General features: G+C 43.8%; 1 protein-coding gene across 2 annotated transcripts; it reads left to right on the top strand.

The window, feature by feature from the left end:
- The first annotated feature begins 73,727 nt into the window (after nucleotides 1–73,727).
- tfap2c (transcription factor AP-2 gamma (activating enhancer binding protein 2 gamma)) lies at nucleotides 73,728–132,427 on the top strand. 2 transcript variants are annotated; one of them, XM_063041552.1, is made up of 7 exons: nucleotides 73,728–73,773; nucleotides 82,601–83,056; nucleotides 84,151–84,202; nucleotides 112,857–113,082; nucleotides 122,486–122,604; nucleotides 123,807–123,948; nucleotides 129,359–132,427. In XM_063041552.1, exons 1-7 carry the CDS (start codon nucleotides 73,741–73,743, stop codon nucleotides 129,648–129,650), a joined length of 1,320 nt encoding a protein of 439 aa, XP_062897622.1. In that variant the 5' UTR covers nucleotides 73,728–73,740; the 3' UTR covers nucleotides 129,651–132,427. The 2 variants fall into 2 exon arrangements, with proteins under 2 accessions (XP_062897622.1, XP_062897621.1); XM_063041551.1 differs by lacking the exon at nucleotides 73,728–73,773 and adding an exon at nucleotides 79,710–79,878.
- Nucleotides 132,428–144,179: the final 11,752 nt, after the last annotated feature.

The raw sequence follows: 144,179 nt of genomic DNA, 5'->3' as shown, positions 1-144,179 counted from the left end.
AAGACCCACATGACCACGTTCAGGAACAGCGCCTTCCCTTCAACGGTGAGGTTCTTAAATCACCCTGCACGACCTTAACCCTGCATCGGCAACGGAACTCTGTGGACCACCTGTGGACTTGTCTCTGATTTGTTCTAGATTTGGACTTTTCACAGATTTTCTCGTCCCTTTACTATTTGTATAATTTGTGTGCAACTTATCTATAAATAGCTGAGGTTCTGTTCGTTTATTTGGGACATTTTGCCACTTAATTGGGACAGGGGACAGTTGCTGAACATTTTTAACCAGCACCTATCCGGAGTGTTTGTGTTCATAAAGTGGTGATTTTTGTCACTGAGAGCTGGCGAGAAATCATCAATAAGACAACTTAGAACTGTTGCTCACTGCGGTTTCAAGCATTCAGGCTTGGAGATGCCAGAAGCAGCCTGCAGTGAAAATGAAATGATTTCACTACGTACTTCAGCAAGTTAGGAACCACAAAGAATTTGAAAGTGTCAGCAATCATCTTGAATGCTACCTTTGGTCCCCACCAGGCACTCTGCTCTCATCTGTGGCTCCAAGTAGCTGTTGGCATGTGACAGCGGCCACACCACAGTACACTGCTTCGAAAGGTGGGCTAAGGTGAGGGTAGGCGGCAGGTCTTATACCCCAATGAGATGGGGACATGTGAAGTCGGCTCCGGGGACTGGGCGGATGAGATCGACAGTAAGATCCAATGGCCAGGAAGGCACTTCTGTAGCGCTCCGTGGAGAGCAAAGGACAAGACCGGGCGCAGAAGTCATGCCATCCACTGCAACAAAGGAAGACCCAGTTGTGACGACTACTCATACCACTAGACCCGAGCGTCCGAGGTCAAGAGAGTGTAACTGCCCCAGTACAATGGTTTTACCACTTTAAAAGCTCTCCTGCACACATTTCCTGCATCATTGGATAAGATGATCAATCACCAGTAGTATTGGTAGTGTTCTAATTTGTTCTGTACTTCATTTAAATACATAATTTGTTACTCTGCCAAATGCTAGTTTGTCTTTTTTAATACCCTTTTAACTATTTCAATGAAACTGCTGGTAATTGGGGCAGCTGCTTAATTGGGCCCACATGTACTGGTCCCGATGTGTCCCAGTTAACCAGAATCCACTGCAAGTTATACTAGTATTTTGTCTGCGACGTGCCTGCGGTACTGCTGCCACATCATTTCTCTCTAACTGTACCTCACCGCCCGTGTGCTCTGCTGGGTGTTTCGAAGGTCCGTTGGTGAGCAGTGAGCATTATGTTTTGTAGCTGTAAACTACAGGTGAGTCAGAGGCGGTTCTCATCATCCATCCACAATCCTGCTGTTCTAATGTTCCTGCTGGGATGGAGATCTCCAACACAGCCAGTGGATGGCAGCATGACACAAGGACCTAGCCCACACATCTTCTATGTCCTAGCCTGACATACAGGCGCCTAGTGCTCACAGCAGTGTTACACTGAATATTCCCACTGGCTGTAATGCTTCCATCTGATTGACAGCTCTACAGAGGCTGCTGTGTTCGTTTCGCATTGTATCGGACTTCTGTAGAGCACTGAGAGTATCTTAAATAGTGTCAGGGAGCAAAACAGATACAAATAATTGAAACACAGTATGGTCTACTACTACTACGTCGACTCAGGCCTAGGGGGCTGGCGTCGGGCACGATGACAGACTCTCCACTTCTCCCTCTCCCTCATCGGTGTGTTCAGTTCATCTGCATTAGCCGCACCGCTGTCTTCTAGGAGCGTGTTGACCATAGTCTTGGGAGGGCGCCCAGGGTTCATCCTCCCGTGCTTGGGCTCCCATATGATGACTAGGCTGCCAGGTAGCTCGGGGTGGCATAGACAGTGCCCCGCTAGTTGCAGTCTTCTCGCCTCAATTTTAGTGGAGAGCATCAGTAAGGTCTATTGCTGCATTCACCAGCAACTTTTGTGAAGGTCTATTAATACTGACTAAGATGATGTGAAAATTGTTGTTTTGCAACAGCAGTACAGTATATATGTATGTAATAAATAAAATAAGGCAAAAAAAAATAGTATTCATGGGTTCATGAACTGTTCAGAAATTGGATGGTGGAAGGGAAGTTGGTCCTGAAACATTGAGTGTGGGTCTTCAGGCTCCTTACCTTCTCCCTGATATGGTAATGAGAAAACAACATGTCCCATTTGGTGAGGGGTCTTAGTGACCAATACCGCCTTCTTGAAGCACTGCCTTCTGGGGCGGGTTGTGCTCACGATGAAGCTGGTTGAGTCTACAACACTCTGCAGCCTCTTTTGATCTTGTGCTTGGAGCCTTTATACCAGGTGGTGATGCATCTAGTCGGAATGCTCTCCTCCATACACCTGTAGAAATTTCCTGGAGTTCTTGGTGGCATATGAAATATCCTCAAAATACTAAAGTAGTTTAGCCACCAGTATGCCTCTTTATGATTGCATTGATGTGTTGGATCCAAGATAGATCCCCTGAGATGCTGACACCCAGGAACTTGAGGTTTTTCACCTTTCCACTGCTGACCCCTCAACGAGGATTGGTGTGTGTTTTCCTGAGATCCCCTCCTTGAAGTCCACAATGAATTCCTTGGTCTTGCTGATGTTTACTGCAAGGTTGTTGTGACACCACTCAACCAGCTGATCTGTCTCGCTCCTGGATGCCTACTTATCACCGTTAGAGATTTTGCCAACAACGGTGGTGTCTTCAGTGAATTTATAGATGGCATTTGAGCTATGTCTAGCCACATAGTCATCTGGCAAGGATCACTAGTTAATGTTTAAAAGTAAGCAGGTGAGTTGGGGGGGGTGGGGTGTTGAACTGAAATGCAAAGGAATTACGCTAAACTTGAGATGATTACTGATTGGGTACTCCCACTGTGCACAGTTCTGGCTCTAAATTACAGGAAGAATATAGAAGGAATGTGAAAGATTTACAACAATACCAGAACTGAAATGTAAGAATTAGGAGCGGGAGCTTGCCGTCCAGCTTCTGTGTTGGCTCCACCATTTGGGAAGGTCACAGCTGACTAGAATCAGAATCAGGTTTAATATCACCAGCATCTGTCATGAAATTTGTTAACTTTGCAGCAGCAGAACAATGCAATACATGATAAATGTAAAAAAACTGAATTACAGTAAATACTTATGTATATTAAATTGTTAAATTAAGATAAGTAGTGCAAGAATAGAATTTTTTTTAATAAAGTAGTGAAGTAGTGTTAATGGGTTCAATATCCATTGAGAAATCAGCTGGCAGAGGGGAAGAAGTTGTTCCGGAATCGCTGAGTCTCTGTCTTCAGGCTTTTATACCATCTTCCTGATGGTAACAATGAGAAGAAGACATGTCCTGGACAGTGGGGGTGTTTGATGATGGAAACCGCTTTTCTGAGGCACTACTCCTTGAAGATGTCTTGGATACTTAGGAGGCTAGTACTCATAATAGATCTGACTAATTTTACAACTCTCTGCGGCTTACTTCGATCCTGTGCAATAGCACCCCCTGCCCCATACCAGACCATGATGCAGCCGGTCAGAATGCTCCCCATGGTTCATCTGTAGAAGTTTTCCAGTGTTTTTGGTGACAAACCAAATCTCCTCAAACTCCTGATGAAATATAGCCACAGTCTGCCTTCTTTATAGCTGCTTTGATATGTTGGAACCAGGTTAGATCCTCAGAGATATTGACACCGGGGAACTTGACTTTGCTCACTCTCTCCGCTTCTGATACCTCTAAGATGATCGGTTTGTTTTTCTTCATTTTACCCTTTCTGAAATCCACAATCAGCTCTTTGGTCTTACAGGCGTTGGGTGCAGGGTTGTTGCTGCGACATCACTCAGCTAGTTGGTATATCTCGCTCCTGTACGCCCTCTCGTCTCCACCTGAGATCCTGCCAACAATGGTATCATCAGCAAATTTATAAATGACATTTGAATTATGCCTAGCCACACCATCATGGGTATAGAGAGAGTAGAGCAGTGGGCTAAGCATACATCCCTGAGGTGTGCTGGTGTTGATTTTCGGCAAGGTGGAAATGCTATTATCAATCCGCAGAGATTGAGGTCTTCTGGTTAGGAGGTCAAGGATCCAGTTGCACAGGGAGGTACAGACGACCAGGTTCTAAACACAAAATAATCTGCAGATGCTGGGATCAAAGCAACACTCACGACACGCTGAAGGAACTCAGTAGGTCGGGTTAGCATCTGTGGAAACGATGAGTCGACGTTTCAGGCCAGAACCCTTCATCAGGACTGAAGAGGGAAGGGACAGAGGCCCTATAAAGAAGGTGGGGGAGGGTGGGAAGGAGAAGGCTGGTAGGTCCAGTTGAAAAACCAGTAATTTGAAAGACAAAGGGGTGGGGGAGGGGAAACAGGGAGGTGATAGGCAGGAAAGGTGAAGAAGGAATAGGAGAAACACAATGGGTAGTAGGAGGAGGCGGAACCATGAGGGAGGTGATAGGCAGCTGGGGGGGGGGGGAAGAGTGAAATAGGGATAGAGGAAGGGAGGGGGAGGGGATTACCGGAAGTTGGAGAATTCTATGTTCATACCAAGGGGCTGGAGACTACCTAGACAGTATATGAGGTGTTGCTCCTCCAACCTGAGTTTATCCTCATCATGGCAGTAGAGGAGGCCATGTATGGACATATCTGAATGGGAATGGGAAGCAGATTTGAAGTGGGTGGCTACCGGGAGATCCTGTCTGTTGTGGCGGACGGAGTGGAGGTGCTCGACGAAGCGGTCCCCCAATCTGCGTCGGGTTTCACCGATGTAAAGAAGGCCGCACCGGGAGCACAGGATGCAATAGATGACCCCAACAGATTCGCAAGTGAAGTGTTGCCTCACCTGGAAGGACTGTTTGGGGCCCTGAATGGTGGCAAGAGAGGAGGTGTAGGGACAGGTGTAGCACTTATGCTTACAGGGATAAGTGCCAGGTGGGAGATCTGTGGGGATGGACGTGCGGATAAGTGAGTCGCGGAGGGATCGATCCCTGCGGAAAGCAGAGAGGGGTGGAGAGGGAAAGATGTGCTTAGTGGTGGGGTCCTGTTGAAGGTGGCGGAAGTTGCGGAGGATAATGTGTTGGATCCGGAGGCTGGTGGGGTGGTAGGTGAGGGCAAGGGGAACTCTGTCCCTGTTGTGGTGGCAGGAGGATGGGGTGAGGGCCGAAGTGCGGGAAATGGAGGAGATGCGGGTGAGGGCATCATTGATCACCGTAGAAGGGAAACCATGATCCTTAAAGAAAGAGGACATTTGAGATGTCCTGGAATGGAAAACCTCATCCTCGGAGCAGATGCGGCGGAGACGGAGGAACTGGGAATAGGAAATGGCATTTTTGCATGTGGCGGGGTGGGAAGAGGTATAGTCAAGGTAGTTATGAGAGTCAGTGGGCTTGTAGAAGATGTCAGTGGACAGTCTGTCTCCAGAGATGGAGACCGAGACATCGAGAAAGGGGAGAGAAGTGACCGAGATAGACCAAGTGAATTTGAGGGCTGGGTGGTAGTTAGAAGTAAAGTCGATGAAATTGATGAGCTCAGCATGGGTGCAGGAAGCTGCACCAATGTAGTCGTCAATGTACCGGAGGAAAAGTTGGGGAGCAGTACCAGAATAGGTTTGGAGCACAGACTGTTCCACATAATCAATGAAGAGGCAGGCATAGCTGGGGCCCATGCGAGTTCCCATAGCTACACCCTTAGTCTGAAGAAAGTGGGAAGAGCCAAAAGAGAAGTTATTAAGTGTGAGAATCAGTTCTGCCAACCGGAGGAGGGTAGTGGTGGTGGGGAACTGGTGAGGTCTATACTGGTGAGGAAGTAGCGAAGGGCTTTGAGGCCTTCTTGATGGGGAATGGAGGTGTATAAGGATTGGACATCCGTAGTAAAAATGAAGCGGTTGGGACCGGGGAACTGGAAGTTATTGAAGAGGTGGAGGGCATGGGATGTATCCGGATGTAGGTGGGGAGGGACTGAACTATGGGTGACAAAATGGAGTCCAGGTAGGCAGACACAAGTTCGGTGGGACAGGAGCAGGCAGGAACTATGGGTCTACCGGGATAGTTAGGCTTGTGTATCTTTGGGAGGAGGTAAAACCGAGCGGTATGGGGTGTGGGAATAATGAGTTTAGCGGCTGAGGATGGAAGGTCTCCGGAGTTGATGAGGGTGGTGATGCTGCGGGAGACAATGGTTTGATGTTTTTTGGTGGGGTCCTGTTCCAGGGGTAAGGAAGAGAAGGTGTCAGAGAGCTGTCGTTTGGCCTCAGTGAGATAGAGGTCCGTCCGCCAGACTACTACGGGACCACCTTTGTCAGCGGGTTTGATGGTGAGGTTGGGATTAGTGCAGAGAGAGTGGAGGGCAGTGCGTTCAAAGGGAGTGAGGTTGGAACAGGAGAGAGGAGTGGTGAAGTTGAGACGGTTGATGTCTCGGCGACAGTTGGAGATGAAGCGATCGAGTGCAGGTAGAAGGCCCGGGCAGGGTGTCCAGGAGGAGGAGGAGGGTTGAAGACAGGAGAAGGGGTCATCTGTAGCAGGAGGGGAATCCTTGCCAAAGAAGTAGGCTCGGAGACGTAGGCGACGGAAGAAGAGTTCAGTGTCATGGCAGGCACGGAACTCACTGAGGTGTGGACGGAGGGGGACAAAAGTGAGGCCCTTGCTAAGGACAGAACGTTCTGCATCAGAGAGGGGAAGGTCAGAGGGGATGGTGAAGACACGGCAAGGGTTGGGGCTGGGGTTGGAGGAGGGTGAAGAGTGGGAGGTATCAGGAGGGAGAGGGGGGTTAGGATGTTCAGGGATAGCGGGGTTAGGGGAGGATGAGGAATCAGAGGAGTGGAGGGGCGATGAGAGGTAGAGGGAAGGTTGGGAGTCGCGGGGAAGAAAGAGGGTAGTGGGGGAATCAGACAGGCGGTAGGAACCAACGGCAGTAAGCGGGGTCCCGGTCTGGAGAGGGTTGGGACCTCGGTCCGAGCTGGATCTGGAGCTGGGGGTGGCGGATCCTGTAGCCTGCAGGGCCCCAGAACTGAAGTCGAGGTCAGAGGTGAGTGACTGAGGGCCAGGTTCTGTAGCTTTTTGATTAGGACTGTAGAAATGATGGTGTTAGACACTGAGTTATAGTCAATGAACAGCATCCTGATATAGGTATTTGTATTGTCCAGGTGATCCAAGGCCATGTGGAGAGTCATTGAGATCACATCCGCTGTAGACCTATTGTGGTGACTGGCAAATTGCAGTGGGTCTGGGTCGTTGCTGAGGTAGGATTTGATTCTATCCAAGACCAACCTCTCGAAGCATTTCATCACCAGAGATGTGAGTGCTATTGGCCAATCGTCGTGAAGGCAGCTTACACTGCTCTTCTTGGGCACGTATAAGTATTGCCTTTTTGAAACAGGTAGGTACTTCTGACTATCGCAGTGAGAGATTGAAAATGTTTTTGAATACCCCTGCCAATTGGTTGGCACAATGCTTTCAGAGCCCTAACAGCTACTTTTCTTTCTTCCTTTCTCTCTTTCTCTCTCTCTCTCTCTCTCTCTCTCTCTCTCTCTTTCTCTTCCTTTCTCTCTCTCTTTCTTTCTTCCTCTCTTTTTTTCTCTCTCTTTCTTCCTCTCCCTCTCCCTCTTTCTCTCCCCTTTCCCTCTTTCACTCCCCTCTCTCTCTCCCTTTCCCTCTCTCCCTCTTTCCCTCTCTCCCTCTCTCCCTCTCTCCCTCTCTCCCTGTCTCTCTCCACATGCCACCAGGCTCAAGGACAGCTGCTATCCCACTGAACAGGGCTCCTTTATGCTGAAGTGGACCCTTGTCCTCACAATCTACCTCGCCGTGGCCTTGCACCTTATTGTCTGCCTGCACTGCACTTTCTCTGTAACTGTAACACTTTATTCTGCACTCTGTCATTGCGCTTCCCTTGTATTACCTTGCTGATGTCAGATCATCTGTGAATGTCAAGCAAAACAGAATTTCTCACGGTGCCTTGTAACTGTGACAATAATAAACCAATTTCCCAATTTACTTTACAAAAGCTTGAAGTCATAATTGTAAGACAGCTATTAACTGAGCTTATGGAATTTGGGAGAATCGTGTTCATTCAGATAAAGGTGGAGTGTGGAAACTTGGCATTATGTTGCTAAGAGGAAGGCATTGAGAAACCTTGACACATGTAGGAGAGGAAAAGGACTGGGAGGGTGGGGCAATGTATAAAGAGCAGTGGGAGGAGGCCCAAAGCCAGAGCCAACCACGGTTGTGTCATTCTTTGAAACTTGCGCCAACTCCAGCTTAACCATCCTGGTGGCAGGAGGTGCCTCCTTTCAATTAACAAAGCAGTAACAGTGGTGTGGAAATACCCTGCCTTCCCTTGAGGGGGCTTTCCATGGTTACGCAGATAAACACTGACAACCAGCAGCTGCTGTCTCCATGGGTAATAGGGAATGGTTCACTTTCTCCTCCACTGCCTGGCAGATTGACACCCCTCCTCAACACTGCCATACAGAGAGCTTTTTGTTGTACCTGTGCCTCGCCGTACTTACGCACTGGACAATGAACCTGAGCTGTGTTGACTATGCCTTGCAGCATAAGAGCTGGAGATATAGAGTCATAGAAAAGTACAGCACAGAAACAGGCCCTTTGGCCCATCTAGCCCTTGCCAAATCACTTAAACTGTCTATTCCCACCGACCTGCACCGGGACCATAGCCTCCATGCCCCTACCATCCACGCACCTTTTAAACATTGAAATGGAGCTCGCATGCACCACTTGCACTGGCAGCTCGTTCCACACTCTCACGCCCCTCCGAGTGAAGAGGTTTCCCCTCATGATCCCATTAAACTGATCATTTTTCACCCTCAGTAGGGGTGGAGCCTGCTCGGTCTCACTACCACAGTGAGTACGGAGGAGTTTACTTTGAGACTGGGCCCTCCAAGGTAACTCCGGTGACAGTGAGCTGATGAGCAGCTCGTCTCCTCACCTGCTCTGCTGACTCTGGCATTGGTCAGCACTTGAGAGGGTGGGTGGGAACTGGTTTGTCTTGTTTTCATCAGGAATGAGAGCAGAAGTTGGTCATTCATTGCCTTGACCCTCTCTCCCCTATTCGAAAAGAGCATGGCCATTCTGATCGTTGATCCCAGCTCCACTTTCCTGCATATTCCCCACAGCGTAGCAGTTCACAGAGTAAAGTCATAGTCATAAACATGTCATAAACAGCAACCGTGGTAAAAAAAAAATAAATGTAGTGTAACAATAAATACAGTGAGGAGCTCAAAAACAACAGAATGGTGCAAAGTTTAGTGGAATCAGAATCAGCTTTATTATCACTTACATAAAATTTGTTGTTTTGTCACAGCAATACTGTGCCAGTCATAAAAATTAATATAAGTATATAAATTACTGAATATCTAAATAGTGAAAAAGAGAAACAGAGATTTAGCATACATGGGTCCATGAAGCCTTCAGAAATTTGATGGTGGAGAGCAAGATCCTATCCCTAAAACACTGAGTGTGGGTTTTCAGGCTCCTGTACCTTCTCCCCAATGGTAGTAATGAGAAAAAGGCATGTCCCAAATGGTGAAGGCCTTAATTATGGATGCCTCCTTCTTGAGGAACTGCCTTCTGAAGATGTCCGTGATGGCAGAGAGGGTTGCTCTCACAGTGGAGCTGGCTTGAGTCTACAGCTCTCTGCAGCCTTCTTTAGTCTTACACTTTGGAGCCTCCATTCCAGACAGCAATGCAACCAGTCAATGCTCTCCACTGCATAACTGTATAGATTTGCTAAGAGCCTTTGGTGACATACCAGATCTCCTCATTCTCCTTGTGAAGTATAGACACTGGCGTGCCTTCTTTGTGATTGCATTAAGAACCCAAGTTGCTGGAGATGTGAGGCAGTAACTATTAGCTGTGCCCATGGTATTCCAGGCATGATCTCACCAGTGCCCTGTACTGCTATTTCAAGGCTTCCTCAACTTATACACAAACACGAGGAAATCTGCAGATGCTGGAATTTCAAGCAACACACATAAAAATTGCTTTTATGTGTGTTCCTCAATTTATACCCCATTTTCAGTGCATACTTCACTGTAGAATCTTGCTGTGTGGATTGATTGCTGCATTTTCTAACTGTGATAGGTTTATACTGTTTGTAATTGGCATTGATCATGGTACTGAGATGCAGTGAAAGGCTTGTCTTGCATACTGTTCATAGAGATCAAATCTTTACATAGTGCACCGAGGTAGAACAGTGGAAACAATAACAATGCAGAATAAAGTGTAAAAGTTACAGGAAAAAAATGCGGTGCAAAACCATAATGAGTTAGATTGTGAGGTCAAGAGTCCATCCTGTCGTACCAGAGGTTCGTTCAAAAGTCTGACAACAGTGGGATTGAACCGGACGTTGAGTCTGGTGATAGGTGCTTTGAGGCTTTTGCATCTTCTGCTGGATGTAAGAGGGGAGAAGAGAGGAAGTCTGGGGTGGGTGGGGTCTTTGATTATGCTGGCTGCTTTACAGAGGCAGTGAGAACTATAGGTAAGGATCATGGATGGGAGACTGGTTTCCATGATGTACTGAGCTGTGTCCACAACCCTGCAGTTGATTTTGTGGTCACATTTTTTGCAGTTGTTATACCAAGCCCTGATGCATCCAGATAGGTTGCTTTCTACGGTGCAATAGTAAACATTGGTCAGGATCGGCGGGAGCGTGCCAAATTTCTTCAGCCTCGCAAGAAATTAGAGGTGTTAGTGAGCTCATTGCGGCAGTCCAATCAGCGGCAGGAGCCGGACACAGAGATCAGGTTTCCCGCAGGTCGGTGACGCTTGTTTAAAAATACAGAAGTGACTAGCGGAGGGGGGGTGCCATTGTTGAGAGTGGGCCAGTAGTGAGAGTGGGAGTGTCAGGCTTTGGCGCAAAGGAGACTTCAGCTCAGAAGAGGCGTTGGCTCTGGGTAAGTTTTTGTTAAGGCTCCTTTTTTTATTCTCTTACTGTACCTAGCGTAGTAAACGGCTGTTGTGTGTTCTTCATGCCAGATGTTGGAGTCCTGGGAGACCCAAACTCTCCCAGGGAACTACATCTGCGTGAAGTGCATCTGGCTGCAGCTCCTTGAAGACCGTGTTAGGGATCTGGAGCAGCTGGATGACCTTCAGCTTGTGCAGGAGAGCGAGGAGACAATCGATCAGAATTACAGGGAAGTAGTCACCCCAAAGTTGTAGGGGTCAAGTAGCTGGGTGACTGTCAGGAAAAATGGAAACGTGAATAGGCAGCTAGCGTAGAGCACCCCTGTGGCCATTCCCCTCATTAATAAGTACACCATTTTGGCTACTGCTGTGGGGGTTGAACTCCCAGGGAAATGCCATGGAGACTGGGTTACTGGCACTGAGCATGGGTCCATGGTGCAGAACAGAAGAAGGGAGAAGAGGGGAGTGGTGGTGATAGGGGACTCATCCAAATAATATATTGCCCTCCAGGTGCCAGGGTCAGGGATGTCTCGGATCGCTTCCACAGCATTTTGGGGAGGGAGGGAGAGCAGCCAGATGTCTTGGTACATATTGGTACCAATGACATAGGAAGGAAAAGCAAAGAGGTCCTGAGAAGAGAATTTAGAGAGCTCGGTAGAAAGCTGAGAACCAAGACCTCCCGGGTAGTAATTTCTGGATTGTTGCCTGTGCCACATGCCAGTGAGGGTAGAAACAGGATGATTTGGTAAATTAATGTGTGGCTGAGAAGCTGGTGCAGGGGGCAGGGCCTCAAGTTCTCAGATCATTGGGATCTCTTCTGGGGGAGGTATGACCTGTTCAAAAGCAACAGGCTGCACCTGAACCCGAGGGGAACCAATAGTCTCGTGGGCAGGCTTGTTAGAGGTGTTGGGGAGGGTTTAAACTAATTTGGCGGGGGGGTGGGAACCGGAGTGAAGGATCTCAAGTTAGGATGGAAGGTAAAAAAAGCAAAGATAGCATGCAGTCAGACTGTCAGGACGGGCAGGCAGATAATAGGACAAAATTGCGGCCAGCGGGGTGAGTATCAGTGCATTAGGGATGCAGAATCATGAAGGGTAGCAAATGCAACACTCAATGTGTTATATCTCAATGCACAGAGTATAAAAAATAAGGTGGGTGATTTTGTTGCACTATTACAGTGTCAGGTATGATGTTGTGGCCATCACTGAATCGTGGCTGAAGGATGGTTGTAGTTAGGAGCTGAATATCCAAGGTATTGTATCGGAGCGATAGGAAGGTTGGCAGAGGGGGTGGTGTGGCTCTGCTGGTAAAGACTGGCATCAAATCAGTAGAAAGATGTGGCATAGGAATAGAAGATGGTGACTCCTTGTGGGTTGAGTAAAGAAACTGCAAGGGTGAAAGGACCCTGATGGCAGTTATATACAGACCTCCCAACAAAAGCTGGGATGTGGACCACAGATTACAATAAGAAATAGAAAAGGCGTGTCAAAAGGGCAATGTCATGATAAGTTAAAAGTTAAAGTCTGTCCCGAGCCTTATAGGCTCATCAGGCCGGTGCTTATGCTGGTTTCCATAGCGGGAAGTGACTGAGGGTACAAGACTCCCCCCCTCACCAGACAGGACGCCAGTCTATCGCGAGGTTAACCCCCAGCATTTTGCTGGTACCCATTTTCAGCTGGGTGGACTGGAGCAGTGTGTGGTTACGTGCCTTGCTCAAGGACGCACACGCTGCCCTGGCTGGGGCTCAAACTCACGACCTTCAGATCGCTAGTCCAACACCTTAACCACTTGGCTACACACCACACTAATGTCATGATAGTTATGGAATATTTCAACATGCAGATCGGTTGGGAAAATCAGAATGGAAGTGGATCTCGAGAGAGTGAGTTTGTTGAATGCCTACGAGATGGCTTTTTAGAGCTGTTTGTCTTTGAGCCTACTAGGGAATCATCTATACTGGACTGGGTATTATCTAATGAATTGGGGATGATTAGGGAGCTGAATGTAAAAGAACCCTTAGGAGATAGTGATCACAATATGATTGAATTCAACCTGAGCTCAGAGAGTAGAGAGCAGCCCTGTGGCCATCCCCCCTCAGTAATCGTTACCTCGTTTTAGATGCTGTTGAGGGGGATGACCTGACAGAGGACGAGCACGCTGATCGGGTCTCTGGCACTGAGCCTGGTTCTGTGGTGCAGAAGGGAAAGAGGAAGATGAGGAATGTGGTAGTCATAGGGGATTCCATAGTGAGGGGAACAGACAGGAGGTTCTGTCAGCCTGATAGAGATACCAGCATGCTGTGTTGCCTCCCAGGTGCAAGGGTACAGGATGTCTCAGTGCAGAGTATTCTGAAGGGAGAGGGTAACCATCCAGAAGTCTTGGTATAGTACACGTTGGTACCAATGACATGGGTAGAAAAAGGGAGGAGGTCCTGAAGAGAGGATTCAGGGAATTAGGTAGGAAGCTGAAAGGCAGGACCTCTGGGGTAGTAACTCCAGGACTGCTGCCTGTGCCACGTGCTAGTGAATGCAGGAATAGCATGATCAGGCATATTAATGTGTGGCTGAGAGACTGGTGCTGGGGGCAAGGCTTCACATTCATGGATCATTGGGACCTCTTCTGGAGGAGGTACGACCTGTACAAAAAGGACGGGTTACACCAATATCCTAGCAGGCACATTTAATAGAGCTGTTAGGGAGGGTTTAAATTAATTAGGCAGGGGGATGGGAACTGGAGTGATAGGGCTGAGGAAGGGAAAACAGAAATAAATCAAAGATAGCATGCAACAGAGATTACAGAAAGACCAGGCAGGAGATGAGGCTTAGTCAAAGCCAGTGGCATGAGTTACAGGGCAATAGAGATGTGGTGCAGTTGAAACAGAAAGTAACAAATGCTGGACTGAGAGTGTTGTATTGAATGCACACCGCATAAGGAATAAAATGGACAATCTTGAAATTCAGCTACAGATTGGCAAATATGATGTTGTGGCCATCTCTGAAACTTGGCTAAAGGATGGCTGCCATTGGGAGCTGAATGTCCAAGGATATATGGTATATCAGAAAGATAGGTTAGTAGGCAGAGGGGGTGGTATGGCTCTGTGTATAAGAAATAATATTAAATCATTGGAAAGAGATGACATAGGATTGGAAGGTGTAGAGTCTCTATGGGTTGAGTTAAGAAATGACAAGAGTAAAAGGATCCCAATGGCAGTTGTATACAGGCCTCCAAACAGCAGCCGAGATGTGGATTACAAATTACAGCAGGAGATAGAAAAGGCGTGTCAGAAAGGCAATGTCATGATAATCGTTGGAGATTTTAACTTGAAAGTGGATTGGGAAAACCAGGTCAGTACTGGACCTTGAGAGAGAATTTGTAGAATGTCTAAGGGATAGCTTTTTAGAACAGCTTGTTGTTGAGCCCACTAGGGGATCGTCTGTGCTGGATTGGGAGTTGTGCAATGATCCGGAGGTGATAAGAGAGCTTAAGGTTAAGGAACCCTTAGGGAACTGTGATCACAATATGATCGAGTTCACATTGAAATTTGAGAGGGAAAAAATAAAATCCAATGTGTCAGTATTTCAGTGGAATAAAGGAAACTACACTGGCATGAGAGGGGAACTGGCTGAAGTTGACTGGAAAGGGACTTTTGCAGGAAGGACAGTAGAGCAGCAATGGCTGGAGTTTCTACAAAACATGTGGGAAGTGCAAGACAGATATATTCCAAATAAGAAAAAAATTTTCAAAGGGAAGAAGGACACTACCATGGCTGACAACTGAAGTCAGAGCCAAAGTAAAAGCAAAAGAGAGGGTATACAAGGAAGCCAGAGCTAGTGGGTAGACAGAGGATTGGGGAGCTTTTAAAAACTTGCAGGAGGAAACTAAGAAGGTCATTTGGAAGGAAAAGACGAATTATGAGAGGAAGCTGGTGACTAATATCAAAGAAGATACTAAAAGCTTTTTTAAGTATATAAAGGGTAAAAGAGAATCGAGGGTAGATATAGGACCAACACAAGATAACGATGAAGATATTGTAATGAGAGATGCGGAGATGGCAGAGGAACTGAATGTGTATTTTACATCGGTCTTCACAGTGGAAGACGTCTGCAGTACACCGGACATTCAAGAGTGTCAGGGAAGTGAAATTTGTGCAGTGAAAATTACGACTGAGAAGGTCCTTAGGAAGTTTAATGGTCTGAGGGTGGATAAATCTCCCGGACGATGGAATGCACCCTCAGGTTCTGAAGGAAGTAGCTGGAGAGATTGTGGAGGCATTAACGATGATCTTTCAAGAATCGATAGATTCTGGCATTGTACCAGATGACTGGAAAATTGCAAATGTTACTCCACTATTTAAGAAGGCTGGGAGGCAGCAGAAAGGAAACCATAGACCTGTTAGCCTGACATCAGTGGTCGGGAAGTTGTTGGAATCGATTGTTGGGGATGAGATTACTGAGTACCTGGAGGCACATGACAAGATAGGCCAAAGCCAGCATGGTTTCCTGAAAGGAAAATCCTGCCTGACTGACCTACTGCAATTCTTTGAAGAAATTACAAGCTGGGTAGACTAAGGAGCTGCAGTAGACGTGGTGTGTCTGGATTTTCAGAAGGCCTTTGACAAGGTGTCGCACATGAGGCTGCTTAGCAAGGTAAGAGCCCATGGAATTACAGGGGAGTTACTAGCATGGGTGGAGCATTGACTGATCAGCAGAAAACAGAAAGTGGGAATAAAGGGATCCTATTCTGGCTGGCTGCCAGTTACCAGTGGAGTTCCACAGGGGTCGATGTTGGGACCGCTGTTTTTTACAATGTATGTCAATGATTTGGACTACAGTATTAATGGATTTGTGGCTAAATTTGCTGATGATACAAAGATAGGTGGAGGAGCGGGTAGTGTTGAGGAAACAGAGAGCCTGCAGAGAGACTTAGATAGTTTAGGGAATGGGCAAAGAAGTGGCAAATGAAATACAATGTTGGAAAGTGTATGGTAAAGCACTTTGGTGGAAGAAATAAACGGGCAGACTATTATTTAGATGGGGAGAGAATTCAAAATACAGAGATGCAAAGGGACTTGGGAGACCTCGTGCAAGATAGCCTAAAGGTTAACCTCCAGGTTGAGTCGGGTGTGAAGAAGGTGAATGCAATGTTGGCATTCACTTCTAGAGGTATAGAATATAAGAGCAGGGATGTGATGTTGAGGCTCTATAAGGCACTCATGAGACCACACTTGGAGTATTCTGTGCAGTTTTGGGCTTCTTATTTTAGAATTTGGAGAGGGTTCATAGAAGATTCACGAGAATGTTTCCAGGAATGAAAGGGTTACTGTACAAGGAACATCTGGCAGCTCTTGGGCTGTATTCTCTGGAGTTAAGGAGAATGAGGGGGATCTCATAGAAACATTCCGAATGTTAAAAAGTCTGAACAGATTAGATATGGCAAAGTTATTTCCCATGGTAGGGGATTCTAGGACAAGAGGGCATGACTTCAGGATTGACAGATATCTTTTTAGAACTGTGATGCGGAGAAATTACTTTAGTCAGAGGGTAGTAAGTCTGTGGAATTTGTTGCCACGAGTGGCTGTGGAGGCCAAATCATTGGTGCATTTAGGGCAGAGATAGATAGGTCCTGGATTAGCCAGGGCATCAAAGAATATGGGGTGAAAGCAGGGGAGTGGGGATGACTGGAAGAATTGGATCAGCCCATGATTGATTGGCGGAGCAGACTTGATGGGCTGAATAGCCTAATTCTGCTCCTATATCTTATGGTCTTATGGAAATTTGATAGGGAGAAAGTAAAGTCTGACATAGCAGAATTTCAGTGGAATAACTACGGTGGTATGAGAGGAGTTGGCCGAAGTAAATGGAAGGAGTACTGGCAGGAATGACAGCAGAGCAGCAATGGCATGAGGAAGGTGCAGATTAGATGTATTCCCAAAACAAAGAAATACTCAGATAGCAAAATCGTACAACCGTGGCTGACAAGGGAAATCAAAGCTAATGTAAAAGCAATAGAGAGTGCATACAATAAAGCAAAAATTAGTGGAAAGACAAAGGATTGGTAAGCTTTTAAAACCCTAAAGAGAGCCACTGATAGAATTATTAGAAGGGAAACGATGATATATGAAAGCAAGCTAGCAAACAATATCAAAGTGGATAGCAAAAGCTTTTTCAAGTATGTAAAAAGTAAAAGAGAGATGAGAGTGGATATAGGACTGCTAGAAAATGAGGCCGGAGAAATAATAACAGGGGCCAAGGTGATGGTAATGAGCTAAGTGAGTATTTTGCATCAGGCTTCACTGTGGAAGACACTAGCAGTGTATCAGATGTTGAAGGGTGTGTGGGAAGCGAAGTGAGTGCAGCTACTATTACAAGGGAGAAGATGCTCAAAAACCTGAAAGACCTAAGGGTATATAAGTCACCAGGACCAGATGATTTGCACTCTAGGGTTCTGAAAGAGGTAGTGGTAGAGATTGTGGAGACATTAGTAATAATCTTTCAAAAATCATTGGACTCTGGTGTGCTGACAGAGGATTGGAAAATTGCAAATGTCACTCCACCTTTTAAGAAAGGAGTAAGGCAGCAGAAAGGTAATTATAGACCAATTAGCCTGACCTCAGTTGTTGGGAAGATGTTGAAGTCATTTGTTAAGGATGAGGTTATGGAGTACTTGGAGACACAGGACAAGATAGGACAAAGTCAGTATAGTTTCCTTAAGGAAACTTCTTGCCTAGCAAACCTGTTGGAATTCTTAGAGGAGATTGCACGTAGGATAGATAAAGTAAAGGGGATGCAGTGGATGTTGTATATTTGGATTTTCAGAAGGCCTTTGACAAGACGCCACACATGAGGCTGCTTACCAAGTTAAGAGCCCATGGCATTACAGCAAAGTTACTGGCATGGTTAGAGCATCAGCTGATTGTTAGGAAGCAGTGAGTGGGAATAAAAGGATCCTTTTCTGGTTGGATAGCAGTGACTAGTGGTGTTCCACAGGGATCAGTGTTGGGACCACTTCTTTTCATGCTGTATATCACTGATGGAATAGATGGTTTTGTTGCCACGTTTGCAGATGATACAAAGATTGGTGGAGGGACGGGTTAGTGTTGAGGAAACAGGTAGGCTGCAGAAGGACTTAGACAGATTAGGAGAATGGGCAAGAGAATGGCAAATGAAATACAATGTTGGAAATTGATGGTCATGCACTTTGGTAGTAGAAATAAGTGTGCAGATTATTTTCTAAATGGGGAGAAAATCCAAAAATATGAGATGCAAAGCGACTTGTGAATCCTTGTGCAGAATATCCTAAAGGTTAACTTGTAGGTAGAGTTGGTGGTGAGGAAGGGAAATGCAGTGTTAGCATTCATTTCAAGAGGTATAGAATACAAGAGCAGGGATGTGATGCTGAGGCTTTAGAAGGCACTGGGTGAGACCTCACCTTGAGTATTGTGAACAGTTTTGGGCTCCTCTCCTGAGGGTTCAGAGGAGGTTCACAAGGATAACCTGGCCATGATTTCTTACTCGTGTTGTTTTTTACTTGACTCCTAAAGGTGCTGCTTCTTACTGGGGTGATATCCATGCGATGCGCTTTGACAGTTTACCCAACGTTCCAGCTCTAGGTTCAAAAGGTACCTTTAATGTCAGAGAAATGTATACAATATACGTTGTGAAATTCTTTCTCTTCGCAAACATCCATGAAAACAGAGGAGTGCCTCACAGTTAAATGTTAAATGTTAGAACCCCAAAGCACCTCCCAGTTCCCCCTGTCACGCACAAGCAGCAGCAAGGCAACGACACCCCCCCAGTATAAAAAGCATCCGCGCCCTCCACCAAGCACTCAAGCATACAGCGAAGCATCAATAAAGACACAGACTTGCAATACCCCAAAGACTACTCGTTCACCCAGTAATTCAACATTCCCCAGGCTCTCTCTCTCCTTAATAAGGGAAAAAGGGGTGTTCCCATTTCACAGTGAGAGAGGAGACATAACAAACAACTTGCAGATTTGTGATGTTAAAGGTCTGATGTGATGCTTTTTCCGAGCCCTGCACCCAGAGAATCAGCCCTGGAAAGGCTCAGGTCTCTGGACACACATCTCCGGATCTTCCGTCTTCTCCCACGACGCCTCAGTCAGGGGCACCCGGCCTTGATTCAGCCCGTCTCCAGAGCTACGAAAATCTGGCACCCTGAAGACACGCTAGTCTTCCAGGCCGCGTCCTTGGCATATCAAAAAGCGGCCGTTCATGAGGCCCTGAGAGCAGGTCCCATTCCCGCAAAAAACCGAAGTCAGAGTGTAACTCCAGGTCAGGATCTTCAAAAGCACCTTGAAAAGGGAAAAAAGAGATATCAGAGATAGAAATAGATCCGTTTCCGAAGGTGCAAGCAGAGGAGCTGCCGTTTAGTGCCATCTTAACTTTGCTCCACCCTCTTCCAAGCTGAAGTGTGTCTGTGAGCTATTCAGTCTTGAGGAGTCGAGGGCTAGCAGCAGCCTATTCCAAGTTTGCTCCGAGGCCCCAAGGCCCTCCTGTCATGCCAGACCAGTAGAACTCTCAAATCCAGATCAGAAGTCAGAGAATTCATATCCCACACTAGTGCCTGGTGCACAAAATCTGCAGTGCTGTCTCTATGTCCATTTGTGGCATTTTGTGGTGTTCTCTATCTGTCCTCTCCACTGGACATCGTGGAGTGGGCTTTGTGGAATTAGTTCCCTGGTAATATTAATCCATCAATCAACCTTTATCACTGTTTGTGGTAGCATCATGAGACTGACATATTCTCAGTACTCAAAACTTCCACTGTAGACACAAGAGATCCTGCAGGCACTGGAAATTTGGAGCAACACAGACAAAATGCTAGATGAGCTCAGCAAATCAGGGAGCGTCTATGGAGGGAAATGAAATGAACAGTTGACATTTCAGGTTGAGAGCTGTCACCTGGGCTGTTTTTTTAACAGATCTAATGAAGGGTTTCGACTCATTTCCCAACATAGATTCTGCCTGTCTTGCTGAGTTCCTCCAGCATTTCGTATGTGTTACTGTACATTGTAGTCCAGCAGTCTCAGTATTACACTGCACAACTGCACAATACTCCTTTACTTTTATACTTCCTGGGCAATAATTTTACAGATCCCATGGAGTTAAAAGTATTTACCTGGCTTTATCTGAATGATAAAGAATGCTGTTGCAGTGGATTCCAGTTGATTGCACCATCTGTTTATTGGGGCAGCTGTTTATTTGGGCCAACTCTTAAAGAACAAAAACTAAATCGAGAAAATAGCCACAATTCCCTTTATTTATTTGGGACAATATGCCACTTAATTGGGGCTGGAGACTGTGCCGAACAGTTTCTAACTAGCGTCAGTCACGTGCTCTTGCATGGCCTTTAGACACTAGACTGTGCTTGGAACGATCAGTTTTTAAGTGGTGACATTTGAGTGTTTGTGTTCAAAAAGCAGTGATATTTGTCACTGATAGCTGGTGAGAAATAAACAGTAAGACAATTCAGAACTGTTTTGCTCACTGCAGTTTCAAGCAATCAGGCTTGGAGATGCCAGAAACATTCAGGAATGAAAATGAACGATTTTACTACTTCCACAACTTAATTGTCTTGTTGTTACAATGAAAATGAAGAGTTGGAGGATGCAATCAGTGAAAGCATTGTATTAAGGTAGTCCATTATCTGCACTTGGTGTCTGCGCATTTTCGGTTCATTTATAGTCAATCAAAAGAATATGGCAGATGAATTCTTTCATCAATAACTAATATAGTTTTAAGGTACTATAGAGGTATTGGTAGTGTTTTAAGTTGTTCTGTATTTTATTTAAATACATAATTTGTTACTTAAACTGTAGTTTGTCTGTTTTAATACTTTTTAACTTTTTACATGAAATTTCTGATAATTGTGACAGGTGCTTAGTTGAACCAAAATGTACTGGTCTCAATGTGTCCCAATTAACTGGAATCCACTGTACTTCCATCTCAAACGATCAGCTAGCTCAGTGGACTGAATAATGATCTGATCTGTATGAACAGTGTGCAAGGCAAGCTTTTCACTATATCTTGGTACATATGATAATAGTAAACCAATTCCAATTCCAATTCCAGTTTTAGCTGGCACCAATACCAGGTGCAAACATGGGGAAATCTGCAGATGCTGGAATTTCAAGCAACACGCATAAAAAATGCTGGTGAACGCAGCAGGCCAGGCAGCATCTATAGGAAGAGGTACAATCGACGTTTCGGGCCGAGACCCTTCGTCAGGACTAACTGAAAGAAGAGATAGTAAGAGATTTGAAAGTGGGAGGGGGAGGGGGAGATCTGAAATGATAGGAGAAGACAGGAGGGGGAGGGATGGAGCCAAGAGCTGGAAAGTTGATGGGCAAAAGGGACACAAGGCTGGAGAAGGGAGAGGATCATGGGACGGGAGGCCTAGGGAGAAAGAAAGGGCGAAGGGAGCCCAGAGGATGGGCAAGGAGTTATAGTGAGAGGGACAGAGGCAGAAAAGAGAGAGAGAGAGAGAGAGAGAGAGAGAGAGAGAGAGAGAGAGAGAGAGAGAGAGAGAGAATAAATAAATAAATAAGGAATGGGGTACGAAGGGGAGGTGGGGCACTATCGGAAGTTAGAGAAGTCAATTTCATGCCTCGTATCCCTTTTTCCAATCAACTTTCCATCTCTTAGCTCTATTCCTCCCCCTCCTGTCTTCTCCTATCGTTTCAGATCTCCCCCTTCCCCTTCCACTTTCAAATCGCTTACTATCTCTTCTTTCAGTTAGTCCTGACGAAGGGTCTCGGCCCGAAATGTTGACTGTACCTCTTCCAATAGATGCTGCTTGGCCTGCTGCATTCACCAATACCAGGTGATTGGGTGTGGGAGTTGTGGTTGTTTCCCCACACTGGGGTAAACCTGGCATCCTATCCAGATAGTATTGTAGACACAGCTCAGCCCATCACAGAAGCCAGCCTCCCCTCCATGGACTCTGTCTATGCTTCCTGCTGCCTCAGTAAAGCAGCCAGCGTGATCAAAGTCCACGCCTACCTCAGACATTCTCGCTTCTCCACCCACCCCCCCCCACCCTTCCTTCAGGCAGATGATACAAAGGTTTCAGAACATGTACCGCCTGGCTCAAAGACAGCTTCTATTGCACTGCTTTCAGACCCTTGAACTGATCTCTTATACAATAAAGATGAACTCTAGATCTCCCAGTCCATCTTGTTGTGGCCCTTGCACCTTATTTTCCACCAGCATTGCATTTCTATATAACTGTAATACTATATTTGGCATTGTTTTTATTTCTCTTTCTACTGTATTCTCCATGTGTATGTATGGAATGTTCTTGTCTGGATGGCATACTTTTCTTTACACAGTATCCCAATGCGTGATAATAAACTATTAATTGTGGCTGTTCTGTGCTTGTGTGGCTGACATGAGTGGTCTAGATTTCTGTGCCACACACGTGTTCAGAGTCACAGCGCGTGTTCAATACTACAACACACCCACCCATATCATGGTGCATATCCAAGCAATTGTTTTCTGATTATCTCCCCACTCTCTGTGGTACAGCAGCACCATGGGAAATTCCTCATGGAAGGAGCGTTGGCAACACGGTACGGGCTTTGGAATCTGAAATGTTCTCTGGCTGTGAATATACCACACCCTCAGCATCACTGCTGGAAAAGGTGGCCCCTGGTGTCCCAGTATATAAGTCCCAGCACTGATCTGATTCATACCTCCATGAGAAAAAAACGCTCATGCCCATTGAGCTGATTGCATTATGGTTCCAAACTATATCCTAACTTCAGACACTGCCACGCACGGAAACTGTGAGATCCATTTCAGCACACAGCCTTGCCAAAATCCCCATTTCGTATAGTCTCAGTGTATATCCTATCCCTTGCAAAGAAGTTACAGAGAATGTAATTAACTCATGACAGAAATAGGAAATGAGGCAGAGGAAATTGTTGAGCTGACTATTGAATCTGGAAAGGAACCGGAACTGTAGGAAAAGTTTTAAAGCTGGACTTCTCTCTGCAGCAGGGAATTTTGGAGTCACGGAGTTGTACAGCACCCAACAAGACTCTTCAAGATTCAAGTTTGTTTATCACATACACATCAAATCACACAATGAAATGTGACGTTTGTGTTAACAGCCAACACGTCCGAGGGTGCGTTAGGGGCAGCCCACAGTCGTCGTGGCTATCCCTCAAGGTCGAGGATGATGGTCTTCGTTCTGAAGAAGTGACCCACAGAGCGAAGACGCCTGTGCGTGTATTTGTTTAATGTGTACTTGATGTTGCACTCCAAGAAGCACACGATACTTCACAAATCAACCAACTGATTCCAATGGCATGGAAACCACGATGATTGGAGCTGATGGATTTGTTGCAGCCTTCATCCGCCTTCACAGCCATTGAGTTTGAAGTAACTTCGTCTGCTTGTTCCACCATTGAGGTCTTGGTTGGCAGCCCACAATATATTTTGGCTGATGCCAATAGAGCATGCCCTCAATGCTTCACAGAGCAACATTGGAACAAGAAAACTTAACACAGCAAACAGCAAAACAAGCCCCATTCCTCCCTCTCATCCATGCACATGCATAGTTCTTTAACTCCAAAATTATTCTTTCCCTTCAGTCTCCAGTTTCTGATTCAGACTTGGACACACAAACGTTGATCCTTTGACTACCCTGGGTACTTGCAGGGCCTCGACTTCGGGACTTTCAATTCGACCCCTAATCTTCGATCCTCTGTATGTCCAAACAAACCAAGATGTTCAGTATATACAAGCCAATCCCATTTCCCAACACTTGGCCCATATCTCTCTAAACTCATGCCATGCACTTACTTGTCCGCATACTTCTTAAATGTATCTAATGTATTCGCCCCAACACCTTCCTTTGGCAGATGGTTCCATATGTTTACTACCTGCTGTGTAAAAAAAAAATGCCCCCCAGATTCTTATTAAACGTATTACCTCTAAACTTAAAACTATGTCTTATAGTTCTCGATTCTCCAACCCATTCTCCTTATCTATGGTCTTCATGATTTTTTATCCTTCTGTGAGATCATCCCTCAGTTTCCTATGCTCCAAAGAATAAAGTCCCAGTCTAGCTGAGCTCTTCCAATAACAGTCCTTCGATTCCTGGCAACATCCTTGTAAATCTTCTTTGCACACTTCCTTGGTTAATAACACCCTTCCTATACCAAGGTGACCAGAACCCAATACAATATTGAGGGTATTTGATTACTGATGTGGGCACCTTGTTGTCCGTGTTGAAGCAATGTACCTCTTGATGTATATGATACTGAGAGGCTGCTGTCTATCCATGATGTCCCATCCTTACCTCTGTCTGATCAGGAAGTAAATTAACAATATCACACAGATGTCTGCAAGCAAGTACACTGGCTGTGCAGGGAACATGGGGTAGAGTTAACCTATGATAGGACTCTGGGTGGTCAGTCCCAAATCGTCTCTCCCAGGATACCCCTTTCAGGCACTGACGGTCCTGCTGTCTATTTCTTATTTTTTCTAATCTTATTTCAAAATAGCAACATTCTCAGTTATTTACAATCATATAAGAAATAAGTTTCAAAGAGCTGGGTAGGATCTACGGAAGAGCTCTTTGTCCAAGACCATGTATCAGTCAGGGGAACAAATTGCCCTCTCCTTCAATGGCCCCAACGTGACTCAAAGTTCCCATTCAGATTTTGCGAGGCAAACAATAGGAGTTGCCAACTCCAGGGCTAGGAAATGCTGGAGAAGACAAAGGCCCAAAAGTAGGAATGAGAGTTTGATGTTATTATATAAAAGTTTAATGAATAGTTGGCAAATCCTTTTCTAATTTTAATTTTAACCCAAGTATTAAATATTTTATATTGAAATGAAATAAAAAAGATTGGATATAGACTAGTATCAGGTCAATATCCTAGCTCCCAGCACTGCCTCAGGTAAGCTCCAGTCACCTGTAGGCAGCCACAGTGGTGCAGCTGTTAGAGGTACTGCCTTGGGGCATCAGAGTACCAGGTTCAATCCTCACGTCAGGTGCTGTCTAATGTAGGGGTTGTACAATTTCTGTGTGAATGTGTAGTTTTCCTCTGGGTGCTCCATGATCTTCCCCCATTCCAAATACACGTAGGTTTGTTAGTTAATTCGCCACTGTAAATTGCCTTCAGTATGTGGCAGAATCATATAGATAGATAGAATCTATGTAGAGTTGCTGAGAATGAAGGGAGAATAACATGAAGGATTAATGTAGAATCAGTGTGAATGGGTGGTAGATAGTCAGCATCAACTCAGTGGGCTGAAGGGCCTGTTTCTGTGCTGTACCTTTCACTCACTCTATAACTAAGAGTCTCACTTAACAATGAGAGCTATCTTGCAAATGACACAAGTTATCCTAGTTGTTTAGATAAATTTGGCTTCCAATTTTTGCCATGAATGGTCTAACTCCCAAAATGTTAAACATACATCAGCCTGTAAAGCAAAATGCCAGGGTTGGCCTCATGTTGTAACTGAAGAAGTGAAATGTCCCCACAGAGTCCTGGGATCCCCCAACCACGAAGACTCAAAGCAAGTCACAGAAACAATGTGTAAGGGGTAGAAGAAGAAATCTGCCTCACAATTTACCCATCAGGCATCTCATGTCCCATTTGTGGGAGAGTCTCTTACCTACCAAATCACCCACCTGAGACCCAACCAGCTCAGTTTCTCCTCAGCCCTGGGGGACTACTGAGGAGATCTGCATTCTAGCACCATTCCACCCAGTAACATTGCATCTCCTATCCATTTGCACTAGCAAGACTAGGGTCATCAGCCAGCACAGTGGATGTGACCTTCAATTATGCAATGTGAATAGGATAGCAATAGATCCTACACCTGAGACACAAGAGATTCTGCAGATGCTGAAAATACTGAGCAACACACACAAAATGTTGGAGGAATTCAGCAGGTCAGGTAGCATCTATGGGGGAGAATATACAGTTGACGATTTGGCAAATCCAACGAAGGGTCTCAGCCCAAAATGTGCATTTCCCTCCATCGATGCTGCCTGATCTTCTGAGTTCCACCAGCATTTCGTGTAAGTTGCTCCTGTACCCAGTCTCTGTATTGCATTGATATGTCCATAATCCACTGAATCAAGGTCATTTCAGTCCCTTTAACTTGCAGTACCCAGTCAGTTTAAACCACCACTCACAGTCCTCAAATAACACACTGTGTTCTACGTTTAAGCACTGTATACACACTGTCTAATCTACTATAATCAGTCCTCTTACCCTCTACTATACAGATATTCCAACATGTTGTAACTCGTCAATCTAACTCAGTTACTTTGACCCACTCAACTGTTCACTTAGTCCATCCGATCTACTGTACGATACAGTTCGCCCCGTCCAGTTCCTTTATGGCACTGAACCCATTCCATTTAACTCACCACATCCACTCAGGCGGACTCCTATACTTTCCCTTTAACATGATTTGCAAGTCCTTCTAACTCACCATGTCCCTTCACCCACTGCATCCAGTCCCTCTCTCTTATTGTATCCAGTTCTTCCAGCCCAAAGTCCCCTGACCACTTTCCTGTTCCAATACATTCTGCAACAACTCCAATTAGAAACCACATTCATCTTTTTAACCTACTGAGTTCAGTCTCCCTCAGTTAAGTCAGTCCCAACTTACTGGACAAAGACATTTTATCCCATTGTATCCACTCCCTTTAAAATACTACACCCAGTCTGTCCATATTCTGACCTTTCCTTCTGACTCAACCCTGCCCCTTGCTGGACTTATTTCCATTAATTCACTGTACCTTGTCCAAGGGGTGATAGGAATGGGAGTTGGGGGAAGGTAGGAGAGAGATGAGGGTCCAGGAGAGACTTGAGCGAGAGAGGTAGATGGAGTGTGAGAGATCCATGAGTTGGAGTGATAAGGTAAGGCTGTGGAGATTTGATTTGATTCATTCATTATAAGTGCTCCTTACTGTCTGTTTATTGCCGTTTGGCAGACTTGTACAACTGTGTTAGGTGGAGACTGAAGTAGGCAGTGAGGGGAAGGGAACAAGTGAGGGAAGGCTGAGGGAGGGGATTGAAGGGGGAGGAGGCAAAGTGGGGAGTTAGGATGTGGGCTGAGGAAAAGGGTGTGACAAACATCATATATATATATAGTATGTGTGTGGGCCTGCTCTCCAGTTATAGTCATAGATAACTACAGCCAGAAAAAGTCCTTCAGCCCATCTAGTCCATGCCAGCCTGCTTTTCTACCTAGTTACATCTATCAACACCCAGACCATAGCCCTCCATTTGCCTTCCATCAATGTACCTATCCAAACTTCTCTTAAATGTTGAATTGAATGTGCATCTGCCACTTCCACTGGCAGCTCGTTCCACGCTTGCACTAGTCTCTCAGTGAAAAAGTTCTCCAACCAGATTCCCCTTATATATTTCACCTTTAACCCACACCCAGGAACTCGACTGCTGTCGTCAGCAGCTCATCTACAAGAAGGAAGACTCTGATCTCAAGCCTCCGTTGCCTTGTGCTAGATCCAGGTTTCCGGAATAAACCTCCAGGAAAAAATTGGAGCTGGAGTCCCTAAGGCAGTCCTACGCTGAGTTCAATGCTGATTGGCAATTCTTTCGACACCACTAGTGCCAAACTGTGTCTCTGCCATTCCTTTGGATTCATCAGCTGCATGGAGAGGAAACCTCCCTGGGCAATAGCTTGCTCTCCATATCATACTGCCCTGGCTTGTGTGCCACATAGACAGCTGGGGTGCAACATTCATGGTTGACCCCAAACAACACAGGGCCTTGGTACCCTAAACCTATAATGTCTAGTTCTTCAGGTTCCCCTTAAATATTTCAGCTTTTACCTTAAACATATGACTTCCAGTTCTAGTCTCATTCACCCTGAGGGGAAAATGCCAGAATGTATTTACCCCATCTATACCACTCATGCTTTTGTATACCCTTATCAAATCTCCCCTCAATTACCTTCTCTCCAGGGAATAAAGACCTAACCTACTCAATCTTTCCCTTTAGCTCAGGTCCTCAAATCCCGACAACATCCTTGTAAATTTTCTCTAAATTCTTCCAAGCTTGTGAATGTCTTTCATGTAAGCAAGTGACCAGAACATGGTCTGTACTGAACTTGATGTATCAAACCTGGACTGTATTTAACCTGGACTGTATTTAACCTGGACTGTATTTAACCTGGACTGTATTTAACCTGGACTGTATTTAACCTGATGTGTATTGAACATGGTCACTACTGAACATGACCTGTTTTTCTGGTAAGATGGCAGCATGCTTGGACGTAGCGGCTTCTACAGGGTCAAACAAAGGTGTTGTTGTCTTATTTTAAATGTAAATTTTACAATTGCAAGACCCTGCTGGATATTAAGAACTGTATTAAGTAATACAGATCCAGCCCATCAGTGAGTTGCTCATTGGTGGAGAAGCTGAAGGAGCTGGACTTGGTGCAAACCACAAAGCTGCCTGTGACAGAGATGTGTCCGTGTGCAGGCCTCTGTACCTCCTACCTGATGGTCACTGTGAGAAAAGGGCATGCCCTGGATGCTGGAGGTCTTAATAATGGACACTGCCTTTGAGACACCACTCCCTAAAAATGTCCCGGCTGGTAGCCAAGGTGAAGCTGACTAGATTTACAACCCTCTGCAGCTTCTTTCTTCGGCAGTAGCACTGTCCCCCCTGCCAACACCAGACAGTGGAGAAGTTTCTGAATGTATTTGTTGACATGCCAAATCTCTTCAAACTCCTAATAAAGTATAGCCGCTGTCTTGCCTTCTTTATAACTACTTTATACTTTAGACTTTATTGTCACTAAACAATTGGTATTAGAACGTACAATCATCACAGTGATATTTGATTCTGCGCTTCACACTCCCTGGATTACAAATATTAAATATTAACAATATTAAAAATAGTTAAAATTAGTAAATATTAAAAATTTAAATTATAAATCATAAATAAAAAATAGAAAAACGGGAAGTAAGGTAGTGCAAAAAAACCGAGAGGCAGGTCCAGATATTTGGAGGGTACGGCCCAGATCCGGGTCAGGATCCGTTCAGCAGTCTTATCAACTACATCAATATGTTGGGACCAGGTTAGATCCTCAGAGATCTTGACACCCAGGAACTTGAAAGTGCTCACTCTCTCCACTTCTGATCTCTCTATGAGGATTGGTATGTGTTCCTTCGTCTTCCTCTTCCTGAAGTCCATATTCAGGTCTTTCATCTTACTGATGTTGAGTGCCAGGTTGTTGCTGTGGCACCACTCCACTAGTTGGCATATCTCACTCCTGTATGCCTGTTGTGTTCCTTATACGTACCGTGGGTTACTCATAAAGACACATATTCTGGAAGAAAATAACTAGAACCTTTATATAACAGCAAACAGCAACCACGTCTAACATACAAGCTTCGCGATCATTTTGTCAGTTCTGCGCATGCTCCGAACTGTCACGTGACACATGATATTACCACAATGCCCTCTCATCACCACCTGAAATTTTACCAACAATGGTTGTGTCGTCAGCAAATTTATAGATGGGTATTTGAGCTATGCCTAGCTACACAGTCATGTGTATATAGAGAGTAGAGCAGTGGGCTAAGCACACACCCCTGAGGTGTGCCAGCGTTGATTGTCAACGAGGAGGATATGTTATCACCAATCTGCACAGATTGTTGTCTTCTGGTTAAGAAGTCGAGGTTCTATTTGCAGAGGGAGGTACAGAGGCTCAGGTTCTGCAATTTCTCAATCAGGATTGTGGGAATGATGGTATTAAAAACTGAGTTATAGTTGATGAACAGCATCCTGACGTAGGTGTTTGTGTTGTCCAGGTGGTCTAAGGCTGTGTGAAGAGCCATTGAGATTGCGTCTGCCATTGACCTATTGTGGCAGTAGGCAAATTGCAATGGGTCCAGGTCCTTGCTGAGGCAGGAGTTCAGTCTAGTCATGACCAGCCTCTCAAAGCATTTCATCACTGTCGATGTGAGTCCTACCGGGCGATAGTCATTAAGGCAGCTCACATTATTCTTCTTAGGCACTGGTATAATTGTTGCCTTTTTGAAGCAGGTGGGAACTTCCATGCATAGCAATGAGAGGTTAAAAATGTCCTTGACTACTCCTGCTAGTTGGTTGGCACAGGTTTTCAGAGCCTTACCAGGTACTCCATCGGGACCTTCCACCTTGTGAGGGTTCACTCTCTTTAAAGACAGCATAACATTGGCCTCTGAGACAGATATTACAGGGTCATCAGGTGCAGCAGGGATCTTCACAGCTGTAGTTGTGTTCTCCCTTTCAAAGCGGGCATAGAAGGCGTTGTGTTCTTCTTCTTTATCAATCTTTTTATTAATTTAAAAAAAGTAAATTTATGCAAACGAGGAGAATTATCTCAAATATCTATATCAACAACAATACATATAAAAGGCAAAATAAACATTATCAAGATCATACATAGTATTAATCTAATAGTGTATAATAAAAATAAGATAATCAATTCTCCTCTTATCATTTCATAAAAAGAAAAAAGAGATAAAGAAACTTTTATAATTTTTATATATATTAAAAGACCCCCACTGTTCTCTATAAACAAAAACAAAAAGTAAAAAAAAAGAAAAAGGAGAAAAAGTGGGGGACTGGGCAGCCCACACTGAGAGAAAAAGCAAAAAGAAAGAGAAACTTTCTGATCAAATCCAAAGTTTTGAGAAAGTAACTGGAAGAGCAATAAATCAAACCATATGAAAGTATTGAATAAAACGTCACCAGGTTTCTTCAAATTTAAAGGATGTATCAAATGTCCGACTTCTTATTTTCTCTAAACTTAGGTCATAATGGAGGAAAGCCAATAAAAAACAGTAGGTGGATTAGAATCCTTCCATTTAAGCAAAATGACTCTCCTAGCCAATAAAGTTGTAAAAGCTATCATCGGTTGAGCGGAAACAGGAATATATCCTGCTTCCGGTGGAGTGATCCCAAAAATTGCTGTAAATAAATTTGGTTGTAGGTCCAAATTCAAGACTTTTGATAAAGTTTTAAAGACAACTTTCCAAAAATTATCTCTCTTGTTACAAGACCAAAACATATGAGTTAAAGTAGCCACCTCAATATTACATCTGTTGCAAATAGGATTAATATTGGGAAAACTACTGACTAATTTATCCTCTGACATATGTGCCCAATATACTACCTTGAACTGTATCAAGGAATGATGGGCACAAACAGATGAAGTATTTACCAAATGAAAAATTTTATCCCATTGATTATCTCAAAGTGACTCTCGAAATTCGAATTCCCACGCACCTTTAATTTTATTGTTAGATACCTTACGCAAATTCAATAACCATTTATAAATTATAGCTATCAGTCCTTTTTGAAATGATTTAACCTGAAAAAGGATATCTATCATTTTGGGTGGATAAGCAGAGGGAAAATTTGAAAGTAAACTACGTAAAAAATTCCTAATTTGTAAATATCTAAAAAAGTGTGCATTAGATAAGTTATATTTGTCCACTAACTGAGTGAAAGACATTATACAATTCCCTATAAACAAATCTAAAAATGTTATTATTCCTTTGGTTTTCCAAAGTAAAAAGGTCTGGTTGGAAATTGATGGTTTAAACAAATAATTAAGATGGATTTTACTAGAAAGAACAAAGTTATTAAACTCAAGGAATCTACAACTGAAACCAAATTCATAATGTGTGTTTAATAATGGGATTGAGGTCTTGACTACCAATCTTAGAAAGCAAAAAAGGAAGAGGAGCTCCCAGTAAAGAGGCCAAAGAATACCCCTTCACCGAGTTTTTCTCCAAATCCACCCATAAAGGGTATGTCTGAATAATGAATCCAAAACAAAATATATCTAATATTAATTGCCCAATAATACATTCCAAAATTTGGCAAAGCCATACCACCATGCTTTTTTAATTTCTGCAATAGAGGTTTACTCAATCTAGGATTTTTATTATTTCAAATATAAGATAAAAATTTAGAGTCTATTCTATCAAAAAACCGTTTAGGAACAAAGGAAGGGATTGATTGAAATACATATAAGAACTTCAGTAGAACTATCATTTTAATAGCATTAATTCGACCAATTAATGATAATGTCATAGGAGACCAATTAGAAAGTATTTGTTGCGTGTATTCAATTGTGTTGTGTTCTTCTCATAGTGAAGCATCACTGCCATTCATGCTATTGGGTTCTGAACTTGGGTTAGTGCTATTGGGAACTGAACCTGATCTGCATGGAATCTGGTCTGTAATGAACCTTGTCTGAGGAACACTCACAATGCGCTGGAGGAACTCAGCAGGTCAGTCAGCGTCAGTTGAAAAGATTAGTGGACGTTTCGGGCCGAAACCCTTTGTCAGAACTGAAGGAAGAACTTTGGGGAGGGTTTGAAGAATGCTGGTAGTTGAAAAAAACAGTAATTTTAAAGATAAAGGGGTGGGGGAGGGGAAGCAGGGAGGTGATTGGCAGGAGAACAATGCGCAGTAGTAGAAGGAGGCGAAACTATGAGGGAGGTGATGTGAAATAGGGATAGAGGAAGGGAGGGGGAGGGAATTACCGGAAGTTGGAGAATTCTATGTTCATACCAAGGGGCTGGAGACTACCTAGACGGTATATGAGGTGTTGCTCCTCTAACCTGAGTTTAGCCTCATCATGGCGGTAGAGGAGGCCACGTATGGACATATCTGAATGGGAATGGGAAGCAGAGTTGAAGTGGGTGGCTACCAGGACATCCTGTCTGTTGTGGCGGACGGAGTGGAGGTGCTCGACGAAGCGGTCCCCCAATCTGCGTCGGGTTTCACCGATGTAAAGAAGGCCGCACCGGGAGCACAGGATGCAATAGATGACCCCAACAGATTTGCAAGTGAAGTGTTGCCTCACCTGGAAGGACTGTTTGGGGCCCTGAATGGTGGCAAGAGAGGAGGTGTAGGGACAGGTGTAGCACTTATGCTTACAGGGATAAGTGCCGGGTGGGAGATCTGTGGGGATGGACGTGCGGATAAGTGAGTCGCGGAGGGATCGATCCCTGCGGAAAGCAGAGAGGGGTGGAGAGGGAAAGATGTGCTTAGTGGTGGGGTCCTGTTGAAGGTGGCGGAAGTTGCGGAGGATAATGTGTTGGATCCGGAGGCTGGTGGGGTGGTAGGTGAGGGCAAGGGGAACTCTGTCCCTGTTGTGGTGGCAGGAGGATGGGGTGAGGGCCGAAGTGCGGGAAATGGAGGAGATGCGGGTGAGGGCATCATTGATCACCGTAGAAGGGAAACCATGATCCTTAAAGAAAGAGGACATTTGAGATGTCCTGGAATGGAAAACCTCATCCTCGGAGCAGATGCGGCGGAGACGGAGGAACTGGGAATAGGGAATGGCATTTTTGCATGTGGCGGGGTGGGAAGAGGTATAGTCGAGGTAGTTATGAGAGTCAGTGGGCTTGTAGAAGATGTCAGTGGACAGTCTGTCTCCAGAGATGGAGACCGAGAGGTCGAGAAAGGGGAGAGAAGTGTCTGAGATAGACCAAGTGAATTTGAGGGCTGGGTGGAAGTTTGAAGTAAAGTCGATGAAATTGATGAGCTCAGCATGGGTGCAGGAAGCAGCACCAATGTAGTCGTCAATGTATCGAAGGAAAAGTTGGGGAGCAGTACCAGAATAGGTTTGGAGCACGGACTGTTCCACATAACCAACGAAGAGGCAGGCGTAGCTGGGTCCCATGCAAGTTCCCATAGCTGATTATTTTGTGTTGAACCTTGTCTGTACTGAACCTGACCTGTACTGAACATAATCTGTACCGGACATGGTCTGTACTAAACCTTACCTATACTGAACCTTGTCCGTACTGAACCTTACCTGTACTGAATCCGACAATGTTGAACCAGGCCCGTATTTAACCTGGTCTGTACTGAACCTGACCGGTACTTAACCTGGTCTGTATTGAACCTTGTCTGTACTGATCCTGGTCAGTACTGAACCTGTTCTGTACTGAAACTTGTCTGCACTGAATCTGTTATGTTCTGTACCTGGTCTGTATTGAACATGACCTGTACTGAACCTGGTCTGTGTCGAAACTTTCTTTTTGATTTTCTTTCCACAAGTTGGAATAAAGTAAATTCCTGTCATTTTGTAGAAACTGATATGGATATGCATGTGTGTAGGATGGGTTGGGGCCTGCTAGTTTTGCTCCCATGTGTGTTACCAGCCTTTGCATTGGCACTGCAGCCTCCCTTTACCGTAGAGCAGGCAGATCCATGAGAGTGTGTCCGTGCCTCTTTGGATACCCGGTTAGGATGAAGCAATTGAGTTCCGTCCCACCCACGAAATGAACAGAGAGATTGGTTTCAAGCCATGGCTTTGTTTGCGGTCTGCTCGCCTGGCTCTGTGACAAACCTGTCAAATTCTGAACTTCTGCACGATACCTTCTTAAAACAGCTTCAGGCTCTCTCAAAGACGGGCTGAGGTACTTGAAAGTGAAGCCTATTAGTGAGGATGGCAATCTCATATCAAGCTGTCATCCTGAGTGCTGAGCCTTTAAAGTACTGCAGCATCGTGTAGATCTGAGGAATGAGGGATCATATCAAAACACAGACTGTGCAGATCATTAGAAAGACTTGCTTTAACTTGCTCATCTTTCCAATCTGAGCAACTTTGTGGGGCACTGCACACAATAAAGTTCTTTGAAATGGAGTGACTGCCAGTGGTAGCAGTGTTGTGGGTTGAGGCTGTGTTGGCGGGGGCACCATAATACCACCTCTGTGTCAGCACTCCCTCGGGGAAACCCTCCCCAGCTTTTTGGATGGAGCGCAAGTGGGAAGGTGATGAGACCCAGGAGGAAGGCCGATGTCAGGTCTCAAGTCAAAACAATTCATCATAAAGCTTCCCTCTCACATATTTTATTTATTTATATTTTATTTAGAGATATAGCATGGAATAGGGCCTTCTGGCCCTTCAAGGCATGCCATCTGCAACCCTGCAACCCCCGATTTAACCCTTGCCTAATCATGGGACAATTAACCTGCTAACCAGTACATCCTTGCACTGTGGTGGGGGGGGGGACCCACACGTTCATGGGCAAGATGTATAAACTCCTTATGGACTGAACTCTGAACTCCGATGCCCTGAGCAGTAATAGCATTGTGCTAACCACATTTTGGCAATTTGATGTCTCAAGTATGATGAATATGAATGCTTTTTGTCTGAATCATCAGCTTAGAATCTGAGGGGCTTTGAGGAGCACTTATTTCAGCTAGTGAGTTGTTCTGATCTAGAATTCATTGCTGAGATGGATGTTAAACCAGGTTTCACACTATGGAGTTATAAGTGCTCAACTTAGGGACACTGCTATTGGGAAGAAGATACAGGAGCCTTAGATCCCACACATCATGTTCAGGAACAGTTACTAGCCATAAGCATCAGGCTCCTGAATTGGTATGGATAACTTCACTCATCTTAATTGTGAACTGATTCCACAAGCTAAACACTCATTTTCAAGGATTCTATAACTCATGTTCTCTGTACTAATTACTTATATATTTTTTCATTTGCTTAATTTGTCTTCTTTTGCACATTGGTCATTTGTCAGTCTTTATAGTTTTTCATAAGTTATATCATATTTCTTTTTTTCCTGTAAATGCCTGTAAGAAAATGGATTTCAAGGTAGTATACAGAGACATTGATAATAAATTTACTTTGACCTGACCACTACAAACTAGCTCTCATAATATTATTATATACAGACATCTGACATATGTACATATGTCCGTTCAAATGAACTGCGAAGTTAATTTCTTCTGTTTCTCCACTTTTAGTACTTATACTTTCTCATCAGTCTTTTGTACTTTTGATCCCACTCATTTAAATACTGTGAAGCTATTGAGTGATTTGTGTGTATTTTCCAACCTGTGAATGTCTGTAAAAACGGAACCTATTTATAACCAAGAGACTGCCCTTAATTTTCAAAAGGAAGCTGGACGAAGTGTTAGTAAGGACAATGATAAGAGAAAGGAGTGGGCAATGAGCCATGCCTGTGTTGGATCATTAAAACAAAACTATCCAATTTGAAGAGGTAGAATGTCTACCAGAATTTATGAGGTAGAGACTGAGGCAGGTAGCTGGAATGTCACTGCAGTATGTATAGAGTCTATTATATTGCTGTTCACAAGGGTAGGTAGCCAGGATAAAGCTGTTTTCTGCCTAGTCCCATCTACCTGCACCCGACCCATGTCTCGCCATACCTCTCCTGTCCACGTACCTATCCAAACTTCTAGGTGTTGCAATTGAACCCATACCTGCCACTTTCACTGGCAGTTCGTGCAGCTCCACACTGTATGAGTGAAGAAGTTTCCCATCAGTTTCCTCTTAACTACCTCACCTTTCACTCTGAGCCTATGATCTCTAGTTCTAGTCTCACCCAATCCGAGGGGAAAATTCTGCATGCATTCACCCTGTAAATACCCCCACATAGTTTTGGATAGTTCTATAAAATCTGCCATCATTCTCCTGCACTCCAGGGAATAAAGTCCTCACCTATTTAATCTTTCCATATAACTCAGGTCCTCAACTTCCAGCAAGATCCTTGTACATTTACACTGCACTCTTTCAATCTTATTGATATCTTTTCTGTAAGTAAGTGACCAGAACTTCACACAATATTCCAAACCTGGCCTCCCCAATATCATAGAACTTCAACGTAACATGCAAACTTCCAGCTCATTATGCATTACTTACTAAAGCTCTCTTTATGGCCCTATCTACTTACTACACATCTGCACTACCCATTAGAGTTGATCCTCACTGCCTCACCACCACCTTCTTAAGGGCAGTTAGGGATGGGCAATGAAATGCTGGCTCAGTCTGCAAAATCTACATCACTTGAATGAACCATCAGGTTCCTGATCCAGTAAGGATATCTTCACTCACTTCAGCATTGAACTGAGCACTGAACAAATCTATGGACTCACTTTCAAAGTCTCTACAAACTCATGTTCTCAGTATTATTTATTTATTTACTTATCTATTATTTTTTGATATTTGCACATTGGTTGTTTGTCACTTTTTGCGTGTAGCTTTGCCAGTGATTCTATTGTATTTCTTTGTTCTACTGTGAAAGCCTGCAAGAAAATGAATCTCAGGGTAGTATATGATGACATATATGTACTTTTCTAATAAATTTACTTTGAACGTTGAACTATTGAGCTATAAAAAAATTGGATCACATCCCTCTACAAAGACTAGATTCTGGGATATTTCCCCAGAGGTCAGTCATTCAATACAGAGATGAGCATAAACACCTTTACCCAAATGGTAGTGAATGGGTAGAAGTCTGAAGCCATTCTAACTCTGAGAGTTAGTTCGAGGAGGAGTGGGGGAGGGATTGACAAGGAATCAAGGGACATGAGTTTAGGCAGGAAACAGGAACTGAGGTGAAAGGTTACTTACAATCTTACTGAATGGTGGAACAGGCTCGAGGGGCCAAAAGGCCTACTTCTCTTCTACTGTTCTTACCTCCTCTGAATTCATTCTAAATACAGTTAATTTCTATGAACTACTTCATATAAGCTCAATACTTAATGACCTTGTATACTACAATTGTCACCTTAACAATGTTTATCCATAAGTAAATTTTATACCATATTTTCTAAGATCAGCTGCTAAATATGCTACAAAAGTTGCAGTTGTTCACTAGTTTTAGAATACTACAAAATATTATAAACTGAACTGTATCGTTTCCTATCTAGATCCTTTCTTGAGTCTCAGCATTCTCCTATTGTGTTGGGTTCCCTGAATGAAAGTCCAAAACGCAAAAGAAAAATTTAAGCCCTATCTGATATAGGTATCTATGGGTACCCTCACTATAGGGAGGCTATACTGTATCCACCTTCTGTGAGGACTAGCCTACTTACTAACTTACTGTCTTAACATACATCTAACACTCATAGGATTTCTGATTTATAAAATATTTCTGAATTGCAAGAGATTTACAAACTACAAAGGATTTCCAAACACAGGTATGATTCTTATAAACTTAAAACAAAATACCAACGAGTTGTAGATGAGTGAATTGTGCATCACAGAAACCAAAGGTTGAGGAATGAATTCTAGTTCTTCTCACTGTCACCCCATCTTTCTGTCACTCTTGCCATTCCTAACAATTCCCAGTGCTTTCTAACATTTATACTGTCCTGCTACCAGATGACATCATCCACGTTTGATGTTTTCTAGGTCCCTCTGATGGGACAAAGTAAGTTATATAGATGGCCTAAAGACCTCTGACAGTAATGATGCAAATAACTTAACTGTACGAGTCTGTGGTGGCCAGTGCGATCATGTTTGCTGTTGTGTGCTGGGGCAGCAGGCTGAGGGTAGCAGACACCTACAGAATCAACAAACTCATTCGTAAGGCCAGTGATGTTGTGGGGATGGAACTGGACTCTCTGACGGTGGTAACTGAAAAGAGGGTGCTGTCCAAGTTGCATGCCATCTTGGGCAATGTCTCCCATCCACTACATAATATACTGATTGGGCACAGGAGTACATTCAGCCAGAGACTCATTCCACTGAGATGCAACACAGAGCGTCATAGGAAGTCATTCCTGCCTGTGGCCATCAAACTTTACAACTCCTCCCTTGGAGAGTCAGACACCCTGAGCCAATAGGCTGGTCCTGGACTTATTTCCTGGCATAATTTACATATTACTATTTAACTATTTATGGTTTTATTACTATTTAATTATTTATGGTGCAATTGTAACGAAAACCAATTTCCCCCGGGATCAATAAAGTATGACTATGACTATGACTATGTAGTTGCCTAATTTAATGTAGGCCAATTAACATAGTCCCACTATCTTGGGTGTTTGGCTAATACAGACAAGAAATCTGAATGTCACTTTACTTTGCAAATCACAATTCTTAGCAACGAGAAGTTGAGCAAGGCATATGTTAGAAGTTTAACTTTCTCACAAACAACTCTGACCCTTTGAAAGGTCATGTTGCAATAGTAAAAAGCTGAGGTTAGTAAAAAGCATCTCAGACCCTGGAAAGTGAATATTCATCACACTATCTCAGCCCTCTGTCTTCTAACTTGACCTCTTGAAGACAATGAACATTTTCCTATTTCCTGTTGCGCCTGTTGAACTTAGTAAGTCAGAATCAGAATCAGTTTATGAACAATGATGTATATCATAACATTTGCTTGTTTTGTGGCAACAGTATTGTGAAAGACAAAAAACTAAAATTACAGTAAGTGATGAAGAATGCAAAACATAAAAAATGTGGCAGTGTTCATGAGTTCCTAGCACTTTCAGAAATCTGATGGAGGAATGGAAGAAGCTGTGTATAAAATGTTGAGTGTAGGCCTTCAGGCTCCTGTGCCTTCTCACCAATGGTAGTTATGGGAAGAAGCTATATCCTGATGAGGGTCTCACTGCTACACTATTTATTTTACAACTGTAGAGTAACCCTATCTCTAACCTGAGCTAACCTTAACCCTAATGCAGTGAGTATGTACACAGCTCTTTTATTTGTAAATTTATGTTTCAGGATCTGAACATCACTGGCAAAGACGACATTTATTGCCCATCCCTAATTACCCTTGTTGGAGATGGGAGGCGTTTAAGAGCCAGACTGTGTATGGTTGGCTGATTTCCTCTGTTGGAGGAGATGGGGATTAACAACAAACAAGTAGTTTCATGGTTCTCACTAATTACTTTTCAAATTTTAGAGGAACTGAAATTCCTCAGTTACCGTGGAGGGATCTGAGCTCTAATCTCCAGATCCTTAACACCATCTTTCAGGTTATTCGTACACTTAACCTTTACGCCAGGTCACCATCTCAACACTATTAATATCCCAAAAGCCAACATCGCAAATCTCCTGGTGTTCAATGTTCTCTTAATATCCCAAAAGTTCTGTGGTGTTGACATCTTGGAGTATATCTGCAATTCTTTTGGAATTCTTTGAAGAAATAACAAGCAGGATAGACAAAGGGGAATTGGTTGATGTTGTGCGGTTGGATGTTCAGAAGGGTTTTGACAAGGTCCCATACATGAGGCTGCTGAACAAGTTATGAGCCCATGGTATCACAGGAAAGACTCGAACATGGATAAAGCAGTGGCTGATTGACAGGAGGCAGAGTGGGAATAAAGGGAGCCTTTTCTGTCTGGTTGCTGGTGACTAGAGGTGTTCCACAGGGGTCTGTGTTGTGACAGATTCTTTTTACATTATATGTCAATGATTTGGATGATGGAATTGATGGCTTTGTTGCAAAGTTCGCAGACAACGTGAAAATAGGTGAAGGGGCAGGTAGTTTTGAGGGAATAGAGAGGCTTCAGAAGGACAGACAGATTAGGAGAATGGGCAAAGAAATGGCAGATTGAATATAGTGTCAGGAAGTGTTAGATCATCCACTTTGGTAGAAGAAATGAATGGGTTGACTATCTTCTAAATGGAGAGGAAATTCAAAAAACTGAGGTGCAAAGGGATTTGGGAGTCTTTGTGCAGTATTCCTAAAGGTTAATTTGCAAGTTGAGTCTGTGGTGAGGAAGGAAAATGCAAAGTTAGCATTCACTTCAAGAGGACTAGAATATAAAAAAAGGATGTAAGGTTGAGGCTTTATAAAGCACTGATGAGGCCTCATTTGGAGTATTGTGAGCAGTTTTGGGCCCCTTATCTTAGAAAGGGTTTGCTGAACCTGGAGAGGGCTCAAAGGAGGTTCATGAGAATGATTCCAGGATTGAATGGCTTGTCATATGAAGAGCGTTTGATGGCTCTGGAGTTCAGAGTGAGTTTTGACCTCATTGAAACCTATTGAATGGTGAAAGGCCTTGATAGAGTGGATATGGAAAGGATGTTCCTTGTGGTGGGAAAGTCTACCACCGGAGGACACAGCCTCAGAATAGAGGGGCATCCTTTTTCAGAACAGAAATGAGGAGGAACTTCTTTAGCCAGGAAGTGGTGAATCTGTGGAATTCTTTGTCACAGGCAGCTGTGGAGGCCAAGTCTTTATGTATATTTAAGGTAGAGGCTGATAGATTCTCGATTGGTCAGGGTATGAAGGGATACATTGTGGGCATCGCTGAATCGGGACTGAAAGAAGGTCATAGTTGGGAGTTTAACATCAAAGGATATACTTTGTATCGAAGGACAGACAGGAAGGCAGAAGTGGTGCTGTGACTCTATTGGTAAGAGATGGAATTACATTTTTAGAAAGAGTTAATATAGGGTCAGACAATCTTTGTGGGTGGAGTTAAGAAACTGCAAGGGTAAAAAAAAATTATGGGAATCATATATAGGCCTACAAATAGCGAAGATGTGGAATTGAAAATGTCACAATTGTAATAGGGGGTTTCAATATGCAAGGGGTTAAGGAAAATCAGGCTGGTGTCAGATCGCAAGAGAGGGAATTTGTTGAATGCGTACGAGATGGCTTTTGAGAGCAGTTTGTGCTTGAGCCTACTCGGGGAAAGGCTATCTTAGATTGGGTGTTGTGTAATAACCCAGGTTTTATTAACGTAAATACGTCAGCTTAACATAAAGGAATCCTTAGGAGGCAGTGATCATAATGTAATTGAGTTCATACTGCAATTTGAGAGGGAGAAGCATAAGTCACATGTATCAGTATCACAATGGAATAAAGGGAATTACAGAGGCATGAGAGAGGAGCTTGCCCAGCTGGATTGGAGGGGGATACTGGCAGGGATGACGGCAGAACAGAGTTGGTGGAAGTTTCTGGGAATAGTTCACAAGGCACAGGATAGATGTGCCCCACAGTAGTTCTCAGACGGCAGGGGTAGACGACCATAGCTGACAAGGGAAGTTAAGGACTCCGTAAAAGCCAAGGAAAGGGCATATAAGGCAGCAAAAGTGAGTGGGATGTTGGATGATTGGGAAAATCTTAAAATCCAACATAAGGCAACTAAAAGAGCTTTAAGAAGGGAAAAGATGAAATATGTGGGCAAACTAGCCAATAATATAAAGCAGGATACTAAAATTTTTTTCAGTTATATAAAAGAATTAAAGAGAGGTGAGAGTTGATATTGGACCATTGGAAAATGACACTGTTGAGGTAGTAATGGGGACAGAAAAATGGCAGATGAACTTAGTAAGTATTTTCCTTCAGTCTTTACTGTGGAAGACACTAGCTGTATGCCAGAGGTCCGTGAGTGTCAGAGAGCAGGAGTGAGTGCCATTGCTCTTACAAAAGAAAGAGTGCTAGGCAAACTGAAAGGTCTTAAGTTGGATAAGTCACCTGGACCAGATGGACTACATCCCAGAGTCCTGAGATAAATTGCTGAAGAGATAACAGATGCATTGGTCATAATCTTTCAAGAATCACTTGATTCTGGCACTGTCCTGGAGTACTGGAAAATTGCAAATGTCACTCCACTCTTTAAGAAGGAAGGAAGGCAAAAGGAAGGAAATTATAGTCCAATTAGTCTAACCTCAGTGGTTGGGAAAGTGTTGGAGTCCATTATTAAGGATGAGGTTTCAGGGTACTTGGAGGCTAATGATAAGTCAAAGTCAGCATGGTTTCTGTAAAGGGAAATCTTGCCTGAAATCTGTTAGAATTCATCGATGAAGTAACAAGCAGGGTGGACAAAAGAGAGACAGTGGATGCCGTTTACTTAGATTTTCAGAAGGCATTTGATAAGATGCCTCAAATGAGGCTGTTGAACAAGATAAAATCCTATGGTATTACAGGAAATGTACCAGCATGGATGGAGGACTGGCTGACAGGCAGGAGGCAATGAGTGGGAATAAGGCAGCCTTTTCTGGTTGGCTGCCAGCATTGGCACGGCTACTTTTAACATTGTTTGTCAATGATTTAGATAGTGGAATTGATGGCTTTATGACAAAGTTTGCAGATATTACAAAGATAGCTGGAGGAGTAGGTAGTGCTGAGGAAGCAATGCATTTGCAGCTGGACAAATTGGAAGAATGGACAAAAAAGTCGCAGTTGGAATACAATGTTGGGAAATGTAGGATAATGCATTTTGGTAAAAGTAACAATGGTGCAGACTATTATCTAAATGGGGGAAAAAAATCAAAAATCAGAGATGCCAAGGGAATCATTCAAGACTCCTGGAAGATTAATTCACAGATTGAGTCTGTGGTAAAGAAGGCAAATGCAATGTTGGCATTTATTTCAAGGGGAATAGAATATAAAAACAAGGAGAAAATGCTGAAGCTTTATAAGACACTAGTCGGGCTGAACTTGGAGTACTGTCAACAGTTTTTGGCCCCTTATCTCAGAAGGATGTATTGTCATTGGAGAGAGTCCAGAGGAGGTTCATGAGTATGATTCTGGGAATGAAGGGGTTAACATATGAGGACTGTTTGGCAGCTTTGGGCCTGTACTCACTGGAATTTAGAAGAATGTGGGGGAATGTCAATAAAACCTACCGAATGTTGAAAGGACTAGATAAGGTAGATGTGGAGAGGATGTTTCCTCTGGTCAGGGTATCCAGAACTAGAGGGCACAGCCTCAAAACTGAGGGGCGAGCTTTTAGAACAGAAGTAAGGAGGATTTTTTTTAGCCAAAGTATGGTGGATCTGTGGAATGCTTTGTCACAAACTGCAGTGGAAGCCAAGTCTGTGGGTATATTCAAAGCGGAATTTGATAGGTTCCAGATTGGTAGGGGCATCAAAGGATATGGTGAGAAGGCAGGTGTACAGCATTGAATGGGATCCGGGATCAGCCATGATGAAATGGTGGAGAGGACCCGATGGGCTGAATGGCCTCATTCTGCTCATGTCTTTCTTGCTTTTCCAATCTTTTTATAATTTTCAAAATTATAAACATAACAACAGTATTAATGAATAGATATTGGGATTACATTATTAATAATTGACATTGCAAATATAGCATTAGTAATAATACAGATGTATAAAGTTTCCCAAACTCTAAATATAATTAAAGGGATAAATGAGAAAAAATCTTTAAAAAAAAACCCAAATTAGAAAAGAAAAAAAACATATTAATTAAACTAAGCGATCTTAAGCTAAACTAAATAAAACTAAAAACAAAACTATAGAAAAAAAAAGACAGGCTAACATATTACATTGGATAGAATCATTAATGTCGTTAACTCCACTCCTCTATCCATGTATTTTAAGTTAAAAAAAAGGATTCGAAAAGGTCAAATTACATCATATGGGAATGTTGAATAAATAGTTTCCAAGTTTCTTCAAATGTAATCGAAGAGTCGGAGGTGCCACTTCTAATTTTCTCTAAATTTAAACAAGATTTAAATTTAAAGTTCGAGAAAACCATTGAAATGTAATAGGGGGATAGGAACTCTTTCCAGTTCAATAAAATAAATTCTCTAGCCATTGATGTTAAAAAGGCAATTATCCGACAGGCTGAAGGGGACAAATAACTGCCTTCCATCATTGGTAACCCCAAAATTGCAGTAACAGGGTGTGGTTTTAAATTAATACGCAAAACAGTAGAAATAATATCAAAGATATCTTTCCAATATTTAGACAAGAAAGGGCAAGACCAAAACATATGAGTCAAGGAAACAACTTCAGAATGGCATCTATCACAAATTGGGCTTATATGTGAATAGAAACGAGCTAATTTGTCTTTAGACATATGTGCCCTATGCACCACCTTAAATTGTATCAATGTATGTTTAGCACATAAAGAGGACATGTTAACTAATTGAGTTTTTTTTGCCTTTTTTTGTAGGTAAATGAAGTTGGAGTTCTCTTTCCCATTCAATCTTAATTTTATAAGATATACCTAAATTTATTTTCATAATCAAATCATAAATGAATGCTATCAAACCCTTCTGAAAAGGATTTAAACTTAGAATTTTTTCCATAATATCAATTGGATGTGAAGTTGGAAATGTGGGTAAATAAATATTTTAAAAGTTTCTAATTTGTAAATATCTGAAAAAGTGAGATCTGGGCAAATTATATTTATTAGATAACTGTTCAAAAGACATGAAACAGTTATCCAAAAATAAATCATGAAAGCTTAATTTACCCTTCATTTTCCATACCGAAAAAGTTTGCTCTACAATAGAAGGTTGAAAGAAAAAATTAGACATAATAGGGCTTGATAAAATAAATTGGGTCAAGCCAAAAAATTTATGAAATTGAAACCATATTCGTATTGTATGTTTAATTACTGGATTAACCATTTGTTTATTTAATTTAGAAATAACAAATGGTAAAGAAGTCCCTAAAATGGAAGTCAAAGAAAACCCTTGTATAAATTTACATTCCAGGTTTACCCATTATGGGTGTAAAGTTATATCCAAATCTTGCGTCCAAAATATTAAATATTGGATACTAATTGCCCAATAGTAAAATCTAAAATTTGGTAAAGCCAAACCGCCATCCTTTTTAGACTTCTCTAAATATTTTTTACTTAATCTAGGATTTTTGTTCTGCCATATATAATGAAGAGATTTCAGAACCGAAGGTATCAAAAAAAAAGATTTAGAAATAAAAATTGGTAATGCTTGAAACTGTGATGGGGACAGGAATGACAACCTTCTTCTATGAGTCACCCTGAAGGAGTCACATCCTCAGTAACCTTTACTCCACATTTTGCAGGTACATTACCATCCTGTAATTATGAAACTTATGTTAGTGCTGATTGTTGACAAGATATTCTGCTACAGAATTATGATTGCCTGCTGGAGGCCGGGACAGTTTCAGGTATAACAAAAAGAGGAATGCTGGGCCTTCCCAAACTCATGAGCAAGAGGTGGGTGTGTAAATATTAAATGTGATCTTCTGAATTTCATTATCACGCAAAGCAAAGTAACTTCAATTAGCACTTTCAGATGGAGGAAGTTTGGCTTTAATTAAAAACGACTTTGTTCCAGTGAAGTAGAAAAAAAATCAAGAAACATTAGGGCCATTGGAAGATTCGGAGAGTCTACTCTGGCTCCTTCTAGCAGAGGGTACATAGATATGATGGCATATGGTCAGCATTTTATAGGACATTTATCATTCTGATCAATGATATCATTCTGACAATAAACTGGACTGGTCAAAGAACACTGAGGCTGTCTACAAGAAGGGTCGGAACCGTCTCTATTTCCTGAGGAGACTGAGGTCCTTTAACATCTGCCGGATGATGCTGAGGATGTTCTATGAGTCTGTGGTGGCCAGTGCGATCATGTTTGCTGTTGTGTGCTGGGGCAGCGGGCTAAGGGTAGCAGACACCAACAGAATCAACAAACTCATTCGTAAGGCCAGTGATGTTGTGAGGATGGAACTGGACTCTCTGATGGTGGTGTCTGAAAAGAGGATGCTGTCCAAGTTGCATGCCATCTTGGACAATGTCTCCTATCCACTACATAATGTACTGGGTGGGCACAGGAGTACATTCAGCCAGAGACTCATTCCACTGAGATGCAACACAGAGCATCATAGGAAGTCATTCCTGCCTGTGGCCATCAAACTTTACAACTCCTCCCTTGGAGGGTCAGACACCCTGAGCCAATAGGCTGGTCCTGGACTTATTTCCTGGCATAATTTACATATTACTATTTAACTATTTATGGTTTTATTACTACTTATTATTTACGGAAGGTCCACAGGCATGCAAATCCCCATCACAGATCTTGACGAGGATGATTACGACCAAAATGCCAGAGAATTCTAATTGAGCCACAGTCTCAAACGGGATCGAGAAACTGAGCGAAAAAAGAGGTACTGTAGATGAAATCACTGGTAGGCTTACGATTGAGCACTTAATTATTCAATTCCTGGTGCCCAAAACATGATTATTAATGAACGGGAACGTCCTAAGCCCTTAGAGGCCACACCAGCTAACCGTGCTGCGGAGAGCTAGAGTGTTTAAATCTCGGAAGCTGGCGTGGTTGGGAGCGTCTCGTTACAGGAATCCTCTACCCTACGGCCGACTTCTGGCGGCCCTGTTTGCTTGGAGATGCGGTGATGGTAACCGTGGATGAGAGTCAGATCCAGGATGTCTCTTTCCGGCACCCAGCACCTTTCCTCTGGTCCGAATCCTTTCCGGTCCACTAAATACTGCCGAACTCCCCGAGCAAGTCTTTTCACCGTGAAGACCTGTCCCCCTCGATAAACTGAGGAGCGACGGGGCCGATGGTGGTGGGGCGAAGGGGCTGGTGCAGAGATGTGGAAGGTGGAGTTGATCTTTACAGTCTTGGGGAGCTGCAAAGTGTAAGCCACCAGGTTTACTTTCCTCAGGATCTTAAAGGGACCAATGGACTTGGGCGCCAACTTTCTAGATTCCACTCAGAGAGGCAAATTCTGAGTGGACAGCCAGAACTGTTGCCCAGGCTGTAGTGCAGGTCCCAGATTTCTCCTTACATTTGCCTTCGTCTCCGCTCTCCGGGTACAGGCCAGAAAAAATCTCACTTGCCCTAATCGATTTCTTTTTGCCACCTCGGACAAGATCTTCGGCTGCAGGGACCCCAGCTTTCACCTCTTGTCTTGTTCTGGAAAGGGGAGGTGGGGGTAACTAAACTGACACTCGAATGGCGGCATCCCATGCGCCGACTGAGGTAAGGGGTCGTGGGCGATCTCTGCCCACATGAAATGGCCACGCCACTATCAGGTCTTTCCGAGGCCAGGCATCTCAGGGTACATTCTAAATCTTGGTTGGTCCGCTCTGTTTGGCTGTGGGACTGCGGGTGAAACCAGGGGAAAAGCTTGCTGTTGCCCCTATCAGTTTACAGAAATCCTTCCAGAGATGTGATAAGAATTGTGGACTACGATCGGAGACAATGTTCACCTGGAACCCATGGACCCTGAGGACCTAGTCCGGGACAATCTCGGCCTTCTCCACGGCGGAAGGTAGCTTCTCCAAGGCAATGAACTTTCGAAAACCGTTCGACAACCACCATAATGACCGACTTCCCCTTGGATGGCGGGAGACCCATGACAAGGTCCATGGAGATGTGTGCCCAACAACTTTTCAGAACGGATAGAGGGTAGAGGAGCCTTAGAGGTCGGAATCGGGGCTCCTTGCTTCAGGCGCACACCACGTTTTGCCGAACTTCTCTCGTCATTGCGGGCTACCAATAAACTCGAGGGTCCTGGCAATCCTTGGGTGTGCGGCCATTCTTGACGAATGTCCCCATTGCAGTATCTGGGTTCTCGTGTGCGATGAGAGTCCTTAATGAGGGTGGCTTGGACCCAAATCCTGAGATGTAGAAATTGAGCAGAAAACAAACGCTGGACGAAATCTCTGTCAGACTTACGATTGAGCACTGCACCTATGTTCAGGTGATCCTTAAATACTCAATTCTTGGTGCCCAAAACATGATAACCAACTAACGGAAATGTCCTAAGCCTTTAGAGGCGGTGCTGGCTAGCCGTACTAAGGAGAGTTCGAGCTTTTAAATTCCGGAAGCTGGCGTGGTTGGGAGCGTTTCTTAACAAAATCTGAACACAGACCCAGGCACCAAATCCCATTACTGTACAGAGGCACAAAATCTCATCATAGACAGAGGCACAAAATCCCATCGCAGGCACGGGCACCAGCTTTGCTGTTCCCATACCAGATGGAGATGCAACTTGTCAGGACGCTGTCAGTGATGCTCCTGTAAAACACAGTTTAGATAAGACCATAGGACGTAGGAACAGAATTAGGCTATTCAGCCCAGTCAATCCATACACCTCCCTTCTCGCCATATCTTTTGATGCCCTGCTCAATCCAGTAATGATCAATTAATGCTTTAAATATACCTACGGATTTGGCCTCCACCGCAGTCTGTGGCAGAGTACTCCAGAGATTCACTACTTAAAAATATTCCTCCTTACCTCTGTTCTAAACGATTGCCCCTCAGATTTGAGACTGTGCCCTTGAGTTCTGGATACCCCCACCATAGGACACATCCTCTCCACATCCACCTTATCTAGTCCTTTCAATATTCAGTAGATTTCAATGAGATTCCCCCGCTTTCTTCTAAATTCCAGTGAGTACCGGCCCAAAGCTGCTAAACGCTCCTTATATGTTACCCTTTCATTCCGGGAATCATCCTTGTGAACCTCCTCTGGACTGTCTCCAATGACAATCATCCTTTCTGAGATATGGGGCCCAAAACTGTTGACAATACTCCAAGTGCGGCTCGACCAGTGTCTTATAAAACTTCAGCATTATCTCCTTGTTTTTATATTCTATTCCCCTTGAAATAAATGCCAACATGCATTTGCCATGTTGGGGGGTGGGGTGAGGTGGGAGCCTTGCTTTCCACAATCTTCTTAGGAAGTCGAGGCACTACTGTACCGCCTTCTTCGGGGAGGTGATATTAAGGGATCAGTTGAGGTCATCCATGATGTGAGCTCCCAGGAACTTGGTGCAACTTAACCCTCTCTGCTGAGGAGCCATGTATTTGCAAGGAGGTTCATCTGCACCTTCCTGAAGTCCATAATGATTTCCTTTGTCTTCTGCACGTTCAAGCTTGGGTTATTCTTCTCACACCAATCCACTGGCCACTCCACTTCTTGTCATGGTTTTTGATAAGGTCAGCCACTGTTGTGTCATCCGCAAACGTGATTTCATGGTTTGAACTAGATCCTGTGAAATGGGAGTATAGATGTTGCTGTCCCCATGGACCTATTGTGGCCTTACTGTTGAGAAGTCCAGTATCCAATTGCAGAGTGAGATGTTGAGACCCAGTGAGAACAGTTTCCTGACCAGTTTTTGGGGTATGATGGTGTTGAATGCTGAACTGAAGTCTATAAGCAGCAGCAAGGCATATGAGACCTCAATTTCCAGGTGGGACAGGATAGAGTGGAGGGCCGAGGCTATTGCATCATCAGTAGATTTAAGCGATATGCGAGCTGGAAACGGTCCACTGTAGCCATGAGAAAGGCTTTAATGAGCTTCATGACCAACCAATCAAAGCATTTCATAGTGGTTGACGTTAATGCAGCCGAATACTAGTCATTTAGGGAGGTTACTGTTGCCTTCTTCGGCACAGGAATGATGGTTGCCACCTTGAAAACTGAGGGGACCAGAGAGGTGATTGTTCTAGAGAGGATTTGAAAATATCTGTCAGCACTTCCGTCAGCTGGGCTGCGCAGTCTTTCAGAACCGACCCGAATCCTTTCATGGCCATGGGCACTTATACAACTGCTTTGATCTCCTACCCTGAGTATAAAGATAATTTGAGAAAACTGGTTTCACTGAGGGCTTTACCAGTCATTCATCAAAGAGCCAATAGGGGAAATTCAAGTGCTCCCTTTTAAATAAAATGCAAAGTTTACACTCAAGTCCTTGCAGTTACTTATTACTTCACATTTAAATCATTTAATGATCATTACAGTTTACTTGAGGCAAAAATTGAACTAATTCTACCAGACGAATCTAAACTCAAAGCTCTGGAGGAGAAATTCTACTCATCTGGTGATGATTCTCCATCTCTGAGTCACCTCCAGCTATAATTTCAAAGTCAGCTATAATGTGAAACCAGTTCATTGTTTGGCAATAAGGTCAAAAATGGATTGGATAATAAAAATAATCAGCATAAAATGCAGGTTAGTTGATAGTAATCAAAGGATAGAAATAGTTGGACATCTTTAGATGGCTGCTTACGACCAGTGAGGTGGTGCAGAGAGCACTTTTCATACTGTGACTTATTTGAGGAGAGTGTAATGCAATTTGAGGGTGAACACCAATGCACTTTCTCAGCCTAAGAAAGAACATTTTCTGGGTGAAATAGATTGACCTTAGAATAGTTTGAAAGGTTGGCACAAGATTGTGGGCCAAACTGTCTGCATTGTGGAGCTGACTAAAATAAAATGGGGAAAGTAAAGTGAGACACAGGTTAGTAGATGAACAGTGGCAAATACTCAATACGGGCTTCTCAACAGGAATTAATCACAACTAGAAAGGGGGATTCCATAAGATAGAGCCACAATCTGTATCAAGGATAATATTGATGGAAGGCAGAGCAAAGTGACAAGTGGCAAAGTAGGCCATGGCCTCCTCTACTGTAAAGATGAAGCCACACTCACGTTGGAGGAACAACACCTTATATTCCGTCTGGGTAGCCTCCAACCTGATGGCATGAACATTGACTTCTCTAACTTCCGCTAATGCCCCACCTCCCCCTCGTACCCCATCCGTTATTTATTTTTATGCACACATTCTTTCTCTCACTCTCCTTTTTCTCCCTCTGTCCCTCTGACTATACCCCTTGCCCATCCTCTGGGTTCCCCCGCCCCCCCTTGTATTTCTCCCTGGGCCTCCTGTCCCATGATCCTCTCATATCCTCTTTGCCAATCACCTGTCCAGCTCTTGGCTCCATCCCTCCCCCTCCTGTCTTCTCCTATCATTTTGGATCTCCCCCTCCCCCTCCCACTTTCAAATCTCTTACTAGCTCTTCCTTCAGTTAGTCCTGACGAAGGGTCTCGGCCTGAAACGTCGACTGCACCTCTTCCTAGAGATGCTGCCTGGCCTGCTGCGTTCACCAGCAACTTTGATGTGTGTTGCTTGAATTTCCAGCATCTGCAGTATTCCTGTTGTCAGAGGACTGGGAAATTTTTAGGGTTCAGAAGAGAAATGCTAAAAATCTTATAAAAAGGAAGGCAATTATGTCTGAGAGAAAACGTCTGCATAATATAAAAAATGAATATCTATGGGTGTGTAAATAGAAAGAGGCAGTTGAGGTAGATGTGGGATCAATAGAGAATAAGGTAGATGAACTAATAGCAGGAAACATAGAAATTGTGGATATGTTAAACAAATCCAAAATGCTTGAGGAACTCAATAGGTTAGGCGACATCTATGGAGAGAAATGAACAGCTGACATTTTGGGTTGAGACCCCTCATCAGGACTTAATGTTGACTGTTCATTCCTCTCCATAGATGCTGCCTGACATACTGAGTTCCTCCTGCATTTTGAGTTTGTTCCCCGGCTTTCCAATGCCTGCAGAATATCTTGTAGTTGTGGATATGTTAAATTCATTTTACGTTGGATTTTACAGGGGATGATGCTGCAAATATCCTGAAGGTAACAGATGCAATAATTCTAAATTACAGGGATAAACTTGTAACATTTCAAATCAAAGGCTTTGTTTAATTGGCTAATAAGAGATCTTGTGGTTAAAGATTCCCTCAGGAGGCAGTGACCACAAAGTAATAATATTCCAGGTTCAGCTTGAGGGTGTGGGTAACAAATCAGTGGATGTATGGTGACAGGTTCATAACCCTCAGCAGTAACTTATCTCAATTAAAGAGAGAGATTTCACGAGAAAGAGGAGCAATCTGTGGTTAACAAAGGAAGCAAAGGATAATGTTAAATTGAAACATTGGGCACATTAGGTGGCAAGGGCAGGTAGTAAGCCAGAGGCCTGGAAAGTTTATAGTCCCCTCGAAGGAGAAATTTGATTTTGAAAGAAAGATTGCATATAATATCAAAACAAGCTGGAATGGTTTCTAAGAAAATGTAAATAGGAAGAAACCAGCAAAGATAGGTGTGGTATTTCTAGAGAATTCTGCTGATGAATTAATACCAAGAAACAAAGAAATGGAAAATACATTAAATCATTTTGTGGTGTCAGTTTTCACTGTGGAGAATTCTGCAGATACTCTCAGAGTAATAGATGAGCTAATCATAAGGACAAAGTATCAGCAAAACTCATGGGGATAAAGATTGCCATATCACCAGGACCTGATGTGCTACACCCAAGGATTTAAAGGAAGAGACTGCAGAGACAGTGAAACATTCATTGAAAAGTTTCGAAACTTATGCATTTGTAGGAGGGTATCAGAAGACGGGAGAACAGTCAATGTGACTCCTTTATTCAAAAAAGAAGAAAGGCAAAAAAAATCAAAGTCAAAGTCAAAGTAAATTCATTGTCAAGGTATGTATATGTCATCATGTACCACCTTGAGATTCATTTTCTTACAGGCATTCACAGTAAAACAGAGAAATTCAATAAAATCAATGTAAAACTACAGTACATACAAAGACAAACTGTGCAGGTAAAAATTAAATAAGTAAATAAATGCTGAGAGCATGAGCTATAGAGACCTTGAACCTCGTGGTATGGGAATGGTGGGGAGGCTCCTGTACCTCCTTCCTGATGGCAGCAGCAAGAAGAGAGCATGGCCTGGATGGTGGAGTTCCTCAAATGATAGATGTTGCTTTCTTGTGACATTAGGATGGGGAAATGCAGGTCAGTTAGTTTGACGTCTATTGTAGGCAAAATGCTAAAATCAAAAATCAAAATGGAAATAACTAATCATTGAGAAAAACTGGAAGAAACATGTTTTTATGAAAGGTAAATAATACATTTGTTTTAATTCTTTGAACATATAACGGGGTGTGTTAATAAAAGGGAACCTGTAGATCTAGTATAGTTAGGTTTCTGGAAGACGTTTGACAAGGTGACACATAAGCAGTTAGTGCATAAATAAGTGCCCAAGGCATTGGAGGAAGTGTGTTGATGTGGACTGAAAACTGGCTGTCGCTTAGAGAACAGAGAATTAGAATCAATGGGTCATTTTCAGACTGAAAGAATGTAACTAGTGGAATATTCCAGGGATTGTTTTCTGGCCCTCGGTTGTTTGCTATTGACCTTAATAGAGGAAGGAGCAAAATGTAAGATTTCCAAGTTTGCTGAAAATTAGGTAGAATCTTGTGCAGTGCGATGTGGATAGATTGAGTGATTTGGCAAAAGATGTTTAATGTGGGGAAGTATGGGGCCATGCAATTTAGAACATAGAATATAGAACATTACCCACAGTACAGGCCCTTCGGCCCATGATGTTGTGCTGATCTTTTATCCTACTCCAAGGTCAATCTAATTCCTTCCACCCACATAGTCTTCCATTTTTCTTTCTAAGAGTCTCTTAAGTGTCTCTCCTACAGTATATCAGAATCTAACCATCCACTTACAGGGGGTGTGTAAAAAATCTATTTTTGACACACCCCCTATACTTTCCTCCAATCATCTTCAAAGTATGTCCACTCGTATTAACCATTCCTGCCCTGGGAAAAAAAAAGCACTGATTACCACTCTATCTATGCCTGCTATCATCTTATACAATTCTACCAAGTCTCCTCTCATCTCCTTCAGTTTAGTTAGAGAAATTAAAGTTCAGAGTGCGTAGGTGCTCTGGTGAATGAATCACAAGAAGTTAATAAGCGGATCCATCGAGTAGTTAGGAATACAAACTGCATGTTGACCTTTATTGCCAGTGGGGTTGGAGTCTTGGATTGGAAGGTTTTATTGATGTTGTGCAGTGCATTTCTTAGCCCACACCTGGAGTACTATTTACACCTTTGGTCAGAAAAGGATATCTTGACATTGGAGATAGTTCATTTGTGATTTACCAGGCTAACTTGGTTGTATATCGAGGCTAGACAATTTGGCTCACTATTGGAGTTGAGAAGAATAAAGGGTGACCTTAATCAAACACAAGGCACTGAGGAGTGCATAGAACTAAGGGATCTGGGAATATAGGTCCGTAATTCATTGAAAGTGGTGTTACAGTTGACAGGATTGTAAAGAAAGCTTTCAGCATATTGGCCTTCATAAATCAAAGTATTGAGTACAGGAGATAGGATGTTGTGTTGAAGTTGTATAAAACATTGGTGAAGTCTAATTTGGAGTATTGTGTGCAGTTTTGGTCACCTACCTACTGAAAAGATGTAAGTAAGGTTAAAAGAGTACAGAGAAAATCTACAAGGATGTTGCTGGATCTGGAGGACCTGAGTTATATGGAAAGATTGAACAGGATAGGACTTTATTCCTTGGAATGTAGAAGATTGAGGGTATGATTTGATAGAGGTGTACAAAATTATGAGGAATATAGATGAGGTAAATGTAAGCAGGCTTTTTCCACTGAGGTTGGTTGGGACTACAACTAGAGGTCATGGGTTAAGGGTGAAAGATGAAAAGTTAAGGGGAACATGAAGGGAAATTTCTTCACTCAGAGGATCATGTGAGTGTGGAACGAGCTGCCAGCGCAAGTGGTTCATGTGAGCTCAATTTCACCATTTAACAAGTTTGCATAGGTACATAGATGGAAGGGGTACGGAAGGCTATGGTCCCGGTGCATGTCGATGGGAGCAGGCAGTTTTAATGGCTCAGCATGTACTAGATGGGCTGGAGGACCTGTTTCTGTGCTGTTCTTTTCTATGACTCTATTAATGATTCTAAAGGAACTTGACAGGGTAGGTGTTGAGATGTTTTTAATAGTAGGAGAGTCACGAACAAGGGGACATAGTTACAAAATAAAAGGCCAATGTACAGAAATTTCTTCTCTCAGAGGGGAGTGAATCTGTGAGTGGTGGAGATCAGATCATTAGATTTATGGTTAAATTGAAGACAAATAAATATTTGAAATATTTAAATCCTGATTCTAACTCTCTGTTCTCTATATGGCAGCCAATTTTCAGCCTACATTAATGCATTTACTCCGATACCTTGCACTCTTGATTTATGCACTATAAATACTTAAATCAGATCCTGACTGACTATCTCGGCCCAAAATGTTGACTGTTTATTCCCCACTTCTTCCCCCATCAATGCTCCCTGACTTGTTGAGTTCCTCCAGCATCTTGTATATTGCTCTGGATTTCCAATATCTTGTGTAAATATTTGAAAGACAAAGGAGGAACGGACACAGAAGAGGAGCTGAGACAACTGTGGATCAGCCAAAATCATATTGAATAACAAGGTAGCTTCTCCATGGATTGTCACCTTGTCGTGGTGGAGAGGCTTGTGTGGTCCTGTGATCCCAAGAGCAATGCCTTCTGGAGCTATGCTCCTGGTTGGGTCACCCATGGTGGTAAGGTCGAGGATGAGGTCCCTGACAAAGAACAATCCAACCAAGACCTCAACGGTGAAACAGACGGATGAAGTTATTTTGAACTCAACGGCTGTGAAGGCGGATGAAGGCTGCAACAAATCCATCAGCTCCAATCGTCGTGGTTTCCATGCCATTGGAATCAGTCGGTTGATTTGTGAAGTATCGTGTGCTTCTTGGAGTGCAACATCAAGTACACATTAAACAAATACACACACAGGCGTCTTCACTCTGTGGGCCACTTCTTCAGAACGAAGACCATCATCCTTGAACTCGAGGAATAGCCACGATGACGAGCTTTGTGAGGCCTGCAGGTCAATTCCTGTCTCTGTTTTCTTGTGTTTTAATACTTCCACTTTTGTTGTCAGTGCAAGTTCAGAGGGAGCACGAATTGTGATGAAGAGACTCAAATGTTACAAAGTGAAGGAAGCTAGTTAAATGATGCATATGAGAAAACTGCAGTAATATAACCGATACTGCAAGACATTATCCACATTGGTGAAAGGCTCAGCAGAATATTTTTCTAACATTTTGTGACTGGTGCATGTTGGTATTCAGAGACGTGGTTGTTGTCGAATTACAAAAAGTCATCACACAGGTTGAGCAAGCAATTAGAAAATCAAATGATATGTTGGAAATTTTTGCATTAAAAGTTCATGACTAAAGAAATCTGGGTGTATTCACTTTGATCTGACCGTACCTGAAATATACACCTAAAAATCTTCTATTGCCCCTGAGGCAGTGTGACAAGCCTCACTGGGAGTTTCCTAAAATATAAGGCTTTACCCTATGTTTAAAGATGAACTAAAACTGAGCAAAGTACACTGAGGGACCTCTTTATGGAACCTGGTGTGGTCTTCTGCTCCTGTAGCCCATCCATTTCAAGATTTGATGTGTTGTGCGTTCAGCTGCTCTTCTGCGTGGTTATTTGAGTTATTGTCACCTTCCTGCCAGCTTGAACCAGTCTGGTCATTCTGCTATGACTTCTCTCATTAATGAGGCATTTTCACTCACAGAACTGCCATTTATTGGATTATCTTGTATTTCACGACATTCTCTGTAAATTCTAGAAGCTGTTGTGTGTGAAAATCCCAGGACATCAGCAGTTTCTGAGATACTCAAACCATCCCGTCAGGCACCAAAAATCACTCCACGGTCAAGGTCACTTAGATTACATTTCATCCCCATTCTGATGTTTGGTCTGAACAACAACTGAACCACTTAAACTTGTCTGCATACTTTTATGCATTGATTTGCTCCAATATGATTGGCTGATTAGATACTTGCATTAATAGGCAAGTGCACAAATGCATCTAATAAAGTGGTCACTGAGTGTAATCAAAAGTTTATAAAAATGAAAGGTATTCTCGCTGAAAGTTCTAAACTTTAATTTGATGGAGTGGATATAGAAAGTTACCTTCCCATGTTTTAGGATCTAGTCCAAAGATAAGAAAAGAGGATCAATCATTAGAGCTGGGACACAAAGTAATTCTCTCAGGCAGAGGTTGTGATTGCCTGGGGTCCTCAACATCAAAGCGATATGGGTGCTCATTTATTCAAGCTGCTGTATTTCACTGAGATCAGTAAGATCAGTTGTGTCCTATTCAGTGAAATATTGCTTCTTCAGAATATGAAAATCAGGGTTTTCGTGTGTAGGGGAATTAGGTGCAGTGAAGGGAGGAGAGTCCCATTTCTGCTTAATGAACTAAACTATTAAATCGAGACAGGGTGGGACACCTCTGAATATATGGAATATTTGTTTACTTCCCTTGTCCCAGCCAGTCACCAGTACTGGAAGTATCATCAGTTTGTGCAGCTTTGGTTTTAGATCATGGTGATTGAGTAATAACTGCTGTCACTAAGATTTGGCCATGGGGCTAAGAGTTCGTGGATGGCCTGTTGCCAGTGGTGGAATCCTTGCAGATCCTTGGAGGTCAGTGACGAAATGGATGATGCCAGCCAGACATAAAAAAAGAGTGGCTCCCGTTACCCTACTGAGGGCTTCTTGCTATGTAGCTAGCAATTGGTTCTGAATAATGCAGCCAGAGTTAAATCCACTGAATCATGGGAGGCTCAAGTGGACAGCAAGTGAGGAAGAGGAGACATCAGAGATTCTGCAGATGCTGGAGATGTGGAGCAACACACACAAAATGCTAGAGAAACTCAGAAGGTCAGGCAGCATCTATGGAGGGATATAAATCATTGATGTTTTGGGCCAAGTCCCTTCATCAGGACTGGAAAGGAAGGGGAAGAAGCCAGAATAAGAAGGTGAGGGGAGAGGAAGGAGTACAAACTGGTGGGTGATAGGTAAGACCAGCTGAGGGGGAAGGTGGGTGTGTGGGGGAAGATGTGAGAAGCTGGGAAATGATAGGTAGATCACAGTGGCAGTGAAGCCAGAGGAAATATTCAAAGGTTCATTTTATTGTGAAAGTGTGCATGTACAATAAAACTCTGATATTCGTCTTCTCCAGATACCCATGAAATACAGAAAAACCATGGGCGTTATTAAAAAAAAGACATCACCTCCCCTCTCCACCCCCCCCAGAAACTCACAAATGCCAAAACCCCCACCCCTACTTCACACAAAAAACTAACAGATCACCCATGTGGAAAACAGCAGCTGGAACATCAAAAACTCCACACCCCAACCACCTCCCTCGCAAAAAAAACCCAGCTATAATAACATCGAATAACCCCAACCCTCCCCCTCGCAAAAAACAGCACCAATAACATCAAACCCCCAACCCCCTCCCTCGCAGAAAAGTTAACGGATCACCCACACAGAAAAACACCAACAAAAGCATCAGACTCCCCCAAATCGCCAACTGCTCCCTCTCACCAAAAGTAACATATCACCCACCCACCCACCAATCGGCAACAAGAAAGAAAACACCAACAACTGAAGGAAGCAGAAAGGCTGCAGCAGTGAAAGGTCCCCAGTAGTCTTGCATTCCGTACCACTGGACCCTGACGCAGTCCGTCAAGGACCACGTGGTTGTTGCCTGTGCATCACTCTCCGCGTTAAGCAAAGTCACACACAGACATTCTCTCAGGAGGACATCATATTCATACTCATCATACTTGACTCAAGTGCTAGGTGAAAGAGGTAAAGAGCTGAAGAAGAAGGAATCTGATTGGAGAGGACAGTTTTAAGGCATCCGTTAGTCTTGCGAGACCATGGATCTGCGCCTGGAAAGTCTTCACTCTCCAGGGCGCAGGCCTGGGCAAGGTTGAATGGAAGACCGGCAGTTGCCCATGCTGCAAGTCTCCCCTCTCCACGACACCGATGTTGTCCAAGGGAAGGGCATTAGGACCCATACAGCTTGGCACCAGTGTCGTCGCAGAGCAATGTGTGATTAAGTGCCTTGCTCAAGGACACAACACGTTCCCTCAGCTGGGGCTCAAACTCACGACCTTCAGGTCGCTAGTCCACTGCCTTAACCACTTGGCTACGTGCCCACAGAGAGGACAGTGGATCATTGAATAAAGGCAAGGAGGTGGGGAATCAGAGAGAGGAGAGGGGAAGGGTAGAGAAAGGATGAGAGGGCCACCAGAACGGGGGAAAGCAAAAAAAAAAAGCTGGTGAAGGGAAACAGGGACATGCTTACCAGATGTTAGTGAATTTGTTGCTCATGCCATCAGGTTGGACACTACCAATGTAGAACATGAGGAAGAAGGTTGAGGTATCATTAGCTATAGGGGATTCTGCGACTGAGGGAGAAGATTGTTGTTCCTGCAAGTCAAAGATTTGACTCTAGGATGCTGTGTTGCTTCCTTGGTGCTAAGATCAAGGATGTCACTGAGAGGCTCCAGCATTCTAGAATGGTCCATGTGAGTACCAACAACTTGGCTAGATAAAGGGGTGGGGTCCTGCAGGCAGATATTAAGGAGTTAGGAAAGAGATTGAAAAACAGGGTATTGAAGGTGGTGGTACCAGTGAGTATGGAAATAGGAGGATATGCTGGAGGGAGTGTGCCGAGAGAAGCAACTTCATGTCAGATACCAAGAATCTTTTACAGCAGTAAGCCGAGAAGAGTAAAGAAAGTGTAAAAGAAAAATTAAAAGACAAAACAGAAAGCAAAGAGAGTGTGAAAAAAAACATGGTAAAATCAAAGAAAATCCAAAGATTTTTTCTAAATTCATATAGAATTGGAGAATAACTAAGGAAAGACCAGGACCCATTTTGAACCTAATGGGTAATCAGGACATCAAGTGGCGGTGGGTGGATGTGGGTAAAGTTTTATGAACAGTTTGCAATTATCTTCACAAAAGGGGGAGTGATCCTGATTGTACAGTTGGGGGTGACTGAGCATGAAATATTAGATGGGATGAACATAGTAGAAGAAATTTTAAGTTGCTCAGCATCTTTGAACCAGGATTAAGTCATCAGGCTCAAGTAAACTTATCCCAGGTTCTTACAGGAAGCCAGAATGGAAATGCATAGACTTTGACCATCATTTCCAACCCTCCCTCACTATTGGAGGGATGTTGAAGAACTGCTAACCCTGTCCTGTTGTTTAAAAAGAGACTTAGGGATAAACCAATAATTACAAACCAGTTAGTTTAACATCAGTGAACTAAGGTCTAAGACTCAACATAAATATAATTTAGAGAGGCATAGATTAATCCAGGACAATTAGCATGGATGCAATAAGCAAAGGTTATGTCTGACTAATTCAGCAGGTAGCACGATGAGTTAATAAGTTAATGTACTTGGTGCGGTTTGGATAGATTTCTTGCAAGGCTTTTGACAAGGTCTTACTTGCAGGCTGATCAAAAAGTTTCTTTGGCGTTTCACTGGGCTTGATGATAAATATTTAAATGCCAGGAGGTTTGATAAAAAAAAAGTGTCACACTGCAGGATGATGCTAATGGTAGGGGTAGTTGAGAAGGAAAATAGCAAATGAAATTTAATCGAGAAATTGGGAAAGCATTTGGTTAGATGCAACAAGGCAAGGAAATATATAATGAGCAAGGTCATTGAATGATGTGCTGGAACAAAAGGATCCTTGAGAATATGTCCACAGAAAAATAACAAAACAGGCTAGTAAAATGGTTTGAAAGGCATTCAGGGTGCTTTTCAAATGACAGGGAACAGGAAGACTACCCTAGAACTAAATGCAACTCGATTTAGGCCACAGTTCAAGTACTGTAAACAGCTCTGGTTACCACATATGGGAAAGGTGCAATTGTACTAAAGAAAGTACAGAAGAGTTTTACATGGATGCTGCCAAGGTAGGCAAATGCTAACTGTGAAGAAAGATTAGATAAGCTGGGAGTTTCTTTGGAAAAGAGGAGGCTGAAGGGAGACTTTACCAAGAAACCTAGATTTCGGAGGGTCTTGGGGCAGGTAAATTGGAAGGACCGACTGTATTTTCCTTAATATGACAGGAAACAATATTCAGAGTAGTTGAAAGGATTAGAGGGGAAATACTAAACAAATGAGTTTGCCTAGGGCATCTGTGATTCACTGCCTGAAAGGCTAGGAGAGGCGGTGAACCTCACCACAATTAAACAGTACTTGGACGTGTACTTAAAGAGCAGGGATTGCAGTACTAGTTGTTGGGGTCTTTGTCAGCAGGCATATGAATACATGGTTAAGGGACTTGAGGAAAATATGGATAGACTGGGAAGGTCCCAGTTATTTCATACTGAGTACTGCAATAAGTTATCCCTGCTGTGCCTTTTCCTGCTCCAGGAGGCTTTTATACTCGCACAGAAAAAATGAAGGAACACCATTTTCTTAATGGAAACTGAAAACAGGCTGGAGAAGTAAAGATCATACTGCGGAGAAAGAAGATGAAAGGGTGACGTTCATTTGAGAGGTTACGGAAAACCAATTGCAGCGGAGGGAAGGTCAGTAACCAAAGTGTGTTTTAAGGCAGCGAGCTATTGTAACCTGGAATGCAGAATTTGAAAAGACGAAAACAGAAACTTTCCAAAATGAATTCTAAGGACAAAAAAAAAATTCTTCTTGGCATATTTGCAATAGGCTTTGCTGATACACTTAAGCATTGAAATTTTAAACATTAAGAATTCTTCATTAAGGAATTGATTGGCATGCAGAAATGAAACCAATAAATGATCCTATTTTGAAACTTGTTTTCTGCAATTTAAAAGCTGCTGGAGTAGCATAACTTTTTTTTTCTTGACCTTTATAATTTACTGGCAGCAGTTCAGATGTGCAGGTGCTGTGAACATCTAACCATTAAGTAAGTTCTTCCGCATTGAATCTACACCAGTTATTTCAACATCTGAGCACGTGATTTACCAATGTCATTCCTTTAACCTGATGCTGCTCACTTTCATCTGCTTTGTAAAACTGTACTAGGTTACCACAGGTTAACGAAGTGTAAATACAGTAATACCTTCTGTTAGTATGATCAATAGTAGTTTACAATAAGAGTTTATAATAACAATGGCGGGAGCCTTGAATCTCTGTGAGTCGCTGGGGAAGTTGAAGGCCCAATGTCTACGAATCCATGAGCCTGCTGGAGGGTGGAAGCCAGTGATGGCCTGTCTGTGTCTGTGTGTGTGTACATCAGAATCAGGTTTATTATCACCGGCGTGTGACGTGAAATTTGTTAACTCAGCAGCAGCAGTTCAATGCAATACATAATACAGTAGAAAAGAACCAAAATATAATAATAATAAACAAATAAATAAATCAATCAATTACAGTACACGTATTTTGAATAGATTAAAAATAGTGCAAAAAAACAGAAATACTGTATATTAAAAAGAGTGAGGTAGTGTCCAAGGGTTCAGTGTCCATTTAGGAATCAGATGGCAGAGGGGAAGAAGCTGTTCCTAAATTGCTGAGTGTGTGCCTTCAGGCTTCTGTACCTCCTACCTGATGGTAACATTGAGAAAAAGGTATGCCTTGGGTGCTGGGAGTCCTTAATAATGAAGGTTGTCTTTCTGAGGCACCACTCCTTGAAGATGTCCTGGGTACATTGTAGGCTAGTACCCAAGATGGAGCTGACTAGATTTACAACCCTCTGCAGCTTCTTTTGGTCCTGTGCAGTAGCCCCCCTTCCCCCTCCATACCAGACAGTGATGCAGCCTGTCAGAATGCTCTCCACGGTACATCTATAGAAGTTTTTGAGTGTATTTGTTGACATACCAAATCTCTGCAAACTCCTAATGAAGCATAGCCACTGTCTTGCCTTCTTTATAACTGCATCAATATATTGGGACCAGGTTAGATCCTCAGAGATCTTGACACTCAGGAACTTGAAGCTGCTCACTCTCTCCACTTCTGATCCCTCTATGAGGATTGGTATGTGTTTCTTCATCTTACCCTTCCCGAAGTCCACAATCAGCTCTTTTGTCTTACTGACTCTGAGTGCCAGATTGTTGCTGTGACACCACTCCATCAGTTGGCATATCTCACTCCTGTATACCCTCTCGTCACCATCTGAGATTCTACCAAGAATGGTTGTATTGACAGCAAATTTATAGATGGTATTTGAGCTATGCCTAGCCACACAGTCATGGGTATAGAGAGAGTAGACCAGTGGGCTAAGCACACACCCCTGAGGTGCACCAGTGTTGGTTGCCAGTGAGGAGGAGAATGTTATCACCAATCTGCACTCATTGCGGTCTTCCGGTTAGGAAGTCAAGGATCCAATTGCAGAGGGAGGTACAGAAGCCCAGGTTCTGCAACTTCTCAGTCAGGATTGTGGGAATGATGGTATTAAATGCTAAGCTATAGTCGATGAACTGCATCCTGACATAGGTGTTTGTGTTGTCCAGGTGGTCTAAAGCCGTGTGAAGAGCCATTGTGATTGCATTTGTGGTTGGCCGATTGTGGCAATTGGCAAATTGCAATGGGTTCAGGTCATTGCTGAGGTAGGAATTCAGTCTAGTCATGACCAACCTCTCAAAGCATTTCATTGCTGTAGATGTGAGTGCTACCAGGTGATAGTCATTAAGGCAGTCCACATTATTCTTCTTAGGCACTGGTATAATTGTTGTCTTTTTGAAGCAAGTGGGAACTTCTGCCCGTAGCAGTGAGTGGTTGAAAATGTCCTTGAATAGTCCCGCCAGTTGGTTGGCACAGGTTTTCAGAGCCTTACCAGATACTCCATCAGGACCTTCCGCCTTGTGAGGGTTCGCTCTGTTTAAGGACAGCCTAATGTCGGCCTCTGAGACAGAGATCACAGGGTCATCAGGTGCAGCAGGGATCTTCACAGCTGTAGTTGTGTTCTCCCTTTCAAAGCGGGCATAGAAGGCATTGAGTTCATCTGGTAGTGAAACATCACTGCCATCCATACGATTGGGCTTTGCTTTGTGGGAAGTAATGCCTTGCAGACCCTGCCAGAGTTGTTGTGCATCCGATGTCACCTCCAACCTCTTTTTAAATTGTCTCTTCGCCCTTGAAATAGGCACGGGGGCTGGGAGCGAGGAACCGAGCTTCTTTTGCTGTTGTTGTTTTGCTTGTTGTGTTCTGTGTTGTTCTGCCGAACATTGTGTGCATGTTATATTGCCGGTGAAATGTGTGGCGACACTCGTGGGCACATCCTTAGTTTGTGTTGGTTGTTAACGCAAAAAAACCCATGTATTCCTCAAGTGTATGATGGATGTAAGTAATAAAGTCAATTCAATTCAATTGTTTGTTTCAATGTACATGTGATAACTAAATAAACTTGATTTGAATCCACTTCTGATCCATATCTTTGACAATAAACTCCTCTTCACCCTCTCCTAAATGTAAAAGAAGATCTTGTTCATCCTCCTGCTCTGGATCTCAGTAACTGAGCTCCTTGGACTCCTGCAGCCGCAGATTAGCCACACTCTCCTCTCCAGCCAACTGCAATCTCCATCCGTTGACCTTCAGAAATCCGCAGTGTGAGGAAACTCAGTTATGATCCCATATCCGACGTGGCCTGACCATTATCACTCCCTGCTGATGGCTGTGAGGTGCAGGAGTTCGCAGTGCAGGAGGAGGCTGTTCAGGTCAGATGGTACTTGCTGGGTCCCTAGGGAGCAAAACCATTAGACCCAATCCCCATGGGTCCCCTGTGATACATTCTCTTGCACGCATCCCTTTAGAACATAGCACAGGAAAAGGCCCTCAGCTCCTGATCTCTACTAACTATGATGCTGTTTTAAACTAATCCCATCTACCTGAGTATAGCTTACATCTCTCTATTCCCTGCCTGTTTATCTTACACCTCTTAAATGCTGCTATTGTATCAGCTTCTACCACCTCCCCTGGCAGCATGTTTAGGCACCCACTACTCTCTGCATAAAAGAAACTTCTTTAAACTTTCCCCCCTCACCTTAAACCTATGCCTTCTAGTGTTTGAACTTAAAGCTCTGTCCTCTTCCTTTTCACTCAGTTTCTAATTCCCCTTGTCATTAACCTACACTGGAGAGTAGGAGAGTAGGTTAATTGCATAATTATTACTATTATAACAATAGCAATAACTCGACAGCATGTTTTTGGGGTGAGATAGGAAACTGGAGCACCTGGGGGAAACCCATGTGGGCTACTGAGTCCGCAGACTCAAGAGTCAAATTAAATCCAGGAACTTTGAATAGTTCTTTCTGTGGCCAAAGGACAGGTATGCTGGAAGTCAGCACCTACAGGCATTGTCCAGGTGGTAGGAATACCAGAATGCCCATCTTGGATATGCAATCTGCTTTCATGCAAGTGAGGAGAGTGGGCAGATACCAGCTGGGAGTCGGCTGCTGTGTCCGAGCATCACTCTCAGCAGCCTGGTAGCCTTCCTTTCATCATCAGACATGGCGATTAGTAAATATGGTTCATGAAGATGAGGCAGCTGTGAAGACCATGAACCCATATATATATATATATATATATTTATTTAATATGCTTCTGCTGCAAAACCAGAAATTACACAATATATGTCAGTAATAATAAACTTTGTTTTGAATTATCAAAGGATCAAGGGCTACAGAGTGTGAATCCTGAGATTAATTATTAACTGTTCTGAAAACCTTGGGAAGCTAAAAGCCTTTCTCATCTCCCCCATTTCTGTGTTTGGAAGTGACCATTTGGTTATCACCTTGCATTGCGGATGGCATTGTTCGTACTTGCCAGAGGGCAGATGACTGGCCCTGCCAAATGTGGTATCTGTACTGTTGTATGCCACTAATTAAGTAACTACCTTTGATTCGCTGATTATTGTCTGGAGAAATTATCTGGCTTTTACCGAGTTTATTTTCTCTGGTCTTTGAACAAACTCTGTTGGCTGTGAATCCTCCTCTGTCCCATCTCTAACTCATTGGTTGAATGTAAATATTCTGATTTGCTTTACATTTCAATTGTTGTATATCCAGGCTGGATAATGCCAGCAATTCCACCTCAGAATCTACAGCAATTGGTGATTGGTAAATTGGTTTACTATTGTCTTCTGTGAAAAACTTTATTTAGCATGTCGTCTATACAGATACTTTCATCAATACATCATGGTAGTACAAGGGGAAAACAGTAACAGAATGCAGAATATGGTGTTACAGCTGCAGGGAAAGAGCAGTGCAGGCAGATAATAAGGTACAAGGCCATGATGAGGTAGAGTATAGATCTAGACTCCATCTTATTACACAAGGAGTCTATTCAATAAATGTTATAACAGCAGAACAGAAGATGTCCTTGAATCTAGTGTTATATATTTCCAGCCTTTTGTATCTTCTGCCCAACTGGACAGGAGAGAAGAACTAGGGTGGGAGGGATCTTTGGTGACTCTACCAGGTCAATGAGAAATATAGACAGAGCCCATGGAGGAGATCAGCTTGGAGCAATGCCTGTGTCTGGACTGGAATTGGTTACAGATACAGCAACCTGCTAGATTTTCTTTTGTCCTCATCATTCCATAGACTGTCACCTCATTTCTACCCGATCCTCGTGATCCTGGGATAGGTCTGAATTAATTGCCATGGAATATTCCATTCGATCAGCCAATGCCTCAAAAATTGCCCTTTGTAGAAAGGATTCTTCAAGCACCTTTAACTGCAAGTCCATCAGGCAGTAGGCAGCGCAGGAAGCATTCTATCTAAATGTATAGAGGCTTGGTATGGCAGCAGCTCTGTCCATGACCGCAGAGCATTGTGGACACAGCTCAGCACATCATGAAAACCAGCCTGTCTTCCATGCACTCTCACTGCCTGGGTAAAGCAGCCAGCATAAACAAAGACCTCAGCCACCCCAGACATTCTCTCTTCACCCCCCTTCCATCAAGGCAGGAGATACAAAAGCCTGAAAACATGTACCGCTAGTTTGTAGGACAGCTTCTACCATGCTGCCATAAGACTAGTAAATAGCTCCATAGTACCATAAGATGGACTGTTGCCCTCACAGTCCACCTCATTATGAGCTTCCACCTTACTCTTTGCATACATTGAACTTTCTCTGGAGCTGTTATACTTTAATCTGCATTGTTCTGTTCTACCTCAATGCACAGTGTAATGACCTGATCTGTATTAACAGTAAGGAAGAAACCCAGTGTCTATAGGTGAGACACAACAAAGTTGCCGGTGAACGCAGCAGGCCAGGCAGCATCTCTAGGAAGAGGTACAGTTGATGTTTCAGGCCGAGACCCTTCGTCAGGACTAACTGAAGGAAGAGCTAGTAAGAGATTTGAAAGTGGGAGGGGGAGGGGGAGATCCAAAATGATAGGAGAAGACAGGAGGGGGAGGGATGGAGCCAAGAGCTGGACAGGTGATTGGCAAAGGGGATATGAGAGGATCATGGGACAGGAGGTCCGGGAAGAAAGACAAGGGGTATAGTCAGAGGGACAGAGGAAGAAAAAGGAGAGTGAGAGAAAGAATGTGTGTATAAAAATAAATAACGGATGTGGTAGGAGGGGGAGGTGGGGCATTAGTGGAAGTTTGAGAAGTCAATGTTCATGCTATCAGGTTGGAGGCTACCCAGACGGAATATAAGGTATTGGACAGAACTGAAGCACGATGTCAAGTCCAGTTCTACGGGGATTTCAGACCCGAACCCATCTCCCCGGACACACCTCAGAGTCACTCCCTCGATCCAGCCTGACATTGCGGGACCCTTTGCTCCCCTAACTAGGGTCGCGGAGTCCGAGTCATTGCAGGATGGGCAGGAGTACCAGTTCTGTGTTCATCGCCGTCATGCAGCAGAGGTAGGTTGGTGATGTTTGCATCAGGGAGCTCGCCGCCTGTGCAATGAAGGCAGCACCTGGAGAAAACAATCAAGTCAAACGTTAAAAGATACATTAGCATTGCATGTGAATCTATTTATAGTGATTCCACCTGCTTCAAAAATCCCAACTATATTTCAGTGTAACTGATTCCACTAGACTATATCCTAATTAATTATTGAAATGAACATACACTATTCAAAGCGGTCTGACAATGATATGGTTAATTCTGTAATAAAGTATTTAAAAAAAACGGATCGTATCGAGTCTATATATATATATTATTGATATATTTCAAGTATTTTATATAAAATGTATTTTTTATATTTAATAAGGGATTAAATGTCAGGCAGCTGATGAACATTCAAGGTGATTTCTCATAGGCTTAAATGGTGTAAAGGAATGTATTTGGACAATCTAAACAACCGGAACAAGTGTGTAACTTTCGATGTTTTCACCGATTCCAGTGGGCGCAGGAGACGGAAGCTTGGCGATCTGAGTTATGCCGGAGGTTAGGCCGGGTGGGGTGACTCACCGCCCGGCAGCCGCGGCCGGTCAGCTGAGAGCCTGAAGATTGCCATTAGTTTAAAGCCGAGCGCCAGCTCGTACCCATCGAATTATTAGGAGCTCAGTAAGAATAACAGGGAAATAATTGATAAAGTAACTGTAGCAATCGTTTTCGCTAAGACCCGTTGCACGTTCATTTGTGCATCAAATTCAACTGAGTAATTGACTGTTCATTTGGTCACTCCTCAAGCTAGGCGCGATTTGTCATGGACCTGCTGTAAAGCGGTCAAATATATATTGTATACAGAAAGACTAACGCGAATTTTAATGCAAAACAATTCTGCACCAGCATAACATGAGGATTCCATAGGAATGCGTGGTTAATGTTTAATTTGTGCGGCCAAAATATAAATCTAATAAATAGTTCCATTCAATTGGTATAAAGGAATGGAACAACTTATGTAAAGTGAATAATTATACATGAATGTAACATAGAAGCAGAAATTTCTGGAAATGTTCGGAAGGTTGGTTGGGCAGCATTCGCGGAGAGGAAGAATAGTTGATATTTCAGATCGATCACCTCTCAAGAGAAATGAAAAGCCGTGAGTTGAAATGTGACCCTGTTTGTTTCTTCACGGGTGCTGTCAGACCTGCTGAGTGTACTCCATGCTTATTATAAGTGTTTCCGGGCGGCAGCAACTGCTGCTGTTTGCTTTTTGATTATACCGCGACACAGAATTATAACTACGAAGTAAATATCATGTACAATTATTTACACCCAATTAATTAATGCAATTTTAAACTACATGAAACGAGTTTATGTTAAACATGATTGATTTAATTCTTACCAAATTTCAAATATATTTAAATGTAATTAATTACACACTACATATTTAATACTATTAATATACGCGGTTAATTAAATCATTACAAATAAATAGATACTCGTGTAATCTAAAATTATTAAACGTTGCTCATAATGAAACAATTATAATATTAAAATATAAAAATAATGTATATTTTAATATAAATTATAGTACATTTTGTGCCACCAATTTAGTTAATAAATGTAATTTGTTTTCCAATACTGATTGAATTATAATTTCATTGCCACCCTGCAGGCTGCGCGATTAATGCGCTGTGCTTAATCGGCCCGTGGTTCTAATGTGTAGTTAATTGTTTGCACGTTTGCAAGGACAGGCATTTTAGTTGAATGGATTCGTTTAAAGCCTCAATTTTGCTTTGACCCAGATTTCCTAATAATGGGATTGTCGCTCTTCGCAAGAATTAGCTTGTAACCGCGCTCAAATTCCACAGAATTGTCATCTGCGGTCAGATAAGTATTCGACTCAGGAGTTTCAACAGATGCTGCACCGCTGGGCTGTCAACTCAGGGATTTATAGGAGGCAGGTTCCCGGGAGCGTTTCAGGTGTTATCAAATAACACGAGATGAACAAATTGCCCACACTACCGTATGAGCGGACAGGTCTGTCTGACCTGCTAAGTGTTTGCAGCATTTTCTGTTCTCAATTCAAACCCCTGTCCGCTAAGCAAGAAGCGACGTTTTCACCGCATCCATTATATTCAGCATTAATTATATTTATTCATTATCACGGCACAAGCATAATTATGAATTGCCCTCCTTCGTTAACGCAATTACACCACCAATTAATGATCAACACTATTATATTTCCAATTTACATTTGAGTGGTCAAATGCAATTAATTTAACTCGTTTTGCTATCAAATTCATTAAATATATTTTTGGACGTTGTTTAAAAGTTATTTGAAGAACGAAAAAAGTTGTAGAGGCGACTCGGCGATTCTGTGATTTATCCATGCATTTCTGTACCACTGGTTGCGGAGGTAGTGTACATTGGAAATATGTACAGTATCTCGGTCTTTCGCCAAACTCAAGCCTTCGTTACGCAGATTGTTCCATTAAATCCAAGCCGCCCGCGGGTTTTGTAGCAACACACATAAAAGTTGCTGGTGAACGCAGCAGGCCAGGCAGCATCTCTAGGAAGAGGTACAGTCGACGTTTCGGGCCGAGACCCTTCGTCAGGACTAACGTCGTCGGCCCGAAACGTCGACTATACCTCTTCCTAGAGATGCTGCCGGGCCTGCTGCGTTCACCAGCAACTTTGATGTGTGTTGCTTGAAATTCCAGCATCTGCACATTTCCTCGTGTGTACAGTAGCAGCTGGTATTTTTGTGAATAAAACACATACGGCATAGAGTTAGTATGTAATATGCAAAATAATGTGATTGTGCTCGTGTGTGTAAACGAAGTGTGCGTGATAGAGACTACTAAAATTCAATACTTTTTATTTACTCATAAGTAAATAACTGACATTCCTACAGTCATGGGATAATTCAGAGCCCAAACCCCCCGACAAATCTCCACCAACGTTTCAGTGATGTTACCGTCCCGCTGAGTTTCTCAGACGTTTTCGGCTTTTATTGCAGTTTACATCACAACAGAAGTTATTTTCTAAAACCTTTGTACAGTTCAGTCTCCAGGCTGAGAAACTGCTTCTCTGCTCCTTAGTGGTCAGAGTCCGCGAAGGTTGTTGGCCCAGATGTGGCTCGTTCGTTCTCAGCGTTCTGACCCGAATTTACCCCAATCTGACAGACCGAACCCGAGTCCTCCATCGCCGGGACTGGGCGGCAGGAGGGTGAACACTCACTGCCTGGATTGACACAAATGCCCCCCGCGAGCAACACTCATGGTTGTCTCCATCATTCCACGGACGGCCACTTCAGAAAGTGACCCCAGTAATGCATAGGACGGGTCTGATCTAATAGCGATGGGATGTTCTATCCGATTGGACTACTTGCGCTTTGTGGAAAACGTTTCTGCAGACAAATTTGACCATAATCCACCAGGAAGTGGTCGGCATTGAATTCATCCTGTCAGACTGCATACCGGCTTGATCCAAGGAAGTTCGGGATCATCTCACGGTGCGACAGGGAACGATGATCTGAGAACCTCTCTCATATTTACCGTGGCGCGTTTTCAACCTGGTTATGTTGTTGTTCGTCCTTCGTAGTCGAAGATGACTATGGCTTCAAAGTCAAATGGGAGATTGGTGGCTGTGGGTCCGGAGGTGACTGATGAGGCCAATCCGGGCCCTGAAGGCTCGCCCACATGTGGGACACAAGTGGGTGGGTGCTGTGGTGGCAGTGGATGCTGCTCGGGCCTTGCGCACAGCACGCTTTCGTTGCGACATACATCAAAGTTGCTGGTGAACGCAGCAGGCCAAGCAGCATCTAGAGGAAGAGGTGCAGTCGACGTTTCAGGCCGAGACCCTTCGTCAGGACTAACTGAAGGAAGAGTGAGCAACTTTCAAATCCCTTACTCACTCTTCCTTCAGTTAGTCCTGACGAAGGGTCTCGGCCTGAAACGTCGACTGTACCTCTTCCTATAGATGCTGCTTGGCCTGCTGCGTTCACCAGCAACTTTGATGTGTGTTGCTTGAATTTCCAGCATCTGCAGAATTCCTGTTGTTTACGCTTTAATTGCGTCTCGATTATACCTGGTTATACAGTATCTTATATCCGCTTCCTTCCTAGGGGCTTGGGTGCTCAGCTTGGGTTCAAATGTCGTGCCACTCAAAGGCAGCCTTCCACAGAAAGACCGGAGCCACTGCTGTAGCTTATTATTATTTTTATATAGTTCAGAAAATTACCTTTTGTGCATGATAAAATATATACATAAAGAAAAGAAAACTGCAGGTGGTCAGTACAGTACGTGGTGTAAATTTAAAGAGAGAGAGGGAAAAAACGCAAACGAATATAGCACCACCGCCACGACGTGGCCCCCTAAGGTGCCACACCTTTCATTATACGAGGGGCTTCCCCACCCAGTTCCTGACCCTCCGTGTACGGTAGCAGAAGGAGCCCACACTGTGATCCTGCCGACAGAGTCAGCAAAGCCCAGCAGGCTTGAACGGGCGGCGATTCCAGTGACCCGGTTAGAAATTGATGCTTGCAAAGTGCCCAGAGAGTTGTGCGGAATAACAGGTAGAAGTGGTGAGTGTAGCGAAAAGTATCAGTTATCTCAATCACTCCATTATGTAAGTTCAGAAACTTCCATAATGGTGTGAATGGAAGTAAATAGGCGGGCAACCGAGAGATTGGAGTAACGGGGCAACAAAGCTACCAAATGCAGGAAATACTCAGCATGTCGGACGGCATCTGGAGAGAAAGGTTCCAGGCTTGACACGACAGCTGCAGATGCTGAAAATGCGGAGCAACACCTGCAGTGCTGGAGAAACTCGGCGGGTCAGGCAGCAGCCATGGAGAGGCCACATTCTGTGTCGAAATCCCTGGCCCGAAAGGTCGACTGTCCATGTTACTCCATAGATGCTGCCTGACCCGCTGAGTTCCTCCAGCATTTTGTGTGCGTTGCTCGAAGTTTCATGTTAATCATTTCTGGCGTGAGTCTAATTATCTGACACATGGGCTATTCTCTCTCTATCATACTTGCTCCGGTATTCTCTGTTTTATGATTCCAGTACGGGTGTTGATGGGTGAGAGACTGCTAGAATTTTGATGACAAGACTGAGAGGAGAAAATCCTGAGGCCGACAGTACAACAGTTAAACCGAGAGACAAAAATAACCGGTTGAAGTCAGAGGCCCAAACCCGAGAGCAGCACAGCGGAGCTCGGAGATGGAAATACTACAGGGAGCGATTAAAGACTCTCTCTAATTTGAAATATTTCCCGTTCCGCGGAGGCCGCGTGACCCGCTGAGTGAGTGGGGGAGCCCCTCGGACCCGTCACGTCGTGGCAATGGTGCTATATTCGTTTGTATTTTTCCCTTCCTTTAAATCTTTTTTTTATTTTCAAGTTACTACAGGTGATAAGTTCAGGGAAAAGTCTGCAGAGCGGCAACAAAGTGGGGACAGAGATTGACCTCCTTACAGAAAGCTATGCCACGGATCAATGTTTGACCGAAACAGTACTTGGCTCTATTGAACGTGACACGCATCCCTCGCCACCCGCCTCCAACTTTTCTCCCCCCACCCCCCGAAAGACTCCCGCGGCAGTCGGCTCTCTGTACATGTTACTGCTTTGATAGAGGACGTATTGAGTTGAATTACTGCGCATTCCGCCAGGAATCTGTTAGCGTGTCCCAAACAAAGGTAGACGATAGCCTCCTTAGCGGACAATCAATGGAGCCTGCATGACAACAGGCAGAAACAAAAGGGTGAGCAACAGGAGAGAGGAGCCACGTCTGTGGGCTTGGAGCCTGGCGTCTCTCCCCTCCTCTTTCTTTCAGGTAAATGACTGAGGTGCGTCTAGCGTAGGTGCGCAGGCGCGGGCCGCCACAACTCCAGTCCGGCGGGGCTGGAAGAGGCAAAATACCTTTGGCAGTCGTTCGGGCCGGGCTCCCAGCATGTCGCTGATGGGGAAAGTGGGCAGCTGGCAGGTATGTGGTCTCAGGCCGGCAACCCCCGTTCGAGTGGTAGAGTAAGGGGCGTTGGGGATGGTCTAGACGCCAGCTGCGCGTTTCAGGGGAGGGCTGAGGGGAGGGATTCCTGACAACTTCACCCTCCTCACCCGCCCCCAGCCCACAGTTCGGGGCAGAGGACTCATTATTCCAAGAGGAGCGGAGGACCTTGAGAACGGGAGGGAAATGAGGAGGACACTGCCCGGAATCTGGTGGGGTGCAGCGGCCTCGCAACCATATATCCTTGGGGTTGGTGGCCCCTCACACGCTAACATCCCCCCCCCCCCGAACCCTTCCCCCTTCTCGTTTCCACACGCCAGCTCTTGGGAGAGAGGGATGCCCTTCATCTCCGGATACCGAGACTTGCCGACATCCCACGAGCGGCGATCCCCCCATACGGGACAGCTCGCTTTGGAAAGCGCCGGCGGTTTCTCGGCCTGCGCTCCCCAGCGACTCCTGCCGCGCGCGGATCGTAGTTTTGGCAGCCCGGTGAGGGGAGGGAGGAAAAGTTCCTCCGCTTTCCCTCCAGTGGCGGGGCAAGGGGAGGGCGTGCGATTAAATAGAGTCCCGGTGCCTGCAACATGCTTATTTAAAATAAATTTAGAAGTAACGAAGTAATGATAAAAAGCAACCAGTTTCCACGGACTAGCAGCTTAGCTAGGGGTTTACCGCTGCCTTACCAAGGGTTAGCCTGCAAGCACTCAAATAATCAGCAAAATGATTACTGTACCTGTAAACGTTACTTTAATGAACTAATAGTAATATGTTACTTTAGTTCATGGTGTTAGCTCTACGCCTGGATGTTCAGACAGGTTGTGGCTGTGAGTGTACAGGGTTAATTGATGACACACTATTAATAGTTTTAGGGATCATTTGCGCTCAGTGTCGAAGTAACCCATTAATATAAAGCGCGTGTATGTCAGTGTGTGTGGAGGAGGACTGGATGTACTGGGACAGGACTGAAATATTCGCCGATGTGATACTGAGATTTTTGTGTAGTCATACAGCTCAGAAATAGGCCCTTCGGTCCTCCACGTCCCTACTGACCGTTAAGTACCCATCTATAACTATTCCCATTCAGCGGCGCTCTAACTGTCGTCAGGTTCTTGGTCCGGGTATTTCTTAAATACAGTGAGAGTACCTGCCTCCACCGCCAAGCAGTGAGTCCTTACAGTTCCATTTCGCCGTTAGTTGGATTGTTACTATCCGGAGACATGGACAGGTGATAAAGTTTGAGGCTGCGCTACCCCGCAGCAGTGGTGAGGATTATGCGCGGGGGTGGGGTGGGGGGGGGGGAGAACATTTTCATGCAGTTTAAAGTTGGAAAGGTGGACGATCGGACAGGTGTGATTGTGGTGGACAGACAGCTACACGAAAGTGAGATCGCATATTATGTAATAATCCGATGTGGCTGGATCTTGCATCGGTTGGCGCACAGTTTTGGTGACGGGGATAGTTTAGTGCTTTTGCTTATTGCAGGAGGTGACGGTGCGGCTGGCGGGCAATCTCCTCCTTTATCGCTTAAAAATAGGATCAGTCTTGATTTAAAAAAAAAATTCCGATTAAAAAGCACCAGATGACGGAGGTCTGGATTTCAGTCTTCTCGGCGGGGGTCCAGTTATAGTCAAAGCTTTAACTGCCCGAGTTATTTCGTTAGCAGCTAATGAGGATGAATTTAATGAGTTATTGGGAGAGCCGTGATGTTCACGAGGAGTAGTTTAAATTGCAGCATTTCAAAAGGGGCAGAGACTGGAAGGAGATAGGGCGCTTTTCCTGTGTTGTGGTTTATGTCACTGCAGCCTGCAGAGTAATCTTGAAAGACGACAGGGCAGAGGAGGAAATTATTCGTTAAATACCGATCCGAAGAACCATCGCGCTCTCCGTAGAAGCGGCAGAGAAAATCCAACTTTTGCTTCTATATTTGCGGTTGCTGCCTAAACTATACAGAGTTAACCCAATCACGAACCGCGTGATTTCAGTTCGGCGCATCTGACTCCTTGGTGAATACTGTAAAATACAGTAAATGTAGGAGCGGCGCATCGCGGTTGTAAATGTAGGGACCATTTAAACAACCCTTGCAGAAAGTTGGCACCTCCTTAAAATGCAGGATAATTGTGAAGGGTTCGGCGAGAATTTATTTTGTAGGATTCACTTTTGGGGTGGTTCAAGGAGATTCGACAGTAATTTTCAAAAGGATATCGGATAGATATTTGAAAAAAGAGACATTTGCAAGAGGAAAATGCACGCGGATATAGGGCGTTATGGACTGTTTCTTTCAAATAACCCCAAAGGCAAGATGATCCGAATTGTCCCTTCTGCAATGAGATAGGTACAAAGGAATTACCGGGCACTTAGTCTTCAAGTTTGCTGTCTCTTTACTGAATCGATCGTTCTGTTTTCCTGACGCTTGTTAATAAGAGAAAATAGATCTATATCAATCCCAGCCTTCAAGCATTAGGTTGACCAAAAGTTAAATGCGGCAAACACTTGACAATCTGCTGGTGAGCTCGCTTGCCAGGCACTTCCGGTACCTTCGTTTTTAAATTTCCGATTTCAGTGTCTGCAGTTTTTAATTCTCAATGAACTCGACTGCACGTTGGGGAAAGGATTCCATCCACTGTTTTGTGAGCAGCCTAACTCTTACGTTAACTTCCTGTCCTCTTTATTCATTTTTTTTCCCAATCATTTGAAACGCCTTAGTTACATCACGCTTCATTTTTCGGCACTGGAGAGAATTTGAACGGCTCTGTAGATCTTAGTCTCGGTAGCCCCAGTATCAAATGCCCCAGTGACCCCCCACTTGTGTCTGGTGCCCATTAAGGAACGCGGTGCTCCAGGTATGTAAAAGGGATACATCTTTCTCACCTTTACTACACGGTTGTCTTGAGGCATATTCCATTATTCCTTTCAAATTATCTTTTATGACTGCCCGGTGGCTTTCAGTGACTTCTGTTACAGAGGGAAATCTCGCATACCAGGGCTTCCCCACGTTTACCCGCTCTCTGGGGAGCGAGTAGATCCCCTCGCTGACATTGATAGTCTTGTCCCCGCTTCGGAGTAAGGCAGACACAATATGGATTAATTAGCGGTTCATATTAAAAAGTAAATGAGTCGCGTTTATTAGAGAGAAGGCTGATGCAGTAGAATTGGTTTAATCAATGAGAAGGAATTACAATCCCCGTTCAGACTCCGGTGTAGATAATCTCCCACACTTTAATAGTTTCATTTACACTGAAGTAACCTTGAGAAATTAACTGGGCGCTGGTTGATTTTCCATTGGATCAGTAACAACGTTCTCAGGTTTGTGTTGAGATGTGCTATTGCGATTCCAGAAGAATCCGAACAGCCCTCCCACTAGAAATCCCTTTCATGTTCATGTACTGGGCCGTTATGCCGACGTGACCAGGAAACTCGAAAGAAGTAAATTTATTATCAACGTGCATATATGCCACCATAAACAACCCTGAGATTCATTTTCTAGCCGGCATTCACAGTAGAATCAATGAAAGACCACACCGTCAAGACGGACAAACATCAATCTGCAAAACATAAACCGTGCAAATACAAAAACATAATAAGAATAACAAATAAGCAATAAATATCGAGAACCTGAGATGAGGAGCCCGTGAAGTTCAAGATAGCGCTGGTGAAAAACGACGACTCTTTGCCGGAAACTAGCTGTCATTTATATGGCCTCCAAACTCTAAGCTAATCTTATCAAAAGGATGGATGGCTTCGCTAATTTCATTCTCCAGGTAGCTGCTTTGATATTCCTGGCTGTTTTCTTGCACTTTTGATGCGATTCCTAGCCGGGGCAATGCCGCTCGTTAATGGCTCAGTTTATAATGCACTCCGAACATTGTCCAGGAAAGTCTCACCCTGGAGGAGGCATCCGGCACAGTCTGCATTTACCATCCGCTGATCCTTCCCTGGATATACGTCTCCGGGTTCTTGAACACTGGCAGTGTCATGTATTTTATTTCTGCACAATTCTCCTTCTACAGTCACCATTCACCCCCTTTAAAGCGCAAAAAGTTAGCAACACAGAGCCTGTATGGGTAACCGCAGAGTAGTGAGATCGCGGTATGTAAAACACAGAACAGCACAGTATAAAATAGATAATTGGGTTTCCTGCCATACAGTCGGGGAATATATTACTGATACAAAACAATATAAAGCGATGTCATTTATTTCAGGTATATAAAGCAGAATAATATCATGCATGGAAACATAGCGCGGTATTATAGAATACTGTATAACAGTACAAACAATGCGTGGTGTAACTATGCGTAATGTTGTATTGTCTCATACAATTTAATGCGGTAGATGATGGCATCGTATAATAAAAGTAAACACAATACAGTCTAATTCAAGAGATATTTTACAAAATGTATAACATATAGATAATTGTAATAGTAAAATATAGAATGCAATGTATTGAAATACAATGTAAACATGGACAATGTAATAGACCATAGTCCACAATTAATACGATACAGCACAGGGCGTGAGATAATACTACCCATTGTAATTACTACAATGATCAGAGTTCCAGTGTTTCCGACGCGTTTCCTAATTGAAGCCACTCCGCTCTAGTGTAGTTCCGAACATTGTTTCAGGGAAGGTGAGCATAAAGTGTCCGAAGACGGGAGAGTTCTGCTGAAACGCTGAAAATCGATGGGCGGATCCAAAACAGTTGTGTGTGTGTGTGTTTTTTAAAATTTTAAATATTGTTTGCGGCAAATTCTTACGTTAAACGGTCGTTGAATTAAGTGCGTTTTCGGTCAGTATTTAAACTAAAATTAAGTATTTGGAAGACACAATACAAAAGGGAGGAACCTGATTACATCTCCAGTTGTAGATCCAGGAGCGATAGTTTCAGTTTCTCTTGCAGTAGAATTCGCCATATCCCAGCAACAGAACAAAAGCGTTGGACATTAAACATAGGGCTGTTTATTATGACAAGAATCTTTATATAAATAATCATACAAGAAAAAATAAACGTAGTAAGCGACTAACAAATTAACACAGCGAATTCTAGGAGATGCTGTTTCAACATTTCAGAATCTTACCGCCGCCGGACTCTCAACGTGAACGAATATGGATGGGCTATTTTAATATCAACAGATATTATTGTTTAATATCAACAGTTCGAGCCTTTGGTTTGACAGCCAGAATAGGCTGGAAGGTGGGAGTTGCGGACGGAAAGGTCGAACATTTGTTACACGGTATTCCCAACTGCGGCGAGGCTCCTCATTGCGAACACCTTATTACAAAACATGTGAAACGATGAGGCGGAGCTGTTCCACTGGTTACTTCCCGCGAAGGAGAAGGGGTTCGGAAATTGATTCCTGCTGAGTATTTCCAAATTGCCAACATCCCCTCATTCAGCAACCCTCCATGACAAGAGGATGCTAAGAGGTGAAGTCTGTTGTCTAGTACTGAGATCGGGGACAGACTCTTTGCGATCACTTTACCATTATTTGGAGTGACAGTTGACTAATCCGCTCACCGGCTGCAAGAGCCTGTCTCAAATGGGACTGGCGGCGAGCTCCGCCTCACGGCTGCCTGCAGAGGCGCCCGGAGACAACGGCAGATCCCCGCGGGGTATCTGCAGCGGCGGAGCCGGTCGAGAATGAAGCTTCTTGCTGGCGGACGATGATCCCGGGCGAGATGGGGGTCACACCTGACAGGCAGCCCCCGACTGCGTACCACTCCAACACCGCAGCAGCGCGTCACATCAGGCTCGGGCGGCCAATGGCACGCCTCCTTTCCACCGGACCAATTTGATTGGTCGGGTTGGAGTGGGTGTAATCGGCGTCACTGGCACCCTGCGTCACCCAGGGGGGCGGAGCGCAGCGCCGGCTTCCGCCCGCTGAGCTACATACTCATTGTAGTGCCAGCCGGAGCTCATTGACTGTTAGAGCCGACGGCTGGCGGTGGGAGATTTCACGTCACCTAGCGCTCGGTTTGGCTTGCCTTGCCTTGCCTTGCCAGGCTGGGCTTCTCCTGAGTCCAGTCCGCCGCGGAACGAACATGCTGTGGAAACTAGCCGATAACGTCAAGTATGAAGAGGACTGCGAGGTGAGGGAGGGAGACTCACTGCAGGCTGTGGGGTTTTCGCTAAGGATATTTGGAGATAACTTATGCCCCTAGTGCTGTAAAAATGCTGGTGAAATTTCTTGTCCCGATTCGCCGCGAAAATGGATTGATTGCCCTCTGGTTGAGTACTGCAACCAGGGGTAGTTTGAGCTGTCGACTGTAGTTTTTTTAAGTATGTTCCTTCATCTCTGCATTAATTCACGTTTTCTTAAGACTTTTGTGGTTTACAGAAGTCCTGTGTAGTTATAATTTTTGAGCCTGTTTGCACGGTTTCAGATATCTTTTCCAGAGGTCAGGTTGGAATAGTTCTGTGATGGGGATTAATGTTTCCAACAAATGAAACTATAAGCGGCCATTGACGTACCGGGCCAGTAAAGTTCTTCTTAAACCGACTCGAAAGCTGGCGAGGGGAACCGGGGGCCTGAGTGTTGTAGATAGCCCTCCAGGGAGCGGGAGTTCACCAAGTAAGGCCAAGTAGCCGACCACCCAGCGTGAAGGGGCCTAAGGGTAACCACCTGGGTGATACCGACAAGCTAACGTAGCGGGACAGGACAGGAAGTGAAGAGAGTGAGCCAGCGGTAACCCCGCTCGTCCCCCGGAGATCGGAAGGCGCTTCATTGATACCGAGCACTGGAGAAACCGCATATGCTGATCTGATAAAACACCCGGAGAGCGAGAAGGACTCGCCGGGTCGAACAGCGTCCGTGGAGGCAAGAGGTGCAAGCTGGCATTCAGAGTGAAGATTCTGCCTCCAAAGGTGCTGCCCGACCTCATCAGCTCTACAGAGGTCGTCTCAGAGGCGTTGAATCCTATCACTGCATTACACACCATAGGTTAGCAGTTATTTTAGTTCTAGTTTCTCACAATCCCTGATGGACAAACCACGCTCTTCCCGCAAACAAGAGAAAATCTGCGGAATCTGGAAATCCAGGCAACACACACAACGCTGGAGGAACTTAGCAGGCCAGGCAGCATCTATGTTAAACAGTGTGGTCCACGTTTCGGGCCGAGTTGCTGAATTTGTTTTTTTTTGTGTCCCAGGAAATCGTCCAATTAGTTATAACTATTTTTGTTACTTTGACGTGATATGCAATTGAAATTATGCAAACTCGCTCCCCCCTCGCCCGAAAGCTGGGGGCTCGAAGTGGCTGTGTTTGCTCTCTTCATGTTCATCCTCATCTAAAAGCCCCGTCCAGGTGCCCGGCAGGAGACTTGGTGGTGGGGTGACGCGGAGCGGTGAAGTCGGCGTCACGCCTCGCCTCCATTGTAATCCCCTGGGCGTCATTCACTGATGGCCTGGCGGACCGCGGGTATTGTCGGCTTCCGAGCGCTCCATCCTGCTCGGCGGCTCCAACAATATTCCTCCAGCGCACTGTCTCTTCGCAACCATGTGCGGCTGAACGGCTGCTATCCAGTCGCAACTGGGCTCTATTCTAATTCCACGTATTGTAACCGTACACAAAATGTTTTTCTCCACCCCCCCCACGCCTCCAAATGCTTAAATCGACTCACGTAGGATTCATAGAACATTACTGTACAGGGTTAATCAACCCACGCCGACCTATTATAAATTTAATCCAACCCTTCCGTTCCTCCTAGCCCTCCGGTTTTCTGGCATCGCTGTGCCACTCTAAACGTCCTTAGAATATCAACCACCCCTGCCCCTGGCAGCGTGTTCCACGTACACTGACACTCTCCCATACTTTCGTCCAATCGCCTTAAAATTATGCCCCCTTATATCGGTCATTTCAGCCGTGGGGAAACAGGTCTCCACTCGATCTATACCTCTGATCTCGTACACCTCTGTCAAGTCGCTTTTCGTCCTTTTGAATGTCTACAACTCCTTTATCACACTGTATCCGGTTTACAATTCTGGAGAAATTTTACAAATGTTTTTAATCATAATTCAAATGAAAACTTGCAATGGTATCTGGGCAGTGATTTACCTTCAGAAAATTTCATTTCATTTCAGCATAAAATTCAGTAACTAGAGCAATGTCGCTGGTTATTGCCTATTACTGTAATTCGCTTTTGATGTCGGATTATTGGTTGCAGAAAGTGATCTAACCGTTCTTGTTAGATATAGTTCGCATTTGTGAAATTATTGAAGGTTGTGTCTATTAGAATCAAAATCGTTGAGCATAAAACAGGCTGTTTAGCCCAAGTTGTTCACGTCAACCAAAGAACATTGAATAACAAAAAGAGATTATTGTCTTATAGTAGGTAATTTAATTGAAATACCTTTAACTCCAGTATTATAGTTCTGAACGTCGACAGGAGAGGGAACCGAGCGTGTTCATCTTGGGTGTACGGGTGGTTAGAGTTTAAAAAAAAATTGGATGCTTAATTCCCGGAAAATGGCAGTCTTTCCTATTTCTGCTGTAGCTCCCACAGACTTCGCTTTAATTCCCATTCCCATCTGCGAGCGAGATTTTGATCTGGGAATGGAATTAAAGATAACTGCGCACTTTAAGTGATAAAGTTGTATTTAAAGTGAGTGCAAACCTCGCGGATGCCCAAATGTAGTCGAGCACAGAAGGGATGTGAGCAGTTAAGTCAGGATGCTGGAAAGCCTAGCAGATCAGGCAATATCTGCGTGTAGAGATTTCGGGCTAATGACCTTTAAGTGCGATGCCCTTTACGGTCTGTCTGTTCGTGTACTAGGGTTCAGATGGGCAGTAACCTGAACGTTTTGTCTCTTCAGGACCAACACGACGGGAGCAGTACCGGCACGCCCCGACTGCCACAGCTCGGGGCAGTCACCCAGCACCTGTACTCCTCAGCGCCTCCCCTGTCTCACACCCCCAGCTCCGACTTCCAGCCGCCCTACTTCCCCCCTCCGTATCAGCCCCTAACCTACACCCAGTCCTCGGAGCACTACTCTCACCTGAGCGACCCCTACTCCCTCAATGTGCTGCACCACCATCACCACCAGCAGCAGCAGCCGCCGTCGCAGTCGGGTTGGCCGGGCCGCCAGGGTCAGGAGACGGCGCTTGCTCATCACCAGCGGGTAGGGGCGGCCGCGCAGCTCTCGGCACTGGAGCCCAGGAGGGAGATCCGCCGCCCAGACATCCACATCCCGGGTAATCATCATCTGGACTCTGCGCTGGCTGAAAACATCAACATGCAGGAGGTCGTTCACACTATGGAGGAAGTACCGGTAAGAGCAGTCTTCATTTAATTTAGCCGTTTAAGAAACAAGCTCAGTGAGGCAATTTCCTTATTTATTCCAGCGCCCCCAAACCTCCAGGAACAGAAATGGTTCTAGATTTGGATGCAGGGGGCTTGTATTTCTTGGTGAGATCAGTCTGATGTCAATTAAGAGAGAGCAGGGCAGTCGGCCATTCACTGTTGAATTAGAATATTAGATGGCAGGCTGTCAGCCCTAGCTGTTAATTAAACGGGCCTCATGCACCAATGGCAAACACATTTTACACGGGAATAGTTTATTTTCACCCGGGTGGATTATTAAATACTAATGTTTACTAATCACTTCTGCTTATCCTCTCAGCGCATCATTACAATTGAAAGTACTCTTGGGGAATGAGTTAAATCTAATTTAATTTGGCAAACTTTATCGCTGCGTAGGAGCCGATCTTCCCCTCTTAACCAATGCTAAAGTGGAATTATTTTCGCGGGTGTAAACGAGTAATTTGTCCACCTCTGACCGGGAAGTATTGTGTGTCTGTGTGCGTACCAAAAAGTTAGTTTTTGCCTGCTAGGAGAGCTACTACTCTCCTGTCATTCCTGCAGGGGTTGGGATTTTGTGGGGAAGTGTGCGGTGGGAAATCACTGGGATTATACATTATACATCCTATTTGTAAATTGTTTTATGACCCAATTAAGGTATTGTTTACTCTGTTATTTACCTTCATTTCAGGTCTTCATAATATAAATATCACTACGACACGCCTATATTTCCCCAGAATATATTTTCTCTTGCAAATATTTAATTTTTTTAAAAACAAATTGACGTTCACATTTTGCATCGTCATTTTGAGGTTTCGGATGTCCTTCCTCGTTCAAATATATTTGACATTTTAAAAAGTACATTTTTTGTCACTGACAAGTGGGCCCAGTGATTCCTCTTACGCTCGATTCGATGTAATATTCTGATAACTGGAAAAAGTTGAGTGCTAAGGGGGAAGGTCTTGTTACATCAACGGCGGCCAGCAGCATGTTGGACGCTGACATACAGCGGGGTTTTGCAGCGCGGAGACGGCTTAAATGGTGATTTTTTTTGGTTTGTTTCAGCACGCTGAGGACTCCAGCATACTCGTACAGGACCACGGAGTAATCAGAAAAGGTAAGGACTACCTTCTGCGGAGTCGCTTCCCACCCGTTCATTCCTAGTTTCCGGACTGGCGGCACTGTCGGCCTGTAAAGCTCCAGTCATTTCCTGAGCGGTTCCGAGGCAGTGTTAATGAGACATTTCCAGCATGAGGAAAATCCGATCGGATGCGGGAAAGAATCTAACTTCTCCGAATTTGCCTCCCAACGGGTTATTATAAAGCCTTTTACGTTAAACCGACTTTTTATAGTACAATTCAACTGTGCTCTTTCCGAATGGAAATAGACCTCAGAAATGAAGCATTTTAGATAAAGCACCCTCACAGCGCCAGTGACCTGGGTTCGATCGCGACCTGGGATCGTGTCTGTGGACTTTGTGCACGTTTTCTCTGTAGCCGGACGTTTAACTGATCTCTGTAAATTCCCCCTGGGGTTGAGGAGCCTTTCACCAGAGGGTCTGGAATTGATAGATGTGTCGGCATAGTCGGGGAGGACGTGTAAGTGATCACTTTTAAGCAATGTTTGAGCAGAGTTGTGGAGCTGCACTGTGTGACAGAATCAGAGGTTTTGCTGGCTTTTATCCACCCCCTCCGCACCCCCCTCCTACCACGCTGATTTCCTTTCAATGGGCTGTAGGCATCTGAGTTGCACGGTTTGACCTGTTGGCGTATAGGTCTTTATTAGGAGTCTGGTTGGGGGTATGATAATTCTATTCGAGTTTGCTGGCTTTTAATTGAACTGGCAATGACAGTGCACAGAGCTTAGTGCTTGTCTCTGGGAAACCGGAACTTGGATTTATTTAATTAGTTCTTCGGACACAGGACGGGAGTTAGTGTGAAACCGGTGTTACTCCCTTTTGGATGAGCCTAAAAACCACTGGCTTTTACAGGGCAATACTGAGAGCAAGCCTAGAGGAAAAAGGATGTAAAACTGGCAGTTCTGCGTCTTACTGACTGGGAGTATAGATTGGCACGTCGGTAGCATAGTGGTTAGCTCAACGCTTTACAGTACCAGCGACTCGGGTTCTATCCCCGTTGTTGGCGGTAAGGAGTTTGTATGTTTTCCCCATGATCTGCGTGGGTTTCCTGGCTGTTCCGTTTTCCTCTCAAGTTCCAAAGACCTGGTAGATTAACTGGTCATTGGTCCCGTGATTAGGCTATGATTGAATTCAGGGATTGCTTGGTGATGCAGTTTGACGGCTGGAAGTCCTATTCTGCACTATGTCAATAAATAATTTGATTCTGGAGTTGGTTCAAAGTGATTAAACTGTGATCAGTTACTCTCCCAGCCAACCGTGGTATACGGAGTTGCAAACATTTTCTGATGAAATATTTAGAAACTAGTGTTTAACCAGAAATGGCAAACAAGTACTTTGCCTAAAGTCTTTCTAGTATAAAGATATTGCTGCAGCTTAATCTGTCGTCAGCCAGGTTTATTATCACTAGGGTGTGTTGTGAAATTTGTTTTTTTTTGTCAGCAATACACTGAAAGACACGAATTATGAAAAATTACTACAAATAGTGTAAAGAATGGGATAGTGCTTGGTTAACTCCACCTAGTGCGTGTATTTAAAGAGTAATTTAATCTGAAAGACTAATTATATGACAATATTGATGGCTTCAAACGGTGTCTCGATCTAATCAAGTCGCTGCCCTGGGCTGAAGCCCGAAGACTGGAAGCCTGCCCTGGAGTCGAAATCTGCAAGTGTGGGCGAGATGGAGGAAAGGAACTTGTTTTGTTGTTTTTATTGCATTTGTGTTGAGTCATTCTGCCGAGCATTGTGGATATGCTATGTTGGCACCAGCATGTGTGGTGACACTTCGCGGGCAACCCCAGCACATCCTTCTGTGTGTTGGTCGTTAATGCAAATGATACTGTATCTTTTGTACATATGATAAATCTGACTTCTGCTCCTATTTTATGGATGTTTGTATGACATATAGCTCCAGGGTCATGCTCCCAATGGGTTTTTTTTTACCTTTTTTAGTAGGGGTTCTTTTTCTTTCAAAAAAATATTCTTTATTTTTTCTTATTATTGATATATTGCTTAGCTTTGTTAATCAGTCATTTGCTAATTTAATTCATTGGTACATATTGACTTGATTACCTTAATGTATTTTTGTTGATCTTTAATAATAATTAATAAAAAAAGATTTTAAAATGACTTCTATAAAACCAATGGGTGAATTGTACTTCAGTTTAATGCTGGTGTTGATAGGAACAGGGTTCTGCTTGAGCAGTTAATTTCAGCCAATTTAGGAAAGTTCCAAAGTGCGTTCCTGGAACTCATTACTTTGCTACTGTCGGGCAGAGTTTGTGTTCAGTTTACAATCCTTGCTACCATATTCCTCTGCTGATGATGGCATCAGCAGTTGAATAGGAGTGAATGCTTTATTAAAATTAACTGGTTTAATTGGTGACATAGAATATAAGAGTCGGGATAAGATGTTGCAACTTTACAAATACTGGTTAGTCTGCATTTGGTTCTGGTCGCTGCTCTAAAGGAAGAGTGTGGTTGTGCCAGAGAGACTGTGGTGGAGGTTCAAGATGTTGACTGGACTGGAGGACTTCAGTTGTGGGGAGAGATTAGATGGTCTGCTCTTCTGTTCCCTGGAGCAACAAAGTCAGAGTTTGGTCTTGACAGATGGATAGTAGGCTATAGAGTTCTGAAAACTTTTTCCCTAGTGTAAAAGTATCAAAAATGAGAGGTGATAATTCAAGGTGGGAGGTAGGAGTCTTTACATGGATCTTGGTGGTATGATTTTGAGAGATTTGTATCTGGAACATGACGTCAGGGAAGGTTGTAGAACCAGATATAATTACTGCATTTAAGAGGAATTTAGATAGGATTTAAAAGGGCAAAGCATAGGATGATATGGTCCTTATGCAGGCGGATGGGATTAGAGTCGATGGGTAAACAGGTTGTCATAGTCACAGCGGGCTGAAAGCCTTGTTTCTGTGCTGTATAACTCTGGGATGGCTTTTGTGAGACCAAGGTGTGAGTGAGCATAAAGCAGTCACCTGATGTGATAATGAGTCAGATACTCCATGTAATCATGCTCCCTCCCTCGTATCTTCCCCTCATGGGAGAGGTTCCTACTAACCCAGGTTAAAGTAAGCACGCCAATACATGGAGGGATTTGGAAACATAACTAAAGCAAGGGCATTACACAAACAATAGCAGTGGTGGCTAACATTGTCTTCCAGAGGTGAGACTGGTGAGTGGCACTGTCCTAGAAGTGACTCTGACCGTTGTTGTTGTTATTTGTTTTGGGCTCCTGGGTAGTTTAAAGGATTGTAGATAATTTTGTGGTTCACAATGTCAGCCCCCACCTGGTCAGATCCCATTCACAATTTTGTGCTCTAGTAATGATTCTTCAATGGAACTACACTGAGCCAAATTGACATCTGCCAAGAAATTCAATGACACTATTTTCAGAGGCAGTGTATAATGTAGTAATGCAAACATATTGCACATTTAGTGCCACTGACTGGGAAGAAATCACACTTTTCAATGCATTTTTAAAATTCTTGGCACCCACGACTAGTGCAGGCTGTCGGATTCCACTGATGTAACATTCTGCATTGAGGTACCGTTGAAAATAACAGAATTGAGTTGTTCTCCTGGAAGTTAATTGCATTTGTATAATTATCTGCCTCAAAAGACAGAAGGAGTGGAGGGAGGCATTTTGGGAGCTCTAATGTCATCTCGGGACAGGATGAGAAAGGTGGTTCTGTTTCTGAACCTGTCAGTGTGTCTCCATCTCCATCCAGACAGGATGCCTGGCGCTGGGGGGAAAGCACATTTGGCAGGAATAGACTGCTGGGGAGAATCTTTAAATTGCAATGCTTTTGAAATTTTAATAGCTACCTTTGAACATTCTGCATCATTGGTGCTCTAAATCCGGGTGGAAACATATTGTGGAGTAACTTCTTCCTTGAGCTGGTGTGCTGATGACTGCTTAACCACACCAGCACATTTGCAGCCATCTTTCTCCTACACAGAGGACCTCTGCATACAGCTTGAGTCTTTTCTCCATATCTGGCAGTTGTGACAGTAATTTGGTCTGATACTCAGCAAGCAGTGCTTTGGTCTTGTGTTGCAATCTAAACCTAACATTTCCAAATCTGAAACAAAAGAAAATATGCAGATGCTTGCTGTTCCAACTCTGTTAAGCTTTGGATTAAAATCAAAATCAGCTTTTCATAGTAATCTGTCTGTCAGAGGTATTTCTTGTCATCAAAGTTTCATTTTCAAGTTTAACAGCATTCCATGGTTATTGCGTCTCTGTAGGCCTCAAAGTTTTCGTAATAGTCTCAGATCTTTGCTTCAGGACTCTTCCAAAACCAAACATTACCAAAATTAGCTGCAGTGATTGGGGTCCTTTCAATCCTCTTACTTAATTTGTGTTGGAGGAACTTGGCACTTGACTAGACGATGCTGCTGCGGAATTTTGCACCCTAAATGGTGTACACTTTAGCATTTTTACAAAAAATATGAAAAGTGTTAAATGTAATTTAAATATGCAAATGCATGGCAGAACCTTTAAAAATTGCAGGCTAGCTCCATGAGGATGGAAGCCCATAAGCCATAGGAACAGAATTAGGCCATTCAGTCTATTAAGTTTGCTCTGCCATTCTTTTATATTATCTTTCTCAACCCTGTTCTCCTGGCACCTTTGACACCCTTAGTAATCACCCTTACTGATCAAAGATTAACCTCTGCTTTAAATATACCCAATGGCTTGGTCTCCACAACCGTCTGTGGCAATGAATTCCACAGGTTCACCAGCCTCCGGCTAAAGAAATTCCTCCTCATCTCTTCTGAAGGGACATGTGTATTCTGAGGCTGTGCCAACTGGCCCTAAACTCACCTACTATAGGAAATATCTGCAATAGTTGGCAAGGCTAGAATTGTTCATCTTTGGCATCTAGGTGAATGTGTCGTATACCCTTTTTTTGGGCCTGGTATGATGTGCGAGGTCATTGTTGCCACAGCAGTTGTGTCCTCTTGTTGGATCCATGTTTCCTTCAGCTCATTCCTTAGTGTATGAAATGCGTTGGGTTTACTGCCCTGTTGCAAGTAATTCACTTCTTTCTCTCGACTTGTCTTAACATGTCATGGAACACTTGGGTGTGGTGTTTCAATATTCAACAGTCCCTTAAATAGTCTTAAAGTCATTTTACTCTGATACCTAAAGCTGATGGCTGGACAATTCTTTCTATCCAGCAGTTGTTGTACAGTCCTGCTATTAATTTTGAAATGTTCAGTCTGCCATTTTACACTTGAATATTGTCTGACGGGGAGACTAGTTTGGTCTAAACTTTGCATTCTTGCTTTAGATACTGCTGAAGTATAAATGCATTGCATTGTTAATTTAAAGCAGTTGTCAAGCACCATCTTAATGTAACACTACAAGTCACCGGTATGGATGGGTTTGATATCATTGATGACAAAGTCTTATTTCTGTTCTTGTTTTGTCATCTATTGCTCAATGTTTGTGCACAGTGTTGTTTACTGTGGAATACTGATGCAGAGCTGTTGTTCCTTCTGCATATTTCACATCTTCCCACAGATTGGGGGACATCTCTATTTTGCAAAACTTTCTCTCCCCCTTCCCTTCTCCCTTCTTCCGCGCCCCCCACCCCCAACTCTCACCACCTCATTAGTTCCATCTTGCTCAAGTCTTGGCACTTTCTTTACTGTTGTCTTGAAATTTGCCTAGACTATCCTGTTGTTAACTATCAGACTGTCAGTCTTTTCAATTGCCACAACCCAAAGTATCTAACCAGCTTTTAGCGGCTTGAAACAGTTTCCTGTGGTGTGTTCTAATCATCAAGCATGCTTTTCGACCAATCCTTGTACATCTCATTTTATCCTCCCCACACTTCCAAACACATGGTCCTGGGGTATTCCTCCGGAATTAAGGCTTTGAGCCAAGCGAGGTTTTGCAGTGGTTCCCAGTGTTGGCCTTGTAACACCATGCACTGATCTCCGTGTGCCTGTGTGTCTGCCTCTCTCCTCTCTGCTAGTGAAGCTTAAAACAGTCACTACCACTAGGTGTCAATATCTCCTTAAAGAGGAGGCATGCCCTGTATAGTAAGAAATCGTATCAATATTTCACTAAGAAATCAAAATGCTGCAGGTTAATGCAGTGATTACATGAATTTATTGAAGTGCTGCTTGATTAAATCAAGTGTCAACCAACCCTAAAAGCAATCCAAATGTGGTTCAGAATGGAACATCTCCACTCCTGATGTACTTGGGAGCCAGACACTATTCAAACATCACCTTCACTCCTTTGGTATCGAATTTCACACCGCTCTGCCCCTGTCCGTTTGAGTAACAGTTGCCTACAGTAAGCGGATTACTCAGCTTCTGGACGAGGGGCATGAGCAGTTGTATTTATGGCTGTGTCTCCTGCACATTTGCTGATGCGTACTTTGTGCTGGCGCCACAGAATGAAGCAGTTAATACTTGAATAAAAGCTGGCAAGTTGCTTGGTTAATGTTGGCTGGGATCTAACCTGCAGTATTGATCTGAAAACTGATTGTTGGGTTATCACCCAGTGACTGTAAGAAAGTGGTAGCTGTTGGGTGGATGTTATTCCCAAGCTAAAGAGCTCACCCATACCTGAATGTTTAAACTTGTTTAAAGAGTATTTTGTGTGACAGCATCATTTTCCTAGAAGTGTCCACATTTTCCTATAAATAATGTTGTGAAATTGCTAACTCAAGAATTAATGAAAACAATTAGAATTTCATGTATGTGATCTCACTAATCCTTTACTGGCACAATGAGAACAATCTCAGGTTGGATGAGGAGTATCCGAGGTAGCCTCCAACCTAATGAAGTACGCATCAATTTCTCCAACTTCTGATAATTACTCCCTCTCTCCTTTTCCATTCCCCATTCATGTTACCCTCTCACCCTTTCTCTTCTCCTCACTGGCCCATCGCCCTCTGGTTTCCCTCCTTCCCTTTTTTCCATGGTCCTCTTTCCTCTCCTATTAAATCTGAGATGAGATAAATCTTTACCTTTCTCAGTGTTTTACTTCATTCCCTTCCTCCTTCACACCACACAACTTCACTCCGCCCCCCCCCCACCCCCTCACCTGGACTCAACTATCACCTGCCAGCTTGTAGTCCTCTTCCTCCCTCCACCTTGTTCGGCCTTCTGCCCCCTTCCTTTCCGGTGCTAATAAGTCTCGGCCCCAAATTTCGGCTGCTTATTTCCCTCCATAGATGCTGCCTTACCTGCTGAGTTCTTACAATATTGTGTTATCGCTGACTGGGTTCTATTTATGACTTTCTTTTATCAAAGATCATGGGAGTGTAGGGAGAAGCACACCCTCCAGATTGTCACTTGCCATCTTGGATCTGACCTCAGCTCCCAATTAACATCAGAAAGGTGCTGCTACCTTCAAGTCTGCCTTGCAGGTTAAGGCTGGCACTGAATGGGTCCAACACAGATGAACCCCTTTGAGTACGGAATGGCATTTGGAGTTTGCTTGTTTGTTAACTAACCAAGCCTTTGTTTATCAGATTGTGTGACCGTAGCATGGAGATGCTATCTGCTTTAGTTAACCTGTTCTTCAGCTTGTTTTCTGGTGCCAAAGGCTAGACACAGCGGTTAAACAGATTGCTGCAAATACTCTGTAGGTCAGGCAGCCTCTAGAAAGAAACGTTAACAAGTTAGGGGTGTGTGTGTTTCCTTTTCCATGTCTTGCTCATACTTTAGCCCATCCCAGCAATTTAAAAATGCCATCTTATTTTCTCATTGCTGTTTGTGGGATTTTCAAGAGACTAAATGCCTGCAGCATTCTTTACAATAATCGCTGAAGAATTCCAATAATTTTTTCTATTTAAAAAAAATCCAGATTTTTTGAATGAGAAAATAATTTAATGTAAACTCAATTTCTTTCCGCTTGCTCATGCGTCTGGCTCATAATTTTTGCCAACTTTCCTGGGGGGATAAATGCAGGATTCCTGTCTTCAATTGTCACCTAGTGACCTCTGTTATGAAACGTGTGGTGTGTGGCTGCTCTTCAGAACAAGGGTAATACTCTGCTGTAGCAAATTTATTGAAAATACTGGCACATAGAACAATACAGCATTGTACAGATCTTTGGCCCACAATGTTCTGCTGACCTTTTAACCTTCTCCAAGGTCAATCTAACACTTCCCAGCCACATGGGCACCTGATTGAAAGAAAAATGGATGGCTATTTGAGATGCCTCTTAAATGTCGCTATTGAATCAGCCTCTACCATCACCCCTGGTAGGGAGTTCTATGCACCCACTACACTCTGACTTTTAATTTAAAAAATTCTGATATTCCCCCTTTACCTTCATACAAGCACCTTAAGTGTTTGCCCTTTTGTATTAGCTGTTTCCATTCTGGGGGGCAGGGTCAGGGGAGGCACTGGCTGTTGACTCTCTCTATGACTCTTGCCATACTACACCACTCGTCCTTCTTACTGCAAAGAGAACAGCCCCAGCTTGCCCAATCTTTCCTCGTATTCACCTGGATGTGTTGATGAAACTTTAGAGAAACTCTAGACAGTGGCAATAAAGGCTTGGATTATTTCTAAATGGGGAGAAATTTGAAAAATTAGAGGTGCAAAGGGACTTGGGAGTTCTTGAGCAGGATTCCCTAAAGTTGAACAAGTTGAGTTGGAGGTAAGGAAGGCAAATGCAATGTTAGCATTCATTTTGAGAAGACTACAAACAAGGAGTAAGGATGTCGTGCTGAGGCTTTGTACGGCAGTGGTCAGACTGCACTTGGAGTATTGTGAGCAGATTTAAGCCCCTAATCTAAATGCCATTCAGTACTCAAAAAGCTTCTCTAATCCAAATCCTGGCAGCATTCGGTTAAATCTCCTCTGCCCCCTCTCTAAAGCCTCCACTTCGCTCCCACAATAAGGCCACTAGAACTGGACACAAAGGGCATGTCCCGGATAGCTAGAGACCTTAATGATGGATGCCACCTTCTTGAGGTTCTGCCTTTTGTTCTTGAAGAGGGGAAGGTTTGTACAATGCCTCAGGTGTGGCCAACCCTATGTTTTATAGAGCTGCAACATTTCCCCCAACTAATGAAGGACAATGCACTCCTGTACGCCGCCTTAACCATCCTGTCAACTTGTATGGTAGCTGCGTGATTTTTAGAGGTGGACCTTGATCATTCTCTCTTCCACACTGCTAAGGTGCCCACAGGTTAGAGCTTGGAGATGGTAGGGGAGGGGCAACCCTTAGCAGTTAAATCCCAATATCAAAGTATCTGGATCCATTGTATCTTGAGTCTTTAGGGAAAGTAGCACTGTTCTGGAAATGTCCTTTGGGACAACTTGACCGAGGGTTGTGCTTGTGGTGGGACAGAGTGTCAAGGAGATGCACTGGGACGTGGCCTGGATTTGAGCATTTTGGTTGTGGGGGGAGATCGGATAGGTTGGTTTTGTTATCCCTGGGGTGCGAAGGGTAACTGGACATGAGGTGCAAAGGTAGATCAGATGATTTTTCCCATGGTAGAGATATCAAAAACCAGAGGTATAATGTAAGTGGACAGAGTTTAGGAGGATTTGAAGGGTAAGATTTTTATATGAATAGTGACTAATACCTGAACATGCTACTAGGGAGAATGAAGTGGGATACAATTTGTGTTAAAGATACATTTAGAAAGACACTTAAATAGGCAAGGTATTGAAGGATCTAATGTGAGCTAGTGAGGTTGGCACAAGTGAACAAAATGATCCACACGGATTTGATGGGCTGAAGGGCCTGAATCTGCAGACAATTTCATCACCATTCATGGACAGTCCACGGAGGGGAGGCTGGTCTCCACGATGTGCTGAACAGCATCCACATCTCTCAGCAGTTTTGTGCGGTCACGGGCCGAGCAGCTGTCATACTGTCATGCGCGTACATAGAATGCTTTAAGTTGTGCATCTATGAACACTGAGGATCGATGAGGACAGGACAAATTTCTGTAGCCATCTGAGGAAGTAGAGGCGCTTGTGTTTTCTTATTGGCCTTCAGTAAGCAGCAGTGGCCTGTCTGCAGAGGGACAATGGGTTCTGACCAGTACAAATATTTTCTCTATTCCTAGTATTTATTTTTGAACTTAATTTTATCAGGTTTGATGTCAAAATTAACATCTCGTCATCTTCAATCACTTCAGGCAGGAATGTTTCAGTAAGATCGGCCCTCATCCCAAACTGGAACAGGCCCTGCATCTTATTGAAAATGAAACCACTCCTCTGCTCCCCTTTGTCATTTGATTAATTTAAATTTGTGTGGTCTAGTGATTTCCACCATGAAGATGTCACTTTATTTCTCCTTTGATCATTATTTTGAACAGATTTTAGATCTCCATCCTTTTCTCTCCCTTCACATAACTGCTTCCTCAGCTCCAGAACTGTTTGAAAATCCCCTGAAGCCCAAGCTTCCTCACCAAGTTTGAACCATTTAGATTTTATTTTATTTTTTTGGTTCCAAACTGAATCACCTCACACTTAGAAGGACAGCATGGAAATATGCCTTTCAGTCCACTAACCCCCCAACCACACATTTACACATCCTGTTTTATGCTGCTCACAATCCCATCAACCTCCCACTCTCCTCAGATTCTACCACTCACCAAAACTCTCGGGCTACTAAGCTCCCTATCTGCATGTGGGTTTAACTAGACTCTGGATCACAGGAGAATGAGAAGGGATCTTAGGTTTACAACGTTGAGGGGTACAGATAGGATAAATGGATGCACCTTGTGTCAGCCTTCTATTTCTACCCCTATATTAATCAGGATTTAAGTTTTGTTCTAGGTCAGACTTTGAAATGTTACCTCTTTATCAGGAGCAGCTTCTTCCCCTGTGCCATCAGATTTTTGAACGACTCATGAACATTACCTCGCTGTTCCACTTTTGCTCTTTTTTTTGTTTTGTAACTTATAGTAATTTTTTTAATGTCTTGCACTGCTGCCATTTTTTTTAAAAAAAGCAAATTTCATGGCGTATGTCAATAACAATAAATCCAATCCTGATTCTTCCTCACTTGAACCCTAACCATCTGAACACTAACTAGGGATTGGTTGCAGGACCTAGCTAAACGTACACTCTGACATATTCCTGAGTCAGCCTCATTGGCAAGATTAGATTATTAGATTGAGGACACACAGTTCTCTTTTATTGTCATTTAGTAATGCATGCATTACGAAATGATGCAATGTTTTTCCAGAATGATATCACGGAAACACATGACAAACCGACTTAAAAACTAACATAAACCACATAATTATAACATATAGTTACAACAGTGCAAAATAATACCGTAATTTGATAAAAAACAGATCATGGCAGGGTAAAAGTCTCAAAGTCACTCGAAAGTCTCATCATCTCACGCAGACGGTAAACCTCCAGCGCCGCCAACTTCCCGATGCAGCACACTGGAAACATCTGACCACAGTCCGACTCCGAGTCCGTCCGAAAACTCCGAGCCTCCGACACCGAGCACATCTCTGCCAAGTGCCTTGACCCCGACCCTGGCAATAGGCAAAGCCGAGGATTTGGGGCCTTTGTCTCCAGAGATTCTCGATTGCACAGTAGCAGCGGCAGCGAAGTGGGCATTTCAGAAGTTACTCCAGATGTTCCTCCGTGCTTCTCACGGCTGTCTCCATCAAATCCGGGTTGTGCACGGCCCCCTAGTTAACACATAAACACTACAGAGAGCCCTATAAACACTACACAAGCTAGTAACATTGTTTTATCTGCCTGTCCAGGTCTATCAAAGCCAAAGCCTGCATTCCTTCCCCCTTTGGGATTAATTAATGTGCAGCAGAACTAATTGTGACTTATTAAAAACACAAGAAGCAGCATATGGAACTTTGTTCACTGGCCTTCTGATCCAAGTTCAATGGAGATGGTGTCTTTTTACATTAACACTTTCAGTTCTAATTCTTTTGCCCTCCATTTTTCAGATTGATGTTAAAACTCCCAACATGTGGCATCCTCTCTTATTCCCGTTCAATGTTTGTGTCAGTGTGTGGAGATCAGTGAAGCTTTGACCAGTTGTGGAGTTGCATTTGTCTCTTTTATTATGTCTAGTTTGGTCACCAACACCCAAGTAAAGTAGAATGACTCTCTGGTCTCTGATGGATTTGTCCAAGAATGGGGTTGGTTTATCTCAGCTTGATGGTTCTGCCCTTCCAAGGTGTGTCAATCTGACTGGCCACTCCAAATCTGTTGGGGCTGAAGAATCCTCTATAAAGAGCCACAGCTCAGACAGGAGGTCCAGATGGTGGAGTTGTATACTTCCACTGTTGGTTTCATTGTGCAGATCTGAGGTGCTTTGTGCTTTCTTGGATGTGGCTGCTCTGCTCTTGGCATTCGAGGACCAGCGACTGCAAAAAAAATTTACACAAAAAATTCTATGGATGCTGGAAATCTTGAGCAACACAAAATGTTGGAGGAAGTGAAAAGTTGACATTTCAATGAAAGTTCCGGTCCCAAAGTGCCAACTGTTCATTTCCCTCAATAGATGTTGCCTGACATGCTGAGATCCATTGATTCTGCATATGTTCAAGGAGATTTTAGAACATCCTTATAATTTTTTTTCTGTCTGCCTGGTAATTTCTAACCACAGTGCTTGTTTTGGGAGCTTGGAGAAGAGAGACACTTATTGGGACTGTCTTGAGTGTAGGATCTGGTCCCAGTGTTGGCCTGAGAGATCACTGATGTTATACTGCTTATCTTTCCAGTGGGTCTAAAGGGTTTTCTATAGAGCATAAACATGGGCCCTTTAGCCCATGATATTGTGCTGACCTCTTCACCCACTCTAAAATCATTCTAATGCTTCCCACCCATGTGCCTGTTTAAGAATCTCTTAAATGTCGCCAACGTATTTGCTTCTGTCACCACCCCGGCAGCACATTCCATGAACACACCACTTCTTTTAAAAAAAGAAAACTACCTCTGACATCCCCCTCATACATTTGTCTAATCACTTTAAGAGTATGCTCTCTCATGGTAGCCATTTACTTCCGGGAAGAAGACGCTGGCTGTTCAATCTATCATGCCTTTTATCCTGTACACCTCTGTCAAGTCACTTCTCTTTGGAGTGAAGGAGGATGGGAAAAGCCTTAGCTCGTTCAACCCACCCTCATAAGACATGCTTTCTAATCCAGGTAAATCTCTTCTGCATCCTCCTGAAAGCTTCTGCGTCCTTCCTACAATGAAACGACCGGTACTGAACACAATACTTGAAGTGCAGTCGAATATGCGTATCATAGAACTGCAATATTACCTCGCTGCTCTTGAAATCAATTCTCTGACAAATACGCCTCATGCAATATGCCTTCGTAACTGCCCTACCAACTTGTGCAGCAAGTTTTATGTGTGGAGCTCTGGAGTTCTGAAATGGCTGCTCTAGATTGTTCCTATGTTTAAGCCATTAGGAAGTGAGAGCATTATCTCTACAGTAGACTGTGAGCTGAGTTTAAGATTGGTCTTTTCCTGAGTTGACCAAAGGTTTTGAGGATGCACGGGGGGGTGGGTGGTGGTGGGTGGGAAGTGTAGCATCTTTGTTCTTCAATGTACATATTCGTGTTAGATCATCCTCGTGTTGCCCTTACAGAGAAATGGCTGCACAGTGATCAGGACTGGCTGATCAATATTCTGGGTTATATATTCCAAACGAACAAGTCAATAGGGGGGGAGGGTTAGTCTCATTGATCAAGGTAGGTACCGGAGCAATGTTGTGTCTGATATAAAGGGAATAGACAGCCATGTAGAATTGGTTTCAGTCAAAAAAAAAGCAGTAAAGAAGACAGGTGGAAGTAGTCAATAGGCTCCTTGATAGAGTGAAGTGTAACTGAGGGAGCATCTGAAGGGGACTGCCATATTCATGGGAGAAATTTAGCAAAAGAATGATTGGATAAACTAAGTGGGCAAGTGGAATATGGAACAGGACAGCACAGGACTGACCCCTCGGCCCAGGATATTGTGCTTGACTAACTAAACTTGCAATTAAATGCCCTAACTAAAGTCATCACTTCAACCTGCACCACGTTGATATCCCTCTGTTATCTGTGCATTCATGCGCCTGTCTAAGAGTGTCTTGAACATCTCTATTGTATTTGCTTCCATCACCGCCCTGGGCAGTGCATTCCAGACAACCTACCACTCTTCAGAAAGAAACTTTGCCCTGCACATCTTTGAACTGATCCCCTCTTAAATGCTTGTCTTCTAGTATTAGATATTTCAACCCTGGGGAAAAGGATATCACCTGTATCTATGTCTCTCATAATCTTAAGAGACCATTTTAGGTCTCTACTGTGCTTCTGCTACTCCAGATGAAACAGCTCAAGCTTATCTGATCTCTCATAGAACATGCACCCCCTCACCCTGGTGAATCCCTTCTGCATCCTCTTCAAAGCCTCCACATCCTCCCTATAATGGGGCAAACAGAAATGAATGCAATATTCCAGATGTGACCTAACAGGAGTATTATTATCCTGCAACATAAGTGCAAGTGCATTGTAGAGGTATTTTGTGGTGTTATTCAAGGATTGCTGTTTAGAAACGTATGTTACAGAAACCTGGTTTAAATTTGGTTATGAGTAATAGAGAAAGGTGTGTGGCTAAGTCCAGCTCCAACACCATATTCAAGTTTGCTGACGACACCACTGTTGTGGGCTGCATCAAAGGGAGTGATGATTCAGCATACAGGAAGGAGATTGAAAATTTGGCTGAGTGGTGTCACAACAACCTCCCACTCGATGTCAGCAAGACCAAGGAACTGATTGTAGATTTCAGGAGAGGCAAACCAGAGGTCCATGAGCCAGTACTCAGCAGATGATCAGAGGTGGAGAGGGTTAGTAATGTTAAATTCCCGGGTGGCACTGTCTGATATGATGGGACCTGTCCTGGACCCATCGTATAAATGTAATTACAAAAAAATGCACAACGATGCCTCTACTTCCTTAGGAGTCTGTGGAGAGTTGGCATGTCATCAAAAACCTCGACAAACTTCAATAGATGTGTGGTGGAAAGTGTATTGACTGGCTGCATTACGACCTGGTTTGGAAACACCAATGCTGATGAAAGGTGGTGGATTTGGCTCAGTACATCATGGGTAAAACCCTCCTAACAGTTGAGCACATCTACACAAAACACTGTCATAGAAAAGCAATGTCCATCATCAAAGGTCCTCACCATGCTCTCTTCTTGCTGCTTCCATCAGGTAGAAGGTACAGGTGCCTCAGGACTCTCACCATCAGTTACCACCCACAACCATCAGGCTCTTGAACAAAAGGGGATAACTACACCTATCTATTGTGATGTTCCCACAACCAGTGATCTCACTATAAGGACTCTTTATCTTGTTATTTCACATCTCATTATTTATTTCTATTTATTTTTATTTGCATTTGCAGTTTGTTGTCTTTGCTCTTCATTGATCCTGTTTACAGTTCCTGTTCTATGGATTTGCTGAGTATGCCCACAGGGAAAAGCATCTCAGACTTGTTTATGGTGACATGTATGTACTCTGATAACTTTACTTTGAACTTTGAATCGGGTCCTGTGGTTAAAGATCCCATAAGAGATAGTGACCACAATAAGATAATTATAGATTTGTTTGAAGCTGAGCACCACAAGATCAAAACCACAGTCTTAACTTCAATAAGGGAAATTATACTGGTACGAAGGTGGAGTTGTCTTAGATGGAATGGGTAAAGTAAGCTAAGTGATTGTTCAATAGATAAACAGTGATAAATATCCAAATCATAGGACTAAAAGACTTGGAAACATCTATGGAGGGAAATGGTCGATTATTTCGGACAGAGATGCTTCATAGATGTTGCCTGACCTGCTGAGTTCCTTCAGCACTTGCGTGTGTTGCTCAACATTTCCAGCATCTGTGGAATCTCTTGTTTCCTTTATAAAATGGAAATTATAGAACACAGGGACAGATCCTTTGGCCCATAATTTTGTGCCAAATCAATTATATTAGTCATCAATTAGCCAACTAAACTAATCCCTTCTGTCTGCACAATGTCCATATCCTTCTGTTTTCCTCACATTCATGTCTTAAAATTCCTTAATATATCTGCCTCTACCATCACCCCAGGCAGTGCATTCCGGGCACCACCATTCTGTATAAAAGATCTTGCGCCTCACATCTCCTTTGAACTTATCCCCTCTCACCTTAAATGCATGCCGTTTGGTATTAGACATTTTACCACTGGGAAAAAGATTCTGTCTGTCTGTCTACATTATGCCCCTCATAATCTACCTTTGCCTCCACTGCTCCAAGTTTGTCCAATCTCTCCTCGTAGAACATACCCTCTAATCCAAGTAGCATTTTGGTAAACCATTTCTGCACCCTCTTAAGCCTCAACATCCCTCCTGTAATCGGGCAACCAGAACTGTATGCGATACTCCAGAAGCAGCCTAACAAGAGCTTTATGAAGCTGGAGCATAACTTGCATTTGAACTCATTGCCTCGACAAATAAAGGCAAACATGCCATATACTTTGTTAACCACCCTATTAATCTGTGTAGCCTTTTTCAGGGAGCTGTGAACTTGGACCTCAAGATCCCTCTGCTTATCAACACTGTTAAGGGTCTTGCTTTAACAGTATACTGTCTCTTTACATTTGACCTACCAAGGTGCAATTCTTCACATTTGGCTGTGTTAAACTCCATCTGCCATTTCTCTGCCCGTATCTACAAATTATCTATATCCTGCTGTATTCTCTGTCAATCTTCTATGCTATCCGCTATCCCGCCAACCTTTGTATCATCTGCAAATTTACTAACCCATATTTGAACTTGCTAATCGTATTTGATTAAAATTGTTCTCAATTATTGAGAGAATTGATAAAGGGGAGCCTGTAGATGTGTGTTTAGATTTCCAGAAGGCATTTGACAAGGTGCCACGAAAGGCTGATGCATAAATTAAGAGACTAAAGTATTGGCACGGGCTGAAAACTAGCTATCACTAGAATTTTTTTAAATTAAGATTTTAAGATTAGCTGTGTTTGTCACATGTACATTGAAACACAGTCAAATGTGTCTTTTTCATCAATGACCAACACACAGAAAATGTACTGGAGGCAGCCTACAAGTGTCGCCATGCTTCCAGTGCCAACGTGGGGTGCCCACAGTTTACTAACCTGTAAGTCTTTGGATTTTGGGAAACCAAAGTACCCGGACCAAACCCATGCAACCATGGGGTGAACATACAAACTCCTTACAGACTGACGGGAGTTGAACCCTGATCTTTCAGTGCCTGAAAAACGCTATGCTCCATACTGCAGTTGGAATCAATGAGTCCTTTTCAGGCTGGAGGGATGTAGCAAGTGGTATATCTGAGAAGTTGTTTCTTGAACCCCAATTGTTACATACATCAGTAACTGAGGAATGAAGCATAGGGTTTACAAGTTTAATGAATATAGGTAGAAGGGCATTTTGTGAGGCCATTGAGAGCCTGCTAAAGGACTGAGACAGATTTGCATGTTTTGACTAAGAAGCAGGGGAAGTGTTGCGTTATGCACTTAAGTAGGAAAAACAAAAAGACTATAAATGTGTGAAGTTCAGAGGTATCGAGGTGGATGTAGGAGAATAATGAGATTTTATTGCATTTGTGCAGGATTTTGTTGAGGCCTCATCTGAAAAACAATGCTTTAGGTCCCTTAGCCAAAAGGGGACAGTGGCATTTGATGTAGTCCAGATAAGACTCACCAGGCTAATTCCTGGTAATGGAGGGTTGTCCTATTTTGAGAAGCTAGACAGTTTGGTTCTGTATTCATAATAGATTAGAAAAATGGTGGATGACCTTATCCAAACCTATGAGATCCTAAGGGAACTTGACAAGATAGATGTTGAGATGATTTTTATTAGAGACTACTAAATAAGAGGCTTATTTAAAATATTTAGAACGGTTTATTCAGGTCTGAATGCTGACAAGCAGAAGACTGGTTGACATAGATTATATGGGCTTCTGCAGTGTTGTCTCTTTGATCTCTATTGAATGGTGGTGTAGGCTAGAAGAGCTTGGTGACCTACACCTCCTATTTTCTACTGTTTTGATTGTGGACTACTCATAAACCAGAGACAAGGAGTCAACGGGAAGGAAGTAAACTCCAAACTAATTGGGAGTGGAGGGAGAACCAATGTAATTGAGTGTAGAAATCGGCTTTCTAGGGTGGTGTGGTAGGAACAGCCAGTACTGATATACAGTTGCAAATCAGGATTACTTGCAGAAAATAATATTTTATTCAGTGTGTTCCTCCCATTTATGTCCTGTTAATGCAATACCAAAGTATATCCATCTGTTAAAGAGGGCCGTTTCCTAGCACCATATGATGTCTCTAACAGCACATTAAGGCTACATCCACGCTACACTGGATAATTTTGAAAACGAAGCTTTATCGCTTCGTTTTGACCTTCTGTCCACACTGAAACGGAGTTTTCATCCCCTGAAAACGGAGCTTTTCTAAAACACTCTCCAGAGTGTGTAAATTTGAAAACGATTGTTTGGCGTTGCGATGAAGATGGGGTAAAGGGAGATATCTGAAAACGTTGTCATGACAACAACACAACAACATGCTTTTCCTGCTTGGTACTGTGCAAGCACTGCCGGACGGCTATTATAAAGCGCAGTCGGTGTGAACGGTGTGAGAGTTAAATTGTAAAGTGAGCTTTTTTGACTAGATCCCCTAAGTTGATTGAGTCTATCTTTAAAAATATTAATGTCAGAGATACTGTGCAGGTCTGGCGGCAGGAGATTCCACTCTCTTGTTGATCTTTGGTAGAGGATGGCTTCATGCGTGTGTTGTTTACTTTATTGTCTACGTTAATAGTTTGTTTGGAGTTAAACATCTCCACTGCTTTGCTGACTTTGTAGTCATTTGTAACTCACAGAAACAGCTCGACTTCATTGTCTGTCTAAACGAAGAAGTCCGGTCTGGTTTTTCCAGCGGAGGTTTTCTTTGTATTCCTTGAAGACGTTGTTGAAAACTTTCTTTTGCTGTTGTTAGTACTCTAGTTTTTGACCAATGGAAATAGCACAACGCCGCGGCGGAAACATAAATATTATACCGTTTCCTCTTTGCTTGTTTTCTGTAGATGTGTCTGCGCATGCCCAGTAGGAGTAGATTCGCCCAAACATCCGTTTTAGTGTGGACAGAGATATTTTGAAAAACGTGTAGTGTGGACGCCTGTTGTTTTTACTCGAAACTGGCGTTTTCTAGCCTAAGAGTGCAGGTCATCTCATGAAGGCTGTATTTGCTCTTAGCGCCTTGTTAAAGTGCAATTTAACTTGAGCTTCTGCTATCAAAGCTTTGCAAAGCAAATCTTGTGACATGGTTCTAAGTCCAAATGTACTTCATGGCTGTGTTGGCTATCAAGCCACTTTGAAGGGATGTTAGAGGCCTCAGTGAGTTTATATAATTGACTTGTAACAATATTGTTTTTTGTTGTTGGATCTAGCCATTATTTGTGGACGCCTGTTTAAAAATGACGATCAGACCCTTTTCCAAACTCTTCATGCTTCATTAATTCTGAATACCTGATACTGTACATCACCGTGTGACAGTCAGGTTAATGTGAACACCTTTGCTGTTCATCTTGTGGACAGTGTCACAGTAAGATGAGCCCCAATGTAATAAGTATGGTGTGCTTGGGAGGGACAAATGGTTTTGGGCCTGTAATCACCAAAACTTTTCACCGCTGGATTCCCCCTCTTGATGTGGGTTCTTTTGTTACCTAGCCAATTAAACAGTAACTCTATGCTGCTAAACACTGGGCGGATTTTATTTTCCCTTTACCACTTATCCATGGCTTTGCAATAGGAGATGTCGTTAAGGTGATTGAATCAGAAGCAGGTTTATTATCAATGTCTAATATAACATGAAGTTTGTTTTGTACAGCAGCACAGTGCAAAGACATACAAAATTACTATAAAATACTAAAAATAAATTGTACAAAAGGGCAATAGTGAGGTAGTGTATATGGACTGTTCAAAATTGTCAGAGGGAAAGAAACTCTTCCTAAGACATTGAGTGTGGATCTGCCTCCCTGCCAATGAGAGGGCATGTGCCAGGTGGTGAAGGTCCCTAATGCCGCTACCTTTAGGCAGCAACTTTTGAAGATGTCCTTGATGGCATGGATGGTTGCACCTATGATGGGGTTGACTGTATCTACAACCCTTGGCAGCCTCTTTAATCCTGCACATTGGAGCACCCACACCAGACAGTGGTGCAGATGGTCAGAAACTCCAGACAGCATTCAGCAATGCAGATTCAAATGTTGGTGTCCATCTTCTCAGAGCACGGCTCCCTGTGGGATTTCCATCTGGTTTTAATCGTGACTCCTGGGTTGTCAGTGTGAAGTTGCATGGTATCCCTGTGACTGTAGGTTTCCTTCCTTTGCTAAATTTCCTCCAATATCCTGAAGGCATGTCAGTTGTTCAGTTAATTGCCATCCAGTGCACAGGTGGGGGTGGTATAATGGGAACTGAGGGGAATGCAGGGATAGTGAAATATTAGCCTCTGCCTAGCATTTTGTTAGCAAATATTCAGTTGCTGGAGAACAAGATTGAGAACCTAAGGGCAAAATTGCCGTATTGGAGGGAAATGAGGAATTGCTGCATTCTGTTTCATGGAGACATGGCTTGCTCCCGACATGCTGAATGCATCAATAAGATCCAAAAGCTTCTCAATATACAGGATGGACTGAACTGCTGATTTGGAGAAGGCAGAAGTTATGGGGGGTGGGGGGTGGTCTTTGTTTCATGATAAACACTTTGTAGTGCTCAGACTGGCAATTCTGTCATATTCTTGTCCCCCCCACCCCCCACCCTGGAATGTCTGATGATTAAGTGCCGACCATTCTACTTATCAAGATGAGAATTCTCCATGACTACAGTTTACATACCGCCAAAAACAAGATATTGTTTGTTGATGACAGCCTTCAAGAAACAATCCAACTTGACTCATTTCAAATCATAGTTGGGGACTTCAATCAGGCTTGATTGAAGAAATCCCTGCCTAATTATCAGCATATAACCCGTAGCACCAGGGCTCCCAACATACTGGATCACTGCTATCGAATGAGAAGGAATACCTACTGTTCTATGCCCAGACCGCATTTTGGGAGATCTGATTACATGGCTCTCCTTCTACCTATGTAAAGACAAAGGCTTCAGAGAAGGACCACAAAGAGGTGGTTGCAGGGGGCAGAGGAGCAGCTGTGGGGTTGCTTCAACTTGGACTGGGTCGTGTTCAAGGACTCTGAGGATCTGAATGAATACACCACTGTTATCATTGACTTCATAAAAACAGTCAATGACAAGCCGAGTGTGTCCCCATAAAGTCATTGTCTTCCCCAACCAGAAGCACGGAATAAACCATGAGGTTGGCAATCTGCTGAGGGTCAGATCAGTGGCATTTGGATCTGGTAACCTAGAGATACAAAAGGTCCAGGCATGATCTCTAGAAAGCCATCTCACAGGTGAAGTAGCAACTCTGGACCAAACTTGAACTGCTGAAGGATGTTCAATAGCTTTTGTGGGGCTTGAATACTGTCACTACTTACAAAGTGAAGCCAAGTGACATAGATGAAAACAAAACAAAGCTTTGTTCCCAGATCAGCTGATTGCATTTTGTGCTTGCTTTGACCATATTAATGTGGAGAAATCTTCACGAACTCCCACAGCCCATGAGCCTGTAATTTCTATCCTTGAGGGTGATGTGAGAGCATCCTTCAGGAGGGTGAACCTACTGAAAGCATTTGGCCCAGGTGGGATTCCTAAGACCTGTGCTGATCAAATGGCTGAAATGTTCACCGATATCTTTAACCTCTTGCTTTGGCAGTTTGAGATACCCACCTGCTTCATGCAGCCTTCAATTATAACAGCGGCTGAGAAGAATCTGGTAACCTGCCTCAGTGACTATTGTTCAGTTGCACTTGCATTCACTGTGAAGTGTTTTGAGAGGTTGGTGTTGAAACATCAACTCTTGTCTGAGAAGCGAATTGGCACAACAGGTGCCATTTCATTGGCTGTTCACTCAACCCTAGAACATCTGGGCAGCATACATGCATACATCAGAATGCTTTTTATCGATTGCAACTTGTTCCCTCAAAACTAATGAATACGCTTCAAGACCTTGTCCTCAATATATCCTTGTGCAATTGGATCCTCTATTTTCTCACTCGCAGACCCCAGTCAGTTTAGATTGGCAACAACGATCTCCATCGGCACAGGTGTACCACAAGGCTGTGTGCTCAGGCTCCCATGCTATTCGCTTTATACTTATGATTGTGAGGCTGAGCACACACAGCTCCATTGCCATATTCAAGTTTTCTGCCAACACCACTGTCGTTAGTAGAATCATAGGTGGTGACAAATCAGCATATGGGAGGGAGATTGAAAATCTGGCTGAATGGTGCCACAACATCGACCTCTCACTGAATGTCAGCAAGACCAAGGAGCAGATTATTGACTTCAGGAGGAGGAAATGAGGGGTCTATGAGCCGGTCCTCATTGGGTATCAGAGGACAAGAGGATCAGCAAATTTAAATTTCTTGGTGTTATTTCAGAGGATCTGTCCTGGGCCCAGCAGGTAAGTACAATTATAAAGAATGCATGACAGCACATCTACTACTTTAGAAGTTTGCAAAGATTCAGATGACATCTAAAACTTTGACAAACTTCTATAGATGTGTGGTGGAGAGTATATTAACTGGTTGCGTTGTGGCCTGGTATGGAAACATTAATGCCCTTGAACAGAACTTCCTACAAAAAGTGGATATGGCCCAGTCCATCAAGGGAACCCCCCCTTTCCCCACCGCCCCCTTCCACCACTGAGCATACCTACAAGGAGTGCTCCATCTGGGACCCCCAGTACCCAGGTCATGCTCTCTTTTCACTGCTACCATCAGGAAGAAGGTACAGGAGCCTTGTGTCCACACTACTAGGTTCAAGAATAGTTATAACCTCCCAACCATCAAGCCCTTGAACCAGAGGGGATAAATTGACTCAACTCCACTTGCCCCATCACTGAACTATTCCCATGGAGAAGACTTTATCTCATGTTCTCGATAGTTTTTACTTATTTATTTTTCTTTTGAATTTGCAGTTGACTTTTGCATCATGGGTTGTCCATCCTGTTGGTTGTGATCTTTGATTCTATTGTTCCTTGGGTTTACTGAGTATGCCTGTAAGAAAAGAATCTCGGGGTTGTATATGGTGACATATGTTTACTTTGAACTTAATTGTCTGTGCAGTCTTGGTGGGACAAGTATTTCTCTATGGCTTAGGGCTGTGTCTATCTGCTTAAAATAGAAAGGCTGGATGTGCATGTTCCCCTCCTCTGTTCCCTGATCATTTTGGCATATTCCCTACTTTTCTTCCCCCTCTTGTCTGCCAAGAAGTGATGCCACCAGCTGCAACTACAACTTTGCCCTGTATTCACTGAGCCACCATATTGATCCAGTAGGCTGGATGCTAACCGGTAGTGGTGGGGAGGAAGGAATTTGTTAGATTTCTATGCCCCAGAGGAACATCGCGCTCTTTCAAAACTGGTTGAGGATGGCTCTCTGGATTGTGTGACTAGGCAGAACTTTCCCAATGCAGTAATTGTGGTGAGTTTCTCATTGAGAACACCTTGTTTTGTAAGTGGTGTAGTTATTTAACACTTTGTATATGCAGCCTAATTAACTCCAACCATCTTCATAGATAGTTATCTTGGCTGTGAAATTGGTGACTTTTTCACACACCAGTAATTTGGTGGTTTGAGACCCTGGGAACTTGCAACCCTTATTAAAACTTGTCATGCAGTAAGTTTCATGGGTTTGGAAAATATTGTTCACAGAGTGCTCATGAATTCCATGTCTCAATAGAGAAATACCTGCTTATACAGAGGTTAACATTTTAACCCAGGAAGGGAGCATTTTAGCTCTTTGCTCTGTATTTTCACCTAAGAGTACATAACTCATTTTCAATGCTTGTGATAATTTTTTCCCCATATTTTTGTAAGACATTGGAGGGAATTTGATCTATCAAATCTATACTGGCTCTTAGAGTTTTGAGTGATACGTCTTTATCATGCTGTATGTCAATTTTTACATTTTCTGTAGAACAATTTATTACCATATTCATTTTTCTATGAGATAGGCCATTCTGCCCATTTAGTCCTTGCTAGCTCTGAGTATTCTCATCAGTCCCATTCCCAGAGTTCTCTCTCTCCCCTGCTCCCCAGTTCAAACACAGAAGTGCTAATTTGCTGCAAGCAACTGTCTTGAAGTTTTGAAAGAGGCTAGATAAATGCTATGAGCATTTTCTGATTTGTTAATTTGCTCTTGATTGATTAATACAAAGACTATAATAGCAATAGATTTGTGCTGAGATGTGAATAGTGTTTACAGGAATGATAGCCGGAGGTTAGCATCCCAGTTATTTCAATAAGGTCCATTTTTTAAAAAAGGCTTTATTGTAGATGTTCAGTGAGCTTTTCATTTGCACCTCATTATGAAATTTTTCCTAAAATTCTTTGAATTGTGACTGCACTCTTTGCTTTGTTCTGGATAGTGTTTCTTCCCACTAACCCTATCAAACTTAATTACTTTAAAAGTCCTCTTCAAAGTTTGTTGACTCTACCTGAGAAATAGAATATCACCAACTCAATCCTTCCTGAGAGCTAATCCTCATATTCAGAGAAACAGCTTTGTATGTCCTTGCTGCAGTTTCTTCCAGACTTTATTATTTTTGTAGCAAAGAAGATGGAATTGTAGGCAATCTCTAATGTGTGATCCAACTTGTGTTCCAGTATAGTTACATTACTGGCAGTTACCCAGCATCGTGGAAAATTTACCTTTATATCTGTTTCATTAACAAAAAGTCAAATTGAATGCGGGAATTCCTGACTGGTCAATCTTCTGTCAATCACGTGCAAAGTGATGGAAATCGGACATCACCCAGGTGGGTTGTCACCAGGACTATTGCCGCCTCATCATGTACTTTATCCAAATGTGGTGCAAAGAACTGAATCCCATAGGTGAGGGCACAGTGTCTGTCCTTGACCATGGTGGCATCAAATGCTGTAGCTGGTAAAACTGGGGTCAAAGGGTATCAAGAGGAAACTGTTTCAGTTGTACATTGTACAAAGCAAGAAGACTCTGCTTGTGGCAGATCATTTACCCTGGGCCACAGTGTCACGTCCCGTGTCCCAACCACTTTCAGCTATCTCATCAACCTACCATTTCTCCAACAGCAAGTTCAAACTGTGGATGTTTGCCAACAAGTACAAACTATTCATGTCCTTTGTCAGCTCCTCGGCAAACAAGGCAACCCATGTCTGCATATAGTAAAATCCAGAGTGATATTCAGACGTGGGCTAATTCGTGTTACAAAAGTGCCGCAGTGACCACCTCCAAAAAGAGTCCTATCTCCTACCTCTGACATTCAATGTCATTCCTGTCGTCGACTATCATGAATTCCATTGGACCAGTCACCATTTTTATGTAGCTATTTATAAATACAATATGGTTTCTGGTTCAAGTCCATCTTGCTTGGTTACAACCATGTGAAGAATTGATCTACCAACTCATAAGTCTTGAATGTGGGAGGAAACTGGAGCACCCGGAGGAAATCTGTGCAGTCACAGGGAGAACATACAAACTCCTCACAGGCTGTGGTGGAGTTGAACCTGGTCATTGGCGCTGGAATAGTGTTCTGCTGACCACTACGTTACTGTGTTGATAATATGGTGGCTACAGAATGGGCCTGAAGTTGAGTATCCTGTGGCAAGTAGCTGCTTTCCTGCACCCACCTGCCTTTCCACCATGTACGAGATAGAAATGTGGCCGAATACATTCCACTTCCCTGGATGGGAGCAGCTCCACCATTCGAGAAGCTCACACCATCCAGGGCATGAAGCCCGACCTCCCAGCACGATCGGAAATGTTCACTCATAGCATGCTGTGGCCGAGGTCTGTTTTGTTTGTGAAATTTGATCTGCCATTTCTAAACCATCGTTCCCAAAGTTACAGCCTCTCCCAGCAGCAACGTTGATGGCCATGTGTACATGGACACATCACCACCCACAACACCCTTGCATTGCCAGTCCTTTGTCCAGGCTCGAAATGCTCGAACCCTTTACTGTGGCACTCAGGGATTTGAAGATATTTGTATCTGAAGGAACCATCCAAAGGGATGAATTACTTGGCTGATAATGCGAGTAGAGCATTATGTACACTTGCTGTAATTGAGTTTTTTGTTTATTTCTCACGTATTGTTGCCATAAATTTCATAATGCTGGTGATACTGAACCTGATTCTGTTATTCCTGAGTAAGGTGTAGTACGTAAATCCTACTCTCTGGTGTCTCACTTGGGAGTTAGTATGCTGTCCCAGTAATGCAATATTAAACTGTGTCCTATGGGCCAGCCTGGACTCTAACTCTGTATGGAGAAGAACAAGGAGCTCCTTGTATGCTGCCTGATGCTCCTCTTGGACCCAGAAATGTGTAGGAGGAATGTTGGACACTTGACCTCAAAGCTCCTTTAATCTTGTGGAGGAGACAGTTTATTGAAATTCCTTTTACCTAGGACACTGAGGAGCAGAGCAGGTGGCAGTTTTCAGAAAGTTGCAAAAACAACCGGGTTGTCATGGGTGACTTCAACTTCCCTAAATTGATTGGTGTAAAAGTGTAAAGGTTTAGATGGGACAGGATTTAAGTTTGCCGAGAGTGGATTCCTGGTGCACTAGAGGGGAGGCCATACTTCATGTAGTACAGTACTAGGCAATGAACCTGGTCAGGTGACAGATCTCTCAGTAGGTGAGAATTTCAGAGGTGGTGAAGCACGCCTCCCTGACCTTTAGCATAGCAATGGATAAGGATAGAAACAGACAGTATAGGATTTAATTGGGAAGATGAATTATGATCCCTTTGAGGCAGGGAAAGGCATGGTTGACCAGAAAGGTGGAACATCTAGTCAAGAGGAAGAAGGAAGCATACTTCGGTTCTGGAAGCAAAAAGGAAGCCATTTAGCCCTTTGAATCTGTGGCATCTCTCTCGATCTCATTTGTATTCTTCCTATTTCTTGGTCTTGCGTGCTCATTAGCTTCTCAGCAACTTGTATCAGGGGTATGTCCAGTATAATATATGCAGCCCCATTAACCTACCAGCTTGGGATCTGAGCAATCCCAGACAGCTGGAAGGGTGAACCTTCACCTACTCAATGCCCAAAGTCAGGATGGAGGAGACACGAGTCAGGAACTCAACTGGGTTGACCCTACACTGGTGAAAATATTGACTGTTTGCTATTAGTGGTAATTTAGCGGTGAACAGGCAACTTTGAGGAAGGGGAGAGTGGGGCGGGGGGAAAGCAGCTTAAGGTACATAAACATTCTTCACAACTTGTACCTTCTGGCATTGTCCAGACTGGCGTTGAGATCTGCAGTGTTTCTTTTCCCACTCTAGCTTGGATTGGGCTGTGAAAATGAAGGCACTCAGCCCAAAGCTGGGAGAGTAGGGTTGCCTTGTTCCCTTTCACCCCTGCCCTGGAAGAGTCCCTGTCCTAACACCTTACCTGATCCAGCTGACAGGGAGCTGTTCGTGTTTGTTCAGCCGCTGCCCAAAATAGCCACAGGCAGTCCACTTCCACCAGTGTCAGGAGGTTTCTACCCCTGGATCTGCTGTAACAACACACGTGCACATGTACCCCCATAATGCAACATGCCATTTAAACTTTTGCCTGTGCTCCAACACTCAAAGTTGTGCTGCATTTAATTTTTTAGGGTTTGTTCTCTTGGACCATTGACAGGATGCTGAGCTGAGAAATGGCAGATGGAGTTCAATAGAGAAAATTGTGAAGTGAGTTGCTGTGAAAGGTCACATTGGAAGGCAGAGTACAAGGCTGAAAGCAGGATACTTAGTGTGAAGAAACGGGGATCTTGGGGTTCCTGCACAAGCTGATAGGGTTGTTGAGGTGTATTGCATGTTGGCCTTTAAGGTAATAGATGGTTAGACCACACTTGGAATATCGTGTTCTGTTCTGGTTGTTTTGTTATAAGAATGATGTAGTTACTTTAGCGAGGGTGCAGAGAAGATTTACCAGGAAAGCTGCCTGGACTAGAGAACTTGTCTTATAAGGATAGGTCGAGTGAGCTAGGGCTTTTCTCTGGAGCAAAGATAGAGGTGAGAGGTATCTTGATAGAGGTTCACAAGCTAAGAGGCATAGATTGAATAGTGTGGAGATGTTTTCCAAGGGTGGAAATGATTTGATACAAAGTGGCACAATTTTAAGATCATTGGAGGAAAGTATAGAGGGGATGATAAAGTTATTTTTTTTTAAACAGAATTGTGGGGTTGTGGAATGCCCTGGCAGTAACTGGTGCTAGAGGCAGATAAATTCAGGAAAGTCTTAGATCCATAGATGGAAAAGTGGAAGGCTATGTAGGAGAGAAGTGTTAGGTTAATCTAAGAGTAGGTTAAAAGGTCAACACAACATGGGCGGAAGGGCCTGTACTGTTCTGTTGTTCTATGTACTCCTGGTTTTGTCTTTGACCATATGCTGGCAATGTGTAAAAGTGCACAGCTTTTCATTGTCTGCCCATCTGAATTTTGAGTGTTCTTTGACTAACCTGGCCTTCACTCTTCTCCCTTCCCAAGGACCGGTGACGATACCCAGGGGCATGGCACTTGCGGCACTCTCATATCAGAAGGACGGTCTGATCGGTGGCGTCACAAACCTCAACGAGGTGTTTTGCTCAGTCCCCGGCCGGCTCTCCCTCCTCAGCTCCACGTCGAAGTACAAGGTGACGGTGGCCGAGGTCCAGAGACGCCTCGCCCCACCCGAGTGTCTCAACGCCTCCCTTCTCGGGGGTGTTCTGCGAAGGTGAGTGGGCGTCAATGGTTAATTCATTCCTGTGTCCTGTTGACGGGGGCGGGGTGAACTACTTCAAAACTGAGGGATGCAACAGTACAAATGGGTATGGGCACGCATGAATGGTGCTGTGACATATCAAGTGAATGTGTGACACTGAATCAGTGAGCTGGCTTTGGAATGCTGTGGGTGATATGTGAAGAAAAGTTTCTTATCTTTCCTTTCCAGTCCTGATGAAGGGCCTCAGCCCACATCGGAACGACCAGCATGGTACTGCAGTGGTTAGCGTAATGCTGTCACAACACCAGCGATCTGTGTTCAATTCTGCTGCTGTCTGTGTAAGGTTTGTATGTGTGGGTTTCCTCCAGGTGCTCCAGTTTCCTCCCACACTCCAAAGACGTATGGGTTAGCAGGTTAATTGGTTAACCTGATTGGTTACTATGGGCGTTAGTGGGCGGCATGGGCCTAAGCGGCCTGTTACTATGCTGTATCTTTAAATAAACCCTTAAATAATCTTTAAATAACCTGCTGAGTTCCTCCCTGCACCACTCTTTGACTAATGTGCTCAATAGCCTGTGACATTTGACAGGTTTTACTCCCATCCGTAACCTGGACTACTGCCTGTACCGCAGGGCAGCGTCAGTCTGGATTCTAAAGACTTAACTGTAGGAGCTGAACTTGTGGACCCTGTTTGACTACTTTGCCTTGTAATATGTCAAGCAGCAGGGGTTTTGTGGTATCTGCGGAAAGGAAGACGATAATTTTTTAATTTTAGAGTTACAACATGGTAACAAGCTTAATGAGCACGTGCCACCCAACTAGCCTACTAACCCGTATGTCTCTGGAAGGTGGGGGAAAACTGCAGCACCCAGCGGAAAGCCCTGCCGTTGGGGGGGGGGGGAATATACAAACTCCACAGGCAGCGGCAGGAAGTGACCTCCCCCCGCCCCCCCCCACACACCCCCAGTTGCCTATGCTTCAATGGCATTATATTAACTGCTCTGTTATCATGCCTCACAAATGAGAGCTTTCTGCTCTTTGTAAAATGTTGTTCTTTGTGTTGGGGTGACGGGTCTCAATTTAACATGGTTCCAGGAGTGGTAACCACTAATGGGTGAATGTGTTGACCCTTGCCGGAGCGTGGGAGGGGATATGAATGCAGGCAAGAGCAAAAAGGGGGAGTTAATTCAAAATTGTCTTAAATGGAGGGATGGCTTTGGATCGGGAAATTGGGTTGTACAAGCAGTTCGACGGAGGTGTGACATTGCGTCACGGTCAGACCCTTCTACCTGTAACCCCACCACAGGATGCAGTATAACAGCAGAAGTAATAGACCCTATTAAAGGTGTGGTGATGTGTGTAGATTGAAAAACTGCAATGGACTGAGGAGCTTATGAAGGGTTTTTGCTAGTTTTTTTGGGTCAGCATTCTCCAGAACCAACCAGACAACGAGCTATACTTGTATTGCGCAGTGGGAAAGGAAATTGGCCATTGGGGGTCAATGATGCATTAGTTTAATCTTCCACTGTTCTCTAGATTGGACAAGATTCCATTAGATTGGAAGGAGCAAAGTGAACTCCGTTATTCAAGTAAGGTTGATGATGAAGTGGAGAAACAGCAGTTAGCTCAGTATTCATCTGGTGGGGGGGGTGGAATGTTAGAGACAATTATTAAAAGTTGTAATAGAGTACTGGGAAAACTAAAGGTAACTGGGCCAAGTCAACACGGTTTAGTGGAAGAGGTGTCACATTTGACCAGTTCATTAATTCTTTGAAGACATAACATGTGCTGTGGATAAATGAGAATGTCTTGATGTGCTGGGATTTCCAGATGCATTGATAAGTTGGAGCCTCAGAATTGTTGTGGGGAAATTAAAGATGGGGGTGCCGGAGGTGATGGAATGTGATGAGCATGTGAAATAGACAAGCGGGTTGAAGGAGCTCAGGGGCTGCAGCCTCTAATTCAGACATTCTGAGAACCACTGTCAGACCATAGTGAATGGGAAAGGGGTCAGGGGTCAGCAAAAAGGAGCTAAGGAGGTGCTTAGTGTCAGAGGGTGGTGGGCAAAGGATAATTGTGGCAGGGGGTGATGGTAGTGTGTATGATAGAAATCAAGGGTTTAAGATGAGGCCCCTGAGCAAATGCCACTGTGAGTTAGCCTGGGTGAAGGAGATTTGAAGTGAATCCAGGTATTTGTAGAAGATGGGAGTGTTTTTGACAATCACACCCAGGTGCTTGGATAAAGGTTTCATCTGCAGATCGGGTGGGCGTGGGGTGGATATAGTTGGTTAGTTTTTGAGAGTGGGAGTAGTGATGTGTGGTTAGAAACACGCCCGAGTTCTTTATAAAACCAGGTTTGCTGACAGTGGTGAACTTCAGCTGCTTGCCAGTGAGAGGGACAGAATCGGGGAACTGGTGGAGTCCAAAACAATGGTTTCAGTTGTTCCAATGTTTGCTTGGCTGCAGTTTAAACAGCTTTGGGACTGGGTGTTGGGCAAGCAGCCTGACAGGGTCGGACTGGTTGATCGAAGGGTGAATTAGTTGGACCTGGTTCACCACACTTGGGAGGCTGTACTGCCACTATTTCTGGCCCATTGAGTCCATCGATCATTGAGCATGCGTCAACACTAATCGTGTCATTTCCCGCATTCCCATTGACTCCCTCCAGACAACCACTCAACTACACATGAGGCACAATCTACAGCGACCAGTTATCTGACCAACCTCTGGTTGGGAGACAGTCAGCCTGGATCATAGATTAGCCTTTCTCCTCCTCGTTAATCAACACAAGCACACCTCAAGGATGTGTGCTTGGCCCGCTGCTTTACTCTCTGCACAGCCACGACTGTGTAGCTGTGCATACTTGAGCACCATCTGTAAATTTCGTGGCACAACTGCTGTTAGCAGAGTCTCAGATGGTGACGAGGAAGCGTACAGGAGTGAGAATGGCTGGTTGAGTGGTTTTGCACTCAACACGAGCAAGACCAAGAAACTGATCGTGAGCTTCAGGAAGGGGAAGTCAAGGAAATGCAGACCAATCCTCAAAGGGTCTGCAATGGAAAGGAGGAGCAGTTTCAAGTTTCTGGGTGTCAGCATCTTCATAGATCTAACCTAGATCCAAACTGTGGATGCATTTATGCTCTTATTTGGAGTTTGAGGCAATTCTGTATACAACCAAACATCCTAGCTAATTTCTACGCTTGCGTAGTGAAAATCCGGTTACATTGCTGTCTGCTGTGGAGGGGACAATGCATGGGATCAGAAAAAGCTGCAGGGGATTGTAAACTCAGCCAGCTCCATCATGTAAACTCAGCCACTCCACCTGGTCCTCCCCACTGTTGAGGACATCTTCAATAGGCGATGCCTCAGGATGATGGCATTCATCATTAGGGACCCTCACCATCTTGGAAATGCCTCTTCTCATTGCTACCATCAGGGAGAAGATCAGGAGTCTGAAGACACTCAAATGTTTTAGGAGCAGCTTCTTCCCCTCTGCCATCAGATTTCAGAACAGACCATGACCACTATTTTTATTTATTTATTATTGTAACTTAGTAATTTTTTGTGCCTTGCATTGTACTGTTCCAATCAATGAGAAGAGATTGGAGGTGTGGGTTGTAGAGGTGCCTTGCCCTATATATTTTAAAACAAAAGGCACACCAAGTCAGGATGTTGGGAACGGTGAGGGTGGAGTGTCTTGGGAGGAGTGTGGGACAACTAGCAGAAGGGTGTCGGGTTGGGAGCGTGTGGGTGCAGACACACCCGGTCCTGAGACACAAGGCAAAGTAATCTGATTCCAAACAATTGATTTATTGATGGTTATTGAAGACCTCTCTGGTCCTTCCTGCTCCCTCCCCTCCCCTTCCCCTTTTTCCCAACCATGATTCCCTACTCCCTGACCCCTTTTCCCTCGCAGTTCATGATAGAGACCCATATCAGAATCAGCTTCTTCATCCCTCGTGACATGAAATTTGTTTTTTTTTTGTGACAGTACTGTGTAATAGATAAAATTACAGTACTATACAGGTGGTGGTACAGGAGCCTCAGGACTCACACCACTAGCTTCAGGAAGTTATTACTTCTCAATCATCAGTCTTTGAACTACCAGAGGGAAGAACATCGCTCGCTCCATCTCTGAACTGTTCGCATAACCTATGAACTCACTTTCAATGACTCTTCATCTCATGTTCTCATTATTTATTAATTACTATTTCTTTCTTTCTTTCTCTTTGTATGTGCAGCTTGTGTCTTTTGTACACTGGTTGAACACCCAGGTTGGTGCGTTCTCATTGATTCTGTTATGGTTATTATTCCATTATGGATTTATTGAGTATGCCCGCAGGAAATTGAATCTCAGGGTTGTATATGGTGACATGTATGTACTTTGATAATAAATTTACTTTGAACTTTATTCTTGAAGTGTGCTCTTTAAATGGGCTGTTAGCAAATTTCAGAAATTTCCAGCAGGTGGCTGTGCTGTTTTTTTTAAATCACTAAAGTCTTGCTCTTGATGGGGATTTAACGCAGTCTCCAATACAGGAATATAAATAAGTGCTGAAAAGGCAGGGTTAGTTCCATCAACAAAACCAATCTAAGCAAATCATTCACTGTTGTCACTGGCTCAAATCCCAAGGGTCACAATCTAAGTATAATATAGCTGGATTTGGAGATTATCTTTTGTGCTGCAAGATGCATTCCCGAGGAAGTTTGATGAACAACACAATTACAGATGTGTTTGAATAGCAGATCAATGTTGGCAGGGGTAGTTAAAGTATATGAGAAGGCAGTAGGTTGGGCTGATATGCAAGCGTGATAGGCCTTGTCCTGTTTTTTTTTGAATTCCTATGCTCTTAGTCACTACCAGTCAGAGTGGTGTATTTCAATAGAACACTTTTCTTATGAGGCTTGTCTGGTATTTCACAAAGCTGACACAGCAGCCAAAAAGTGTGAATTGAATTAGCAGCTCTTCATATTTTGGGGTGGAGGGGGAAGGGTGGAATGTTGCTGAGGATTGGTGGAAGTTGCAATAATCCTCAGCTACATAAAACTGAGGTGTTGGAGAGTGGGTCCGTGTGGAGCAAGTGCATCAAGTGCACAGTTAGCTCGGTTGCTCTGTGTGTGTGTGTGTGTGTGTGTGTGTGTGTGTACCTGTTTTTGCACAAGTGGGCTCCCTGGATGGAGGCTGAAAGTGTGACCAAAGTGTAAAGACACACTGTATGGTTTTGCTCAGAAAGAGAACTTTGCCAAAGTTGTGGAAGTCAAGGTTAACTGGGATACCTATCTGAACTGTAGTTTTAAACAGTCACTCCCAAACCCACAGCCTCTGTCAGCTGAAAGTAGATGGCGGTAGTGCCAGCAAAGCTGGCAATACCCCCATGATCACCCAGGTGGGAGAGGAGCAGTGTGCATTCTACAATCTTTCTCTTCTCTTTGACACAGCAATAGTTTCAAAGAACTGGATTGCTCCCAGTGTCATCAGTGTTCTGTAAGAAGGGAGGGGAAAAATCTGGGAAACAGTCCGGTCCTTTAAACATTTGTGGTAGGAACAATTAATCAGGAAGTGAAATGCAAATAACCTGGGGAAAACTAATCAGAATCAGATTTATTATCTGACAAATGCTATGAAATTTGTTATGCTGCAGTAGTGCAGAGACATATATATTAACATATTGCTCTAAGTTGCAATAAGAAATGTATAAAATAGATATAAATACAAATAAATTAGTAAATGCAAGTGGACTTTTCCAACTGAGGTTGGGTGAGACTCTAATTAGAGGTTATGGGTTAATGGTGAAAGGAGAAATATTTAAGTGGAACCTGAGGGTTAACTTCACTCGGGGTGGTGAGAGTGTGGAACGAGCTGCCAGTGGATGCAGGCTCGATTTAAGAAGTTTGGATAGGTACATGGATGGGAGAGGTAGGGAGGGCGATGGGCCAGATGCAGGATGATGAAACTAGAAAATAGTTTGACATGGATTAGATGGTCCAAATGGCCTGTTTTGTGCTGTAATGCTCTATGACTCTAGTGCAGAAAGAAGATCAAAGCAGTGAGGTAGTGTTCAAGGACTCGTGGACCATTCATGGGTCCCTGACTAAATAGGCATGGAATTGAGAATAAATCATAGCATTTTCTTGGTGCCCTTTGTGCATAGGTCAGCTGCTGGGTAGTAAGGAGAAAGCTACTTGGGTGGAGGGATCGGCAGTTGGAAACCTTGTGGTGATGGAGACGTCAGTCTCAGTGCATTAACTTTGCATAAAGCCAGGGGACTTCCATGTGCTGTGCTAGTGCAGGGCTTGAGGAGGAAAGCTAGTAAAGTTTGGGCTGAGGATTAGGAAGGGTTAATGTTATGGAATGGGAGGAATCTATATATGGGCTGAGGATGAGATGTGATTAGTGGGGAGGCAGGTTGTTGGAAGCCTTGATTTGGGTAGCTGGGGTTAGATTAGATGAGTGATGGAGAGAAGCTGAAAGGGAAGACATAACTTCCTGGGCCGAGTTGTCAAGACTGGATTAAGACCAGTTTAGGGAGATTCTAATTCACATAACTAGTGAAAACAGCAGCACCACAGAACCTGATTGGTTGGCATATGCCTTGTGAGGTATGGGTTGGATGAAAGTGACGTCTGTAATAATGCTTAAAGCAAGGGTTGCTCTGAGAAGGAAATCATTCCAGCACGTCTGATGAAAGCAAGTGCAATGGGCAGGAAATGTTTGAGCAATTTGATACTACCCAGAAAACTACCTCAAAGCATGTAGCCCATGGAGTGCTGCATAAAGTTGTCTGAAATTCTGACTCGTTAATGACGAGGTGACGTTAAGCAGATGGACTTCTGATTGTATTTTATGGAACAAAAATATCAACTTGTTGCCTGTCATACATAATGAACAGCATTAGCCTGAAGGCCGAGCAAACCGAGTGGCAAATAGCCATTGTGCTTTAATAACAGTTCAAAGAGACTGCTGCTTTTGAAGGCGAGAAGTTGGGTTGGTGCAGTTGGCACAATTTTGAAACCTGTAAATAATGTGAAACTTGCAAATAAAGAAGAGTAGGAAGATTATAAAAGGAAGATTGTATAATATTGCAACCTCCTGTTGGCATTGGCACATGAAATGCAATAGAAGGGCCTGGGTTAATGCTTTGATTGGACAAATGAAAAAGGACATGTGGGTTGCAGCAACCATTTAGGCCAGCACGGTACAGCAATGGTTAGCACAACACTTTGCAGTACAGGTGACCCGAGTTCAATTCCCATCACGGCCTCTAAGGAGTTTGTACCATCTCCCTATGACCGGTTTCCTCCCACAGTGCAAAGGTTAATTGATCATTGTAATTGTCTCATGATTAGGCAAGGGTTAAATCGGGATTGCTGGACAGCATGGCTCGAAGGGCCAGAAAGGTCTGACTCTGCACTGTAGCTTTATAAATAAATAAATTCCAGGATCACTGGACTCAAAGTTACTTTTCCCCCAAGCTGTCAGGCTGATCACCTCCACCCCTCTCCTCTATGTACACATCACCTAATGTCACTTGAAGTACATATAATCAGTCTGCATACTGATTAGAACAGTTACTTGTACATTGTGTTTTGTAGGATTGTTTTTCTATTTGTGTTCTTTATACTTTATTGTGCTTGTTATGCTGCATCGGAACCAGAATAACAATCATTTCGTTCCCCTATACATAAGTGTACTGAAGAATGACAATAACATCTTGAGTAGGCAAAGTGGAGTTTGTCCTCTGAACAAAGATAGGGTGTTGAATAAAAGAACCTGATTGGCATAGGAATGAGAGAAAATGTAAAGAAATTACAATAACTTAATAGGATTTGGAATGGGGCCCGGCTAATAAAAGATCATTGATAAAAAGAGAGAAGTGTTGAAAGGCAGGGGAAATGGGATGAATTAATCTCTGAAGGAACTTCCTTAAAGTTTACATATGGCAGGATCTGTTGTTTGGGTTTAAACTTCATTTTCTATCTTGATCATTTGAGAGGACCAAAATGTTCTCTGAAACAACCCTGTCATGTCTTCATTTAGAAGTAACTGGCCTGAGGAAGGGAATGGATTCTGACCGGGGCTTGTGAATTATTATGGGAGAAAGGTCGTGTGGAGCAGTGATCTGTAGGGTCAAAGGGTCTGATTCTGTGCTGTAAAATTCCCCCGAGCAGTCTGGGTTGCATAAAGATCCTGAGGCGTTTCAAGTGGGGTCAACATAGAGGGCAATAGGTAAAGCCTAGGTAGTTCTAAGGTAGGGACATGTTCAGCACAGCTTTGTGGGCCAAAGGGCCTGTATTGTGCTGTATGTTTTCTATGTTTCTAACCAGTCAGTTACAGACAGAATCTCCCCAGGTCGGTATCACAAAATCCCTTAACATGTGAACTTTTGTTGATCGGTTGCCCATTGTTCTGGGAAAATGTGATGCTCTTGAGCTTTCATCAGAAAAATAGCGAACGTTCTGCTGGGGTGGCCATTGCTTTGACTGTTTTGGTTAGTGTTTGTGGTCCTGGATAGATATGAAAAGATACAATCAATGCATGTGGGGTTAGTGCAAAAGATAGTGCTACGGTAAAGATCAGCCGTGATCTTGCTGTGAGGGCAGGCATGAGGGGCTGAGTGGCCTCCTGGCTCTTACATTTTTATTCTGTCCTTCCTTATCACTTGTGCATTGACAGCGCTCAGTTTTCGTTGCTAATCCGCTATCACTTGTGTAAATGTGGATATAGATTGAACATGAAACAATTTGGGGCCCTTTGGCTCATAATGTTGTGCGAACCTTTTAACTGACTCAAAGATCAGTATAACACTTCCCTCTCACATAGCCCTCCATATTTCTTTCATTCGTGTGCTTATCTTAAGAGTCACTTCAATGCCCCTAATATATCTGCCTCTATCACCATCCCTGGCAGTGCATTGCAGGCACCCACCACTCTTGCTTACAAAAAACTGGCATCTCCCCTAAACTTTCCTCCACTCACCTTAAAACGATGCCCTCTGGTACTAGCCATTGTTGTCCTGGGGGAAAACACCTTAAAAGTTGCCTCTCGTCCTCCTTTACTATGAAGAGAAAAGCCCGAGCTAGTGATTAACCATTTTTTGAAGATCCTCCTATTATTCTGCAAGGCAAGTGTGAGCAGAGATAGAGGACACGAGCTGATCTTGGTGCTATAGTTGGGTCTGGTTTCATGAGTAGAATGTGTTGCTTTGTGATAAGGCTGTCGGCTGCTAGTTTTGGTCATTCCCTCTATCATGGGTTTACTGAGCCCAACTTATGATGAGGTGAGGTGGACTGGCAGCATAGTGGCACATTCTGAGCCCCACAGGGCAGAAGGGGGAGAGTCCAAGCTCACCTCTTGTGAAATGGCACAAACTTTGTGGCATTCAGAAATAAACCTACAAAATTGCTTTACCTGCAGAGCGAAGTCAAAAAATGGAGGAAGGTCGTTACGGGAAAGGCTTGACAAGATTGGTTTAAACCTTCCTGCTGGGAGACGAAAAGCAGCCAATGTGACCCTACTGACTTCTCTTGTGGAAGGTACGTCGGTCTCATTATACTTACTTTGGAATTGAACGCCTGGGCAATATCTCTGCTCTGAGGTGAGCCCATTTCCCAGGATCTTCCTTGGGAACGTTCCTGACTAAACACTGACCCGGACAGAGCTCGTGTTCATATAGAACACGGAACAGTACAGCAGAGTACAGGCCCTTTGGCTCACAGGGTTGTGGTGATCCTTTTAACCTACTCTAATATAAATCTAACTCTTTCCTCCCACATAGCCTTCCATTTTTCGTGTGCCTGTCTCTACCATCACTCCTGGCAGTGTGTTCCATGCACCCATCTCTGTAAAATAAAAACACTCCTGACATTCCTCACCACCGCCCCCCGACCCCCGCATATTTTCCTCCAAACACTTTAAAGTAATGCCTTCCCTTACTGGCCATTTCCGCTCGGGGGTGGGGGGAGATGCTGTCAATTCTATCAATGCCTGTTATACACCTCTATCAGGGCACTTCTTATTCTTTGCTTCAAAGAGAAAAGCGCTAACTCACTCAACATATCCTTAAGTAATAATCTCAATCTAGGCAACATCCTAGTAAATGTCCGCTGCACCTTCTCTAAAGCTTCCATATCTTTCCTGTAATGTGACCGGAACTGAGCACAACACTCCAAGTATGGTCGAACCAAAGTTTTGTAGAGCTGAACGTTATCTCACGGCTCTCGAACTCAATCCCCGATTAGTGAAGGCCAACACACCATGTGCCAACTTAACCAAGGTGATATACCTGCATGGCAGCTTTGAGGGTTGTGGACCACAAAATCCTTCTGCTCCTCCACACTGTTAAGAATCTTGTATACCTTTATCAAAATGTTCCGTCATTCTCCTGTGCTCCAGAGAATAAAGTCCGAACCTATTCGACATTTCCCTGTAACTCGGGTCTTCAAGAGCCGGCAACATCTCTGTAAACTTATGGATATTTTTCCTGTAGGCAGGTGACCAGAACTGCACATAATACTCTAAATTTGGCCTCAGCAACATCTTGCATAACCTTACCATAACATTCCCAACTCCTGTATTCAATACTCTGATTTATGAAAGCGCTCTTTACAAACCTATCTATCTGTGACACCACTTTCGGGGAATTAAAGATCTGTACTACTACACCCTATATCCTATAGACCTACACCCAAGTCTAGGATCTGCCTGTTGCCAATTCGATGTAATACTTTACCCCTAGGGGAAGCTGTGCACCTCGCCCGTGATTTTGGTTACGTCTGTGAGACCGAGTTCCCCGCGAAAGCAGCGGCAGAGTACCTGACCCGACAACACATAGACCGGAATGAAATCGCCAGCCGGAAAAGCATGCTCCTTGCGGCCAAGTAAGTTTTGCCTCTTGAGATGGTGGGCAGAAATGGGACATGAGGTTTGAAATGTCTGAACGATTAAATTAGAACAACCTTTCCTGACACCTGTGTGCTGGTTGAGTGGAAGTCCTATGGTGAGGAAATGGTACTCAGAGGGAATATCAGTGATGCTTGCCAACATTTTGAGAATGGGCTGAGGGGGCCGTAATTCGTTTGGATTCATCCTGAGCAGGAGATGCCTGGGTAAATATTCACATCGATGGGTGGGTCCTGGATCAGCCTAGCTGTGGTGAAGGTAGTTCTGGAGTGCAGGCCTTCAGCATCGGTCTAGTTCTATAGTCTTTGCTGTATCTAGTGCTCTCAAGTATTTCTTGATATTATGAAAACTGAACTAAATTGGTTGAAGACTGGCTTCTGCGATGATGGGGATCTCGAGGAGGTCGAGATGGATCATCCACTCAGTACTTGCCGCTGAACATGTTTACGAATGCTTCCGCCTCGTTTCCCGCACCGGCACTCGGGTGCTGGGCCTGGGTCAGACCCTCTGGAATGATAACGGCGAGGAATTGAAAATTGCTGACCCTTTCTACCTCCGATCCCCCGACGAGGGCAGGGTCATGGACGTCCGGCTTCCTTCTCCTGAAATTAATAATCAGCACCTTGGTCTTGCTGATGTTGAGTGAGATTTTCAATTTCCCTCCTATATGTGGATTTGTCACCCTTTGATTCAGCCAATGACAGCGGTATCCTCAGCAAACTTGAATATGGCATCGGAGCTATACTTCGCCACAGTCAGAAGTGTAAAACAAGTAGAGCAGGGGTCTAAGCACACAGCCTTGTGGTGCACCTGTGCTGATGGTGGTTTGGCGGAGATGTTGTTCCCAATCTGAGCTGACTGGGGTCTGCAAGTGAGGAAATCGTGGATTCAGTTGCACAAGGAGGTGTTGAGACCAAGGTCTTTGAAGCATATTAGTTCTGAAGGGATGATAGTATTGAATGCCAAGCTGTAGTCGATAAAGAGCATCCTGATTTATGCATCTTTGTTGTCTAGATATTCCAGGATTGAGTGAAGACCCAATGAAATGGCATCTATGGTTGTCCTGTTGTGATGGTGGGCAAATTGAAATTGATCACAGTGACCAACCTCTCGAAGCACTTCATCTCAGTGGCTGTAAGTGCTACTGGATGATGGTCATTGAGGCTGGTTCTTCTTAATCACCAATATAACTGAATACTGCTTGAAGCAGGTGGGTACCTCAGACTGCAAAAGCCAGAGGTTAAAGGTAACAGTGAACGTTCCAGCCAGTTCATCAGCACAGGTCTTTGGTACAGCCAGCTGGACTGCCTTCCATGGGTTCACCCTCCTGAAGAATGCTCTCGTGTCGCCCTCAAAGATGGAAATAGCAGGATCATTGGGGGCTGTAGGAGTTCGTGAAGGCTCCTTCATGTTTTGATGGTCAAGGCAAGCATAGAAGGCATTGAGCTCATCTGGGAGTAAAACCTGGTCACCTATGTTGCCTGGTTTCACTTTGTAGGAGATGATGGCATTCAAGCCCTGTCACAGCTGTTGAGCATCCTTCATTGATTGAAATTTGGTCCAGAATTGCCACTTCACATGTGAGGTGGTTATGTTTTTTTTTTGGAGGTCATACCTAGACATCTTGTATTTTACTTGGTTGTCAGACCTGAATGCAACTGACCTGGCTCTCAGTAGGTTGTGGATCTGATAGTATATCCAGGGCTTCTGGTTGGGGGAGACCCTGAATTATTTTGTGAGGACACACTTGTCTGTGACTCTATTTGTAAAGTCCATGACAACCATGGTGTATTCATTCACATCCTCTGAGATCTTGAATGTGGCCTAGTCCACTGCCTTGAAGCAATCCCATAGCTGCTCCTCTGCGTCCCACAGCTGCCTCTTAGTTTTCCTTGTGTCTGGAGTCGTGCTCTTTAGCCTCTGCCTGTTTGCTGGTAGGAGGAGGATAGCCAGACCAGATTTCCTGAAATGCAGTCTAGAGGCGGGATTCCTAATCACAGTATAACAGTGGTCAAGTACTGCATGTTGGGGCCCCTTGTGCTGGAGGCGACATGTTGGTGATATTTGGGCAGAGATTTCTTCAAAAAGCCTGACTGAAGTCCCTGACAATGATTTGAAAGGTGCTGGGTAGGCTGTTTCTTGTCCGTAATTGCAACAGTCAATACGTCGACAGCTGTATGTGAACTGAGGTCAGGATCACTGAGGAGAACTCCCTTGGTAAGTAGAATGGTCAGCACTTCATCCTAAGATGTTCCAGATTGGGAGAACAAGCGTGTGAATGAGAGGGAAAAGCAGCTGATAAGAACAGGCATGTTAGCAGAAAACCAGTATGGGTTCAGAAAGGGAAGTTGTGTTTTCCTAAAATGGTGGATTTCTATGAAGAGGTAACTAAAATTTATGATAATAGGGCAGTTTATATCATTTACTTGGATTTTCACAAGGCTTTTGACAAGGTACTCCACAAGAAGTTAATAATCAAATTACAGGAGGTAGAGATTCAGGGTAAGGTGTGAATGGGTGCAGAATTGGCTCAAAAACAATGAGTTATGGTGAGAGAGGTACAGTTGACGTTTCGGACCGAGACCCTTCATCAGGATTTCCTTGTGTTTGAGTTATAGGGAGAGGATCATTTTCATACCTAGAAGATGTTAAAAGAGGGGTTCCACAGGGATCAGTTTTAGGGCCACTGCTGTTTTTAATTTACGTTAACAATACAAGTGCATAATAAATAAACTAGTAAAGTTTGCCGATGACACAAAATTAGGGGGACGGGCAGATAACATTCAGGCAGCAAAATCAATACAGTTCGATCTGAACAAAATCAGATATGGGTAAATGGCAGACGAAATTTATTGTGAGTAAAAGTAAACTATTTCATAGAAAATGGAAATATTAATATAGATATATGGGGGGGGTGTCTTGACTTGGAAAGTGCACTGTATGAGAAGGATTTGGCATTCTGGTAGACTCATCACCATCACATCTAGACAATGCACAGACGCAATTTGGAAAGCTAATGGAAAGTTGGGCTCTATAATATGCTCAGTGACATTCAAGTCCAGAGACACTCTGCTTAAGCTGTATATCGCACCTGTGACGCCACACCTTGGGTACTGTGTACAATTATGGTCTTCATATTTTGTGAGGGATCTGAAGGCACTGGAGAGAGTTCAGAGAAGGGCAACTAGACTCATTCCAGGTCTGCAGGGTATGGACTATGAAGAAAGATTGAAAGACTTGCATCTTTCTTAGCTCAAGTAGATGTAGAATGAAAGGAGACATGATAAAGTGTATGTGAAGAGCAAGAGTTGTGTGAGAACAGGACCAATCAGGTATGATGTGGAAATGTGTGCATGGAGTCCGAGGAGGTATTTCATGAATACTTTGCTTCAGTATTCACCAGGAAAAAAGACTTTGGCAATTATGGGAATGACTAACAGAGGACTGAAACACTTGAGCATAAAGACATTAAGAAAGAGGATGTGCTGGAGCTTTTGAAAAGTATTAAGTTAGATAAATTGCTGGGACTGGACAAGATATACTCCAAGTTACTGTGGGAAGTGAGGGAGGAGATTGCTGAGCCTCTTGAGATCTTTTCATCATCAATAGAGATGGGAGAAGTACCGGAGGATTGGAAGGTTGCAAATGTTGTTCCCTTGTTCAAGAAAGGGAGTAGAGATAACCCAGGAAATTATAGACCAATGAGTCTGACTTCAGTGATGGGCCAACTGTTGAAGATCCTGAGGGGCAGAACTTGCGAGCATTTGGGGAGGCATAATGTGATTATGGATAGTCAACAAGGCTTTGTCAAGGGCAGTTCGTGCCTTACAAGCCTGATTGAATTCTTTGAGGATGTAACAAAATGCATTGAAGGTAGAGCAGTAGATGTAGTGTATATGGATTTCAGTAAGGCATTTGATAAGGTTCCCCATGCTAGACTCCTTTAGAAAGTAAGGAGGCATGGGATCCAGGGAGACCTTGCTTTGTGGATCCAGAACTGGCTTGCCCACAGAAGGCAAAGGGTGGTTGTAGATGTTCGTATTCTGCATGGAGGTCGGTGGCATTTGGTATGTTGACCTTCATCAACCATGGGATTGAGTTCAAGACCCGTGAGGTAATGTTACAGCTATGTAAGACCTTGGTCAGGCTTCACCAGGAGTACTGTGCTCAGTTCTGGTCACCTCACTACAGGAAGGATGTGGATACTATAGAGAGACTGCAGAGGAGATTTACAAGGATGTTGGATGGCATACCTTATGAGAACAGGTTGAGTGAACTTGGACTGATGGAGGACGAGAGGTGACCTGATAGAGGTGTACAAGATGATGAGGGGCATTGATCATGTGGATAGCTAGAGGCTTTTCCTTTGGGCTGAAATGGCTAACACAAGGAGCATAGTTTTAAGGTGCTTGGAAATGGGTATTGACGGGATGTCTGGAGTAAGTTTTTGACACAGTGGTGGGTGCGTGGAATGCACTGCCGGCGGCGGTGGTGGAAGTGGATTCAATAGGGTCTTTTAAGAGCCTCTTAGATAGGTACATGGAGCTTAGGGAGGTAGAGGGCTTTGAAATTCTTGGCAGTCTGTAGAGTAGGTTACATGACCCGCACAACACTATGGGCCAAAGGGCCTGTAATGTGCTGTAGATTTCTATGTTCTATGTGTAAGTAAGGTGGGTGCCAGCTGCTACCTCAAAATTAATCCATCAGTGAGGACACGGGGCCATCGGTGGAGACAGGTTAAAAGGAGAATTCAGACTAACATCAGGACACACTTTACATGGCGAATTGTGGACACATGGATAAAAACTACCTAGCTCTGTAGTTGAGAGTGCCCTAGAGACTTTAAAATCTAAAGTCAATAATTATTTCAACACTATGTGAATAGGAATTTGGCAAGCAACACACATCCTGACGAAGGGTCTCGGCCTGAAACGTCGACTGCACCTCTTCCTAGAGATGCTGCCTGGCCTGCTGCGTTCACCAGCAACTTTTATGTGTGTTGCTTGAATTTCCAGCATCTGCAGAATTCCTGTTGTTTAGGAATTTGACAAACTTTGTTAGGCTGAATAGCCTGTTCTTATCAAAAAAAAAAATTCTAATGTTTTAAAAACCATTATGTCTGAGCTCTACAAAGATTTTATCATGAAACACTGATCCCCACTTTTTGCCTTCTCTAAATTGGTCCAGTCCTTCCGGTGTTTTGAGAATCCCTTGGGTCTTACTGATGTATCTAGTATGTCTGAGATGAGCCATGTCTCTGTGAGACACAAGGCAGCAATTCCCCATTTCCCTCCGATGCAGCAAATGTGTTCTTGGACCCTCAGTCTTGTTCTCCAGTGATTGTACATAGAATGAATTAACAATTGTCCCTTTCTTTTCTGTTTGCAGGCAAATCTTTAAAGAGTTCATGGACATGTTGACTCAGGATCGGTCGCCCCTGGGAAATGCCCGGCCCAGTCCAATCCTGGATCCTGAAATCCAGAGCTGCCTGACCCACTTCAGCCTCATCACGCATGGCTTCGGGAGCCCTGCCATATGCGCTGCCATGTCCTCGCTGCAGAATTACCTGAACGAAGCGGTGAAGGCCTTGGACAAAGTGTATATGGCCAACAGTGGCCAGAACTCCCAGGACAACAACCCAAATAAAACTGTGGACAAAGATGAAAAGCACAGGAAATGAGCTACTGGCCCTGAATCCATGGACTTTTAACCCTCCTCTCCCCTTCTTTGTCTCTGGGACAACCTGAACTTCCTCAAACCAGCAACAGCAATGGCACCCAATAGCCAAAGGGCTGGACTAAACTCCTGCTAATTTTGATTTGCAGGGCTGCAGATATGCACTATGCCTCCACGATCAACCATTTTATTCATGCTCCAGGTATCAAATCCGTTTGGCACCTCCAACATCATGTGACTCTGGGCAGGAGGTCACTTTTGCTGGGGTAACTGTCAATGAAACAGCCATGCTTCCATTGCCAGAAGTTTATTGAAGGCCTCAGCCCTAAGGTATATTCTACTTGAGCACCTCTCCCAAAGCAGGGTCAGTTGCATTGTACCCCTAAGCACTGACTCCAAGCTTCTTCCCCAACTGTGATTCCAGCTTTGTTGTATGTGTTGGTGAATCTGCAGGGGGAGAAGAGGAGAAGCTACTGCCCTATGATGAAGCCATAAGTTTAGTTTTTAGGGCCCTTTTACTTGCACTGTACCTGGCAAAGCTGTCTCCCAGTAACTTTGCTGACTTTTCCCAGATAGTAATAAGCAGAGCGACTCCCAGCTTCGCTAACATCAGGGACAATGAGACGGAGCCCTCGAGGAAGATGGGAAGACACGCCTAAATGGTGTCACATTGTTGGAAGAGGGCATGTAGTCACAGGATCTTGCTGTGATGCCTGTGGTTAGAAGCTGTCCTGTCTGTCTTTCTGGGTCTAAAGCCCAGAAAGCTGACATGAACAGTTTGCTGGACATTAGTATCTTAGGCTGGGCCACATGTTTATTTGCTAACACACAGGGGCTCCCCAACATGCTTTACTTAAGATATAGGTTGTGTTCAAAAACACCTGGAGGAAAGCAGAATGATGTTTCATGCTCTCCATTTACTGCTAGTTGACTTTTGGTACCCTGAGCACTGGAGACCAAGCAGATTGAACTTTTTTGAGCAGTTCGATGCCAGCTCCTATTATAGACCGAATCCGCAGCCCATTCAGGTCAGGAAGGAGGGTTTTCTAGTCTTCAGTACTTTCTTGGATCTCTTCTCATTGCACCCCACTGGGTTTAATCAGTCCCTTTGGACAGCTTACTTGGTGGGCTTTAGTCAGGGACTTGCAATTTAACTGTGCTCTGAGCACATTTCCAATGCCCATCATTTGGGTGCTGTGTAAATGTGAACTCTCTTCACTTCCATCCAGTTACAAAGTCATTCTCAGTTGGACTCCTTTTGGAGCAGACCAAATCCATTCCTTACAACAAAATTTAATGGTCTGTTTTGAAAGCTCTGCCAAGGCCAAGGTGGGAAGTGTACATGTATCGGCAGGGTAGCTCAGTGTGCAATGCTGTGCCAGCGACTCTGTTAATAACACAGCTTAAGTTCCATTGCTCACATTGTAAGGTAGGTTCAATCTTTTTAATTGACTCTTGTTCCACAGGTGGAGCAGGCTTGGAATTATTTTAAAACAAAGTCAGCATGTTTGAGCAAGAAAATACAGATGAAATTATTGAGAAGTACTTGAGAGGGGTGTTAACCTACTTACATAAACTGGTTAGGGCAGTCTGGCTAATATATCTAGCTGAGGAATACAATACAATCATGTACAAGTATATTTTCCTGCAGTTTTATAATGTGAGTAACTAATTTTCATAGTAATTTCTGAGTCTGCCACTAAATCTTAAATTTCGGCTATTAAACCTGATCTCGCAGAGCTGAGAGAACAGCTACACAGCTCACTGCTGCTGCTAACACAGTCTGGAAGGAGATGGTAGCCAAATGCCCTCCTGCTTGCTGCTTGTGTGAAAAGGAGATGTTGAACTGGGACTGGATTGAAGCTTTGTCTAAAATTCCTGTTTTGATGGAGCTGACTTTAAAGGGATTAACACCTCTGAGCCAAAGACCAAGCATCTGAAAGTATCTCAGGAAGAGCCTCTCCAGTTTGGTTTTAATTCTGGCTAACAATGATCTTCCAGGCTTATAATGACCATTGCAATGGCGATGCCCACAGTCCAGGCTTGTGGTTCTCAAAAGCAAGTCAGATGCACCTGTCTCTACGCTGATCAAAGTGCTGACTGACCTGTGACAATTCTGACAAGTCTGCAGGTGGAAGTCTGCTCAACTCTGCTACTGACCTTGCCGGATGATCTTGCGTGCCCTCTGGATTGTCAGCTAAACATTTGTTGTCTGGAGGCCAAACTCTGCCCAGTTACAAACCTACTTGAAAATTGGGTATCGACACACTCGTATTTTAAGAGAGTCTTTAATCAGTCTTTGGGAGAGTTTCCTTTACAGGGTAAAAAGGGAACAGTGTTTTGAATGTACATATTTATTTATGTGTAATTTAATGGGTAATGTAAATATGGTGCAACTTTGAAACCTTTTTTAAGAAAAGCTCGTTTACCTCTTGTAAATAGGGTTTAGTCTTCCCATTTTCCTGTTATTATGGAGAAGTGTTTCCCTGGTAATGGGTAAGCTAGGATATAACTCCTTTCGTGTTCCTGCACAGTTACAAGAAGAAACACAAAACAGGGTATTAATGTCTGCTTGAATGTGTGTTCTTCCTCAAAACTCACCTGACTCTTCTGGCGGTTGGGAGGGGTGGGGGGTTGTGGAGAAAGCAATAATTATTCTTGGTGTGAGTTGTAAGGTACTTTCTGTAAATCCAGTGGGTCAGTTTTCTTAAAACTTTTGTCAGTGAATTTTAAACGGATGGATGTCTAGATGCAGCTTCTGAAGTGTGGATTTGGTGTCTCAGTTCTGTAATATAATGTCAAATGAGAAAGAATAAAGATAATATTCTGAATTTAAACCAGTGTCTGCTCACCTGTCTGGCCTTTCCTTCTGTAATTTGGGACTGAGAATTGGGTCAAATCAAAGACCAGTGGGGGCACATGTGAGTTTGATCCCAGCTCTCATGTTGACCCAGCTGCTGTTTCTTTTGAAGGATAGTGGGGTAAATGGAAACTCAATGGCCACTCCAAAATTAAACCCTTGAGCTTCTGGTGATCCTTAGCCTCCCACTAGTTAAGTTTCTGCTTGGAAGCGAATACAGTTAATGTGGTCTAGGAAGGTCTTGACTTTGGGAAGCATGCGTGTGAGACCTGTTCAGGATTTCTTGCATGTTTTATCTATTGCAAAGTTGCAGGGGTGGGCCTCATTGACCCTGGTATTCTTGTTGCCTTCTCAGCAGAGCAGGTTAAAGTTTGGAACACCAGATAGCTGACGTTTCTATTTAAAATTACACGTACTTCCAAAGTAATTCTTGAACCTTCAGGCTTCTGTACCTCATGCCTATTGGTAGCCGTGAGAAGACGGCGTAGCCTGGATGGTGGGGATCTGTGGCTGTGCCTACTGTAGATTCTACCAATGTGGGAAGGGGTAGTAACTCCAGATAAATCAATTAAGGCCAGTTTCATTGATCTTTAGGGCAGTACATTCACAGCAACTTCCAATCATTTTGAAATTGCTCCAGGTAAGACTCCAGCTATGATTCAAACCCAGGGCTGGCTCTTGCTTTAAGTGTAGTAACTTAACGCTCTGACCGCAGTTGGTGCAAAACCCTGCTGCCCTTGAAAGTGGTTAAGCTGTTTCAGTCACAAGGTGAATGCATTCCAAGGGATTTTGACCGAAATTGCTGAAGCAACAGATTTCAGTGTTGGTTAATGATGATTCATTGAATGTTCATGGTGAGGAGTCTGTTGGTAAACACCTTGCTATGATGCAATGTTGACCTTGCATCAAGATGAGATGAGCATTTCAATGCAAGGTGAACATTTATAACTATCTGGACTGTATTTCTGGCAACATTTATGGACCACTATCAGATTGTTGAATGGTCAATGAACCCATGAACATTACCCCACTATTTTGCTCTGTTTGCACCACTTATACTATAAATTACTTTAAGATGTATGAAAATTAAATATTTTTATATATTGCACTGTACTGCAGCAGCAAAATGACACATTTCAAGATGCATATCAGTGACAGTAAATCTGATTCTGATATCAATATTTCTTGAGTTACAGTATTAGCTAGATAAACACACAACATGCTGGAGGAACTCAGCGGGCCAGGCAGCATCTATGAAAAAGAGTACATTCAATGTTTCAGCCTGAAATGTCGACTGTTGGGTCATCCTGAAGGGTTCTGGCCTGAAACGTCAACTACTCTTTTCCATAGTTGCTGCCTGGTCTGAGTTCCTCCAACATTTTGTGTGTGTGTTGCTCGGATTTCCAGCATCTGCAGATTTTTTCGTTTGTATTATTTAGATCATTGTTGTTTTCCATTTGGACCTTCCAGTGACCCTTTTGTTTCTTTACTTGTCTTGTTATTGCTCTTTCACCTTCACTTCCACCCTGCTTTTCATCTCTCCTACCTTCCATCAAGTTGGCAAATCTCATTCATTTCCTATGTCCCTTCTCTGAGTTTACACCTAAAAATCCATGTTTTTCTTTTTTGAAGCATTTGTGTGTGTTTCTAACTTTTTAAAAAATATAAATTAGCCTTTTTTGAACGGGCAAAACCCTATCCTCCTCCTCTTTTCATGGGAATGTTGGCAAAATGTGGTGTGCATTTCCTTCAGTTTAGAAGGTTTGCTAATAGATCTAATCACAATGTTTTAAAATTTGGATAACAGATCTATTTCTTCTGACATTAGTAGTCTTAAAATTCATGACATTTCACACAACGCAGGACCCAGAATTTACCAATTAGTAGACATTGGCTGTCTTCCCTGCTTGCTTGCCTGCCTGCGGGTCTTGCCTTGAGTAGTCAGTCTCTCCCTTTATCGGAATCAAGTTTATTATCGCCAACACAGGTTGTGATATTTGTTGCAGCAGTGCATTGCAAGACATAATGAACTTGCTATGTAACAATAAAAAGTGCAAAAGAAGGTGGTATCCATCATTCAAGACTCCTGCCATCTGGGACATACCCTCTTCTCATTACTACCATTGGGGAGGAGGTATAGGAACATGAAGACTACATCAATATTTCAGAATGGCGGCTTCTGCTCTGGTCAGTGAACACTACTTCATTACTCCTCTTCATTATTTATCATTTTCCTTTTCATTCTAGCTTGTTTGCCTTGAACTGTACTGCTACTGCAAAACAAATTTCATGATATTGGTCAGTGGTAATAAATCTGATTCTGGGGTTAGTGTTTATGGACTGTGAAGAGGGCATGTCCAGATGGGGAGGGTCTCTATGATGGATGCTGCCTCGTTCAGGTGTCGCCTTTTGAAGACTTCCTTGATGGTGGAGAGGGTTGTGCCCATGAGTGGAGTTAGCGGAGTCCACCACCACTCTTCAGCCTCTTATGATCCTGCACATCGGAGGCTTCGTGCCAGGCGAATGTAGGATCCTATGCATGTGAACCCTCTAAAGTGGTGGGGACTTGGACGTCCCACCCACAAGAAAGCTGGACAGCTTTGATTGCCAGCTAAGCCAAGCCCACAGCAAACCTGGCTGTCCCCAGACTTGGATTGCAAAGGATTGTCAGAAACAAACATTTGAAGACTATTAAAATTGTTCAATATTTACATTTTTAAAATTCATAAACAAAAGAAATTTAGCATTATCCAATTTCTTAATTTTCTGAAGATTGATCTGGTTCCTCACTAGACCACCACATATTTTCTAGCAGGGATTATTGTGTTGAAATCACAAGCAGGAATGTTGTTCAACCTTTGCTCCTTACCCAGGGTAGTAATGCTGTCCTTTTGCTCTTCCATCTGGCATCTGCGCAAACCATAGAAATGCTAAAAGGTTTAGGACTGCATGAACTAAAGATGAGACTTGGCCTTTTGAATTGCTGTGAGCCAATGGCTCTGTTTAGAATCGGGGCAGCATTCCCTCCTCTCCAACCCCTCCCATCCCTGCTCCAGTTCCCTCCATAAGGTGACCAGATGGCATGGAAGCTGCTTAACTCTTCGAATGTAACTAATTTGCAAAGCTCAATGGGAGGCAAAGCCACAACCAGATCAGCAGGAAATGTGGCCTTGTGGTTTGGGAGTGACCTCCTGTGTGGGAAATGATATCACTCACTAAATGTCTGAACAGACTGGGCCTCTTCCTCTAGAAGGGGCTGACAGGGAGGCTTGGATGAACTCCTGAAAATACTGAGAAATCAGATGTACAAAAGATACTTCTACTTGAAGGATAAGCAAAATGAGAGACAATAAACATAAGGGTTGATCTATTATTGAGTTAATGAAGATATGATTAGAATATGGAGCTAGCTACCACACTGCACTTGAAAAACTAATTTTCCAGCACAGATGTTTCAAACTTGTGTGGGCTTTTTGTGATCTCGCCTGGGGACCACTGCTTTCTCTAATCTATATTAATGACTTGGATGTGCAGGGCACAATTTCCAAAGCTGCTGTGGAGACAAAACTTAACGAAGTTGTGAAATATGAAAAGAATTTGTGGATTTGCAGGAAGGTGGCGGATGAAATCTAATGTGGAGGAAATATGAAGTGTAATATCTTTTGTTGGAAGAACGAGAGGCAATATAAACTAGAGCGCACAACTCTAAAAGGGATACAAGAACAGATCTGGAGATGTACAGTATGTTGGAGGGTGGGTTGAGAAATTGGTTTTAAAAGGGCATCTTGGTCTTGAGTACATTTTTTAAGATAAAATTTTTAAATAAGCAAACAGTGCAATATCTTTTTATTGTTGCATTTATAGTTAATGATTCCTGTGATGTCCTATTGTACTTCTTAAAACTAATAACGCTGTGGCCCCCTGGGGTGGCACACTATGACAATCATTGAGGGACTTCCTCGTCCAACCCAGCCACCCCCCCCCCCCCATTAGCGGAAGAGGCCTATGCTGTGGTTCTTCCGCACTGGGGCCTTGCAGTGATTGTACCAAGCATCAGTGCATCCTTCAGCATGTACACCTGAAGCCTGGAACAGGCCAGTCGGCAGTGTTCTTCCACAGATGTCTCGATGTGCTGGTAGATCAACAAGTTTCAAGCTGACCGAAGGGCATCTTTTGCAGTGTTGATGATCTGCCAGCAGCACCTGAGGTCTGTCTGTGTCCCTGGGGACAGCCCGTAGATCAGACAGTCCTTTATAGAATACGTGAAAAGGAAACTATAGAAAATGTACGGCACAATACAGGCCCTTCGGCCCACAATGCTGTGCCGAACACAATGAACCTTGATAAAACACTGGCTCAGCTACAGAGCAATAACTGTCCATTTCTGTGTGTTACATTTTGGGACAGATATGAAGGTTTTAGAGAGGGTGCAGAGGTGGTCAATTGAAATGAGGTTAGATTGGGGAAAAACTGGGTCTTTTTTGCGCTGGACACAGGTTATGAGGAAACCCAATACTGGCCGTTACAATCTGATAGATTAAATAGAGTGAAGCTATTTCTATTGAGGTATCAAGAGCTAAAAGAAAGAATGGAGGCGATTAGCTAAAACAAGCAAGAGGAAGTACTTTTTTATGGAGCAAATGGTTAAAATCAGGGATTGTAGGACCAAAAACCTTCTTTCTGATTATATCTGACTATGAGAAATGTTTGAAAGCTACTAAAAGTTGCTCAATCCCTATATTTTTAAACTTAAACATTTTCAGTACTACCCAATTTCAAGGTTCAAATTTATTTATCATGTATAGGCATCCGTTAGTCTCATGAGACCATGGATTTGCACCTTGGAAGGATTCCAGGGTGCAGGCCTGGGCAAGGTTGTGTGAAAGACCAGCAGTTGCCCATTCTGCAAGTCTCCCCTCTCCATGCCACTGATGTTGTCCAAGGGAAGGGTATTAGGACCCATACAGCTTGGCACCGGTGTTGTTGCAGAGCACTGTGTGGTTAAGTGCCTTGCTCAAGGACATACACACTGCCTCAGCCAAGGCTTAAACTAGTGACCTTCAAATCACTAGATGAACGCCTTAACCACTTGGCCATATCATGTGTGCATCGAGATGTGTCATTCACGCTAAGAGCCAACAAACCTGAGGGTGTGCTGGGGACATCCACACATTCTGGTGACAACAGAGCATACCCACAATGCTCAGCACGACAAATGGGAACACAACAGGCAACAAAATAAACAACACAATTTAGCCCTTAAGTGTATGAATGGAATGACATTAAAGTACTGTGGGAAAGTGCGGAGAAGTAGAGCTAACTGGGTTTGAGCTAAGTGAGTTTGGATTCAATGGGCTGAATGGCATCTTCCAGCGCTGTAACTACTCCGTGATTACCAGTGACAAGTCCTGACTCCCCACCATCCACAGGGCACAAATTTGGACGTGCAGCAGTTCCTTAGATGAATGCAAGAGGCAGCTCAGGGCTTGGAAATTCATCGTCCCTCCCTCCATCACCAGTTTATTATCGATGGAGTATTGACCATTGACAAAATATGCAATTCAGTTCACTACAGCTTTGACAGCATCCCAAAGGACAAGATAATCCAGTGTATGTGCGCGTGCAGGTTTTGCCTGCAGTCACACACGATTCCCACTTGGAGATGTATCTCATGGTGGATCGGTATCCTGCAACTTTTTATCCCAGGGCACATGGCAGTATCGACACTACAAAGACTAAAGGTGGCTCCCCACCATTGTGTCTCGTCAACTAACTGAAAGAAACATTGCCCATTCCACTACGTTTCCAGCCATACATTCCTCGTATTGCTAATCATGTCTGCCTGACCCTAACTAGGCAGAACCAACTCATCATCCGAAGGTTTATTTGTTATCAAGGAAAGGAAAACACCATTGGGATCCAGTAGAGAGAGAAGCTGATATGTTTCTATCTTTGGTTTGGCTGAGGGAAGCTCGGGGCTTGAGATCTGAAAACGTTGATGGAGTTTCTCAACAGGCAGAATGGGAGGGTGCAAATATCTTGGACTGATGTACGGTATAGGGAGATTACAGAGGTGGGGGCTCACTATTTCAGAGGGAGCTGTAAGCAATGCATGGGAATTTGAAAATTGATGCTTTTATTTATGGGGAGTGGGGAGAATGAGGGATATCTATGGTAGGAGAGGTGAGGAAACATAAACATTAGATCACAGGCAGCTGAGTCTGATTACTTCAAGTTTTCAAGAGTCGGACTAGTGAAACTGGCCGGGAGTACATCATATTGGTCTAATTATGGAGTGCAAGAAGACAGAGAAGGTTTATGAGCAAGTGACTTGTGGACGTGATGGAGCGGTAGAGCAGATTAAATGGCCAAATGGCCTAATTATGCTTTTTTTGTGTCTTATGGTCGTATAGCAGAAGTGCAAGTTAGATTTTAATGACACAGCCATGTAACCTGAAGCTCATATTTAAGTCAAATGTTATAATGGGTTTCAAATATTCCATTTGGAGTTGCTAGGGACTGCGGCATGTCAGAGCAAAGATAAGGCCTCCGCTTGAGCTAAATTTGGTTGAAGAAATAACTGCTCGTCCATTGCAGGATTTCAGAAAAGTAATGTACCAAATTAGTGATGTTGGAGGGAATGGGTGGAGTTGGTGGTGAGGTGAAGCTTGCTTGCAGACACTGGTGGGTTCCTGGGTATATGGTTCCAGAAGGCAAAATTCCTGATCGTCAGAAAGATTCTGCTCAATTAGTATCTACTCTGCTTTCTAGGTAGTGTGAATGAATCAGCTGCCCTGCCCCAGGCAGAACATATGTTACATCGCCAGATCCCTTGGCAGCTGTCTGTTGGTAATGACAGCGTACGTTTCCCTAGATCAGGCGCCAGCTGAGTGTGGGAAGGAACTGGAAGTGTAAGTGAGAGGGTGAAGGAGAGAGGAACACATACATTAAAACTCTGAGATGGCCATGCAATCCAGGATTTATGGACTTCATGTTTTTGTGTGAATGGGTGTCAGTGAATTAGCAGCTTGCTTTCTGTGTTGGTGATACTGCATGGAATTAAACCGTAGAGAGTTGCAGAGGAGAGCTGTAATTCACCAGCACCCATCTTATACTCCCAGGAAAAGTATAGTCCAGTGCACAGAGTCAAGAACAAAGATCTCAGCTGAATTTGCAACAAATGATATGTAATGGTTGGAAAATGGAAATAAAGAGTAACCAGACTATCCTTTCACAATGTCTATGAACACATTATGATGAACATGTGTATCTGTGTGTGTCTGTAAATGTATGAGGATTTACATGCACAAATCTAGTGTAGTAGTGTGTTACTGCATGTCTGTGGTTGTCTGTCTTTGTTCAGGCATTTCTAAATACAACATAGTGTGTGTGAGTGTGTGCCTGTCTATGCGTCTGTTTGTGTTTGTACATGTGTGTGTGTCTGTATGTAGCTTGTGTGTGTGTGTTCCTGTGTATGTATGTTTGTGTCCGTGATTGTATTTGCATTTGTGTATGTGTGTGTGCATTTGTGTTTGTGGGTGTGTTTGCACATGTGTGTGCCTGTGCATGAGTGTCTGTGTTGGTACATGTGAGTGTGTTTGTGTGTTCGCGCAGTGCATGTGTATGAGTGTGTTTGCATCTATGTGAGTGTGTGTGTGCACCTATATGTATCTGCATCTGTGTGTGGATATCTCTGCATGACTACATGTGTATAAATGTGTGCCTCTGCGCATGTATATGTGTGTATGAGACTGAAGTGGACTTTACAACACCATTATCCACCTGCCTTGATCTGTAATGAACATCCTACCACAGATACTCCGTGCCTCCTCCTCCTTCATTCTGCCTCAGTTGAAGACTTCAATGTTTGACCTCTTGAGCATGCTGCTTCTGTCAGTTCCATGGCTAATCTTTCATCATCTACACCCTCCTGCTGTCATCTCTTCATCATATAGTGTCCAAGGACCTCTTGACCTCGGCCTCGCCTTGACAAAATTAGGCTTCCACTGCCTTGGGGGAGAGAAATTTCCAAATAGCCATAACCCTCCAAGTGAGGACATTTCTCCACACTGCGGTCCCAGGCGGCTGGAGCCTGATCCTGACTCTATGCTGACTGGTTCGAGATGCTCCCATAGGGGATACCACCCTCAGCACCCACCATACCAATTCCCATCAGAATCTAAAGTTCAAGGTTCAAAGTAAATTTATCATTAAATATGTGTATGTCTCGATATTCTACCTTGGGATTCATTTTCTTGCAATCATTTACCATAGGACAGAGAAATATAACAGAATCAATAAAATTCGAATGATAAACAACCGCTGTGCAAAAAAGCACTCTAAACTTCAGCCAGAGTGGGCTAATACCATTCATGGGATGATCCTCTTATTCCCGGAAACAAATTAGAGAATAAAACAAAGCAGATTATAAACGTATGCTGTTGCTTCTGAACATATGTGTCTGCTAAATCTGCACTCAGATGTGAACGAATACTGGGCCAAGCATACAGTGTCAGCTTTATTTCTAACTCAAGTCTGACTATCTCACTGAGTTCCGGGCCCATGTGCAGTGTCTTTGGCTGTTACCCTGGAGATCAGTCTGAGGGAATGAACAGGCTTGTGGACAGGCCCGGAGAACACATCTGCTCCAAATGCCCTCTACAAATTTGCCGATGACACCACTGCTGTTGGCGGAATTTCAGGTGGTGATGAAGAGACGTACAGGAGTGAGATAGATCAGCTGGTTGAGTGATGTTGCAACAACAGCCTGTGCTGCACTCCAAAGCAACAAGCCTGTGGGCTTCAGGAAGGGGAAGTTGGGAGAACACACACCAGTTCTCATCGAGGGATCAGAGGTGGAGAGGGTGAGCAGCTTCACGTTCCTGGTCATTAAAATCTCAGAGGACCTATCATATTAATGCAATCAGGAAGAAGGTATACCAGGGGCTGCATTTCACTAAAAGTCTGAGGAGATTTGGTATGTCACCAAATGTTTACAGATATACCATGGAGATAATCCTGACCACCTACAGAAGGTTGTAGGCTCTGCCAGATCCATCGTAGGTACGTCCCACGATCTTCAAAAGGTGGTATCTCAAGAAGGCAGCATCCATGATTAAGGAGCCTCATCACTCTTCTCATTACTACTATCAGGGAGGACGTACAGGGTCCTAGAAATCTACATTCAATGTTTTAGGAACAGCTTCTTCCCTCCCGCTAACAGATTTCTGATTAGTCCATGAACACTATTTCACTATTCTTTTTTTACACTATTTATCTATTTGTAATTTATAGTTCTTTTATATATAATGTATGATTCTGCTGCCACAATACTACAAATTTCATGACATATATCTGTCAGTGATAGAAACCTGGTTCTGATTCTGATAGGGTGGGTTGTTTCCCATAGCGAGCTGGCTGCTACCAACTCTCCAGTACCAGGCTGAGGCCTTTCTGTCCTTCCCCCAATGCTGTCACCATCTGTCTGTTCCCACTGTCTGCCCGCTCCCTCCAGACGCCACTCCCTGTCCTTCTTTCCCCTGACTTCCATTTCACATCTCTCCAATCTCCCTCACACACCCTATCCCCAACAGAGTTCGGGGATGGAATTCTTTCTGGAGTAATTCAACTATAAAGAGCACAGAAAAGATATATCAGCATGTTGCCTGGACGACGAGGAGAGACTGTGCGGACCAGGGTTCATTCCTTGGGAGGTAGGTGACTGAGGGATGAACTGATAGAGGCGTATAAGATCATGAGGGGCATGGCCAAAAGACACAGTCGTTTTCCCTGGGAGGCACTGCTAAAAACAAGAGGAGGTTTAAGATCAGAGCCGAGAGATTTAAGCAGGACATTAGGGGCAGCTGCTTACACAAAGGGTGGTCTACATTTGAATGAGCTGCCAATAAGAGTGGTTGAGCCAGGCACATTTGCTAGATTTAGAAATCATATCGATAACTACATGGATAGGAGAGGTTTAGAAAGCTAAGGGCCAAATACAGGCAGATGGGATTTGCTTGCTGGGTAATATAGTTGGCATCAGTTGGGCCAAAGGGCCAATTTCCATATTGTATGACTTAATGATACTGTGATCTGAACCCCCAAGTCCCCACCCACTCTCCACCTCTGAGCTCTCTGCAAACTGTTCTCTCCAGTTCTTAATACACCCACTCCACTGTCTCCACCTTGCCGACCTCATCACTTCTAACTAACCTTCCCACCCTTACGCTCCTCCTATTCCCTCTACAGTACTAGGATTTACTCTGCCCGCCTTTGGCTCCTGACATTCCCACCTCCTCTGATTCATTCCCATTTCTCCCCTCCCCTTACCTCCACTCCCTACACACGTTCACAGCCCCATCCTCTCACTCCCTCTGCTTCCCATATCACCCTACCTCTCTCTCCCACATATGTGGGAGAGGGAGGGTTCCAGCACCACCATTTTCTCCTCTCTCTCTCTCTCTCGCTCACACACCTTTATTTCTCTCTTTCTCATTTCTCTCCCACATTCTTTGCTCCAGTTTCTCTCATCTCTATGCCATGTCCTCTGCTCCAGCACCACCTCTCCCTTCTCCCTCACACTCATATCTCTTACTCATCTCTCTCTTTCTCGTCTCTCTCTGTCCCTGACATTCCCTGCTCCAGCACCACGCCTCTCTTTCCCCCTCTCTCTCTCACGCACACACACACTTCCTCTCCCATTACTGTGTGCTTTCCCACACCACCTGCTATCACAGTTACTTTTCTCTGACCTCCTCCCCCCCTCCACTAATCTCATGCCTCCCACCCACACCTTCCCCCCCCCCCACCAGCCTCACCCCTGAGGTGAGTGCATTCAACTGGCATTCCCCTGTGAGAGCAGGGAAGCCTCCCTGATGACTGTCCTTATGTTCGTCCCTCCCTGACTCAGCCTAATTCAGGCTGGCGTTTCGATGGGGAGACAGGCATAGCCCATATGTTTGTACAAGGTGTGAGAGCAGAGGCAGGTACCCTGCTGGGTTGCTGGGACAGATGTCGCCTTTCTCCGACTCTGTTACCTCATTATTATGAATACTTGAACCTTGCACTATTAAATAATTTAACTTGCACATCTCTGTTTTGTGAATCTGCCTCATTGCAAAGCCCCAGTGATAATAATCACTTAATATGAGATTTGCAGTATTTGTCCAGTGAGGGAGTTGGCTGTCAAATCAGTGTTGTTGGACAATGGAACCAAAAGCCTGCGGGGGAAGCACAATAGACAACCGATACCATCTGAAGGGTTAACTGCAAGCACTAGGGACAGGCGACATACATCCCGGAACAATACCTGCGTGGGCTGAGAACGCCTAACCTTCACAGATGCGCACATAACACACATTTTAAAACACTCAACATCAGTAGATACTTGGAAGCCCTCAACAGCTGAATAAAGATATTAATATGTACTCAGGTGATCCACGTCCCCATTGAAAAACACGTGAGCAAAGGTTCAAAGTTCGAAATAAATTTATGATTAAAGTACATATACCGTATGTCCCCAAGAATCATTTTTTGCTGGCATTCACAGTAGAACAAAGAAATACAATAGAATCAATGTAAAACTTCACAAAATCATTTTGACTTCCGGTGAAGATGGCGCCAGTGTAGAATGCTCCTTCGGTCGACATCTCCCAGATAGCCCATGAAAATGTC

This window comes from Mobula hypostoma, chromosome 2 (genome assembly GCF_963921235.1).
Source record: "Mobula hypostoma chromosome 2, sMobHyp1.1, whole genome shotgun sequence".
Classification (NCBI taxonomy): domain Eukaryota; kingdom Metazoa; phylum Chordata; class Chondrichthyes; order Myliobatiformes; family Myliobatidae; genus Mobula; species Mobula hypostoma.
The sequence above is the reverse complement of the archived record's forward strand: the minus strand, read 5'-3'. Positions and strand labels throughout refer to the sequence as shown.

Excerpts from the sequence above, each read along its gene's own strand:
- tfap2c (XM_063041551.1), top strand. The coding sequence starts at position 79,831 with ATGCTGTGGAAACTAGCCGATAACGTCAAGTATGAAGAGGACTGCGAG. Across the intron at positions 83,057-84,150 it reads ACACTATGGAGGAAGTACCG|CACGCTGAGGACTCCAGCAT; the intron begins GTAAGAGCAGTC and ends GGTTTGTTTCAG. Across the intron at positions 113,083-122,485 it reads CTCGGGGGTGTTCTGCGAAG|AGCGAAGTCAAAAAATGGAG; the intron begins GTGAGTGGGCGT and ends CTTTACCTGCAG.